A 144,179-nucleotide genomic window follows, 5' to 3' on the forward strand; every position below is an offset into this window, starting at 1 on the left:
GGGGACTAATATGTCCCAAAAGGGGACAAAACTCTGTCTAGGTCTCCTCTAGCCCTTTCCTAGATGCCCACCAATTGGAGAAGAAGCTTATTATCTCATTGTTCACAACTTGACACTCATGGGAAGAAAATCACTAAGGGGCAGGGCCACTACTTTGAAAGGTGATGTGTTCGTGGTTGTGTTCTTTGGTCTAGCTTTTCTATCTGGTTATGGGTAATAAGTGAGTCACATAACTGATTCAAGGGGTATGGAGCGGGAAATTTAGCTTGGGCTTCTTGGTCTGAATCACAGTTTCTAATCTCGCTTAGTTTTATCATAAGAAGCCCTGTATGTTGAGGGGCAACCGCCATGTGCCCAGCTCTGTGTAAAGCACCATTTGATTTCCCATCCAGCTCTTGTTCTCTGTGGTCACATTCCTTGGGTTGAGGACCCCACAAGGTCAGGCAATGGTATTGGTAGGATTAGGGCACAAAATCAATGTCCTTAACACAGATATTCAGCTTTCTTCACAATAACATCAAATGAAGTGCTGACTTTGGAAACAAGCAGAAGTCAGTCATGGGTTTGAAATTACCCATTGCATTATGATGGTGCAGAAGCAATGCAGAAGATGCAGCTACAATTTCCCTGAATTTTCAGAAAGTGATTTGTATCTTAAGAGCTATTAAACATACAGAGAAAGCACAGATATCAGCAGTTTTTCACATGACTCCTGGGCTTTCAAAAGTTCCTAACTGGCATTGGTAAAGGGCCTTATTAGCTGGAAAATATCTCAGCATACTGGTTTGGCTATTACCGCTTTAATAAAAGACTGTAATATTTACTTAAACCATGCAATTATATAGTAAAAATATTAGGCTTTTCTTTCAAAATTCATTTTATTCAGGCCATATCTGTTGTCAAGGAGCAGAAACCTATTCAATCTAAGCTTTAAAAAAGTGTGATTTATTGTACAGACCTTTATACAAAGCACACTCAAGGAAAAATGGTACAGAGGCAGGTCTTATGAAGGTGGTGAACCCAACCAGCTCTGAAGAGCTCACAGGCACATAGTTCACCACCATTAACCTGACCCAGACACCAACTTACTCACTGGTCTCAGTTCAATTTTTTTTTGAGAGACAGAGAGAAAATATGATTGGTTCTCCTTGAGTGAAGTACATCTGTTTGGCCTAATTAGTTGAGGCCAAGGTGATGAGGACATTTGAGCAAACATGGCCACTTAGGTGCAGGTCTTAGGTATGGCTGATGGAAGGAAGCAGGTTCTCTCAGAAGATGTATGGGCAGATGCAATGACTGACAACTCTATTTTAATGTAATATAAAAAATAGCATTTGACACCAAAATAGTTCTAAGAAAATGCAATTATTATGAAACAAACATGAGTGGATACAAGTAATGCAAAATGATGGAACTCTGACCTCTGTGCTGTCACAGTGATTTAATTGCCTTGCATGGTATTATCTAAGACTGACATAAATCTTTCAAATTATTCTTCCTTAAATATAGACATTCATATAAATTCTTTCTATGTTTATTGTGCTATCAAGTAATTATATATTTCATCCAATTTGATCTGTTAGGATTCCACGGTTTTGCCTTCAAAGTCTGTAAAAGGAAAAGAATGAAAAGACATAACTATTTCCAAAATATGTTAGTAGCATATGTTATTATTCGCTTTTTTGTTTGCTGGATTCCTGTATTCATGATTCAATAGCTGAGAAAGTGCATGTGTGAGAGTGATTCTATGGGGAAATAAAGAGATCATAGTTAGGTATTTTCATATAGCAAAACTAATTGTGGCCTCTTCCCTGGCCACAAGCTATTTTTATGTGCTCTCTCCTGTCACCTTGCTTTTCATTCCAAATTATGTATGCAGCTATGTTGTCAGCTCCATTTCTGCTCTTGACTTTGCTGCTCCTCTATGCACCAATTTTAATTCCCCCTGATTAGCCCCATTCCTAAGTCCATCATACCATACATTTCAGAATGAAAGGTGCATGAAATTTTGTTCATTTTATTGGACATTTAAATAAAAGGGTGGGGGCTTGGGTGAATATCCTGATTGGTCAACTACAAAGAAATCTACGTCAGCTTTGTTTTCAACTCAGTTATATACTTGGGAAATCTGGACATGCAGATTACTTGTGTCAATTTCCTTACTTATTCATCTTGAGGGAAGGATTTAATGAAGGATTTAAGGATTTGGTTGCAAAAGTGGGAAGCAGGCCAGGCACAGTGGCTCACGCCTGTAATTCTAGCACTTTGGAAGGCCAAAGTGGATGGTCACTTGGGCCCAGGAGTTTGAGACCACCCTGGGCAACATTGTGAGACCCTAGATCTACAAAAAAAATTAAAAATTAGTTGGGAGTGGTGATGCATGCCTGTGGTCCCAGCTACTTCAGGGGCTGAGTTGGGAGGGGCACAAATCTAGGAGGCTGAGGTTGCAGTGAGCTGTAACCGCACCACTGCACTTCAGCCTGGGCAACAGAGCAGACCCTGTCTTAAAAAAAAAAAAGTGGGAAGCTGGGATCCAGGAGAGTAAGCAACCAAGGCTGGGTCCCTGGGGAATGTGGGAAGTGGGGAGGGTTTGACAAGAATAGTATTGCAAGGAAATTTGATCCTCTATTACCCAGTTCCACTTGTAGAATAAGAAAATACTAGTTAATGTTTTGTCTACCACCTACCATTTAGGAACTCAAGACTCTGTGGCTTTTCAAAGGTGGTTTGAGGAATCTCATTTGGAAAATCTGCTGCTGCAAATAGAGTTAAAAGAATAGTTTTTAGTATGTAAAGCGCAATAATTTTTGCAGTTATTTCCATTTTCTTCTATCTTGTTCCTTCCACTCTGAGGTTTCTCTGAATGCATTGCTCTCCTAGGAGTTACAAGATGCTAGACCACTGTTATATAAAGTCTCAACCATTGATGATGACTTATGTATGTCCTGAGTGGACAATATGAACAAGCAGATGTTCAGTCAACTGCTCAGTATAGCATCTTTCTACCAACATCCCTATGAAGCCTCCTTCCCTGGCCCCCATAAACCACTGGGCAACTTCTCAATGATTGCTAGCTTCCTTCTAAATAGATAGTTTCAGATGAAGCCGTAAAAATGGAAACAGACTAAATTATTATTTTTTTGATATATGGTTTGTATAGGCAGCTTTAGAAAAAATACAATTCTCTACATAAATATTTGCAAGCACTCACATTATATGTATACAGTTGACCCCTGAACAATGTGGAGGTTACGGACACCATTCCTCTCTGTGATCAGTAATCTACACGTAACTTTTGACTCCCTCAAAACTTAACTAATAGCCCACTGTTGACCAGAAGTCTTGCCAATAACAGTTGATTAACATATATTTTGTATGTTATGTGTATCACATACTGCATTCTAACAATAAAGTGAGCTAGAGAAAAGAAAATGTTATTAAGAAAATCATAAGGAAGAGAAAATATATTTACTATTCATTAAGTGGAAATGGATCATCATAAGGTTCTTTATCCTCATTTTCTTTATGTTGACTAGGCTGGGGAGGAGCAGGAGGAAGAGGAGGCATTGGTCTTGCTGTCTTAGGGATGGCAGAGGTGGAAGAAAATCTGCATAAGTGGACCTGCACAGTTCAAACCCATGCTGTTCAAGGGTCAACAGCATATGTGTATTTATGTAATACATTATAAATTATATATATGATGAGATATATATACACATAACGAGACAAAAATTCCCAGATTTTCCCTGTTAAGGAGAATTCTAACTTGGTTCTCTCAGTCTTTTCCTCTCACCTGTGTTCTGAGGAAGATGCTGTCTTGCCCTATTGGTTATTTTGGGCTTCATAATAGAGAATTGAGAAGAAAAGGGAAAGGTGAGAAGCAAGAGATACAAGGGACTGGAGCTGAAGTTAGAGTATTTTGGGAGAGTTTGAGGTGAATATGACAAGGAAGCAGTTTTAGTGCTTTTTAAAAAAAAGTTGACATTTTTATGCCCATTTCAAAGTGTTTGTGAAGCATATGAAAAGAAGCAGTTATTTAAAACTTGCTTTGGTCGCTAGACCATAACATTATTCTCTAACAACTGGACAATATGAGTCATGACTATTAGCAATATAGACATTGTTTATAACCCCACTGACTTACCATCTGACATAACTAGATTTTTTTCTTCATCAGGGACCAGATCTTTATGTCCTGAAATCAAAATTAAATAAAACATGCTGGATTTAGAATATAACCAACAACCTAACTAGGTCATGAGATGTGCTGAGTCAATGTTTTTCAAACTTCAGTGACTATGACCCACAATAAAAGACACATTTTACATTATAGTCCAATGTGCATATTTGTGTACATATTAATGAAACAAAAAAATACATGAAATAATACTTATCTTTTTCTAATTGTGATGGTTAATACCGAGTGCCAACTTGATTGGATTGAAGGATGCAAAGTATTGATCCTGGGTGTGTCTGTGAGGGTGTTGCCAAAGGAAATTACCATTTGAGTCACTGGGCTGGGGAAGACAGACCCACCCTTAATCTGGTGGGCACAATCTAATCAGCTGCCAGCAAATATAAAGCAGGAAGAAAAATGTGAAAAGGTGAGAATTGCCTAGCCTCCTAGCCTACATTTTTCTCCCATGCTGGATGCTTCCTGCCCTCAAACATTGGACTCCAAGTTTTTCAATTTTGAGACTCAGACTGGCTCTCCTTGCTCCTCAAGCTTGTGGACAGCCCATTGTGGGACCCTGTGATTGTGTAACTTAATACTCAATAAATTCCCCTTTATTTATACATAAGTATCCTATTAGTTCTGTCCCTCTACGGAACCTTGACTATACAGATTTTGGTACCAGGAGTGGTTCTAGAGAAACAAAATATTAAGGATGGAGTTCTTTTGTTGGTTTTCAGGTTTCTGGAGTTGGCTGCTTAGTATGATTCGACCTCCAAATGCTAAGGACCTAAGGACTCTACTTTTAATAGTATGGAGAACACTGATACTCCTTGGCATGAACTGTTTAATGAGTTATGCAAAATAAATGCATTTGACACTCCTGATTCACTGCCCATGAGAGGCAGGGAGTTTAGTGACTCTATACATAATATCTTTGACCATATGTGGTGAACAAAGGAACATAATGAAGCTGGTTAGCTGCTCCTAAGTTCAGTGGACAAAGTGATGAAAGAAAATGATGAACTCGGAGATTCTGTCTCCTGGCAGATACTGAGCCTCAAATCTGCAAAGATTGCCCTGAGTGAGTCTTATCTCCTATAGAGAAAGAGCTGAAATTGTGGAAAAACAGACACAAGCTCTTATTATGTGAGTGGCTGAACTGCAACGAAAAGTGTATGCACAGCCTTGCCAGGTGTCTCCTGTTAAAGTGAGGGCACTAATTGGAAAAGAATGGGATGCTGCAACTTGGAATGGAGACGTGTGGGAGAACCCTGATGAAGCTGGGGACACTGAGTTTGTAAACTCTGATGAACCTTTTTTGCCAGACGAAACAGCTTCCCCATACCCAGTAGTGGCAACATCCCCTCCCTGACCCATGCTGTCATCAGCCTTTCCACCTTTGTCTGAGGAGATAAACCCTGTGCTGCCTGAGGCAAGAGTGACGGCCTCCCCTGAGGCAGTTGCCAGGAAAAATGTTGATTCTCCTCAGTAGCCACCCCTAACACCCTTGTTTGCTTCTAGACCTATAACTAGACTAAAGTCTTGGTGGGCCTCTAGAGGTGAGGTTGAGAGTATGACCCATGAAGAAGTGTGCTACACTCAAAAAGAGCTGCTTGATGTCTCTATTTTTTTTTTTTTTTTTTTTGAGACAGAGTCTCATTCTGTCATCCAGGCTGGAGTGCAGTGGTGCAATCTCAGCTCAAGCTCCACCTCCTGGGTTCACGCCATTCTCCTGCCTCAGCCTCCCAAGTAGCTGGGACTACAGGTGCCTGCCACCATGCCTGGCTAATTTTGTTTTTGTATTTTTAGTAGAGACGGGGTTTCACCATGTTAGCCAGGATGGTCTCGATCTCCTGACTTTGTGATCTGCCCACCTCGGCCTCCCAAAGTGCTGGGATTACAGGTGTGAGCCACCACGCCCAGCCGATGTCTCTAATTTATATAAACAGAAATCTGGAGAACAGGTATGGGAATGGATATTAAGGGTATGGGATAATAGTTGAAGGAACACAGAGTTGGATCAGGCTGAATTTATTGACTTGGGCCTACTAAGTAGGGACTCTGCGTTTAATGTTGCAGCTCAGGAAGCTTTCTACTCTGGTCTCATTTCTGCCCTCTCCATTGCACAAAATTGCTCTCATTAAAGTCACAAATGACCTTTGTCATACATCCATTGGGTATTTTTCAGGTATCATTTTATCTGACACACCAGTAGCATCTGACAGTGTAGAACAGTCCTTGTTCTTGAAACACCCTCTGCCTTCAGGTCTTTTACATCATCAGATTCCAGGGACTTATCCTGACTCTCTGACCACCCCTTTCTCATGGTCCTCTGTCAGTTGCTCCTGTTCTACTTAACCATGACAGGCTAAGTTCCTCCAGGCTTTTTTCTCTTACCTTCTCTCTAGACAATCTCCACCATACTGATAGCTTCATTTCTATTTATGAGGCAACAACTCCCCATTTGGCAACTGTAGTCCAGATGTTTCTGAGCTCCAGGAAGTATGCAGTTCTCCATGTGACATTTCCATTTTAGATATCACACAGGTATTTCAGAATCAAAATGTAAGAAATGAAACTCATGCTTTTTCTAATCTGGCACCATGCTTCTTCCTCTTCCACCCACAGGCGTGCATGCACACACACACCCCTCCCACATTCTCATATTTTCTCTCTCTCTCTCATTCTTTTACCATTTTCCCCTTATCAATAGTAAATCTGCCCAGTTGCTCAGCCAGAAGAACCCTGGGATTCACCAAAGCCAATCAGATTCATCAGCAAGTCTTGATATTTCCACCTCCTAAATATCTCTCAAATTTCTACTGCCTCTGGTCTTGGCTATATGCACTGCCCCTCAATACCAGTCTTTCTGCAAACAGCCTTGCCTTATTCCAGGATGTTTTTCAAACTAATTCCACAACTGACCAGGTTCTCTCCATCTAGAAATCTTCTGTAGCTCTCACATCTACTCCTCATGGCTGTATCTCTCAGCTCCATCTCTTCTGGCTTTGGCCACATGAGCTTTTCCACAGTTTTTCCAAACAAGTTGATATGTACTTTCCTGCTTCAGGTTCTTCCCTTCTATCCGCAGGCATGAGCTCTGACAGCACAGCAGCCAACATTTACTCCTCCCATGCACCACAGTTGCAGTCGTCTATATAATGTGTGGCCAGCCTCTTGATGGACTGCAGGTTCCCAGAGGGAAAGATCAGGTCTATCTCATTCACCTCTGTATTTCCAGCTCCTAGCACTGGCTTATAGTTGGTACTGCACACACATTAGCAGAAGGAAGGAATATTGGGCTACAAAAGACACTTGACTAAAGCCCTTTGCATAAATAAATTGATTTATTTCTACATGTATATATCCATACCTAAGATGAGATCATCTTTAAGGCAAAGAAAAGATGTCAGCCCTCCCCTATTTCTTATGAGTGGAGAAAATACCAATAAGAAAAATAAGGTTATTGAAATTCGTTGGCTTTTAATAAAGTTATCTAAAAATCTGGTGTTGTGAGTTGAATTGTGTTTCCAAAAAGATATGCTGAAGTTGGCCAGGCATGGTGGCTCATGCCTGTAATCTCATCACTTTGGGAGGCTGAAGTGGGTGGATCACGAGGTCAGCAGTTTGAGACCAGCCTGGCCAACACAGTGAAACCTCGTCTCTACTAAAAATACAAAAATTAGCCAGGCATGGTGGTGTGCACCTGTAGTTCCAGCTACTCAGGAGGCTGAGACAGGAGAATCGCTCGTACCTGGGAGGCGGGGCTTGTGGTGAGCTGAGATGGCACCACTGCACTTCAATCTGGGCAACAGAGCAAGACTCTGTCTAAAAAAATAAATAAATAAATAAATAAATAAATAAATAATATATATATATATATATATATATGTTGAAGTCCTAACGCCTGGTACCTATGAATGTGATCTTATGGGAAATGGAGTCTTGGTGGATATAATCAATTTAAGATGGGTTCAGACTGGTTTAGGGCAGGTCTTGAATGCAATGACTGGTATCCTTATAAAGAGAGAGAAAGAGAGACTTAGAAACACAGACACACACAGAGGAAAGATGGACATGTGAAGAGGGAAGCACAGGTTGGAGTGATGCAGCAACAAGCCAGGAATGCAAGCAGTGCAACCCAAAGCTAGAAAAAGCAAGAAGGAATTCTTTCTCAAGCCTTCAGAGAGAATGTGGCCCTGCTGATACCTCACATCAGGTCTTCTAGTCTCCTGAGCTGTGAACAAGTAAATTTCTGTTGTTTTTAAGCCATCCACTTTGTGGTAATTTGTTATGGTAGTCCTAGGAAATTAATAAATATGTTACCTACAACATTTATAAGATCATAGTGTTCATAAGTTGTGTTTTCTTTAACATTCTTATGAGATGTTTTATTTCAAAGGACACATTGAACTTAACAGTTAATTTTGTCATTAGTTTAGAAATGACAAAATATAAATGAGAGTTATTCATATTAACAGTGATTCAGTTATAACAAATATTTTAATACTCTTTTAATAGCAGTCCAATAAAACATCACGTCTAAGAGCTTACCTGATTGGTATGGCTGAAAATGTATCTTGTCTCCAAGTGCAACAAGTTTCTCCTGTTGAAATTTTATAATCACAGAATTAAAGGACCACAATTCCTAACTTAATTCTTCTTCTTTTTTTTTTTTTTTTTGAGACAGAGTTTCACTCTTGTTGCCCAGGCTGGAGTGCAGTGGCGCAATCTCAGCTCACCACAACCTCTCCCTTCTTGGTTCAAGCGATTCTCCTGCCTCAGCCTCCCGAGTAGCTGGGATTACAGGCATGTGCCACCATGCCCAGTTAATTTTTCTATTTTTAATAGAGACAGGGTTTCTCCATGTTGGTCAGGCTGGTCGCAAACTCCCGACCTCAGGTGATCCACCCACCTCGACCTCCCAAAGTATTACAGGCATGAGCCACTGCACCCGGCAACTTAACTATTCTTTAATAGAAAAACACCTTGATTCTTCATTTTTAAATAACGAACAAATATTTTTAACATACCAGAAATTGTATAACTAAATGAGTAGTGTTCCTTCACTGATTTTTTTCAAACTTTTATTATCTCATTATTTTTAAGAATTAAAAAAAAATTTGAATCCATAGAAAAACCAATGTATGCCTTGGCCTAGGAGAATCAGTTTAAGGTCATTATCAAGGTCAGTCCCCTTGCATCTATTCTGACATTACCTGAATTAGATCACTTGTCATTCGGGTCATCATTTGTTCACTTATTTCAACATCTTTGAGATCTGTAAGAACCACCCAAGTTCCATTCTCAAATTTCACAGGCATAGAAAAGACGATCCCTTTCGGAATACCAAACTGGCCTGCAGTGAGCAAACACAAAGCAAAGCAATGCAGCAGAACTTAGAAACATGCACCTTTTCTGTTAAGCATTGTAGAAAAGGACAGACATAGTATAGGATTTTTAATGATAATGATGGAATTAAATTTCTCGGAACTCTTCTCCAAAGAGGACTGAAACACTCCCTCTAGAAGGATTGACTGAGTGACTATCCAAGTTCTAACAATTCTGCCATCTGTATTTATCTGACATCCAGAGGCTAATGCAGTCTTTCTCTTTTGAACCCTGTCTGTATTCTTTTTGTCTGTCTGCATGGCTTCTCCCTGGACCCCTATGCAGCCCATGAGCCTAAGTCATTTGTCCATCTGGCCTTCCACTCTTCTCACCTGCTACGGCACTCACACAGCCAGAGTATGAAGAATTGGGAAGGGAAAGGAGGGGAGGCAGGAAATTTGGTTATTCCTTTGCAGCCCCCAGTTTGCCATGTGTTTTGGTGTGTGTTTGCCTCATGGGGGATGATTTCCTTTACATATTTCTATGTCTTAAGCAGAAGCCATCCTTCATTTAATAACACATTTAATTTCTTTAAGATACAGAAATACTTATATTTGGATGTGCTCTAAATAAAAAGATTGACCATATTTATTACTAACTGAGCACCATTCAGACAAAATTGTCCCCGTTTCTGGTGCCTCAATCACATAAGAAAATTATTTCTGCCATACTAGACAACAAAAATATCACCAGGGCAAAAAAACAAACAACAACAACAACAACAACAAAACATTGAGGACATTCAAGAAACCAAGATCTAAAAGACTTTTCCTTAGAGGGCTTCCCAGGTCCTCAAGTAATGCTGTATTTTGTTTACTCTGTGAAGAGCTAGCCTTATGGGCAGACAAGGTCTGAGGGTTTACCTATTTGGTATGGTTTCAGAGAGACAGACAATGATCATTCACCCTCCTCCCCCAAGTACTGCATTGTTTATTTTTGAATATAATTCCTACAGAGATTAATTAAACTTTCTTTCTACAAATAAAGGTAAGGTTTTAAGTGCCTATTTCCCTAAGGAGATAATTTGCTGATCTGAATTCACACTATGGCAATGTTCATGCACCTTAACTTCAATTGAACACGATTGATTGAGTGTCTACCATATAAAATGCTTCTCCTGTGAAGAAGCAAAGAGGTGGCCCAGAAAAAGCCTTTGCCCTCAGGGTGCCACAAGGAAGGGGACAATGCAACTAATCATACTATCAAAAACAGGCACACTATAATATTCTCCGTGATAGGCGAACAAAATGCTATGTGGGGATACAGAGGAGAGACAGAGATTAATTCTGACATGGGGGATTTGGGGAGATTTCCTTAACCTGTACTGGCATCACTGAAACAATAGGGAAGATGGTGGTTCTACTTATAACATAAAGAATACAAGAGATGGAACCAATTGGGAAGGATGACAGTACATTCAGTCTGGTATATGTTGGATGGAAGTGATGACATGACATCCAGGTGACAATGTTTCAGAAGCTAGAGCTCGGCAGAGAGGTCCAGGTCTGCAGCTCTGGGAGTGAATTAGCTTGCTAAGGGAGAAAGTAGAACCCAAAGGGAAGAGATGCTTCAGATAGACCTTACAGATGACAGAACAGCAGCTATTCTCTTTCCTGTTTTGTAAAAATGGTAGAAGTCAGCCGGGCGTGGTGGCTCAGGCCTGTAACCCCAGCACTTTGGGAGGCCAAGGCAGGCAGATCACAAGGTCAGGAGATCGAGACCATTCTGGCCAACATGGTGAAACCCCATCTCTACTAAAAATACAAAAATTAGCTGGGCGTAGTGGCGTGCACCTGTGGTCCCAGCTACTCGGGAGGCTGGGGCAGGAGAATCACTTGAACCCAGAAGGCGGGGGTTGCAGTGAGCTGAGATGGTGCCATTGCACCCCAGCCTGAGCGTCACAGCAAGACTCCATCTCAAGCAAACAAACAAAAATGTAGAATTCTTCTGCATAGTTTTTAGCGGATTAAAACACTAGGGCTGTAAAAGTTTATATGCAGTATTCGTGGATGGAGAGCAACCTTTCCACATTCCCAGCGCTGCCTGGTACCCTGAGATCTGGGTCCTGAAGTGCCTCTCTCTATCCTGCCTTTGTGTCTGTGCTCCTATGGTTCCCTGTGCCCAGTGTTCTTTCCACACTTGTCTTCCAGGTCAACGCTCCTCATACTTTAGGCTTACTGTAGTGTCACCTTCTTTACGAAGCCTGTCCTGGTTCCACCTGCTTCCTGCCTAGAATTGACCTTGCTTTCCCTTTATCTATTGCTAGGAAAACCTAACAACATGATTTTGTTTATGTATCTGGCTCTTGTTTATTCCACCGTAGGTTTCCTGAAGGCAGAGGCCAGGTCTTAACTCCTATGTGTATTTCCAATGCATCCATACAAAATATTGTTGACTTTCTGAATGAATAATTGAATGAATGAATGATTATGAAATTGTAAAAGTCCAGGCAGCTAATGGACCATGTTAAGAGCTAGATGGGTGGGGACACAGAATTAGGAGCACGAGTTATAGATAGAGGTTTTAAGATTTTACAAGATATGAAAAACCCAGATTTACCTTCACTCAATATTCCTAAAGATACAATCTCCCCAGGTGGTGAGCCATGGTACCAGTATTTCAGTGTAGTGGCTATACTGTGTGCAGCCAAAATGCCTCCAAATTGTCTTCCTGTGCTGGTCAAGTTTTTAAGAATTGCCACAAATTCTCTTTTTACCCACTCACTGTAAGGAGAGAAAGAAACAATTTTACAATGGAGAGAGGAATTAAAGAGAAAAAGGATGTTCCCTGGCTCAACGGAACTAAGTATCAGAAACCTAATCCACAGTCAAAATAGAAATACAGCTTTATTTCTAGTGTCTTTCCTCAAGTGTCTTTGATCCCCATAAAAAGTCAATTGAAAAATAGTGAAATGTAGTAGAAAGGAGTCCCAAGATGTCAAACTAAAAATATGATACTATAAATATGGAACATAGAAAAGTGGCTGAAAATGGCAAGAACCATTATTTTCATTACAAAGAATTGATCCTGTGTAGACTCTACCTTGGAACCAGTAGCACCCTACATATTAAACAAAATAATTTCATTAAACATTGAATTACAGGTTGCGTATCCCTTAGCCTAAATGCTTAGGACCAGAGTGTTCCAGATTTTGGAATATTTGCATATACACAATGAAATATCATGAGGATGGAACTCAGGTCTAAACACAAAGTTCATTTATGTTTCACATACACCTTATACACATAGCCTGAAGGTAATTTTATACAACATGTTTAATAATTTTGTGCACAAAGCAAAGATTGTGTAAATTAAACCATCAGAAAGCAAAGGTGCTGAATGTAGAATTTTCCACTTGTGGCATCATGTTGGTGCTCAAAAAGTTTCAGTTTTTGGTGCATTTCAGATTTCTGATTTTTGGATTGGGGTGTTCAAGCTGGATTCACGTTGAGAATTAGGAAAATAATTATGTTTTTATGATCTGAAGTCTAAATTCAGAGAATAGTCCAGCTGGTTAGCTTCTGCTAACCCTGCACGACACAGCTCTATGCAACACTGGTCCTGCCCACGCAGCAAATGCAGAGGAATCATGCTTCAAAATAGTGAACTTGGGACACATCATCCCTAGGCAGGGGTGAAGCTCCTATGGTCTGAGGAAGAAAATGAAAGCAAAGGGCAATGGAAAGAAAATCCTACAACTGGGAAAGTGCTGCAAAGTTTAGAAAAAATGCTTCAGAGGTGCTCCTTCCTGCTTCTCCTCTGCCTCATCATAATTGCTAGTGCTTATTGTACAGACACAGCTCTAAGTCCTTTATTGGGAGTAATCCATTTCATCTTCCCCAAGACCCTATAGGGAGGACCCTTATCATGTTACCATTTCCACTTTGCAGATGAAAAACTGAGTTACAGAGAGGCTGCTTAGCCTCTCTGTAACTCAGTTTTTCATCTGCAAAGTGGAAATGGTAACATGATGGTCACACAGCTACTAAGTGGCTAAGTGAGAATCCCAGCCTGGGTGGCTTGGTCCTAGGACTGTGTTCCTCACCACCTCTTGCTTCGGCCTCCTGCCACAGAATGCCCAGCCTGGCCTGTGCCTGCTCATCGTCTTAACTCCTTTCTTGAAAACGTTTCAATTAATTTCAACCTGGATAGATAGCTCTGTCTTTACACGAAGTAAGATTCCCTTATACATGCTTGCTTTAGAGATAACCTTACTTGAATATATGAACTACTGAAGGATCTGAAATATAAAAATTCATAATTTCAAAATCAAATCAATTACCTAGTTGATATTCTGTGGAATTTTCTGTTTCTTCAGTAGACAGCATGAACAAATATGAGTGTGAACAATGCAAGTTATTTTTGTACAAAGATTTATGAGATGATTTAAAAGATTACAACCATTAAACATTTATTTTAACATTGTCAGTATGCTTCACTTCAAAATATACTGTACCTGTCAAAAATCAAGTTTAAAACAGGGCGTGAATAATGAAGAGGTCCCCAAATGGCACTCTCATATCTGTACACCCTTGTTTTTCTCAGATCAACGTAATTATTTCCACTGATATTACCCCAAATGATCACGTCTTTAATGTCTGTGAAGAATAGAAAGTTTAGAAAAATAATAATAATGTATGTTAATATAAAAAATTACCTGAAGCCTATTTTTTGTTTGTGTGCATGTTTGTTTTAGGATTGGTCTTTTTGGTATAAAATGAATCTAGGTTTATGATTCCTAAAATTGTGCAAATTGTGTGGATCACCTCCCTAACTGTCATAGTTTGGCAGTCCCTAATAATGTTCTATGAATGGCATCGTGTATAATTAAATTAAAGAAATAATGAAATGTTCCTTGAAAGAAACTGCTACTGAAAATTATTTCACTGGTGTTTGTCCTGACTTTGCTTACCATTGAGAGAGAGAGAGGTGGAGAGAGAGTGAGTGAGAGGTCAAGAGAGGTGAGGGAGAAAGGACTTTTTAATATGCTTTGGTTTTTCACAAGGAGTTCTTGTTCTAGACTAGAATAGAAATTAGGGCAAATCATTTAACTCTCTGATGGGTTTCATCTCTGGCAAAATGAGGATATTGTAAGAGAACCCTGGGCAACATCTTAGTCAACAAATAGTTATGAATTCTATTCTATGTGTGAGACACCTGTAGGTACCAGGTTTAGAAGAAAACAAATCAGCCCAAATCCTTACAACATTCTAGGGGTGGTGGGAAGTGGATGAGAAAACAACTATTATACAAAGCGATACATGCTAAGAAGTAAAATAAGACCATAGTGGTTAGAGAGAAATAGGCATTGGCATTCGATATGATTTTATCATTGTTAACTGTCTAGGAATGTTGTATGAAAACTTTAAATAAATAATTTTATTTACTTATTTAACTTATTTGCCTAAAAACTTAATCACTTTTAAGTCCATACCACTTCTTACTGTGGAGATTAACTTCTTCCCTCTTCTCCTGTATAAGATTGCTTTTGTCTTCAACTAACAGAACATCCTACTGACTTGTCTTAACTAGAAGGACTACTTTTCTCAGGTAATTCATGGTAGGCAGTGACATGTGCTGGTTCAGCAGCTCAGAGATGTGATTCTCTTGGCCTTCCCCTCATGATCATAAAATGGCTGCAGCAGCTCCAACTATCACCCTCTGTCACACAGTTGTGTTCAAGTATTACCCTAACACAGCTGTGTTCAAGGGCAGGCAATAGGGAAAAGGATGGGGTAGAAGCTTCCTCTTTTGCCTTTTCTCTTTTCAAAAAGTGAAATATTCTTCCCAGGGGACCCCAAATAGACTATATCACTCAACCACTCCTAGTTGCAATGAAGCTAAGAAAAGGGATGATTGTTTGAGCCTCTATAGTAGAGAGAGGCTAGCAGAAGAGAGCAGGAAACAGATTTTCAGTAGCCCACCATCACTGTCTACCTTTGTCCTGTGAGATTCCCGCCCCCATCGGAATGTTTCATGCAGTAGGAATAGCTAGTTCTCCCTCCACCACCCAACTCTCAGGGGAGTTAGTGATGTGCTCCCAGGTCCCTCAGCTGCAGGTTGTAGGAGTGTGGGGAGGGTGGGAGTCAGGGTTTGGAGCTCATAGGATCCCACATGGGGAAAATAATTCTTGGGCCAGGTAAGCATATGGTAGGCTTCCTTCCTACAGCCTAAAGAAGCCTTTTAATTGTGCTGGGTTTCATTTTTCTTATCAGCTTTGAGGCCCTTGATAGCTCTAAACATCCCAAATTATGCTACAGAGAATGATAGTGGACATCTGCTTTCTTCCCTCTTGGCATGAATTTCCCCTCCTCCTTTTTTTTTTTTTTTTTCATTAAGAGCATCCTGATTCTTCTTTAAATAACTACTCCTTCTCCAGTGTCAGTCCCTATCTGTCGGGTGGGACTGTCCTCACGCCTTAGGTCCACCTATAGGCATTAGATGCAGATTCCACCCACCCACCCCCTGCCCCTGGCCATGATGATTGATTTAGAGATGGGCATGCGGTCCAAGCCTGGACGAGGAGTTTGTATTCCTTTTTGCACAAACAATTGGGAAAGAAAGCCCTCATTCTCCTGGGGTATGTAAACTACAAGCATGTGAGTCTGGGATGCCAGTGACCATTCTGCCACCTTTTAGGGCTGAACTGAGAAGATCAACACAGAGAGCAGAGCAGAGGGATAGGCCAGCAGAGAGAGCACAGGTATGTCCTGGCACCACCGTTTGAGCCCCAGCATCCAGCTATGTATGAAATAAGAACTACCTCCTGTGTTTTTCAGTTATGTGGGGAAAAAAGTTCTCTACTTGACTTCAATCACTTTTTGTATTTTTTTGAGTCAAGGTCCTTCTCTGTTGGCCAGGCTCACTGCAGCCTCATGGCTCACTTGCAGCCTCAAACTCCTGTGCTTAAGTGATCCTCCCGCCTCAGCCTCCCAAGTAGCTGGAATTACAGGTGTGAGCCATGGTACCTGGTGACTTCAGTCACTGTGAGTTGACTTTTTTGCAACAGAAGGAGTCCTGACGAGCCAATACACATGGTCTGATAAATAGTGATTTATGAACTGAACTTAGGGGTTATCACGAATCTTGCTTTTCTGAAAAGGTTTGCCACCCTCTTGGCATCTAGAATAATCCCTGAATCATTTCCTTGGTGGTTTTTCTCTCTCATGATGTTTTGCTCAACTTTGGTCATTGCTGGCTGTCTCTTTGCTGCCTCACTGACAATTCTACTTGGACTCTGTCCCTCTAATGCCTTTTTCCTTTTACCAACTTTCCTCCATTTTTCTTTTTTCTGCTTCTCACATGCTTATTGGATTTGAGTAGAGTGGAGCTTAGAGTCATGGCACCAGCAGACCCACAAGACAGCAGCTTTCTGGCTGAAAGCCCCCAACCCCCCTCAACCCCACACCCCACCCACACATACACCTTGTTTTAGATTCTTCTTGATACTTTTCAGGAGTGTATCATAGACTTTCTGAGATAAGTCGCTGTCTACACATATAATTATAAGGTTGATGACAGAGATAAAATAGAAAAAAGTTTTCATTTCCTTCTGAATAATTTTAGCATCAATTTGGTTGAGTGTTGTAGTGACTGTGGGGATAAAATACTAAAGATATGTATGCAAGAATACCGGAAATTATTATTTACAGTTTCATTGTAACAAAAAAGAAAATATAGCTCTGGCTATAATGTTAGGGGTTCACTGAAGCCTAATTGTCCTGACTGGGAACATTCTAGACTCACATTTCATTGTCTTCCCAATTTTGCTTGAGAGAATGCCTGTCATCTCCTTCCCTTCTCAATGGACACTGTTGCACCTGCTCCATCTAAGGGCAAAAGTAGCTAAAATATGTCCAATATTATCTCCCTTTTCAAATACAACAATCCATTTTCTGATCTAGTCTCATCTTCTCATCTTCCTATGATTCTGATATTTACCATTCAAAGATTAATAGGAGCAGAAACCGATCAGATATCATAATCCTATTGATAAGTTTAACATCCTTGGAAATGTTTATTATGTGCCATACACTCTTCTTAGCACTTTAGGAATACATCTCATTGAATCCCCACATCAATTCTAGGAGATAGGCACTGTTAACGTCCTCATTTTACAGATGAGGAAACTGACGCACTGAAAGACTAAATGACGGCTCAAGATCATACGGGTGGGAAGTAGGGCAGAGCCACTTGCACATAGCTTTGATTTTTTTTAAAACACTGGTTATCTTAATTGACTATTACCATGGGAAAAATGGAATACGATGTGTCACATTATCACCTGAATAATATAAATTGTATCTTATTAAATATTTATTGATTTTTATAATGATGGAAAAAGCCAGACACAAAAGCCAATAAAAAAAAATGTTTGCACAGTAGTCAAATCACACAATAAGTTCTTTATGTCTGTTTTATAATTCCTATTCCAGATACTCAGAATGTTCCTAGAGGGGACAGCGTTCTTCCTAGCTGCTCTGAAATCATGTTGTTTCAAAATAAAAACAAAAACATAAAGAGACATTCACTCACATGAAGGAGCTGTCTTCAGTTTTCTGGCCAGTATGGCTTTCGCTTCACCTTCCACCCCCAGCGCCACAGCAATAATGTTGTGTGCAATGCGTGGGGCATATCTCATGAGTAAAACTGTCTTCAGGTTTACAAAGGTTCTCCCTCCCACGATGACTCTGACGGACTCATGAGCATTTTTCTCTATCAGGTACCCATAGAGCCTGCAGAGAGGCACCCTGCTTCGGAGGCAGTCCTCCAGAGTGAACACCTCCTTGTCGGTGCTGTCGTCCAGCACCACAATGACGTGGGCCTGGCGGAAGGCCTCCTCCACCTTCGTGCAGATGGAGACACTGCGCAGGACGGGAGATGCCAGGTCTTGGGTCTCCACCACAAGGCTTTTGAGATGTTCTTCCGCCTGCTTGTTGTCAAATAGAGTTATGCTAATTTCTGTATGCATCCCAAACACTTCGCCACTCGTCAATATGGGAATTAGGTTGTAGCAGGCAGGAGCAGAGGCACTGATAAAAATGCAAAGCCGCATTGTGAATAGTTATATCCTTTGTCCCTTTTAAGCCTTTATTCTTAATAGATATTTCTGCATGTGCATCAATAGGGCGGTTTAATATTTAAATAAGCACACACATAGCTGCACTGACATTCTAAGGCTAGAAGTCAAAAGTAGAACAAAAACTTCTCACTACCAATCCCTTGCTCTGGCCATCTGAAATCAGTCCCCAAATAAGAAATATACCTGTTTATTAGGTTTTTCAAAGAAAACAGAATTCCCCCTATGCAGAAATCAAAATAAAAAAACTATTATATTACTGTAATTATGTGTTTATATTTCCTCCTAAAAAGATAAAGATGTAAGTTTCAGTTAGCCATAGCTCTTTTTTAAAAAGTACAACCTCATCTACACAATAATGACTTTTTTTTTTTTTTGGAAAGGGCTATCTTTTCCAAATTCTTACACAGAAAAATCCTTACAAAGAGGGCGGGATCAACATAGGCTATGTAAGGTGTATCTGTAGCCACAATTCTGCAGTTGTCTACAGCTGTGACTATCAGCTGTGAACTGTAATGCCCACCACGGGAAGTTCAGAAATGCATCCGGGCATTTCTGGTATTCACAGTGGGTTTGGGGAGGTGTATAATGGGGGTTTCAACAGTATCTGTACTGATTTAATCCTTTGAAACATCTAAAGAAGATGTGATAGTTATTAAATCTGGGTGATAGGATCATGGATGTTTATTACATCATTCTCAATTCCTTTCTGTATTTAAAATATTTCATAATAACAGTTTTAAAAATGAGTATATATTAGGATACACATGCACGTATGAGCAGGAAAGTGCAAAAGACAAACTGAGGGGTGAGGAAAGGAGAAGGGGAGGGAGAGAGAGAGCAAGACAGAGAGACAGTGCAGAGAAAGAAAGAGAGAGAATATGACAACAAAGACTGCATGTGCCCAGACTGGGAGCAAAGTGGAGCACACATGAGAAGGAGAAAAGCAAAAGGGAGCAAGGCGAGGGGAGTGGGGTTACAGAGAGGGAGTGGGTGCATAGAGAAAAGGCAAAGAAAGCTCTAGCACGTGGGAAAGAGGGAGACAGCAATAGTCAGAGAGGGTGAGCTTCTGCAAAGCAGCCATGCTATAGAGTTGTTTTTAGACCAAGTGTCTGTGTTTGTGTCTGTAAAACATAAAACTCATTTATGAGTTATATGAAGGATACAAACACACACACACACACAGGCATATGTATATGTGTATACATATAAGTATACATACACACAAATTTCAAACCTGACATTCAGGTATTCTTCCATCATGAAATTAATCCCATCTCATTGTCCTTTCTAAATATAAAAAGTAAATCTCATGAATCCTGGGATTTGACTGTCCCACCTGGTGATCCAGACCTGCAAGGGGTTGATGCAAGTTTTCAGGGCTTCTTCCTCCTGCTCTTTTTCTATATGTGCCCCCAGGTTCTCTTGAGCAATTACCATCATCAGCTCAGTCGTCATGCTAGAGGTGACATCATAGTAAAGCTAAATATTGGGAGAGAAAAAGTCAATATCAGAGAATAGATAACTAGTTGAAATTGGCTATAATGGAAAGTTTTTGTTTAAAGTCAAAATACAATAAAAAGAGACATGAGAAAATGTCTCAGAAAGCAAGGTATTTGAAAAATAAAATAATGTAAGAGAATTATCATTGTTAGAACAGATAAGTTAACTTATATACCTGAGCATGCTCCAGGAACTCATTATATCCTCCCAAAAGCAAACCCTTTCCTCCATGATCCAACAGCTCTCTCCAGATAATAGGGGAATTCTTGTGACTCCACTTATTCTTTTCACACACATCTTTCAGCCAATCCTGTTGAATGATATCCCAAGTGAAGTCATATATTAAATCTGCCTGGGAATTCAATTTAATACTTTAGAATTCAAACATTAAAATACTAGGTTGCTTTTAATGTCACTATATACACATAATATAATTTAGATATCTTCAAAGAGTAAAATGTAAATATAGAAAATAGTGATGTTAGTAACAGATTAATTAGATAAGAAAGCATATTCTTCCAATTAATTGACCAAATAAAGGTACTGAAAGTTGCTCTTTTTGCTGAGGAGACCTGGAATCCAAGTGTTTAGCTTAAAGAGAGGTCACATGTTCCAACTCAACTGATTTTTTAAAAAATTCAACTAGTTTTGCCCTTATTCTTTTACACATGCAATATTTCCAGTCTTAGGGGCATATAAAATTTGATACTTTTTTTTAAATCTGTGAGTGTGGTTTATGTAGTTCAGACTAAATTAATAAGCTAAAAGTTATTTGGAGATTTCCGATAATATTTATCAGAAAAAATTTAAATTATCATCATCTGATTTATATAGGCTAGGCCTTCCAATGACAAGATCTGAGTAGAGTCAAACAGAAACATTTTTATCAGCAAAGTACATAGCAGCAGTCTTAAAAACCACGTCATTGGAGGCATGGGTAATGAGGCCACCTTACCCATAAAATCCTGGAAACTAATTTCCTTGCTAATATTGAAGATCTGCCTGCCTTTATCTCACTTAAAGCAAACAATGCTGCTATGAGGATTCCAACACAGTCCCTCTAGGCACAGCATAGCCAGACCAGTGAACTACTGGGCCCATGAAGGAAAGAGACATTACCCCAAAAAACCTTCTGCACCCTGCAAAGCATGTTAATGTCCCAGCAGGAGCTGCAAGGGCATGTACAGGACTGGACCCTTACAGTGCTGAATCAAGAGTGGAACATGAAGTTAGACAAGGGAGAATTTATTAGTATGAATCACTTTTCGGCAATTCAAGAGTGTATACCCTGGCAAGGACCTCAGAAGACAGGGACAACATGTTGCCAGACTGGCTCTTAGAAACTTGGAGAGAGTAATTAAATAAAATAGAAATGCCAGACTTCATGGAAGACGGTAGAAGAATGGATCAAAAGACTAGTGATGCCAGGTGTGGTGGCTCACTCCTATAATCCCAGCACTTTGGGAGGCCGAGGCGGGTGGAACATCTGAGGTCAAGAGTTCGAGACAAGCCTGGTCAACATGGTGAAACTCCATCTCTACTAAAAACACAAAATTTAGCCGGGCGTGGTGATGGGTGCCTATAATCCCAGCTACTCAGGAGGCTGAGGCAGGAGAATTGCTTGAACCTGGGAGGCGGAGGTTGCAGTGAGCCGAGATTGCGCCATTGCACTCTAGCCTGGGCGACAAGGGCAAAACTCCATCTCAAAAAACAAAACAAAACAAAAAACAAAAAAAAACTAGTGAACGTGGTACTGTGGAAGGCTAGAAAGCCCGCCATTCAACCATGTTCTCTGGAAGGGATTGGAGGATACAACATGCACCTAAGTGATAAGGAATGCACTGGTGAGAGGGGTCCTGGTGTCACTGAGGAGCCCAGTGTGGCTGTCCATTCTAGGCCAAGGCTGTTTGTTTTTTTTTTTCTTTATTTAAACTTCTATTTTAAGTTCAGCGGTACAAGTGCAGTTTTGTTACATAGGTAAATTTGTGTCATGGGGGTTTGTTTTACAAATTATTTCATCACCCAGGTATTCAGCCTAGTGCCCATTAGTTATTTCTCGTGATCCTCTTCCTCCTTCCACCCTCCACCCTCCGATAGGCCCCAGTGTGTGTTGTTTCCCTCCCTGTGACCACGTGTTCTTATCATTTAGCCCCCACTTCTAAGTGAGAATATGTGGTATTTGGTTTTCTGTTCCTGTATTACTTTGCTAAGGATAATGATCTCCAGCTCCATCCATGTCCCTGCAAAGGACATGATCTCATTCCTTTTCATGGCTGTGTAGTATTTCATGATGTATATGTACCACATTTTCTTTCTCCAGTCTATCATTGATAGGCATTTAGGTTGATTCCATGTCTTTGCTATTGTGACTAGTGTTGCAATGAACATATGTGTGCATGTGTCTTTATAAAAGAATGATTTATATTTTCAGGGGTATATACACAGTAATGGGATTTCTGGGTTGAATGTTATTTCTATCTTTCTATGCTTCCACCAATAGCCTATAAGTGTTCCTTTTTCTCCACAACCTCGCCAGCATCTGTTATTTTTTGACTTTTAAATAATAGTCATTCTGACCGGTATGAGATGGAATCTTATTGTGGTTTTGATTTGCATTTCTCTAATAACCTGTAATGTTGAGCATTTTTTCATATGATTGTAGCCAAGGCTGTTAAAGGACATGCTGCCACACACCTGAACTCCCTGGCAATTGAGATGATAAAATCCTGAAATAATAGAGGCCAGTGGGCAGTGCCAATCAGACAACATTTATTGTGACAGAAGCACTACCAACCCAGCAGATGAGATAACTTAGCTGAAGATCAGACCGGCAGAGAGTGAGGGAAATCTATACTGGATGGTAGAGAAGAGAGGGAGAGAAAAGGTGATGAGTGTCAGTTTGGCCCTGAAACTATGAGCAGTGAAGACTATAGCTCATTTGACTATCCTTTCTCTTATCAAGTTTACCCAGGGAAAGATGGCAACCAGAATCCTGGAGGAGCTGTTCCAAGATGGTGTGAACTGATTATAGGGAGCATGTGGATCCAAAAGGCACAACAGGTGAACTGTAGCCAGTGCTGTCATGTACACTCCAGGTTCCCCCTTCACAAATGAGGCACTCACTCTCCCAGGCACCTGGTGTATTAGAGGCTGATAACTTAAAGTCTGACTCCATTCTCTCTCTAGGAATTGACTTCAGCCAAAGCAAATTGCCTTGCCTAAGGTTAAGTTCCTTCCCAGGGGCAGCTGATATCCGATGGCTGGTTGAGGAGGGAGCACAAAAGCTCAGCTACCTTGCCTCAGTTTGGAATAATTCTGAAAGGCCATCAAGAGTTCACTGTGGGATCCGCTGAGCCCTCTGTTGCAGCTATGTCAAACTTCAACTTCTCCCTTTACCCAATCCTGCCGCCCTCATTCCGTTTCAGGATGCTGTTCCCAAGACCACTTCCCAGTAAAGCCCCTTCACCAAAATCTACATCTCAAAGTCTGTTTCTGGGGAAACAGAGTCCCAAAGAAGGGTATCCCAAATAAGTCATTGGAAATCAATACCAAGGAGAATGAAAAGTTAACAAGTGCAGTGTAAGCTACCTGGATTCTTCAGGGGGTGCAGTCAAACTTATTCTACTTATTGATTAGGGTCTCATTTGTTCTACTAGGTATTAGGGAAAAAACATAAATATTATTTTGAGACTGGTAAGTAGGGACTTGTTTTACTAGTATTCAAATATCACTAGCACATGAACAGTCATTCCTAGAAGCCAATCTAATACACCAGTTAATATTTAATCAAATTAAAACACATTTTGTGCATGAGTGAGTTCAACAAACTATAAAGGCTTCTTACCTCCCAAACCTCAGGACGTTGTGTGATTTTATGTATCCGAAAATCAGGAAGATTCTTTTGTAAATAGTCTGCCACAAGTTCTGTTTTAGCATAATATGGACAATCTGCTCTACCTAAAAGAGTTCAAATTAGCAATGTTTTCTTTCATCATGCAGAAATTATTATGTAGTTCTAAGTATTTGCTATGTAATTACAGAATTAGTCATAGTTATGATATAATTTGATAACATAAAGTTGCAGTATAAACTGCTATTACATAAACTTCTGATGTTTATTAGATTAATACAAATAAAATAAACTTCATAGGAGGTCAGAATCTTAAGTAACAAAATGTGGAAAGAAAAAAAACCCTACTGAATATTTATTCTTTTCTAGTAATATGCTAGACCTCACTTCCTCTAGGAGGCTGCTAACTACTACTAATTCAGCATGAATTAGTACTGATAATGAACTACTCACTAATGGCCACCAAAAGGTAAAGTTTGAAGTGAGGAGTGGTGGTAAAATCACTTTTGGATTTGATGTGTGTCAGGAAGTTGTGGGGGTGGGAAAGAAGAATCTGGGATAACTTCTATTTTCCGGCTTGGGCAGATGATGCTGACCTTAACTAGAGAAAAATCATGAATGAGAAATTTAACTTTAGTCAAGTGCAGTTGGAGGTATTTGTAGTGTGTCTAAGTGGATATGATCAGCAAGTAGCTGGATATATATGTATATGTACATGTATATGTATATGTATATGTATACATATATAAGGGGTGCAGGTGCCATGTAAGGGTTTCAGACACACAATTTGTAGCCATCAACACCCAGGAAGTTAAAGCCACTACAACAGATGGAATTGGGCATCTGATAGAGCAGGAGGGATGGGGAAAAATGCAGAGCCCTCTCTGTAGCATTCTTCCTCAGTTAAGATAACTTAACTCCTAAGTTACCAACCTGTCTGAAGCTACCCCTGTCTATCAGCCACCCTGTCTAGTTCAAATCTATGGTTCATCTCTTCAAACCACTTTCTGGTCTATGTCTTAAATTATCTTTCTCCACTATCCTTTTGGGAAATGAGCCTGATAAAAGCCCCTTATCCTGGATGAACTCAATTACTTGCCTTTTCTGTAGCTGGGTCCTACCTGCTAGCCACCACTACAGAAACATTGTAGAACCAAGCGGAGGGCACCTTTAAAATTCATGGTCATCAGCTTTAATTGGCCCTCAACCCTGCGTGGAGATCCCTCTGTTTCCCTTATCAGCACTCTCTTCTGTTCTCCACAATTACTATTCCAGGCTTTTTCCTCTTCCTCCAAATCTTTTCCTTCTCCCCAACATTCCTCTGCATTATCAGAACACAACAGACAACTTTGCTTTTTACTTTACAAAAACCAACCCAAACAAAACAAAATGGCATTAGTTTGGAAAATCTCCAACCTCGTCCATCACATCTACATGCCTGTCTGTACTTGGACTCATCCTTTCCTCCTTTCTTCATTTCAATGGAAAAGGAGTCCTACCTCCTGTCTAATCTAATCGCACCACTTATGCTCTGAATCCCATCCTCATCTGCCTTCATAGGAACCTTGCTTAGTTAATTATCCTCTCTTTCTAGAGTCTTGTATCTGTTTCTAATAGTCCCTTTCTGTCATATTTAAATATACTCATTACATTATGTTTCTCCTGTCCTAAGAGACAAAAAACTCATCTCCCCCTCTAGCTATTGCCTTTCGTATGTCCTTTTTGATCAAAATATCTTGAAAGAGTTCCCTATACTTGCCATCCTCAGTTCTTCACTTCCATTTATTTCTCATCCACTGCAATGTAGCAGACCCCACAATTCTCTTGAAGGTCACTGAAGACTTCCATGCCACTAAATCCAACAGATACTTTCCGATCCTTTTCTTGTTGACCCTTGGCAGCATTTGCCACCACTGCCCCCTTCCAGGCTTTTGAAACACTGCTATAGTGGGGGCATTCTCCCAGTTCTCCTGTTCTATGGTCACTCCTTTCTATCCTTTGTAGGTTTCCATTCCTTTATCAACCCATTAAAAGGTATCATTCTGAGAAGCATCTTGTCTTTATAACTTACATATTCTTTTTGGCCAATCTGCTTCATTCCCTTGGCTTCAAGTAGCAATCTATATTTCCAGCTCAGATCTCCTTATCTAGATGCCTACACCCTCCTGTATTTTCCCATCTCCTTCAAAATGTCTCATAGACACTCAGAAGGTCTATGATGTATTTTGTCACCATTCCCCTACTAAATGTGCTTAGTCGCTTATATTTATTATGTCCATCTCCCTAATTATCTAAGAGTAGTAAGAGTATCCAGAGTATTAAACCTACTCATCCGCTTTTTTTTTTTTCAGTGACTCCTAATCTCTGCAATTATTCAAACCTCTGCTTGGGAACAATGTTTAACTCATTTTTCTCCCTTATCTACCCTCCTCCAGTCAATTAGACATCCAGTTCTATAGATTCTGCCTCCCTAATATCTCTCCAATCCATTCATTTCTCTCCATCTCCATTGTTTGCCACTCTAGGCCAGGTCACAATCAACTCCCTCCTGGACTATAGCACTAGTCTCCTAACTGGTTTCTTGGTATCCAGTCTGTTTGTCCCACACTATAGCCGTAACATTCAGATAAAATTCAGATTTGATTAGGCCCTCCTCCCCTTCTAAAAACCTTTCATGTACTCTGGATAAAGTCTAAACTACTGAATGTGGCTCAAAAGAATCTACATTATCTAACTCTAGCCTCGCCTTATGAAATTCTCTTCCTTGTACTATTTGCTTCAGTCCTAATAAACTTATTTCAATTTTATACTTATTTTATATTCTCAATTGTCACCAAACTAGTTCTCCTTGCTCTAACCCCACTCCCAGTTACCCATGCCTAAATTGCTCCCCTCCTTTCTACCTCTTCTCTGTTAGGTCATTCATTATCATCTTTCAGGTATCTGCTTAAAATCTCTCCCTCTGGGAAACCCTTACCTGATTAAGTAAGGTCCCCTGCTATCGTTCCTATAGAACCCTGCCCTGTCAGTGTCATACATGCAACATTCTCTGTGTGTTTTCCACTGACTTCCCACCATGTGGTTAGTCAGTGTTCAAAAATATTCTTCTGGGCCAGGTGTGGTGGCGCATGCCTGTAATCTTGGCACTTTGGGAGGTCAAGGTGGGCAAATCACTTGAGCGTAGGAGTTCAAGACCAGCGTGGGCAACATGACAAAACCCCATCTCTACAAAAATACAAAAATTAGCTGGGCATGCTGGTGCATGCCTGTAGTCCCAGCTACTTGGGAGGCTGAGGTGGGAGGATCGCTTGAGCCCAGGAGGTCAAAGCTGCTGTGAGCCACGATTGCACCACTGCAATCCAGCCTGGGTGACAAAGTGAGAGCCTGTCTCAAAAAAAAAAAAAAAAAATCTTCTGTGGATGGTAGATGTCAATTGTGTTCAATGCATCAAAGAGATCAAATAAGTCAAAGACTAAACAGCTTCTATAAAAGTCAGTGGTGACTTTGGTGACAGCAGTTTCTGTCAGGAAGCAGAAGTAGAAGCCTTCTTCCAAGACTGATTGGAAGGCAGAACTGGAGATGGAAGAGCAGTCTACTCTTTTAAGAAACTTTACGAGGAGAGGAGGTAGGTACCAGGGATTGTTGTAATAAAAGCCTTCTCAGTTGAGTCCTTGCTGTCAACCAGCACTTTCAATCATTCTCTCCGTTGCTGCCAAGACAGGCTTCCTAAAATGCAAACTCATTAAGACTACTCTCCTGCTTAAAATTTTTCTATAATTCCTCATTGCTTTCAGGATACAGTTCAAACACCTTTGCTTGACCTACATGAAATGCAAGGACCTGGCTCCTGCTCCTGTTGTAGCCCCAGGTCCTGTCACGCCCCACATATCCAGATCTTCTGTTAGGCCAGGAAGCTTCCTGCCTCTCTGCTTTTATCTGGAATAGCCTCCTCAGCTCACACCTTCACAACTCAGCTCCTGTAATACCTTCCCCAGCCAGTTCCTTGTGTCCACCTCTCCCTCATCCCCCAAACCCAGATTAGGAGTCTACGCTCCCAGAGGCCTGTGCAGGTCTCCTTCATCGCGTTAATCACACCGTATCAAAAGTACATGTTCTGTGCCCCATGAGACTGAAAGCTCCTCTAAGGCAGGGATATGTTTCCCTCCATTGCATCCCCAGTGTCCCACAATGCTTGGCGCACCGTCACGGTCCAGTAAATAACTTTGAATAAATCTATAGCAAAGCATGGAGCGGTCCGTATAGAGGCTGCCAAGCCAAGCGGCCATGGGAGGTGAGCTGTTGTCGGCGTTTTGAGCAATCTGCGGGCGGACGCGGGAATCACTCACCCGCGATGACGAATTTGGCCATGGTCGAGAGAGACTCAGAGGCAGGGACCGCGGCTTCGCGGTTTCCTGGCAACCACGCAGCCAAGGGCAAGGCGCAGGCGCACTACAAAGTCTGGCGCCCAGCAGAGGTTAGGTGTTTAAAGTTAGGACCTGAATGGGTTACGTTGCGATACACGATCAAACATCGCCCTTATAAGCTCTGTGGTATCCCCGAGCCCCACTCCTGTATGCAGGGAAATTAGTCATTCTCCTCGGTAAACTTTCTTCAAGTAAGTCCTTCAGCTACAGCCGCGAACATATGCTTTTTGACCTTTGAGGGAATCCGTAAGATCTCGTGAGAAGCGCAGCTTCTCGGGGAAGCTGTCATGGCTGCTCCTGTACGTAGCCACAGCCTTGTGCTCTAAGGTGAGTGGAGGACGAGCTTGGGCTTAGCGGCTGCCCGTATCACATCCTAGACTTTTTTACTTCGAGGAGAAGAGTCTCACGAGTTGTCTTGGAAGTAAGTTTAAAGGAGGTGGGTTAATGCTGGGCGGCCCAGCTGCGGAAGGACAGGCTCTTGAAGTTGGTTCTGGGGTCTGGTGAGGCTGGCTGGTTGTATAAGATCTTCCTCTTAAGCGCAGGCCACATGCAGACATCGCTTTCGTTTTCTGCTTCTTCCACTGAGCCGTTCTACCTGCCCAGGTCCCTATTCTTGATGGTCTGGGTTCGGCCGTTGCTAAATCGTCATGTTGAAAATGATCTATCAGCCGGGCGCGGTGACTCACGCCTGTAATCCCAGCACTTTTCGGAGGCCGAGGCGGGTGGATTACCTGAGGTCAGGAGTTCAGGACCAGCCTGGCCAACATGGTGAAACTCCGTCTTTACAAAAAATACAAAAATTAGCCGGGCGTGGTGGCATACGCCTGTAATCCCAGCTACTTGGGAGGCTGAGACAGGAGAATTGCTTGAACCTGGGAGGTGGAGGTTGCAGTGAGCCAAGATCGCGCCACTGCACTCCAGCCTGGGCGGCATAGCAAGACTTTGTCTCAAAAAAAAAAAAAAAAAAAAAAAAAAAAAACAGAGAAGAAAAAAGAAAATGATCTATCAATGCTAATCCCCTAATTTTCACCGAGAACATTTCCATAACAATGCCAACAAAAGTCTCTCCTACAGAGAAAGCTTTATGGAACGCTTTTGCACCAGAAAAATCTCATTAATACAATGACTACTTCCAAAGTGACCTGGCTTCTTTGAAACTGGACACATTGTGGTAGATTGGAGGGAGCCCACATTGGTAAAAAAAACTTTTACTGTTTTATGTAAATGTTTAATGGCTCCATAGGTTCCCCATTTTCTCTTCTGTTAAATGCATTTCATTTCTTTAAGTAAAAGTTTTGTTTTAATTTTTATTCTTTTCATTACTTCTTCCCCTACAGGAAAACCACAGCACGTGTTCTTTTTCACTAGTAGAAGTGACGTTGGTTTCATATTGACAACTTTGAAGCCATTTGGAAGTGTTTCAGTGGAGAGCAAAATGAATAACAAAGCGGGCTCCTTTTTCTGGAACCTTAGACAATTCAGTACATTAGTTTCAACAAGCAGAACTATGAGGCTATGTTGTTTGGGACTTTGCAAACCAAAAATAGTTCATTCAAACTGGAACATTTTAAATAACTTTCATAACAGAATGCAATCAACTGATATCATTAGATATCTCTTTCAGGATGCATTCATTTTTAAATCAGATGTTGGCTTTCAAACAAAGGGCATAAGCACTCTAACAGCCCTTAGAATTGAAAGACTACTTTATGCTAAAAGACTGTTTTTTGACTCAAAGCAGTCTCTTGTCCCTGTTGATAAATCTGATGATGAATTGAAGAAAGTAAACCTTAATCATGAAGTCTCCAATGAAGATGTTCTTACCAAGGAAACAAAACCAAACCGTATCAGCAGTAGAAAACTGTCTGAGGAATGTAATTCCCTGAGTGATGTGTTAGATGCATTTTCAAAAGCGCCAACATTTCCTAGTAGCAACTATTTCACAGCAATGTGGACAATTGCCAAAAGACTGTCTGATGACCAGAAGCGCTTTGAAAAACGACTGATGTTTAGCCACCCTGCATTTAATCAGCTCTGTGAACATATGATGAGAGAAGCCAAGATCATGCAGTATAAGTACCTACTGTTCAGTCTTCACGCCATAGTGAAGCTTGGAATCCCTCAGAACACTATTTTGGTGCAGACTTTGCTGAGGGTGACCCAGGTAAAATAAAAAGGAGATTTAAACATGCATTTACTTGGTTTAGAATATTTTGAAAGAATGAAGGGATATAGATATGTAGCCTTCTTAAAAGAGACTATCAAATGGAATGGTAGTTTCCTTTATATTTATTTCTGCATATATATTATATGATTTAGAGGCCTTAAGTTAGCTAGTTATTTTCTTCCTTTTGCTATGGAAATTTATGAAAGCCTTCCACATTTACCATCCCCAGGGTTGAGTAGTGGTGAAGAAGCTAAAGTGAGGAGAGATGCAAGATATACAAAGAAAGCCTGGGTAGTTGAAGAAGGAGAGAAGGGAAGGGGAAGGAAGAGAATGTAGTCCATGGTAGAATTGGAATTCAGGCCCAGTAGATGATGCCTAAACTGATGAGCAGAATGATAGTGAAGGGGATGGTGTTTCAAGTAGAGAGGATTGCATGCCCTACTGTTCCCAGAGGAAAAGTTTGGCAAATTTGAAGAGCTGAAAGTAGTTTGGTGTAGCTGAAGCACAGAATGATGGAGTTGTATGTTTGGGTGGGAACAAGTTTTGTACATGGTGATCAAAGGAGAGGAGTGAGGGGCAAGAGGCTTAGGGGCAGAACAAGAGGCCAGAAAAATAGGAACCAAATCATAAAGAGCCTCTTACGGCTAGCTAAGGAGTATGCATTTATCCTGTAGGCAATGGGAATCCGTTGAAGAATTTTAAGCAATGGGTTGACGTGCTCAAATTTATATTTTAGATCACTGAATGAGTGGAAAATGTATTGGAAGAAGGTTAAAATTGGATGGAGGGAGCCATTTTTAGTCTAAAGCAAGAATGTCAGTGTCCTGTTTAATGTCACTGAAATGGTGCCAAATGTAAGGAAGGAAGGATTAGCTTGTTAATCATTTATGTTTTAAGAGTGTACACTTCTGACGTATAAACTCAATGATAATGAAGTAATTTCTTAGCCAGGTGTGGTGACTCACACCTGTAATCCCAGCACTTTGGGAGGCCAAGGCAGGAGGATCTCTTGAGCCCAGGAGTTTGCGACCAGCCTGGGCAACAAAGGGAGACTCCATCTCTACAAAAAATACAAAAATTAGCTGGGTGTGATGTACTCGCCTGTGGTCCCAGCTACTTGGAGGCTGAGGTGGGAATATCACTTGAGCCTGGGAGGTCGAAGCTGCCGTGAGCCATGATCGTGCCACTGCACTCCAGCCTGGGTGACAGAGCCAGACCCTGTCTGAAAATAATAATAATAATTTTTTTAAAGACAGGAATTCCTTGGGGATAATCTGGCATATATCCTGTCTTGCTATAGAATTCAATAATTGGGTTCATAGCTATGGGAAAGTTTTTAACTTTTTACATTACTGTGATTTCCATATGTCCTTAAGGAATAACTAATTTGTATTTAGTGTATGTGTGTGTATTTGTTTAAACCACAGAATATCCCTGTTTATTTGTAGGCTGTGTATTAGTTCCTATGTAGTTATTTAAAAGTGACTAATAAATCACCTTACCTGGTCAGTGATGCTCTTACTAGATTTTGGACAGATATTTGCATCGGGATGACATCTGTGTTGGTGAGGTATGAGTAGTAGATTTTTGTAGTCAAAACATCTGTATGGATGATGGTGTCTCACTGACCTGTTGGAATAATGTAAAGACATTTTAGAGGTGAAAGGACAGTGTGCCATCAATGAATTTGCCCTTCAAACACATAGACAAGTGGTCTTTTCTTTCATAGTAGATATGGATGGAATGCTGTAAAATTGTTAAGGAAACCCTTTCATAGGAAAGAAACCTTTTTTTTCTTCTAACCATAACCATTTCTTATTATTACCTGGTTCTGACTTACGACTTTGTGATTCATTGGTTATGTAATTTTAGCAAAAGAGCGTCTCTCTCTTCAGGCTAAGTTTCCTCAGATGTGATTTTTTGTGAGGTGTATAGACTAGTTGTGATTAAACTGTTGAGTACTGCTAGTTAAGCTGTGTTGTTACTATTCACTTTCCAAATTATGCCCACTATTTCTGGAATCAAACTTAGTACCCTAAGTAAATGGACCTGAAAGAAGAATCTGTGGGGTGTAGGCTTCCCTTGAGACCCAGATAGCAGTGGTAGAATGTGGCAGGAGATGTGAATCAGAAGACTCACAAGTAAAGTTTCACCTTGATACCCAGGAAAGGATCTAGGGAAATTGTAAAGGCACAACCATTTAAGGATCTTTAGAGATGGGCTAGTTACCTTCTGTACTTCAGTAGTTCTTATATTCCTGCACTTTAACTGTTTTTGCCTTTGTAATGACCTTGAATTCCAAGTAGAGGTAAAAATAATGTTTAATAAAAGTTGTTTCAGAAGCAGTGGAATATAATAAATATCAAATGTGTTTTCAGTGATAATGGTGAAGGTAAAAAAGTGTTGATGCATAAAAGGATGTGTATCAGTCAGCTGGAAAATTCAGTAAGTATGACTTTTTATTTCCCAAAGATGCTGTTTATTGTGGACTGACTGTAGGAATTGTTGGTTTGATACTCAATCGTTTTATTCAGTACATCAGTTCAGTGGTTTTGCTTGGGTAAGATAGTTTACTATGGGCTCATGATCTGTAGTGTTTTTGTAATTATATTTCAATAGGAACGTATCAATGAGTGTGATGAGATATGCCTTTCAGTTTTGTCAACTGTTTTAGAGGCAATGGAACCATGCAAGAATGTTCATGTTCTACGAACGGGATTCAGGTGAGAACTCTCTTATGCTTTCTTCATGTGGTTTTCTTTGTTCCTCATATATCTGGAATAAAGAAATTGAGATGAAAACTAAACTCCTTTCTTGAGGGGAGGAGGGGTTGGGGAGGCTTTGTTGGTAGTTACAGTCTTTCATGCCTTATTAAGCTTAAAATCCTGACTCTGGATGACATAGGCTGGAAATACTTCTCTTAGGGTCCATAATAACAAAGATGTGAGTAACATTGAAATCTAAATTAATTTATTTTAAAACATAGTACTGGCCAGGCGCAGTGACTCATGCCTGTAATCCCAGCACTTTGGGAGGCCGAGGCGGGCGGATCACGAGGTCGGGAGATCGAGACCATGGTGAAAGCCCGTCTCTACTAAAAATACAAAAATTAGCCGGGTGTGGTGGTGGGTGCCTGTAGTCCCAGCTGCTTGGGAGGCTGAGGCAGGAGAATGGCGTGAACCCAGGAGGCAGAGCTTGCAGTGAGCTGAGATCGCGCCACTGCACTCCAGCCTGGGCAACAGAGCGAGACTCTGTATCAAAAAAAAAAAAAAAAAATAGTACTGATGCGGGGTAGGAGAGAATTGATATGTATATTTAATTCAGAATAGTTATTCGGGGACTATGTGAGGGTTGACATTGACCCAGCTTGAAAAGGAATTTATAAAATTGATATAAATGATCTAATGTCATAGATTAGTGAGAGTAAAACTTAACTCCCTTTGACATTGACTATGCATAGGATATGTTACTATAATCTCCTGACATAATTTGTTCTTTAGTAAAGACAGCACAATAATGTGAGAGAAAATAGCACTATTAATAGATTGGGTCTCGATCTTTAACTACTTACACTCTCTCAAGCAGGTAGATCATTTCTCTGGGCTTCATAATCCTTGCCTGTAAGAAGGGGCTGGACCAAATGAAATTTTAAGATTTTTCTTCTGCTTGGAAGATTCTATGATTTTAATATTTATTGTGTTTGATAACAGAATACTAGTTGATCAGCAAGTTTGGAAAATAGAAGATGTCTTCACATTACAAGTTGTGATGAAGTATATTGGAAAAGATGCACCGATTGCTCTTAAGAGGAAACTGGAGGTAAACACATGAATTTTCTCTAGTGGATGAGATTTGAAAAAATTCTTTCTTATAACCGGCTATCACTGCCTGAAGTCAATTTTCTAGGAGGGCATTGCTGGGCTTTTAGGTTTAGCTTCACTAAAGTGAATGAATAGAAGTACCCTTATATTTATTTATCTGTATATATATACATGTATATTTATTTATCTATTTGTCTGGGTCATATTACCCAAACTTCATCCTTTTTGTTTAAAAATAAATATTTAGGCCAGACATGGTGGCTCACACCTGTAATCCCAGCACTTTGGGATGTCAAGGGCAGGGAGATCTCTTGATCCCAGGAGTTTGAGACCAGCCTGGGTGACTGAGCAAGACCCTGTCTCTGCAAAAAAAAAAAAAAAAAAAAATCAAAGAATTAGCCAGGCGTGGTGGTACATGCCTGTAGGTGGTGCATGCCTGTAATCCCAGCTACATGGGCGGCTGAGGCAGGAGGATCACTTGAGCCTGGGAGGTTGAGGCTCCAACCTGGGTGACAGCACAAGACCCTGTCTCAATAAAAATAAAAGTTTAATTTATTTTGTCATAGATAGTAAATTAAATTAAAATTTGTTTTTCTTCAGATGAAAGCCTTGAGGGAATTAGACAGATTTTCTGTTTTGAATAGCCAGCACATGTTTGAAGTACTAGCTGCCATGAATCACCGATCTCTTATACTCCTGGATGAATGCAGTAAGGTGGTCCTAGGTAAGAGGAATTTTTCTTTCATCATTTGCAATACCTGAGTTTCTGTTTTAGACTATTTTTGTTTTGTTTTAAAAACTTTGCTTTTATATGAAAAAAGAATAAAGCATATTGTATTCAAAACAATCAGGTAATTTTTGTTTGTTTATTTAACTCATTCTTCAAGATAATATCCATGGGTGTCCTTTAAGAATAATGATCAACATATTGCAGTCCTGCAAAGACCTCCAATACCATAATTTGGATCTCTTCAAGGGACTTGCAGATTATGTGGCTGCAACTTTCGACATCTGGAAGTTCAGAAAAGTGAGTACATTAACAATTTAGAATAAGCCTCACAAACTTTTAAAACACTAATTCATTTAGCATTTTAAGTATTTCTCTTTCACCTTTATAGTAGTTAAGATACCAAAATATTCCAATGCTGAATTGACTTTTGAAAAATTAGCTCCTTATTATTCCTGTCTGGGGGCTACTTGCTAATATGAATAGTCCCCAACTTAGGATGGCTTGACTTAATATTTTTTGACTGTTTGATGTTGCAAAAGCAATACGCATTCAGTAGAAACCATACTTTGAATTTTGAATTTTGTTGTTTTGCTGGGTTAGTGATATGTTGTATGATACTCTCTTTTCATGCTGGGCAGTGGCAGCAAGTCGCAGCTCCCAATCAGCTGTGCAGTCATGAGGGTAAACAATGCATATTGTATTCAATAAATTACTTGAGATATTCAACACTTTTATTATAATATAGGCTTTTTGTTAACTCATTTTGCCCAACTATAGGTGAATGTAAGTGTTCTAAGCGTGTTTAAAGTAGGCTAGGCTAAGCTATGATGTTCAGTAAGTTGGATGTATTAAATGCATTTTGACTTAAAATATTTTCAATTTATGGTGAGTTTGTTGGGATATACCCCACCGTAAGTCAAGGACAATCTGTATACTATTCTATCCTTTGGTCATCTTTCTATTTGAAACAAAAATTTGCTCTTCTTTTTCGTTTTAAAAGGGTTGTATGGGCTGGGCGCGGTGGCTCACACCTGTAATCCCAGCACTTTGGGAGGCCAAGGTGGGTGGATCACCTGAGGTCAGGAGTTCAAGACCAGCCTGGCCAACATGGTGAAACCCCATCTCTACTAAAAATACAAAAAGTAGCCGGGCATGGTGACATGTCCCTGTAATCCCAGCTACTAGGGGGGCTGAGGCAGGAGGACCACTTGAACCTGGGAGGTGGAGGTTGCAGTAAGCTGAGATTGTGCCACTGTACTCCAGCCTGGGCAATAAAGATCAAAACTCTGTCTCAAAAAAAAAAAAAAAAGGGTTGTATGGTGCTTTTGTTAGATATTTAGCATGATTTCCGTGTTTATACTTTGTTCTTGTTAGATTTCAAATAATAAAGATGGGTGATGTGACAGGCTTGGGGTTTTTGAAGAATAAAATGTCACTACTTAATGGTTATGTCCATTGTTTTTTCCAGAGTAAAAGCCTTTAAAATCAGGAGCTGTGTTAAGAATATAAACATTTAATGAAGCACCTGGTAAAAACTTCTTTTTGCAATGAAATAGGTGATAACTGTTAGATCTCTAGGTTCAGTTTATTTTGGAGAGTAAGGTAAATATTGAGTTTACTGTGGAAATTGGTTATAGAAAGAGAAGTAATAATCCTAAGTAAGAAAGATTGAGAAGGAAATTGGAGGTGAACTTGAAAGTTTATTTTAATCATAATGTTTCAGTTCCATTTTCACTTATAGGTATGAATATTAAATATAGAAATTTTGGGGTTATGTCTTACATGTTATAATCTAGGAAGTATTTAAGTTTGGGAATGCGAGAATTTCACGATTGAGTTGGTCATTTTGAAAACCTTCAGAAAAGGCATATTTAAAAGTAATTTTCAGATATGTTGTATGAAAAGCATGTGGGAAGAGATTTATTTTTAAATCAGATGGAAACGTAGAAATCATTGTATGCCCTGGTTCTCAGCTTAAAAAAGATTGCTTATTAACTGGATACCCAATTCAAGAATTAATAGAACAGATTTTGTGAGAGAAAGATGATTGTTCCTTTTCATGGAAATATTCTGTTTCAGGATATATTCTGTTGATCAGGACAGTTGAATTGCTGCTTAGATTTTTTGAGATCTAAAAAATTACTATTAGCATACTGTAATTATTATAGAGTTTTCCCTCAATTTTCTCTTTTTAAGGTTCTTTTTATCCTCATTTTATTTGAAAACCTTGGCTTTCGACCTGTTGGTTTAATGGACCTGTTTATGAAGAGAATAGTAGAGGATCCTGAATCCCTAAACATGAAAAACATTCTATCTATTCTTCATACTTACTCTTCTCTCAATCATGTCTACAAATGCCAGAACAAAGAGTATGTACTTGTTTTTTTTTTACCTTTTTTATTGCCATATAACTTACAAAAAAGGTTATAAATCATAAGCTTAATGAATTATTACAAGTGAACACACCCATAGTCATCATCCATGCCAATAAATAAAACATAGTGTTCCTTACTCATTTATAAGGTTAAACAAAATTTTATTTTATATTTGCTGCCCTTTGTCTTGTTTGTTTCTTTGTTCTTTATAATGTATTAGTTAATTCATTATAGGAGTTTGATTTCAAACCCTCCCAGCTTATCCTCGTAGCTCCTAAGTTCATAGTTCATTTTAACTGTATTAAAAAATGGAGAAATCTGTCTTTTAAAAAATTTGACTTTTTTTTATTATGGTAAGAACATTTAGTAAATTTTAAAGTGTGCAGTACAATATTGCTGACTTTATTATTAACGATATAGTTAACAATATTGTACAGTGGATCTCTAGAACTTAATCATCTTGCATAACTGAAACTTTATACCTGTTGAATAGCAACTCCCCTATTTCCCCCTTTCCTCACCCCTGACAATCAAGATTGTAATCTCTGTTTCTATGACTCACCTTTTTAGATACTTTATATAAGTGGAGTCATGCGGTATTTGTCCTTCTATGACTAGCTTATTTCAGTTAGCATAATGCCCTTCAAGTTGATCCATGTTGTAGCATGTGACGAGATTTCCTTCTAAGGCTGAATAATATTCCATTATATGTATATATCACATTTTCTTTATCCATTCATCTGCTGATGGATGTTTAGGTTGTTTCCCTATCTTGGCTATTGCAAACAATGCTGCACTTAACATGGGAGTGCAGATTTCTCTTTGAGATTCTCATTTCAATTCTTATGAATTGAAATATATCCACAAGTGAGATCCCTGGATCATACAGGGATTCTGCTTTTACCAAGGGTTCTACTTTTACCAAATGCCTTTTTTTTTTTTAGCATCAGTTGAAATGATCATATGGTTTTTATCCTTTATTCTGTTGATATGATGTATCATATTGATTGATTTGCATATGTTGAACCATCCTGGCATCCCAGGGATAAATCCTACTTGGTCATAATGAATAATCTTTCTAATGTATTGTTGAATTTGGTTTGCTAGTATTTTTTTTGAGGATTTTTGCATCAATCTTCATCAGAGATACTGTGCTGTAGTTTTTTTGTTTGTTTTTTGTTTTTTTTGATGTGTCTTTGTCTGATTTTGGTATCAGGGTAATGCTGGACTTGTAGAATGAGTTTGGAAGTATTCCCTCCTTCTCTGCTTTTTGGAATAGTTTGAGTAGGATTAGTATTAATTTTTCCTTAAATGTTTGGTAGAATTCAGCAGTGAAGCAGTTTGGTCCTGGGCTTTTCTTTACTAGGTAGTAGTTCTACTTTTACGTTTTTCAAGGAAGCTTCATACTGTTTTCCATGCACCATTTTGTAGTCCTATCAACATTGTGCAAGGGTTCCAATTTCTCCACATCTTCTCCAACACTTGTTAGATTTTGTTTTGTTTTGTTTTTTTGATAATGGCCGTCCTAACAGATGTAAAGTGATATCTCATTGTGGTTTTGATTTGCATTTCCCTGATGATTAGTGATGTTGACCATGTTTTCACATACCTGTTGGCCATTTGTATGTCTTCTTTGGAGAAATATTTAAGTCCTTTGCCTATTTTTAAATCATATTATTATTTTTGCTATTAAGTTACAGTATGTTATAATATGTAAACATACTACAAATATATATATAATATATATATTATGGGATGCAGAAAAAGCAATACTGACAAGAAAACTTAAAGCATTAAGTTTTATATAAACTTATAGCAATAAGCATAAATATATGAGTTACAGGAATTCCTTATATATTTTGGATAATAACTGCTTATCATATGTATGGTTTGCAAATATTTTCTCCCATTCTGTAGGTTGCTTTTTCACTTTGTTGACTGTTTCCTTTGCTGTGCAGCTTTTTAGTTTGATATAGTTCTCCTTGTCTGTATTTGCTTTTGTTGCCTGCACTTTTGGTATCATATAAAAAAAATCATTGCCTAACTAAGCCAATGCCATCAGGCTTCTCCCACACATTTTCTTTTAGGAATTTTGTAGTTTTAGGTCTTATGTTTAAATCTTTAATCCATTTTGAGTTGATTTTTGTGTATGTTATAAAATAAGGTTCCAATTTCATTCTTTTGCATGTGGAGATCCAGTTTTCCCAACACCTTTTGTTGAAGAGCATATTCTTTTACTATGTGTAGTCTTGGCAGCTTTGTCTTTTTTATGCCAGTACCATACTGTTTTAATTACTGTAGCTTTGTAATATATTTTGAAATCAGGAAGTGTGATACTTCTAGCTCTGTTCTTTTTCAAAATTGCTTTGGCAGTTCAGATTCCTTTGTGGTCCTATATGAATTTTAAGTTTTTTTTCTATTTCTGTAAAAAAATGCCATTGGGATTTTGATAGTGATTGCACTGAATCGGTAGACTGCCTGGGTTAGTATGGACATTTTAACAGGATTAAGTCTTTCAATCCATGAGTGCAGACTGTCCTTCCATTTATTTGTGTCTTTAATTTCTTTCATCAATTTCTTTGTAGTTTTCAATATACAAGTCTTTCACTTCCTTGATTAAGTTTATTCCTAAGTATTTTATGCTTTTTGATACTATTATAAACAAGATTGTTTTCCCAATTTCCTTTTTGGATAGTTTGTTATAAGTGTATAGGAACACAGCAGATATTTTTACTGCTTTCTTTCTGATTTGGTTGTTTTTCTTTCTTTTTCTTTCATTTGCATAATTACTCTGGCTAAGATTTCCAGTACCTTGTTGAATAGAAGTGATGAGAGTAGGCATCCTTGTCTTGTTCCTGGTCTTAGAAGAAAATATTTGTTTTTCATCATCGAATATGATGTTAGCTATGGCTTTTCATATATGGTCTTACTTACAGTGAGGCACATTTCTTCTATACCTAATTTGTTGAGAGCCCTTATCATAAAGGTTGTTGAATTTCATCAAATGGTTTTTCTGCATCTAATTAGATGATCATATGATTTTTCTCCTTTATTTTGTTAATGTGGTGTATCTCATTAATTGACTTGCATATACTGAACCGTCTTTGCATCCCAGGGATAAATCCCTTTTTATTCATGGTGTATGATCCTTCTAATGCTAACATTTTGTTGAGGATTTTTACATCTGTGTTCATCAGGGATATTGGCCTGTAGCTTTCTTGTGTCATAATGCATGTGTCTGGCTTTGGTATCAGGGTAATGCTGGCCTCATAAAATGAGTTCTCTGTCTTCAGGTGTTTGGAAAAGTTTAAGCACATTAGAAGTATTGTTAATTCTTCTCACAATGTTTGGTAGACTTCAGCAATGAAGCCATCTAGTCCTGGCCTTTTTCATTGTTGGGAAGTTTTTGATTACTGATTAAATTTCCTTATTCATTATTGGTTTGTTTAGATTTTCTATTTCTTTATGATTCAGTCTTGGTAGGTTGTATTTTTCTAGGAATTTATTCATTTCTTCTTGATTATCCAATTTGTTGGCATACAGTTGTTCATGATAGTCTCTTATGAGCCTTTTTTATTTCTGTGGCATTGGTTTTTATTTCTAGTTATAATGTCTTGTTCGTCTCTTATTTATTTGAATCTTCTTTCTTTTTTTGTCAGTCTAGCTAAAGGTTTGTCAATTTTGTTCATCTTTTCATAAAACCAAGTCTTCGTTTTGTTGGTTTTTTCTACTTCTTATTGTCTATTTTATTTATTTCTGTTCTAATCTTCATTATTTCCTTCTGCTAACTTTGGGCCTAGTTTATTTGTCTTATTTCAGTTCTTTGAGGTGTAAATTTAGGTTTTTTATTTGATAGCTTTCTTTTTTTTTAAGATAGGTGTTTATTGCTATAAGTTTTCTTGTTAGTACTGCTTTTTCTGCATCCCATAATTTTGGGTATGTTGTGTTTTCAATTTTATTTGTCTTGAAATATTTTCTAATTTCCCTTTTGATTTCTTCTTTAACCCATTGGTTGTTCAAGAGTGTGTTGTTTAATTTCCACATATTTGTGAATTTTCTAGTTTTCCCTCTGTTGATTTCTAATTGTATTTCTTTGTGATCCGAAAGGATACTGGGTCTGATTTCAGTTTTCCTAAATCTGTTATGACTTGTTTTGTGACCTAACATATAGTCTGTTCTTGAGAATGATCTATGTGCACTTGAGGAAAATATGTGTTCTGGTGCTATTGACTGGAATGTTCTGTATGTGTCTGTTATATCCATTTCATCTGTAGCAGGGGTCCCCAGCCCCTAGGCCACGGACTGGTACCAGTCCATGGCCTGTTAGGAACTGGGCCACACAGCAGGAGGTGAGTGGCAGGCGAACATTACTGCCTGAGCTCTGTCAGATCAGCCATGGCATTAGGTTCTCATAGGAGCGTGAACCCTATTGTGAACTGTGCATGTGAAGGCTCTAGGTTGCGTGCTCCTTATGAGAATCTAATGCCTTATGAAACACCCCCCTATGCCCAGTCTGGAAAAATTATCTTCCATGAAACCAGTGCCAAAAAGGTTGGGGACCACTGATCTATAGTGTTCTTCAAGTCCTTTGTTTTCTTACTGATTTAGGTCTGGATGTTCTATAAATTATTGAAAGTGGGGTTATTGAAGTCTCCTACTGTTATTGTATCATCTGTTTCTCCCTTCAGATCTGTTATATCTTCCTGATGAATTGGCCCTTTTATCTTTATGTAATGACCTTGTTTGTCCTTGTGACAATTTTTAACTTAAAGTATATTTTGTCTGATATAAGTATGGCTACCTCTGCTCTCTTTTGGTTACCATTTGCATGGAATGTCTTTATCCGTTTCTTCACTATCAAACTATGTGTATGTCCTTAAATCTAAAGCGAGTATCTTGTAGACAAGTTATAGTTTGGTCTTTTTTTTTAATCCATTCAGCCATTTTGTGTCTTTTAACTGGGGAATGTATTAGTCTATTCTCACGTTGCTATACTACCTAAGACTGTGTAATTTATAAAGAAAAGAGGTTTAATTGACCAACAGTTCCACATGACTGGGGAGGCCTCAGGAGACTTACAATTATGGCGGAAGGCAAAGGGGAAGCAGTCACCTTCACAAGGTAACAGAAGAGAGCAAGAGAAAGGGCGAGGAAGTGCTACACTTTAAGCCATCAGCTCTTGTGAGAACTCCCTCACTATTACGAGAACAGCATGGGGGAAACTGCCCCCATGATCCAATCACCTTCCAACAGGTCTCTCCCTTAATACATGGGGATTAAAATTTGAGATGAGATTTGGGTGGGGATACAGAGCCAAACCATATCAGGGAGTTTAATCCACTTAATGTTTAGAGTAATTATTGATAGAGAAGGACTTACTATTGCCATTTTGTTTTCTGTCTTACAGTTTTTTCTTCTATCTTTTCCTTTCTTGTTATCTTCCTTTGTGACTTGTTGATTCTTTTGTGAGATGTTTCAATTCCTTTCTGTTTTTCTTTGGTGTAGTCTCTAAAGGTGTTTCATTTGTGGTTACCATGGGTCTTACATAGAACATCTTATTGTTTTAACAGTCTATTTTAAGCTGAAAACAACTTAACTTCCATTGCATACAAAAGCTGTACACTTGTCTCCCCATACTTTGCTATTGATGTGACAGTTTACATCTTTTTATATTGTATATCCATTAGCAAATTTTTATAGTTACAGTTATTCTTGATAGTTTTTTTAACATTTATACTAGAACTAAAGCACACCACTATTACAGTATTACCATATCCTATATTTGTTTATGTATTTACCTTTACTAGTGAGTTTTATACTTTCCTGTGTTTTCACATTGATGTTTTGTGTTTTTTTCATTTCACCTGTCTTTAGCGTTTAGTTTAAGAAAAGACTAGTAATGACAGTTTTCCTTGGCTTTCATTTGTTTGGGAGTCTTGATCTACATTTTTGAAGGACGGTTTTGCCAAGTATAGGATTATTGGTTGGCAATTTTTCTTTCAGCACTTTGAATACATTATCCCAGTCCCTTCTCTGGCCTGCAAAGTTTCTGCTAAGAAGTTCACTGCTAGTCTGATGGGGGCTCCCTTGTACATGAAAAGTTGCTTTTCATCCTTGTGGGAGATATGAGTTGCTTTGAAAGTTCTTTTTGTTTTTGAATTTTGACAGTTTGATTACAATGTATCTTAATGTATGTTTCTTTGGATTAATCTTATTTGGGGTCCTTTGAGCTTTATGAATCTGGATGTCCATTACTCTTTCTAGATTTGTGAAGTTTTCAGCCACTATTTCCTTAAATAAGCTTTCAGCTCCTTTTTTTCTTCTCCTGAGACACCCATAATGCGCACATTGGTTTGCTTGTTGGTGTCCTGTAAGTGTTTTAGGCTTTCTTAACTCTTCTTCTTTCTTTGTTCTTTTTTCTTTTTGGACTGGGTAATTTCACATGACCTGCTTCAAATTCTCCGATTCTCTTTTGCTTGCTGAAATATGCTGGTATGGCCCTCTAGTCAATTTTTCAGTTCAGTTATTATATTCTTTAGCTCCAGAATTGCTGTTTAGTTCTTTCTATAGTTTATCATTTCTTTGTTGATACTCTTATTTTGCTCATATATCATTTTCCTAATTTCATTTGCTTTTCTGTGTTCTTATAAGACAATTATTTTTAGTTCTTTGTTGGGCAGTTCATAGATCTTCATCTCTTTAATGTTGATTACTGGACATTTATTTTGGTACTTTGATTGTGTTACATTTCCCTGATGCTTTTTCTTCCTTGTAGCTTTGCATTGGTGTCTGCACAATTAAACAGTCTCCTCTCTCTGTTTTTACAGACTGGCTTTGACAGGGAAAGACTTATTAATCAGCTTAGCCAGAGATTCTGGGGACCTCTTAAACTTTTTCTATGATTTTTTTTTTTTTTTTTTTTTGAGACGGAGTTTTGATCTTTGTTGCCCAGGCTGGAGTGCAGTGGCGCGATCTCGGCTTACTGCAACCTCTGCCTCCCAGGTTCAAGCGATTCTCCTGTCTCAGCCTCCCAAGTAGGTGGGATTACAGGCACCTGCCACCACGCCTGGCTAATTTTTGTAGTTTTGGTAGAGACGGGGTTTCACCATTTTGGCCAGGCTGGTCTACAACTCCTGACCTCAGGTAATCCACCCACCTTGGCCTCCCAAAGTGCTGGGATTACAGGCATGAGCCACCATGCCTGGCCTGAATGTGTTTATGGATTTCTAAGTAGAGGGATTTACTGGTTTCTTTTTTTTAATTTCTTTCTTTCTTTTTTTTTTTTTTCCAGTATCAGGGAATGTCTTGCTCCCTCTGGTGTCTGACTGCTGTACTACAGTCGGGGACATAGATGCTCCTCTCCTTTCTCTCCTTCGCTGTAGAGAAGCCTTGAGTTGTGCTGTCTGCTGCAAGCCACTGACCCCTTTTTTTCCTTCTTAACTGCTCCTGAGCATTCAAACTATGCTGGTTTCGTCCGCTCTCCTTGTGAGGTGAGATAGAAACCAGCTCCTTGGACAGCTCACCAAAAGGCTAGGATGTTGAAGACATGCTCCACTCCTCTCATTTCCTCCTGAGGCTGAATCCTCGGGTTGCGTACCTTCTCTCAATCTCTCAGAGCTGTGCTAAGTGCAGGAAGCTGTCCACCCCTTTTCCTTTGTTCTTAACTGCTCTCAGGCATCTGAACCCTGCTGGTTTTGTTAGTATTCCACGTGAGTTTAGACAGAAATCCAGCCCCTAGGGCAGCGCAGTGAAAAGCCAGATGTTGGTTGCACACTCTACTCTCTCCCTCCAAGGGAGAAGTCCTAGGCCAAGGTGATCTCCTTGGTGCTGAGCTGTGCTGGCTTTGGGGAGGGGCTGACCTGGGTAAAATGTTCTTCTTGCCTGTTTCAGTGCAACTCTTCTTGGTTTTGTTCTTGTCTGGAGTACGACAATATCTTAATTGGTTTCTGGACTTTTCATAAAGGTATTTTTGTCTATATGTCCTTGCTAAATCAGTGTTTCTGAGAAGCTGTGAGAACTGGACCTTCTTCTAGTTCAGTTTTGACCTTAACTATTCATTTGGTCTCGAGCTACTGCTTTCTATTCTTTTCATTTTAACCACAGCCATGCATTTCTACTATTAAATACAGTAATTCCTCAAATGTGCCAGCTTCTTTCATACCTCTGCTTTCTACCCAGAACATCTTTTCTTACTCTTTGGATCAGTCAGGGTTCATTAAAAATCAGAAAAGCATATAAAATGTCATTTGTTAAAACAGTGATTAAAAGCATGGACTCTAGAGCCAGCTTGCTTAGGTTTGAGTTTCAGCATTGCCATTTGTTAGCTGCTTGACTTTTGGCAAATTACTTATCTGTGCCTCAGTTTATTCACTTATTAAAATGGAGATGAGCTATGTCTAATCTCATTGGGTTGTTATTAGAATTAAATGAGTTAATCTATGTCAAGTTCTTATGACAATGCCCAGCACATAGTAATTTTTAGATTTGAAAAAAATTAGAGTGTAGGTCACAGAGGCCTTGGGGGAACAAACTAGGGCAGTTGTGAAGGTCTCAGTGGCAAGATGCACAGGCCATCTGTTTGCCATCAAATGACTTGACTCCAGCTGCTTGCTTTCCTTTTAGTTTTCCCTCCAGATTTAGATTTCTGAAAGAGAACATCTGATTGACTGAGTCTGAGTCAAATGCCCATCCCTTAAGGGCAGTTAATCAATTAAGTGGTGTCAGGCCAACTAAAAAGCAGCTTCCCACTGTACTGTCCACTGAATGGACAGACTCAGCTCATACTGCATTTCCTGTGTCTTCCCTAATTGTCACCGTCAGAGTCCCTGTGCTTGTCATGTCTTACCCAGTCTCTGGTGCAGCCTTGACAACAGGCTGCACCAGAGACTGGGTAAGACATGACAAGTTGTGTCACATCATTTGTTGTGTCAGTAAGTCTGTCTCTGCTCCTCAGTTGGTAAGCTCTCCAGAGTCCGACCCAGCTGCCTGTTTTTCTGAACTTAGTACAGGACCTGCCAAAGAGTAGACATTTAATAAAGGTCGAAAAATATCTCCCAAATTCAATCTTCCTTTACTCCCCTGGCTTCATTTTCTTCTGAGGCTGGCTCCTATTGATGCCTTGTACTTTCTAGACAAATAATATCAAGCTAAGTGGTAATTAAAACTCCAGAAACAGCCCCAGAGGGATTAAGAGAGTAAGTACTGGGCGGGTAAGAGTTTTTCAGGTGACTCCAGGCAAGCTGAGAGATAACTTGTTCCAACAAAATTGTTACGTTGAAAATAGAGGGGGGATAACAAAGGTAACAAAGGCTAGGAGGACATTTAATAAAATGGCAGTAGTAGAATTAGTACAGGAGGAGAATCATGAATGTTGTCTTTTTGTCTGTCTATTCTGCTTTCATTTAACCAAGTGGTTTTCAAACAGGGATGATTTTGCCTCCCAGGGGACATTTGGCAATGTATGGAGATGGTTTTTAGTTGTCACAACAGGAGGGAGGTCTGTGCTACTGGCCTCTAGTGGATAGAGGCCAGGGGTGCCGCTAACATCCTACTATGCACAGGATAGCCCCTCACAATAAGGAATTATCCAGCCCCGGATGTTAGTAGTGCTGAGATTGAGAAACCCTTACCTAATTCTAAGCCTCCCACCTCAACATTTCTCCAAAGGAGAAGTAGGGGCAATATGGCAGATATAGCAAGATTAATTAGTCACCATTTCCTGAATGCCCATGAATGTACAATTGCCTGGATTTGGTATTTTGAAGGCTATAAAAAAAGAAGTTTGTATTCCCTGCTCTTCCTAGACCATTTATGAGAACAACTCTGTTGTATATCCAGAGGAAGGCAGTACATGGTAGGCACCAAGTAAGTGCTTTATGGAGGAAGGAGAAAGGAAGATGGCAACTTATCTGGAGTAGCAAAGGTTTTGGAAGCAGAATAACTCAAAGTATTTGGGAAGAGAGTTGACTAGAAGAGATGGTTAGATAGGAGAGTGGTAGGAATTCTGGCTTATTGTATATCCACATGCTATACATTAATCATTATTTCATTTATGATGGCCCATCGGGGAGAGGGTGTGTTAAATCCAGAGTATCTTGCTGGGCTTTGAACCCAAGGAACAAATATGTAACGTTTAAGCTCTGTTGTTTTGGTCCTTTGGTTTCTTCTCTTCTTGATCTGTATTTACCACCTTATGGATAATCCCACATTTGCATCTGTGGTCATTAGTGTGCTCCTTAACTCCAGACCTGAGTCTCTGTGGGTTGCATATGGTCACTGCACATCCCAGAAGTGTCTCAAGTTCAGTAATTCTGGAAGTCAGCTATTTTTCTTGACTCATCCTTTTCCAATGACAAGCTCGTCCTCCTGTCTTCCTCATCAAAGTTTATTTGTTCGTTTAGTCAGCATTTGCCAAGCACCTGGACACTTAGGAGAAAGATGAATAAGACAGTCCTTCTTGCCAGAGGATTCTGTGTAATGGGTAAGGTAGATATGTAAATTGGCAGTTAAATATAGCATGAAAATTCGAGTGATCTAGCATATTAGTCTGTTTTCACGCAGCTGATAAAGACATACCCGAGACTAGGCAATTTACAAAAGAAAGAGGTTTAATGGACTCACAGTTCCACATGGCTGGGGAGGCCCCACAATCATGGCAGAAGATGAAAGGCACATCTCACAGGGCAGCAGACAAGAGAGACAGCCAAGCAAAAGGGGTTTCCCCTTATAAAACTATCAGATCTCGTGAGACTTATTGACTACCACAAGAAGGGTATGGGGGAAACCACCCCCATGATTCAGCTATCTACCACTGGGTCCCTCACAACACAAGGGAATTATAGGAGCTACAGTTCAAAATGAGATTTGGGTGGGGACACAGCCAAACCATATCATCTAGGATATTTGGAAATAGAGGAAGGATATATCAGGATGCCAGCCTGGTGAAGAGGAGGGTCAGGGGATATCAGGCAGTGTTGTCTGGAGGGGTTGGTATCTGAGCTGATCTTAAAAGATGGAGAGATGGGGTTTTACCATGGAAAGATAAGCAGGAAAGAACATTCCAAGTGAAAGGCCCTCCATATGCAAGACCTGGAGGAAAGAAACAGCAGAGCACATGCAGGGAACAGCACACAGTTTGGGCTGCTGAAGCATGAGGTACAGGGTGAGGAGTGGGGCAAGAGAAGACCAGAGGGGGGATCATTACCCAGGCTCCCAACTTCCTTGTCCACACCATCCCCTGCCCCCGCATCCCACTGCATGTTCCAAAAGCAATCAGTTACTAATTTCAGAAGTGCTGCCTTGCTGTTGCGTATATGATCTGTTATATTCCTCCCATTTCATCATAAGTCCTATCGTTTTCCTGGCCTTATCACAGCCCTTCATCCTCCCCAACACTTCTTCCCCTACCCATGGACCTCTCAGTTGATTTCAGTCTCATTGTTAACAAGGGCTTGTGTCCAGGCATATTTGCCCCAGCTGCTAAGAAACACTCCTCTGTACCTTCATCTCACCAGTTATTCACTATCAGGCAAGTAGCATGTGCTTTCAGGGCTGTGCTCAAATCTTCTTCCCTTATTCCATCTTTTCCACTTATTCAAATTCTCCTCCCAAAAGCTTCTGTTTATTTTCTTTCCTCTGCGAGATCACAGTACTTTGCATGTATTTCTTTTTTTATATAACTATATGTATCATATGCCCTGAGAATCAGATTGACGTGTGTTCAAAGGGTATACCATTTATTAGTGGTGTCACTCTGGGCAAGCGACTGCCCCTGATTTTGATCTTTTCTGTCTTCATTTGTGCTTAACCACGTTATACTGTGTAACATTAGCTCTAGGTGGTAGGATTAGGCTTGCAGTTCTTTTAACCCATAGTATTGATAACTAGATAATTTTAGTTGGTTATAAAACTGTAGTGGTGGTCCAGGCGTTATAGAAAATCTAGCATAATTATGAAAAGGTTCTGGAGCCTGACACCTTATGTTCTAATACTGCCTTTGCTACTTCCTTGTCTGTGTGTTCTTAGACAAGTTACTCAATCTCTAAGCCTGTTTACCCATTTTTTTAAATGAGGAGAATAATAGTAATACCCATGGAGTTTTTTAGTGTGAGTTAAATGAGTTAAAGTCTATAAAATGTTTGTCTCGTGCAAGACATACAGCAATAGCCAACATTTATTGAATGTATACACTTATTATGAGATAACCAACTGTCCAGAATGATGTGTGGATACTTACTTGCAAGCCTGATTTTCTTATCTCTTTTCTTTGGAATCGTTAAAGATATTGGCCTTCTGTATATGTTGGGAAACTGACTTTTCTTTGTTCCCCAGACAGTTCGTGGAAGTTATGGCTAGTGCTCTGACTGGTTATCTTCACACTATTTCTTCTGAAAACTTATTGGATGCAGTATATTCATTTTGCTTGATGAATTACTTTCCCCTGGCTCCTTTTAATCAGCTTCTGCAAAAAGACATCATCAGTGAGCTGCTGACATCAGGTAGGATGTTAGTGCAGAATTGGTCACCAATTGTGACCAATTCTGCACTACCACTAGCTACCATATGACTCTGAATGGGGTCTTAGTTGGAGCAGCGTTAGTTGAAATTTGCAGAGCAGGTGTTGCTTTGGAAAGGGCTGATAATGGTGAAGTCAAAGGATAGTGCTTCAAAGCAGCAAACCTACAGACCCTTCTTTAATGACAAGTCCTACATGTAGAAAAAAATAAGGAATGCATCATTATTCCTTTTATTTATACTCTATCCTTCTATACAAAGGCTAACTGTTCAGGCTGTTCTTTATGCTTTGATCAGAGCTGTTTTAATTCCTAATCCTTACTTATCACATTTGAAGCCAACCTAAGTCAACTTTTGCAGCTGTAAACACTTGGTCACTCCTGGCCTGTGATGAGGGAACACCTGTTAGATCAAGAAACCAAATAGCCACCAAATTAATTAGTTCATTTACTCTTGGAACCAAATTAACTGTTGACTTTTAGTCTTTAGTATTAAATAAGGCAAAGCAATATCCAGGTAGATGTACAAAATTTGACGATGTGTCTGAGAATAGAGTAGTTCAGAATTAAAACATAAATAAATAAATGTTATAAAATCCCAAAGTTGAGTTGTAGAGAGTCAGTCAATAATACCACTTGCTGGTTTTTCAGGCAGTGTAATAATGAAGAAACAGCCTTGAACCTCGGAAACCTGGATTCTAGTTCCAACTTTGCCTTAATTACGAGGCTTTTTAACATTCCTGGGCATTTCCTTATCCATAAATTGAGGAGTTTAGACTAAATGACCTCTAAAGATATTTGAAGCCTTAAAACATTATCAAGTGCAGGGCTTTGATTTAGACCCTGTGGAAACCAGGGAGACACAGAGAGAGTCCTTGTGATAAGAAAGAGATAATTAGAAATACAAGTGCATTTATGTATATATTTATTATTTTATAACTATTACTAAATATATACTAATATAGTTTTTTAATGTTGCATTTATTTCTTCTTAATGATATACTCTCTTTTTTATCTTTTAGATGACATGAAGAATGCTTACAAGCTGCATACTTTGGATACTTGTCTAAAACTTGATGATACTGTCTTTCTGAAGGACATAGCCTTGTCACTCCCACAGCTGCCGCGGGAGCTGCCATCGTCACATACAAATGCAAAGGTGGCAGAGGTGCTGAGCAGGCTTCTGGGAGGTGAAGGACACTTCTCAAAGGATGTGCATTTGCCACACAATTATCATATTGGTATGGGACATTATATGATTTCCTTTCATTTTATTGTATTTATTTTCCTTTTTTTCTGACAAAAAAATAGGTATTTGTGGCAGCAGTTTAGTGTAGTGCAGCATTGCCTCTGGAACTGGCCTGATTCTTGCCTCATAAAATTCTTGTGACCAATAAATGAAATTCTACACATTTTTATGTGTCTAAAATCCCAAGACTAGTATCTGACACATGGTTAGCTCTCAATATATTTTAGCTACTGCTATTATCATTATTGGTAGTACTATTAAACATTTTGAAACAGAAAATCACTTGGGGCTGGTCACGGTGGCACACGCCTGTAATCCTAGCATGTGGAGAGGCCGAGGCAGGTGGATCACTGGAGCTCAGGAGTTCAAGACCAGCCTGACCAACATGGTAAAATCCTGCCTCTACCAAAAAAATACAAAACTTAGATGGGCGTGATGGCATGCCCCTGTAGTCCCAGCTACTCAACAGGGTGGGGTAAAAGGATTGCTTGAACCTGGGAAGTTGCTGCAGTGAGCTGAGATCACACTACTGCACTCCAGCCTGGATGACAGAGCGAGACCACATCTCAAAAAAAAAAAAAAAAAAAAAGGAAAAGAAAAGAAAAAGAAAGTCACTTGGAGCAATGTTTGAAAAATTAATATCAATTCTTTCCTTTCAGATTTTGAAATCAGAATGGACACTAACAGGAATCAAGTGCTACCACTTTCTGATGTGGATACAACTTCTGCTACAGATATTCAAAGGTTGCTTACATATATTTCACTTGCTGGGCTTTCTGAATTAAAATCCTAATTCTAAAAGACTTCATATTAAATAGCAGTAGTAAATCTAAGACTTGATGTTTGTATGGAGCCTGCAGCACACCAAGAGACTTGTCATCCATCAATGTACTCCTTAGAAAGTGTAAATGTGGACATTATGGTTGAATACAATGGACTACAGTATTGGTCATTTAATGAGACAGACATTTTTTTAAAATGAGGTTTTGAAGCTATAGTTCAATAAAACAATATTAATATAATTGAAACTATCAATGCAGTGTAGACTTTGGACAAGATAATATAATAGTGATCATAAAGAATAAAGACTCGAGGCTTCTACAAAAATCAAATACCCAATAAATATTTTGCTCTACCACCAAGACTTTTCCAGAGGTAGAGAAACTGTAGTTTTTTTAATTAAACTGTATTTGTATGGGTTAGAGCACATTGAAGCTAATCCTAAGTTGTTTCCTTGGCTCACACATTACAAATAGAGTGTCTCTGGGGAGAAATATGATGCTGTACCATGAGAGAACATCCTGCCTCTTCAGTAGATGCATAAGATCATGCCATCATTGCACACACCCATGGGTCAGTTACCCTTTATGTAAAAGCTCTGCTACATGGATCCTGACCCCAAGGAACTTGTATCTTCTGTTAACTCCACTGGACACACACACACATAAATATGATAGAAACATACAAAAAAATCTGTAGGGATCCAAGCTCTTATCTGCCCATCCCTCTTCATTCACACACAGTTCTGTGACTTTCACCTCTTTCTGAATGCATCTAGCTTATTTCTTGGCCATCTTTTCAACCGCTGTCTTTCCTATTAGTGCTACCCATCTCCCCTCAGAAGAGGCTTTCTCTCTGACCTCATTCCAAGATCAGTTTTCTTTTTCGGGTACTCCGCTATTCTGGCATAATAAAATAACAGTTGTTCTCAGCATAAAGTCATGAGAAGTGAAGAATGTGAGCATTCCTTTAAAAACATAAAATTTGTCTTATAACAGCCAGAGTATAGGTGAAGGCAGTAAGGATATAAATGTCTTTTTTTCTTCTTTTTTTCTCCCAGTAAACTTAGTATTTCCAAAGTGCCAGGAACAATGAAAAAACAAATTACACCTTCCACATTTTCGTTATATTTACAGATTTTATTTTAACAGTCTTGCCTTTCTCTTGGTGTTTTCTTTCTTGTATTTAAACTCCTATTTCTGTTTTTTAAATGCTGCTTTCTCTGGGAGATAATATGTGTAAGAAGAGCATTTACTATTTGGTATTATTTACACCGTTACTACTACTGGTAGAATAAATAATTATACTCAGATCAGAAATCAGCACTACACAGAAAACCCTTAAAATTGGTGCTTTCATGTCTGAAAATTTTCCTCTTCAAAAATGTAGCCATCCTTAAAGGGAACTGAGAGGTAACTGTGTATAATGTTGTATATTTTTGATTTATAAAGTAGCCTTGTATAGTGGAATATCTGCAGAGGCCAAGTAAAAGAAGTGAAGGACTAAGACAGGAATATCAAGGATTGTGGTCGGTGGAGAGCTCAACTTGGAAATCTCCAGAGAGCAAGAATGCAGCAAGACTAAATGGTAATATCAATAACTGTTCTTGTTTTGTTTATTTTTGTTTTCAGAGTAGCTGTGCTATGTGTTTCCAGATCTGCTTATTGTTTGGGTTCAAGCCACCCCAGAGGATTCCTTGCTATGAAAATGCGGCATTTGAATGCAATGGGTTTTCATGTGATCTTGGTGAGAAAAAAATGCAAATGAAATATTCTTTAATTACTGATGTACATTCTAACAGCTGCCAGGAATCTTGTGGTTGAGACTGGTTACTAGGACTAGAGGAATTGTCAGCATTATTGGAATGAGTGCTTTAGTTACTGTTTTCTTTGAAAAAGAACATTGCTAGTACACGATTTGGGTTCTGCTCAGCTGATTACTGTCATTACTAGAGCTTTTACAAATGTTGTTCTGGTCAGCTTTAATCCTTTTTTGCTAAGAAGAAGAATGCAAATAATATATTTTCATATTTAAGATACACAAAACCATATTTAATTTCCAGGTTATCTTGAACAAGGGAAGGAAAGATGTTAAAGCTTTGTTTTCATGGCCTGTGTGAAGCTGTTACAGGATGTTTGTTGCCAGAAAAGGCTGGATGGTTTTAAGAGGATGGGTCTTTCTCTTCCCTCTTATGCTTCAATTTTATTTTGTACCCCACAGCTTCTCTTGAACAGCCTCTTCTGATGTTTCTAGGTAGCTGGAACCTTACAAATACATTTATATATATGTTGCTGTTGGAATCTATCTAAATGCCACTCATTTGGTCCTGCGCATAATGTAAGATGTAAACATTCCAAGTCTTCTATTATTATACTTTAGTATTGGAAATGGATTACGTGTGGACTATTGAGATTAAGATGACTCCTTTCTCTTAGTGGGCTACTATTTAAGACTTTGTTTTTTATATTGCTGATTATATATATTCTAAGGAAGATTTTCTCAAGAAAGCAGTTTTTGCACCATTTAGAGGACCTTTAAAATTTGTATAATTTTCACAGTTAAAGCTTTCTTAAACCCTAGCATGTAGTCTTATTATGCCTTTAAAATATGAGTAGTTATAAGGTCACATTTGCTTTCAAAAAGCTATTGTCATCATGTTACTTTACTATGTTTGGATCTCTAAACTAGCTCTTTTGTTAGTATCGTCTCACAAACTGATTATTTTCCTCTTTCTTTGGTAAGGTCAATAACTGGGAGATGGACAAACTAGAGATGGAAGATGCAGTCACATTTTTGAAGACTAAAATCTATTCAGTAGAAGCTCTTCCTGTTGCTGCTGTAAATGTGCAAAGCACACAATAAAGTGAAAATCAACCTTTTCATATTAGGAGACATGCATTTGTAAAAATTAATAAAGATGACAAGTCAGTTGTCAATGGAATTGAGCTATCTGCTAAGACAAAAAATGTTACCTCAGTTCACTATTAAAATTAATTTTAGGAGTGGAAGAAATGTTGTTACTGCCATTTTAAAATATGCTGAGAAAATTCCAGAAGGGTTATTTTTCCAACCACACCTATTCCCTCTAGTGCCCAGATATTTGATTTGTGAGCTGTACGTTTCACCTTTTCATCTTTGATCTACTAAAAACTGGTTTCTTAGTTGTGAGGTGTCACAGGCAGGTTGATGTGGGTAGTAGTCCTTGTGTTTGGAATCTGAATATTTATACTCCTGCTCTAAGCTGTTCTAAGACTTGGGGTTATGCCTTTAAATCATTTTCAAGCATTGGCCAAATAATAATTGGACAAAGTTCTAAAGTTGTCAAGTGTGTAAGAATTAGTGAGGTAGCTGTTGAAAATGAGTGAGGATGGTATTTGTATTTGTAATAAGCACTGCAGGTAGAGATATTTCATGGATTATAATAAGAGAAACAGATGAGATAATATGTAGATGGTAAGGAGTCTTACTGTTGTTGGGGTCCTTCCTTTCTCTTTCTTTTTTCCCCCTTACCCCTCCTACAATTTCATGAAGTCTTTTAAATTAAATATATAGCTGAATTGTGTTGTGAATCAGACCTGAGGACTATTTTTTCGATTATGTGTGTTCATTCTTTGTTCAAATATTTGTCCAAATTCAACTATTTTGTTCAATATGCCTGTCTACCTAGTATTTGGCTCGCTGGGGATATAGTGATGAATAGGCATGGTCTCTTGTGGAACTTACAGCATGGGTTCCATGCAAGTTGGTGTTATTCTGCCCCCAAGCACACAGACATGCAATTACTAGACATCTTAGTATGTGCCGGGCACTGCTAAGTATTCATTTGTGTGCTGCCTTTTCATGATCTGAACCCTTTGAGGTGTAGCTGCTATTATGATTCTCTCTGTGTCTTCACTTCCTCATCTCTAAAATCAGGATAGGTATTTGCCCAAGGCTACACAGAGTAGGGGAGGGCTAGAGTTTGAATGTGAGCTAACATAGGCTTATAAGAAAATACAAAAACTGGGCTGGGCACGGTGGGTCGTGCTTGTCATCCCAGCACTTGGGAGGCCGAGGTGGGCTGATCATGAGGTCAGGAGATCAAGACAATCCTGGCCAACACGGTGAAACCCTATCTCTACTAAAATACAAAAAATTAGCCTGGCATGGTGGTGCATGCCTATAATCCCAGCTACTGGGGAGGCTGAGGCAGGGGAATCGCTTGAACCCGGGAGGTGGAGATTGCAGTGAGCCAGGATGGTCCTGCTGCACTCCAGCCTGACCACAGAGCGAGACTCTGTCTCAAAAAAAAACAAAAACAAAAACAAACAAAAAAACAAAAACTATAGCAATATGACAACAGCTGCCAGGTTGTATCAATTTATCCAGCTTGCATTTAGAAAAGGTTAGAGATGAAAGGAAATTTAGTGATTATTTAATTGTTACTTCCCTCATTTTATGGACGAGGAAGATAAGGCTCAAAGAATTTTCCTTTCCTGAAGTCTCAGCTATGCCATTGGTTCCACATCATTTCATCCTCGCCTGCTCTTCAGCTTGTGTCCCAGGAGATCAGGCTTCTGGTTCCAGATTGGACAACCTCTAGTTTTGTATACTTGGTCAAATGATTTAACCTTATAAGCTTCAGAACAAGATGCAGATATTCTGTTATTAAAGAAACTAAGGTTTTGTCTTTAAATGTTGAGTGTGCATCAGTTTTGAGTGTCTAATTATGACTCCTCTTCAAAGGATTTGACAAATTTGTGAATATTTATGACCACCTTTTAGGGTAGTAATTTTCAGTTTGTACTAGTTAACCTGGCAGATAAAAAGGCATCCCTCTTTTACTAGCATTCTAGTGTTAGCATTCTTCATTGCTTTGTGTCAATGAAAGAAAAATGGGCAAAGAGCTGATGAACATGAAAAAAGTTCAGTCTACTTGTAAAGACATGCACATTGAAACAGAAGAGATGGTTTTGCCTTTCAAATTAGCAGTTTTTTTTCTTTTAAGAATTACAGTGCTGATGAAGGTATAATGAGGCAAGCACTTGCATAAGCTGTTGGTAGACTGTAAATTAATACCTTTCTGGAATGTACTTTGTGGGGTTTTCTTCTCCCATAATTTAAAAAATAGCTTTATTATAGTATAATTGACATACAGTAAACTGCATATATTTAAAGTGTACCATTAGGTCAGTTTTGACGTACATACACACACACACACATCTGTGAAACCACAATCAAGATAATGAATATATCTATCACCTCTAAAAGGTTCCTGTCTTTGCTTTTTTCTCTGTCCCCTAAACAACCACTGATCTATGGCACACATAGAAAAAATATTAGGAAATATATTAAATGCTCATTTTGCGTGAGATATCCAAATATTTTTTTCAGAATCCCTAATGAAAAGGTTGATCTTGCTCTAGATATAAGATATAAAATTGTATTCTTGAAATGGCTACATGCAATTCTTTTTTATTATTTTTTAATTTTAATTTTTAGTTTTTTAAAGATGGGGCCCTGCTATGTTACCCAGGCTAGCTTCAAACTCCTGGGCTCAAGGGATCCTCCCGCCTCAGCTTCTCAAGTAGATAGGACTGATTATAGGTACAGGCTACTGTGCCCAGCTCAATTCTTGATTGAGACATTTACCAGCTCTCCGAATTCTCAGTAGTTACCACTGAATAGAAACTTTCTTTACACAAAGCTGATTAAACAGTTTAGAACTTTTAAAAAACGTTCAAAAATTGAAAATTTTATATATACATAGCCTAACAACTCTTCTTGTCATTGACAAAATGTAATGGTATTTTTTTTGTGATAATACACATGGACCTCAAATGCAATTGAACTATTCATATCAAGTATTTCCAAATAACAATGACATTCCAATTTATAGAATGTCATGTGTTCTGAGGGTAGTCACCCTGCAACTGGCTTGGACATCTCTAAGCAAATAGAAGTTTCTGTAAGATAGAGATTTGGGGCATCTACTTGGAACTACCTATGAGGAGCTGGCATTCCTCAAATCCCAACTGACTGCACTTTTCCATGAAATTACCCAGCAGTTATGATGGTCAGTGGCTCACTCAGCAGCAAGCCACTTAGGTAGCTGGCGAGGTGACGTGGCACAGCCTTGTCTTCACACAGCACATCACAGCCAGGCAGCAAAGGACAGATCTCTCTCATACTCTTCATTCACAGGGCCTGAGAGGTGGACCATCAGACTCCACCCTGTTTTGGGCTGACTTGTAGGGAGACCTAGGTGTGGAGCTTCCTGGCCAGGAGGGCAGTGGCTGCCCAGAAGGCAGGAGATGGCTATCTCTTTTTTTTTTCCTGAGACGGAGTCATGGTCTGTCGCCCAGGCTGGAGTGCGGTGGCGTGATCTCAGCTCACTGCAAGCTCCGCCTCCTGGGTTCAAGCCATTCTCCTGCCTCAGCCTCCCGAGTAGCTGGGACTACAGGTGCCCACCTCCATGCCCGGCTAATTTTTGTATTTTTAGCAGAAACGGGGTTTCACCATGTTAGCCAGGATGGTCTCGATCTCCTGACCTTGCGATCCGCCCGCCTTTGGCCTTCCAAAGTGCTGGGATTATAGGCGTGAGCCACCACCCCCGGTCCAAGATGGCTATCTCTTAACACACTTGTAACCCATTTGTGCACACAGGTGTGCCATGACTCACTGGTGGATCCAAAAAAAGCTGAAGCCTACATTTCCCAGAGCCCCTTTCAGCTTGAATTCCAAATGTGACTTAGCTTCCTCTATGCAGATGTACCTACTTGAAACTGGGAAGGCCAAATGAGATAGAGATAATGTTTCTGCCAACAAACAGCCACAGGGCATTTTATTTTTCTAGAAGAGCAATAACAGAGACCCCAGGGTGTGGTGTGGCAGGACGAGGAGCATCCATTTTGCTGGTGGGGATTGTGGCTAAAATAATGTGGCTCTGGAGCCAGCAATGGGCAGCATCTTCATGACTTTCCAGCTTCCAGGCTGTAAGCAGAGATAGCATCTCTTCTGGACAGCCAGTTATGTGATAGTGTTCTGAGAGTCATTCCTGGAAGTCAGACTAAAGGCTGCTCCTTCAGCCTTTCCATTCATCTTGTGAGCAGGAGGCTTCTGTGCATGGCCAGAAACTAACAAACAAAAGCACATTGTGTCTAAACTAGGTTACAGTGGTTTCTGTTATCAGCAAGTAAATCCTGATTGATAAAGATACTACAATATATGCACATATATATGTTATAGAATCAATAAAAATTGGATACTTTGCTTTAAAAGTTTGTGAATTTTGCTTTTAAAGAATTTCCCTCAGGGCCGGGCACAGTGGCTCACACCTGTAATCCCAGCACTTTGGGAAGCCAAGGCAGGAGGATCGTTTGAGCCCAGGAGTTTGAGACCAGCCTGGCAACATGGCAAAACCCCACCTGTACAAAAAATACAAAAATTAACTGGGTGTGGTGGCATGCACCTGTGGTCCCAACTACTCGGAAAGCTGGGGTGGGAGGATCGCCTGAGCCTAGGAGGTCGAAGCTGCAGTGGGCCAAGATTGTGCCACCGCACTCCAACCTGGGTATCAGAGTGAAACCATGTCTCAAAAAAGAAAAAAGAATTTCACTCAGGGTTACAGACACTTAATGTTATTAAGACCCACTAGGAACACCTGTGTATACTGCTGGCTGGTTTTACATGTCACCCCACCCTGAGCAGGTTTCTCTAGGCAGCAATAAAGCTTCTGAGGCAGAGGAAGGGAGAAACCAACACACCTGCCTTTATTTTCCACTTGTTCTCCTTGCATCCAGTTTTCACCACACTTCCCCATGCCTTCACTACAGTTCTGCCAGGCTCCTCTCAGGCAATCTCTTTACACCAGTGGCCACATAATCCTAAAGAGGGAAGGGAAGATAGCATCAAACTTTCACCCAATTATTTCAGGCAATCCATCTCCTTCCCTCCTCCTTGCTTGCTTGCTTCCTTGCTTAAAAAATGCAGAATAGGCCGGGCACGGTGGCTTACACCTGTAATCCCAGCACTTTGGGAGGCCGAGGCGGGCGGATCACGAGGTCAGGAGATGAAGACCATCCTGGCTAACATGGTGAAACCCCGTCTCTACTAAAAATACAAAAAATTAGCTGGGCGTGGTGGCGGGTGCCTGTTGTCCCAGCTACTTGGGAGGCTGAGGCAGGAGAATGGTGTGAACCTGGGAGGTGGAGCTTGCAGTGAGTCGAGATCATGCCACTGCACTCTAGCCTGGGCGACAGAGTGAGACTCCGTCTCAAAAAATAAATAAATAAGAAAGACATGAAATATATTAATATATAAATGAGCTTTCACCTCGTCATAACTTTTAAGTTAAATTAGACAAAGAGCCAATGCTATTCTATTCGAGAACCTTTGAAGTGCTCAGATGTTGCTTACACTCATCAGAAAAATACTCCATCTTATTAAATGTGAGGTCTGAAGAAAACCTAGTGTTAAAGACAATCAATTAAAGATAAATAAAACAGAGGGGCAAAGCCCCGTTCACCAGCTTGGGTTCGGATGAAGCTCCCCCGACAGCCACTGCTCCTGTGCTGTTGCAGGCTATTGTAACGGGGGTTCCACGTCGTCCAGGCCACAGGCCAAGCCTTGGATGCACCTGCTCTTTGCCCAGCTGCCCCAGGGCAGAGCTCTGCACAGATCACAGTGCCTTAAGACAGGATGATAACACCCCTCAGTGTTTTCCTTAGAGTGCTCCATGCACCACAGCCATTTTTCAAAGCATCCCCCAGGCCAGGGTTAAGGCAGAACAGGTTTTCCAGTCATAGCCTCCCATTTAGCTGAGTAACATTTCTTGAGTGATCTTGTAAATGAATAGTTTGAAAGAAAAACAGGCAACTAAGGCAGTGCGGTCACATTGTTTGAGAATACAGGTGCAAAATTACTTGTGAATTTACTTGCTCATTTTTCCAAAGGATGTAATCTGTACACTTAGAAGTATTTCACTCACGTGGGGCTCTTTGTAGCAACACAAACCGAAAGCTATTTCTGAAACTCATATTTAACTGTGATTTGATATCATCTTGATTTTCTTAATTTTTTAAAAAATTGTGATAAAATACACAACATAATATTTACCATCTTAACCATTTTTAAATGTACAGTTCAGTGGCAGTGAGTACATGCACATTGTTATATAACAATCACTACCCTCCAGCTCCAGAATCTTTTCAACTTGCAAAACGGAAATACTGACACATTAAACAGTAACTCCCATTTCCCCTTTCCCCCAGTGCCTGGCAACCACCATTTACTTTCTGTCTCTGTGAATTTTACTACTCTAGACACCTTATAGAGTGGAATTGCTCAGTATTATTCTTTACTGACTGGCTTCTTTCACTTCGCATAGTGTTTTCTGGCTCATCCGTGTCATGGCATGTGGCAGTATTTCTTTCGCCCGGGCACTTTGGGAGGCTAAGATGGAGAGGCCGAGAGTTGAAGACCAGCCTGGGTAACATTGCAAGACCCCCATCTCTACAAGAAAATTAAAAAGGCTTGAGCCCGGGAGATTGAGCCTGCAGTGAGCCATGATCATGCCCCTGCACTCCAGCCTGGGGAAAGAATGATACCCTGTCTCAAAGAAAAAAAAAAAGAATTTCCTTCCTTTTAAAAAGATGGAATTATATTCTATTGTATGTATATACCACATTTTGTTTATCTGCAGATGGGCCCTTGGATTGTTTCTACCTTTTGTATCTGTGTGTGTGTGTGTGTGTGTGTGTGTGTGTGTGTGTGTGTGTCTTTCTAGAAATTTGTTATTCTCCTGAGTGTTAAACTGTTTTAAATGTTTGGTTTTTCATTTCTAGAACATTTTCCTGTCCTAAAGTTTACCTATCTAGCTATCTATCATCTATCATTTTTCCTAAGGATCTTTAGTTGTTTACTTTTTAATGAAGTATAATATACGTTATGATAGTGTATTTTATGTATCCTCATATCCTTTCACTGTGGATTTAATTTTTAGAAATAACAAAAAGTCACATAGGGCAAATTCATTAAGCTGAGTGGGTGATTAAGTTAACAATAGTAATGACCATGTATTAAGTGCCTACTATGTGCCAGGCACTGTGCTAACATTTCACACCCATTATATCATTCAGTCTTCACACCCCTGTTTGGTGGTTATTAATGATTACTAATATTTTATAGATGAATAAACTGATACTCAGGGCCTTAATTGCCTTTCCTAGGGGTGCACAACTAGAAAAAAGGCAGAGCCAGATCTGCACCCAAGTCCTTCTGACCCCAGAGCTCATGCTTGTGTCATCGCACCAGTGTTACTCAAGCTTTCCTGGTGATTACAGTCACATGTACTTGACAAAACCACAAACTGCTGGGCCTGTCCCAGTGATACTGAATCGAAATTTACTGAGGAGGGACCTGGGAGATTACACTGCTTGAACAGCATGGTACCAGGGAACCAGAGATCAACTTCAACCCTTCTGTTAGCTCTTAGTGGGCTGGTCAGCTGGATGTAGAAGCTAAATTGACAGCAGGCAGGTTAACAAGAGAAAAATGTATAGATTTTACTAGTTTTACATGTACATGGGGATCTTCACAAGAGAGTGAAGTCTGAACAAGAGGCCAAAGTAAGATATTCTTATACTTTTTAGACAAAGAATGATAAATTTGAGAAGAAACAACAGGAGAAAGAAAATCTGGCTAGGACAGTAAAATTTTCTAGGGGAGTCACAGGAGATATATGAGGGGGTGTAAAGCAAGTGGAAGATAAAGGTTATTTTGTTCGTAAGTTTGTTTATTTGGGTTCATTGCAGCCTCCAAGTCTCTGGTGATAAGGGCTCTTTTCTCATCCTGGTATGGATAAATCTCAGGGCCTTCGAAGAGTATCCGTCCCAGAGGATTCTTGCTCCATACAGGAAGAGATAGATCAGCTCTTCCTTTCTGAAACTAGAATTTCTCCATTGTTTTCCATTAGAAATAATCAACATACAAATTTTGGGATGGCACATCCTTCAGTCCTCCGATGGTATCTACCATATTTTTTTCAAACATATAACATACTTCTAAGGTAATGAGATTAGGTTGTGCAGCTCACAAATAGCTCTGAAGGCAGTTCCTATAGCAGAGACTCAATTGTTATGAGCATTAGCTATTGGCATGACAGAATAGGCTTCAAAGTGACTTCTTTGAAGGACAAGATTTATTTGAATGTTCTGCTTTAGAATCATTAAAATGAGCACCCTCACTGCCATGTTGGCTCTACGCACAGTAAGATTAGAGAGACAGCGTTTTACAGTGAAAAGAGTAAGTCAACCCTGGTTTGGGATCTGGATAAATCGCTTAACTTCTCAGAGCCTTAGTTTCTTCATCTGTAAAATGGATTACTACCCAATTTGAAGAACTATTGTATACATTAGAAATAACTATATATGCCTTGTCATGTAGTAGATGCTTATAGCAGTTCTTATAATAATAAAGCAAAGTCCCCGTGGTGTATCGTAAATGTGAACCACACTCCTCAGCAGTGATCCTTGTGTGCTAAGCTAGTGGACCAGAGTTTCCAGCTAAAGTAGATCTGGAACCGAGTCTTGAAAAATGTGTGTAGAGAAGCTTCTGTACTTTTCTTATGTGGATGGCGGTGGCGAGGGGGTGGTGGCGGGTGCGGCTGCAATACTTAAAAAGGAATTCTATTGTGGCAATAAATGAATATGGCAAGAAATGAGCCTGGCGAGAAATGAATGACAATGGCCCCTAGGTGGTGCTGAATCATCATGGAAGTGGAGGCTGGACACTTGGTATTTGCGGAGGTGACTTCCTTCTGGTTTGAATTTCAAACAAGAGCACGACAGCAACTTGGGATATCTGGGAAAAAAGACCAGGCAGAAAAGAGTCTTTTCACTAGGAGTGGGTGCAAAATACTCTTGCCTGTGAGGCCCCTTCAGGTCTTCGGTTTGCTTTAGTTGGAAACAGGAAGCAGGGTCAGGCCAACTTGTATTCATTTGCTGAGAGCTGTTGGAGCTGTGACTGATTCTGACAGATCAAATACCATTTATAACACTCCTGTGGGGGACACTTTAACCGGGGATGTTAGTGCTAGCCCCTCCAGAGACTAAGTATGTTTGCGGGATGTGAGGACCCCTGGAATATACAAATATGCATGCTAATGAATTTTAACAAAAATAACCCATTATTGTTTTCTGTGCAACACTGTGCATTTCTCAGCTACACCTGTCCTTTCCAACCTCAATTGCTGGGCAACCTATTTTTCTTTCGGCATCAGAAGCGATAGCATCTGGGAAGTGAATCTGATGAATTCTGCCTGGCAACCAACATCTTTCCAACTGCCAGATCCTGGGGTAAGAAACTGAGATGCTCTGGAGCTGGTTCAGGGCCAGAACGCACCTGTCCTTGAGGGCCTGGTGATGGGGGAAGGAGGCTGGCCAAATGCAGAACTTCTGAAACTCCACTTCCTGAGTTCATTTCCATTTTGGCAAAATGTGACTTAGGTTTCCAAGAGAAGGAGTTTGCATGTATTAAAATGTCTCAGTGGCTAAAGTTGCTTTGTGTCCTCCGCTAAAGCCTCCTACCATCGATTCCCATCTCCAACACGTTTTCAACTGTGGTGTTTTGGGAAGGTAACCATAGCAACTAAACTTATTCAGAAATGACTGGACCTAGGCAGTAAATGGCAAGGTAACACCATGGTAATTTTCAGTGGAAACCCAATATTGATTCTAACAATTTTACAGGCTGAGCACTGTTAGCTATTTACTAAGCACTGTTCTCCTTTAAGACATTTGATTCTCACAACAACCCTGTGAGGTAGTCATCATTATCCTCTCTAACACTCAAGAGTTGGCTCATGGTTGTACAGCTAATTAAATCTGCTGGACCCTGAAATCAGCTTTTTTCTCTTATACAGACTCTGCCTTCTAAGGAAAACTGGAGAGACGCCTTCCGGTGTCTATTTTGCAGGTAGTAAAAGTGAGTCACAGAATCATGGAAATTGTTCAAGGCAACAGCAGAGCTGCAGATCCTCTGCCCTAATCCCAATAATGCCTTTCTGTTATATGTAGAGCTTTAGAGCTCTCAAGATTATGTCATCTATTGCTCACAGCAGGTCTTTGTGATGATTATATCTATTTATAGATGAGAAAATTGAGACATGAAAAGGTTAAATGGCATTTCTCAAGGTCACCAATTACTATATTGAAGAACAAGAAATAAAATCCGTTTCTAATTCTCTGCTGCCTTACTAGATGTGGTGCTTTAAAAATATTTCATCCACTTATCTGTTTCAGAATGTATCAGATACATTAGGTACCATATATTATGTGTGGTTGACAAGATTTTCAGGATTAACTTTAATTCATCAGAGATAAACTTTATATCTAATGAGATCATCTTTATGGAAATACTGTTTATGAGTATAAATGTTTTTATGTGAGAATTATATATTCTAATGAATCTTTAAAAATCCATACTTCATGTGCTATAGATGCAAAATCATAAATTTATCTCCGTAAATTGCCTAAGATGATGGTAGAGAAGGGTGTTATGCTTAAAATTTTTAGCGCTGTAAAAGCTACAATAGTCTCAAGAGAAAAATGGTCAGTAATCTTTAACAGAGCCACCTGCCATGCATGGGGCCCAGTGTATGGAGAGGAAGGGTGGAGGCATAACCCCAATCCCACAGGGTATGTTCGGTGGCTTAGATTTGTTCACTCAGTGGGGTAGAGGTACAACTCATGAAGTGACACCCAGAAGCCTGGACTCCAGGTTCCTTTGAGAGCTTGATGTAGACCCTTCAAACATTGGTCGGGGGTGGGAGTGTGAGGTGAGAGTAGGAGGTGTGGGAAGGTGACTGGAGATAGAAGCCTGACTCTTGCCTGGAAAAGCCCAAAGGCAGAAGGCTGCCTGGAGCTGCTGCTGATGGCAGAGCAAAAACAGGTGGCTGTAAGAGGGCTTTTGGCTTCCAAGTTTTGCAGGGGAGAAGGGATGGCATGGATGCATAATATTTCCTGTGGATTAAACGAATGCTGAAGAAACTAGCAGGCTTGAGTCATCCTGAAAGGCACCTGTCCTAGAGGACGTCCTGCCAAAGCTCAGAAATCTCAGCAAAAAGAGGCTGTATGGGGTCTTCACAGTCAGCCTGAGAGTGCCTTGTGGGGGTCAGGTCAGGGAACGCTGTGGTGTAAGAAAGACACGCCATGGAAAGAGAGGTGGGAGTAGGGGTGTCTCTTAAGAACCCACAAAAGTCACTCATGTGAGGAGGAGCCAGCACTTGGGCATCGAGCACACAAAGGGCATCCTCGCAGACTGCAAGGTCACCAGTGAATAGACCCATTTACCTCTAGTCCCTCCTCCCCACCTGGCCCTGGAGATGCCAGAGGCAGCACAGTGAGCGGGGCAGGAGGAGCAGAAAACAGAACAAGGGGGGCAAACAGCAAAAGAAGATTCCACAGCCTCCTCCCCCTGCTGCTCATTACTGAGCTGGAAGAAAGGAAGGAATCTTAGATTGGGTGAGAGCTGCATATTTTGAGAATAGATCAGGTGATGAGCTTTTTAATACCTTAAAATGAGGCTCTTCTAATAGCCATGTGCAACCAAAAATACTCTGGCATATGCCGGAGATGGCCTCTCTGAGGTGGGAAGGGACAGCTGGCAGGGCCAGTGTGATGGGCAAGGCAGGGAAGAAGATGGAGCTGTTTCCAGCCTGCTGGAGCTACTGACCCAGCCTGTTCAATAAACTAGTGTCCCCTAGTAAGAGCCTTCCAAGTTAATCGAATGAACCCCTGGATTTCTTCTTGCTCTGTCACCCCCAGCAGTGAGGCTCACTCTACAGTTTAGATCCTGCGTGTTCTTTTTCTTTTAACATCTGGTAGAAAAAGCACCCCCTGGCCTCTTCCACTTGGTTTCACATTTTCACTTTAGAGTTATTACGAAGTAGAAAAGCCACTTTTCCCTAAACTGCAGGCAAGAGCTGCAAACTCCCTCTAGGTGACTTTGTTGGGCCTTCAGAAGGAGGTTAGAATCTGAAGGGAGTAAACATTACAATTAGGAAAAATTATCTCTTACAATAAAACATCCTCTCATCCTGTCTGTAATAGCATATAATGTTACATGGGCCCGAACAATATGTATTCATCTGCAATTATTTATGCTCACCAGGGAAAAATTATTTGTTTATTGTTTTAATCATGATTAACCAGCAGTGTAATGATAGGGTGATAATGATAACAACATGAAGAATGAAATGTTTGAGGTGCAAATGGAAGGCAAGATGCTAACCCTAGATGCTGAAAGTTTCTGGTAGAGCACAGAGGCAGGAAATCTATTCTTTAGTGGGGTGTGTGTGTGTGAGTGTGTGGTGTGTGTTGGGGGAAACGCATGGTATAGGGGATACATTTATCCTGAACAAGGACGAGATAGGAGTGGCCCAGTGCTCTTCTGACTTCCAAAGCCTGCTTTGCATTCAAGTTCAGGAGCTTAGGGCTCTCAAAGACTTCTTTTTCCTTCCATTCCTCCCACAGAATGAGAACAAATCCTGGTTAGAGCTACAGGGATCTTCCCAGCTTGTGAAAATTCCCATGTAATTGTTTCTGAGAGGCTGTCTTTCTCAGAAGTTCCAGAGAATTCCAGCTTCCCAAGGGCTGACCTTGAGTCATCCACACACCCGTTTTCCACCTTCTCAGCTCTGGAACAGGGTTTGGTTCTGTGGCTTATGACTTTCCCAAGGTTTCTGAGCTCGGTCCAGCAAGTAAAATATGTATCCCCTTCACTTAAGGAAGCAAAATTTTGTGGGCAAATTCTCAATCATGGCAAATCTTCATCTTTTGTATCTGGCTTTGGTTTAAACAAATGGTTAAAAGTACCTCCCAGCTAGCTTTGGTGAATGAAGTTGATAAAACTAAGTTACATTCTTTTTGATTAAATATAGGCATGAAGAGTTAATTTTTCTCTTCAGATAAGAACTAACTCAGAAGGCAGTTCCAGAAGAAAAGTGCATCCAAATATTTTGAACAATGACAGCATCATGGGAATAAGTGTACGGCACGTCTCCCGGGAAGAGTATTTGAAGCCCAAACCAACAGATACCACATAAAATACAACAATAGCCACTATCTTTTAAGCATTTTCCTCAAAGGTTGATTAAATGAAACACTTCAACTTTGGGGTAAGTATTATTAATGCCCACTTTATGGATGAAAAAATTCAGACTTAGACTTATCAGCCACGTGGCTTTGAGCAAGTAATTTAAATTTTTAGATTTGATTCCAGAGCCATATATCATATATGACATAACTTTGTACCAACCAAACAGAAAGCAAATCATTTTCAAACAAATGCTTTATTGATTTTCTCTTATTTATATACTAGGATATGAAGGTAACAATACATTTTACATGGGTACCTTTCTGTCAAGTTGGAATGAATTTCCGCATGAATAAGAAAGGCCCATTTTCTCTTCATTTTTGTATTTTGAATAGTAGAGAGGCAAGGGAGAGTCAGGAGACCTGGGTTCCAGCCACTGCCTCTGTCATTTAAATTCTCTAGGATGCCTGTTATTCCAGCACTTTGAGAGGTGGGCAGATTGCTTGAGCCCAAGGGTTAGAGACCAGCCTGGACAACATCGTGAAACCCTGTCTCTACAAAAAAAATACAAAAATTAGCTGGACTTGGTGGCATACATCTGTAATCCCAGCTACTCAGGTGGCTGAGGTGGGAGGATTGCTCGAGGCTGGGAGGTTGAAGCTGTAGCGAGCCATGATCGCACCACTGCACTCCAGCCTGGGCAAGAGAGGGAGACCCTGTCTCAAAAAAAAAAAAAGAAAAGAAAAAGGAAAAGAAATTCTCTAGGTCTTGGTTTCCTCAGTGATATAACAGTCAAGTTGGGATAGACCTCTAAGATGTGGTGCTCTCCCTTCTTCGCAAATGCTTAGCATAAGCCCAGATTTCCAATTCCAACATCTGGTCAAAGGCCTTCCCCCTTGCCCCAAACCATGACTTAAGCTTGTAGAAGGGTATGCTGTCATCCTAGGACTAAGAATGTGCAGTGCCTCATAAATCAAATTCAACATTAAATTGCACTGCAAACAAAAAGTTTCACACAGTTACAATGTTGCTGTATGGAATTTAATGAGCTCCATATGCCTGACCTCTGGATAGAAATGATTTGGGGAACTGTAGCTGTGAAAGAGTCTAAGGGCATCAGCATCTGGTGGTGTGAGTTACAGAGAGTGAAGAGAATCGACCACATTTTTGTACTATTGCCAAGCTTGGAAAGGTAGAAATACTCTGCAATCTGTATGCTCACCTTCTGAGAGAATGCTGACAGTTTTCCAGAATTTTTCTCACTCATCAGGAAGTTGTGGAGTCCAGTGGATTCTGACTTCCTTCCTGCAGTGCTCCCAGACACTCGTGCCTGTGAGGCCACTGGGCTTTCACTCTGTCCTGGGGAGAGCAGCCTCTCTTGTTGGACATATCGGTGACTTTTGATTTACTGCTTGTACTTGTTTTGGTCGTCTCTGCTACCCATAAAAAGGTTCTGCCTAAAACCCAGATCTGACAATGTTATCAATGTTATTCTTCTCCCTTATTTAAACAATTCAGGACTCCTCTTTTTTTTTGTTTTTTTGTTTTTTTTGTTTTGTTTTTTAGACAGAGTTTCTTTTGCCCTTGTTGCCCAGGCTGGAGTGCAATGGTGTGATCTCAGCTCACTGCAACCTCGGCCTCCCGGATTCAAGAGATTCTCCTGCCTCAGCCTCCTGAGTAGCTGGGATTACAGGCATGCACCACCATGCCCGACTAATTTTGTATTTTTAGTAGAGACGGGGTTTCTCCATGTTGGTTTTCATGCGCGTCCGTGTGAAGAGACCAAACAGGCTTTGTGTGAGCAACATGGCTGTTTATTTCACCTGGGTGCAGGCGGGCTGAGTCCAAAAAGAGAGTCAGAGAAGGGAGATAAGGGTGGGGCCGTTTTATAGGATTTGGGTAGGTAAAGGAAAATTACAGTCAAAGAGGGTTTGTTCTCTGGCAGGCAGGAGTGGGGATCGCAAGGTGCTCAGTGGGGGTGCTTTTTGAGCCAGGAAAAGGACTTTCACAAGGTAATGTCATCAGTTAAGGCAAGGACTGGCCATTTACACTTCTTGTGTGGTGGAATGTCATCAGTTAAGGCGGGGCAGGGCATATTCACTTCTTTTGTGATTCTTCAGTTACTTCAGGCCATCTGGGCGTATACGTGCAAGTCACAGGGGATGCGATGGCTTGGCTTGGGCTCAGAGGCCTGACGTTCCTGCCTTCTTATATTAATAAGAAAAATAAAACAAAATAGTGTTGAAGTTTTGGGGCAGTGAAAATTTGGGGGGGGTGGTATGGAGAGAGAATGGGCGATGTTTCTCAGGGCTGCTTCAAGCGGGATTAGGGGCGGTGTGGGAACCTAGAGTGGGAGAGATTAAGCTGAAGGGAGGTCTTGTGGTAAGGGGTGATATTGTGGGGATGTTAGAAGAAACATTTGTCCTATAGAATGATTGGTGATGGCCTGGATACGGTTTTCTATGAATTGAAAAACTAAATGGAATAACAGAAGGAGAAAAACAGGTATAAAAGGTCTAAGAATTGGGACGACTCAGGATATCTGATTGGAGAGTGTTTAAGGAGATTCAGCATAGTCCTGCCAGCAAAGATTATTTATTTACTTCAAGAGTTAAGAGTGGCAGTTTGGGGACAGCACCAGGAGATATCAGCTGTGATGGCTTGGAGAAACAGTGTAAACTGGCAGTGTAAACAAGAGCAGGGCATGTATGAGTAGTTGAGAACGGTGAATAGGAGTATGACTAGACAGAAGATAGTAGGGATGACAAGTTTTTTTTTGGGGGGGGGCACAGTCTAAGTTGGTCTGGTGTCTGGAATGAGACTGGGGCCTAATAAAAAGGAGCGTCTATATAGGAGCTTAAATGGGCTGTACCCTGTAGCATTCCGAGGACAGGCCTGAATTCTGAGAAGGGAAAGTGGTGAAATTATTGTCCAGTCCTTTTTAAGTTGGTGGCTGAGCTTGGTGAGGTGTGTTTTTAAAAGACCTTTAGTCCATTCTACTTTTCTTGAAGACGGAGGACCGTAAGGGATATAAAGGTTTCACTGAATACTAAGAGCCTGAAAAACTGCTTGGCTGATTTGACTAATAAAGGCTGGTCTGTTATCAGACTGTATTGAGGTGGGAAGGCTAAACTGAGGAATTATGTCTGACAGAAGGGAAGAAATGACTGCGGTGGCCTTCTCAGACCCTGTAGGAAAGGCCTTTACTTATTCAGTGAAAGTGTCTATTTAGACTAAGAGGTATTTTAGTTTCCTGACTCAGGGCATGTTGAGTAAAGCTAATTTGCCAGTCCTGGGTGGGGCAAATCCTCGAGCTTGATGTGTAGGGAAGGGAGGGGGCCTGAATAATCCTTGAGGAGTAGTAGAATAGCAGATGGAACACTGAGAAGTTATTTCCTTGAGGATAGATTTCCACGATGGAAAGGAAATGAGAGGTTCTAAGAGGCGGGCTAGTGGCTTGTACTATAGTATAACCTGCCTTTGCTGGTGTGTGGCGATTAGGCCTGGTGGAACCGCCATCAATAAATCAAGCATGATCAGGGTGAGGAACAGGAAAGAAGAAAATCTGGGGAAATGGGGTGAATGTCAGGTGGATCAGAGAGATACAGTCATGGGGTCAGGTGTGGTATCAGGAATAATGTGGGAGGCCGGATTGAAGTCTGGGCCAGGAACAACGGTAATTGTGGGAGACTCAACGAAGAGTGAGTATAGCTGAAGGAGCCGGGAAGCAGAAAGTATATGCATCAGGTATGAGGAAGAAAATAGATTTTGGAAGTTATGAGAACTGTAGAGAGTGAGTTGAGCATAGTTTGTGATTTTAAGGGCCTCTAAAAGTATTAAAGCAGTGGCAGCCGCTGCACGCAGACATGAGGGCTAGGCTAAAACAGTAAGGTCAAGTTGTTTGGACAGAAAGGCTACAGGGTGTGGTCCTGGCTCTTGTGTAAGAATTCTGACTGCGCTAACCATGCCTAGGAAGGAAAGGAGTTGTTGTTTTGTAGAAGGTGCTGGGGTTTGAGAGATCAGTCGGACACGATTGGCAGGGAGAGCACGTGTGTTTTTATGAGAATTATGCCGAGATAGGTAACAGATGAGGAAGAAATTTGGGCTTGATTGAAGTAATGGGGGCTGTCTGTGAAGCTTTGCGGCAGTACAGCCTAGGTAATTTGCTGAGCTTGATGGGTGTCAGGGTCAGTCCAAGTGAAAGCGAAGAGAGGCTGGGATTAAGGGTGCAAAGGAATAGTAAAGAAAGCATGTTTGAGATCTAGAACAGAATAATGGGTTGTAGAGGCAGGTATTGAGGATAGGAGAGTATATGGGTTTGGCACCACGGGGTGGATAGGCCAAACAATTTGGTTGATAAGGCGCAGATCCTGAACTAACTTGTAAGGCTTGTCTGGTTTTAGGACAGGTAAAATGGGGGAATTGTAAGGAGAGTTTATAGGCTTTAAAAGGCCATGCTGTAGCAGGCGAGTGATAATAGGCTTTAATCTTTTTAAAGCATGCTGCGGGATGGGATATTGTCCTTGAGTGGGGTAAGGGTGTTTAGGTTTTAATGAGATGGTAAGGGGTGCATGATCGGTCACCAAGGAGGGAGTAGAGGTATCTTATACTTGTGGGTTAAGGTGGGGGGATACAAGAGGAGGACGCAAAGGAGGCTTTGGACTGGGAAGAAGGGCGGCAATGAGATTTAGCTGTAATCAAGGAATAGTCAGGGAAGCAGATAATTTAGTTAAAGTGTCTCAGCCTAATAAGGGAACTGGGCAGGTGGGGATAACTAAAAAGGAGTGCTTAAAAGAGTATTGTCTAAGTTGGCGCCAGAGTTGGGGAGTTTTAAGAGGTTTAGAAGCCTGGCCATCAATACCCACAACAGTTATGGAGGCAAGGGAAACAGGTCCTTGAAAAGAAGGTAATGTGGAGTGGGTAGCCTCTGTATTGATTAAGAAGGGGACTGGCTTACCTTCCACTGTGAGAGTTACTGGAAGCTCAGCGTCCGTGATGGTCTAGGGGGCTTCCCAGGCGATCGGGCAGTGTCAGTCTTCAGCCGCTAAGCCGAGAAGATCTGGGAAGGAGTCAGTCAGAGAGCCTTGGGCCAGAGTTCCAGGGACTCTGGGAGTGGCTGCCAGGTGAGTTGAACAGTCCGATTTTCAGTGGGGTCCCACACAGATGGGACGCGGCTTAGGAGGAATCCCGGGCTGCGGGCATTCCTTGGCCCAGTGGCCAGATTTCCAGCACATGTAGCAAGCTCCTGGGGGAGGAGGTTCTGGAGGAACGCCTGGCGGCTGCGGTTCAGGCGTTTGGAAGTCTTGCGTGCTGGAGATGTGGCTGGGGTTTGTCTCACAGTGGAGGCAAGGAATTGCAACTTTTTTCTGTTATTGTACACCTTGAAGGTGAGGTTAATTAAGTCTTGTTGTGGGGTTTGAGGGCCAGATTCCAATTTTTGGAGTTTTATTTAATGTCGGAAGCAGATTGGGTAATAAAATGTATATTGAGAATAAGATGGCCTTTTGACCTTTTAGGGTCTAGGGCTGTAAAGTGTCTCAGGGTTGCTGCCAAACAAGTCATGAACTGGGCTGGATTTTTATATTTGATGAAAAAGACCCTAAACGCTATCTGATTTGGGATAAAGAAAAAGGAGCATTAACCTTGACTATGTCTTTAGCTCCAGCCACCTTTTTAAGAGTAAATTGCTGGGCAGGTGGGGGAGGGCTAGTCACAGAACGAAACTGTAAGCCGGAGCAGGTGTGAGGAGGGGAGGCGATAAAAAGATTACAGGGTGGAGGAGCGGAGGCTGAGGAAGAATTGGGACCTAGCTTGGGCTAGCGAGGAGGGGAGAGGTCAGATGGGTCTGTAGAAAAGGAAGATTAGAAAGACTTAGCGACGCTTGGGGTTGGGACTGAGGGGACAGGCGGGAGGGAAAGAAGGAAGATTTGGGACAAGTTGCACTGGGCACAGAGACTAGGAAGGGACTGATGTGTAAAAGAATGCCTGGACGTCAGGCACCTCAGACCGTTTGCCTATTTTACGACAAGAATTATTTAGATTGTGCAGGATGGAAAAATTCAAAGTGCCATTTTCTGGCTATTTGGAACTACTGTCGAGTTTGTATTGGGGTCAAGCGGCATTGCAGAAGAAAATAAGGCATTTAGGTTTTAGGTCAGGTGTGAATTGAAGAGGTTTTAAGTTTTTGAGAACACAGGCCAAGGGAGTAGAAGGAGGAATGGAGGGTGGAAGGTTGCCCATAGTGAAGGAAGCAAGCCTAGAGAAAAGAGAGAGTAGAGAAACGGAGGGAAGGGGTTCGGGGGTTCTTACCTTCCAGAAAAGTGGGAAAAGGGGTTGGGGTGCAGAGATAAGAGGTCGGGGCACGGAAATAAGGGATTGGGGCACAGAGATAAGAGGTTGGGGTGTGGAAATAAGGGATTGGGGCACAGAGATAAGGGGTTGGGGTGTGGAAATAAGGGATTGGGGCACAGAGATAAGAGGTTGGGGTGTGGAAATAAGGGATTGGGGCGCAGAGATAAGAGGTTGGGGTGTGGAAATAAGGGATTGGGGGTTCTTGCCCTGTAGAAAAGCGGGACTTGCCGCTAAGGGTGAAGGAGAAGGGGTTGAGGGGTACTTGCCCCTCTCCCAGAAAAGCAGAGAAGGGGTAGAGACAAGGAGAGAAGGGGTTGAGGTACTTGCCCCTTCCCCAGAAAAGCGGGACTTGCCGCTAAGGGTAAAGGACCAAGGCAGGCATCCCTGCGTGGTCTGACACCCTTGAAACGTGGGTGTATAATCAGGCGTCCCTGCAATGATTAAACACCAATGGAAGGCTGCCTTCCCAGTCCGTGACCGGCGCCGGAGTTTTGGGCCCACGGATAAAACGTGTCTCCTTTGTCTCTCCCAGAAAATGAAAGGAATTGAAATTAAGAAAAGGGAGAGATTGAAGAGTGGAAAGGAGAAAGTGGTTGAGGGACAGTGAGAGAGGTTGGAGAAGAGAGTAAGAAGACGCCGTTTACCTGATTTAAAATTGGTGAGATGTTCCCTGGGCTGGTCGGTCTGAGGACCTGAGATCGTAGGTGGATCTTTCTCATGGAGCAAAGAACAGGAGGACAGGGGATTGATCTCCCAAGGGAGGTACCCCGATCTGAGTCACGGCACCAAATTTTATGCGCGTCCGTGTGAAGAGACCACCAAACAGGCTTTGTGTGAGCAACATGGCTGTTTATTTCACCTGGGTGCAGGCGGGCTGAGTCCGAAAAGAGAGTCAGAGAAGGGAGATAAGGGTGGGGCCATTTTATGGGATTTGGGTAGGTAAAGGAAAATTATAGTCAAAGGGGTTTGTTCTCTGGCGGGCAGGAGTGGGGGTCGCAAGGTGCTCAGTGGGGGTGATTTTTGAGTCAGGATGAGCCAGGAAAAGGACTTTCACAAGGTAATGTCATCAGTTAAGGCAATGACCGGCCATTTACACTTCTTTTGTGGTGGAATGTCATCAGTTAAGGCGGGGCAGGGCACATTCACTTCTTTTGTGATTCTTCAGTTACTTCAGGCCATCTGGGCTTATACATGCAAGTCACAGGGGATGTGATGGCTTGGCTTGGGCTCAGAGGCCTGACATTGGTCAGGCTGGTCTCGAACTCCTGACCTCAGGTGATCCACCCACCTCAGCCTCCCAAAGTGCTGGGATTACAGGCATGAGACTCCTCATTTTTTATGCACATACTGTCCAGTTGGGCCTGACCCACTTTTTAGACTCCTTGGTCATTATTCTCCGTCTTTGGCATTCTGTGCTCCAGCTACTCAGAGGTCTTCCCCAGCATTCAGATTTCATCTTTCGGAGCCTTTTCACATGCTTTGTACTCTGAGGAATCCCTGCCACCTCTTCACCTGGAAAGATTCTCCTATATGAGTGTAGATTGAACAACACTTTCCTGAGTTCTCTCTCCTCACGTGTTCCTGCCCCATTTGTGGTTAGTCTTTGCCATTTCTGTGTTCCCATGATCCTTAGATGCAGTGAGGGATAGACAGAAGGGGCTGTATCTTCCCCCAGTAAACTGGGGAACTCTTCAGGAGTAAATATGTGTCTGATTCTTCCCTTTCTTTACTGAAGCAGCATATACTTGGCTGTCAGTAAATGCTGAGTGAACAAATGACGGAGTGTATGAATAAACAAAGTCCTCAGAAGCCAAGCAGAGTTTTCCCTCTTTTAATGTTTCTTCACCATATTTCTCTGATTATGTTGCATATCATAATTTATGTCCATCAAAGCTTTAGGCCATACGTACATCCTTTTTGAAGGCTATCGTTCAAGGGCAGGAAAACAACTAATGTTCCTTTGACCTCAGGAAGTTGCTGTGAAACAGGACAGAAAATGTACCCCCTAATCAAAAATAAAAGTTAAAAAAAAAAAAAGAACAAGCCAATAGACTTGCTTGTCTCCACAAAATGCTCCCTGAACTCGTTAAGAATCTGGATGGAACTCGTTAAGAATCTTGTCTGAGAGATGTGCTTTGGGTGCAGTCATTTTCTATGTTAATGTTTTGCAAACAAATAGGTCTCCCAAATGGGAAACTGACCAGAGGCAATAATGTAGATCTTCATATAACAAAATTTAATTTTGACATTTTTGTACTTACCTTTATTTCTAACCCTGAGATACCCAATCCATGAATTAGCACCTTTCCTCTTGATCCTGGATTCTGAAAATAAAGAATCTTCGTATTTTGGAGATTCTTAGTATTGAATATCTAAAATAAAAATTCAGAAGAATTAATAGCAGTATTTTCAAAGGACATGGTAATATTCAAACATACCATCTCATGTGATTCTTATAACAGGCTTATGAAATGAACTGGGCAAAAATTTAGGTTCTTGTGTTATAGATGAGGAAGCTAAAGCTCACAAATGACTTGCTCAAAGTCAGAGAGCTAGGAAATTGGCAATGATAAGACGTGAACCATTTATGATGATATGAGTAACCTCATCTCTCAATTACACGTATTTAGATGTGCATATGTAGTATAGCACAATAGTTTTGGCTACCTTTGCCAGTCTCTGAACTACCCAAGCAAACAATTTGTCCTGGAACTAACTCCCTAGTTACTCAAGTTGTCTCTTTGGGTCATTTTCATGTTCATGAGCACGTAGAAGAGAAAATGGGACTGAGAAAGGAAAACAATGAAGATTGACCATTTGTTTGATTAAAGTTTTGATGCAAAATGCCAACTGATATTACTTAGAAGGAGAAACAGATTGTGAAATTACAAGGGTGGTTTTGTTTTTTGTTTAGTTTTTTTGTGTGTGTTTTTTTTTGTTTTTTTTTTGTTTTGTTTGTTTGTTTGTTTGTTTTGTTTTTTAACTAGGACTATCCCCTTTCTCCATTCTCAGAGAGATTCTAGGGCAGACGATGGTAAAGAATATAGCGATTTCATTTATTTGACTACCTGGATTCTCTTTAGAAAAAGTGATCCAACATGTTAAGAACTCAGTTATTAATAAAAGCAGTGGACAATTTAAAAGACAGTAAATTGGGTGTTTCCTGGTAATTCTGCTCTTGTTAGAATAATGAAATTTGAAGGTTTAAAACATAGCTTGTTTTGAAGTGATGCATGAGTTCCCAAAAACCTTGTTTAACATATTGCTGGAATAATGCATATGAGATGGTTAAAAATGGAAGTAGAAAAAAAATCCCCAACACCCTTAGAGGAATTTGCAATTCATAAAGTTACTGCCAATTTTGCATTATAGTTGCTATGGTAACCATGCTAGGCTTCTGCTCAAATGTTTCTCAGAAGGGGAAGGAATAGTATATAATAAGCTCTTCAAGTGTAATTTTTTTATTGTAGTTGAATTAGTGTGTAATTCTTATGTGAGCATTTTAGTAATCCATAAACATGCACTCTAGTTATGGTTCTGATTTTTTACCTCAGTATGTTTAAGCCATGTGTGAAAAGTTGCTGTCTACTATCAGTGCTTGGCAATTAATTTTAAAAATAATAACAAAAAGCATTAGCAACAGTAATTAATTATAAAAGCAAAAACAAAAATGCATTTCCAACCTGACTCTAGTAAATTTCCCAGACCAAAGCATTGGCTTGCTTATTGATTCAAAGTGCTTTCAGCCAAGCTTTTAGCTTACATTCACGAGTCACCCCTTGGCCCCTCTATGTTTTTCCTCAGAAGAATCCTATATATTGAATAAGTGAAGTATCAAACAGAGCCAGTTGGACCAATTAGTCTAAAATAAAACTTTCATTTGGCCATTTAGATAGGGAGCTATTTTTAAATGGTAATTGGATTTTTCTTTTTTTCCTTCAGCTTCTAGGGAGTGAGTCTAACAGCTGAGGTGGAGCAGTACATATCTGGACATGGAGTAAAGGTTGTTCAGGGTTTGACGCCTCATGGGTTAGTTTTGAATGCAGAAGAAGAGAAATGGGCTTTGGAGTCCAACAAGCCTGGACTTACACTCTAGCTTTGCATTTTACTAACTGAGGTCTTGGGCAAGTCATTTACCATCTGGGGCTTCAGTGTCTTCATTTGTATAAACCGGATGCTTATGCCTTTCTTGCAGTGTTTGTAAGAATTAGAACTAATTGGACATGAACCGCATAGCTCAAAATTTGGCACAGTGTATTAGTTTCCTATTGTTGTTGTAACAAATTTAGTGGCTTACAACAACACATAGTAATTGTCTCATAGTGCTGGAGGTCAGAAGTCAAAAATGGGTCTAACTGGGCTAAAATTAAGGTGTGGGCAGGGCTGTCTTCCTTTCTGGTATCTCTAAGATAACCAGGTTTTTTGCCTTTTTTAGCTGCTAGAGGCTGCCTGCATTCCTTGGCTTATGGCCCCTTCCACTGTCTTCAAGGTTGGCAGCGGCCAGTGGAGTGAGTGTCTTTCATATCCCTTCACTCTGCTACTGACTTTCTGCTTCCCTCTTCCACTTTTAAGGATCCTTGTGGGTTACATTGTGCCCACTCTGATAGTTGAAGATAATCTCCCTATTTTAAAGTCAGTTTAGCAGCCTTCATTCCACCTGTAATCGTATGGGTCTTTTACCTCTCCATATAAACTTTAAAATTTAGTTTGTTACTAGCTACAAAATAACTTGATGGGATTTTTATTAGGATTATGCTGAATCTATAGATCAATTTGGAAAGGATTGACGTCTTGTTAATATTGAGTCTTCCTATCCATGAATACAGAATATCTGTCCATTTATTTAGTTCTTCTTTGATATCTTTATCAAAGCTTTATAGTTTTCCTCATATAGATCTTATACACTTTTTTTGGATTTATGCCTAAGTATTTGATTTTGGGGGTTCTGATGTAAATGATAAAATGTTTTTAATGTCAAATTCCATTATTCATTGCTGGTGTATAAGAAAGTGACTGGCTTTTATTAACCTTGTGTCCTGCAACCTTGCTATAATAGTTTATTAGTACCAAGATTTTTTATGTTGATTCTTGCAGATTTTCTACATAGACAATCATGTCATCTGCCAATGAAAATGGTTTTATTTCTTCCTTCACAATCGGCATGTTTCCTTTTCTTGTCTTAGTGCATTACTTAGGACAAATGTACAAAGTTGAAAAGCAGTGGTGACAGGGCACATCTTTGCCTTGTGCCTTATCTTAGCAGGAAGGCTTCCAGTTGATTAGCAACCAAATTCCATCTGCGACCTCAGTTCCTCTTGCCATGTAATGTAACATATTTATAGTTCCTGAGAATTAGGATATCTTTAGGGTGAAGGAGGATGTCATTATTCTGCCTACCATACACAGTAAGCACAAATAATTGGTGACTATGGAATTTTCTATCATTATTATTACTATTATTATGTATAGTATTAGTAAAAGTAGTCCTTACTCTACCAAAAAGGGTGCTCGAAACAGGATTTGAGACAACAGAAAAAGCTCTCAAAATCCACAGCCACCTTAATCAAATGTTGGCCTGCCTGGAGTTTTTTGCTGCATCTCTGTTGTCTGACAATCAAACTCTAACAGATTTGGGTGGCTCCCTAGTTGGACCCCATACCTGGAGAGCCACCACTGGGATGAAGTTTCACTTCAAGTGTCTTGTCTTAATGTGTTTTTAATTATGAGAGGCTTTATTTCATTCGTGTTAACTTTTAAAAATTATTTTCTCGGCTGGGCACGGTGGCTCACGCCTGTAATCCCAGCACTTTGGGAGGCCGAGGCGGGCCGATCATGAGGTCAGGAGATTGAGACCATCATGGCTAACACGGTGAAACCCCGTCTCTACTAAAAATACAAAAACAAAATTAGCCGGGCGTGGTGGTGGGCGCCTGTAGTCCCAGCTACTCGGGAGGCTGAGGCAGGAGAATGGCATGAACCCAGGAGGCAGAGCTTGTAGTGAGCTGAGATTGCGCCACTGCCCTCCAAAAAAAATAAAATAAAATAAAATAAAAATTATTTTCTCAAAATGCACTAATTCCTAAAGCCCAGGAATTCCCCTTCAGGAGGAAAGCCTTAAAGGACTCGAATGAATAAACCTAGAGATGGCAGTGGGAGCTCCTGATAATGTGCATCCAGGAATGGTATCTTGACACTGGAGAGTAATGCCAGTGCCTGTCAGACCCCATAAGAAAATAAGACGACCAGAGACATGCCTGCTCTTCTTTCCACAGCAAACAGAATGAGAGAGAATAATCCGCACATGACTGTCGGTTAGTAAGAAGGAAAACATTCTGGCCAATGTTCCACCTCGGAACATGGTGACCAGAGGAGATCATGGAGCTACATCTCTGGAGGTCTCATCTGCTTGGGATGGTTTAGGTGTGGTTCTAGATAATGTTAGGCAGATGGCTGAGGGCCACCCAATTCCTTCCTTCCCTTATGAGTCAGTGAATTTCCTATCTCTATCTTTAAATTCTCCTTGGACTCAGTAGAACTGTCTCCTAGGTCGGGTGTACATTATTGCTTCCACAGTTCTCTCCAGGGCAATCGAGCAACTGAAAACATCTGTTTTTCACTGTCTAAAATGGATTTATCCCATATGAGTTACAGGTTCTCTGACTTCACTCAGTATATTCTAGTTTGGGGGAACAGTGTCTTAATGTCACCACCACACTCTCTAATTAGTCCATAAGAAGGCTTTATTTCTACTTGTCCTCTTCTTTCTCATCTATGTGTTTATTCAAATTGCTTTTTCCCCCATGAATCTTTTGAAATCTCTGTTCTTATAATTTGCTATGCCTTCAATTATTATCATTTTTCTTGGCTAGTTATTTCTCCCTCCTTTGATTTAGTCAATATATTTTATCAAAATAATTTAATGGTGATTCTTTTATAAGAGCAAACAACCACCTCTCTAAGTTCATATATATTTTTTTTTTTTTTTTTGCAATTTGATTTGCTTAAGGAGAATGTGCTTGAATTCCTAGTCTTAAGCAATAGGAAAGAACAGCTAATACAAGGTAAAGAACCCAGGTGATTGTCTCTTTTCTCAAGAAATCTACTCATAATGAGTAAATATAAGAAATCCTATTTGCATTATCCCTACAGTTTTCATCCTTAGGTCCTTTACATTTCTATGCTGCTAATGTATATATTTTCTACTGCTGGGAGAAGGGAGGAATGTGAAAGAAGGAATTTATGTTTTTGTTGACTTCCCTTTTACCCAAATTGACCCTCTTTGGAAATATAAGCTATCGTTTCTGTTGCATAAAAGGAGTAAATGTTGCTATTTACTGTTAGTAAAATAAATGGAAAAGAGCAAGGATATATCAACTGTGAAGTTGTTCCTTTTACTTGAGAACAGGGATAGAATCTTGGACTCTTGAGTGTGTAAATTCAATAAATGCAATAGCAGTTAAATAAATAAGTTGATATTTAAGTATGTAAAATGATTGTTTTAAATTCTATCCAATAATTTCGGAGACTTTGCTTTGAATAACATCTCTCTCTCCTTTTTTTTTTTTCCAGGTTTTTGCGCAATTCAGGTTTTTTTTTCCAGTCTTTTTGAAATACAACCTGAATTTACTGAAGTTTTATTTCCTAGTCTTAATACACTTGAGCATCTCCAAATCTTAAGTCAGTTTCCAGATGTAAGCTGGCAGATACCAGAGGAATAGACTTGAGTCAGTCATCATTATGGCTGAACTGCTAAGACAGTGAGGGTTTCAGTGAGGTGAAGTTGCTAGCTCTGGTGTTAGACTGACCCAGCTTCTCTCCCTGGCTCTGCCATTTACAAGCTATGTGGACAAACCTCTTAACCAGGGTGAGCATAATAATCACCCAAACTAGGATACTTTTGAGAGTGAATAGTGGTGTCATTAATAATTATGCCAGGATAACATGTATAAATCAGGACTCTCTTGGCCAAACCAGAATGCATGGTCATCCAACTCTTAGTAGAATAAGCTCTTTCCTCTGTAAAATGTGTAGGAAAAAATGTAAACATTTGAAAAATACCATCTTATACAGTGGTTTGTGGGTTAAATGAGATAATAAATAAAGAGTCCTTAGTATACAACCTGGCATATACTAAGTCCATAAATGTTAGTTATTATTGTGAATACATATCTGACTTTTCATGTCCTTCAGAGCAATCTAAAATGTGAAATAGTATTGATAATTGATAGCTACCATTTGCTTATCATATATAACTCACAAAGCTCTTGGTTTTATTTCTTGAGACATGTGTGCCATTTTTCCCTGTTTCCCTTAAGTACAATTAGTCAAATCTTGCCATCCCAGCCCTTCCACCTGAATAAACTAATTTTTTATTAAATCTATTATACCAGAATGCTACTTACTGCCCTTGGGTTTAGAGAAAGGGAGTATAGAGGAGGCTATCACAGTTCTGAATTTAAGTTTATAATTTTCTATTGCAGTCTAATCACCAATAGAGAATTTTCTTCTCCAGTTTTAGTTCCTGTGCAGATATCTGCCTGAAAGCTTCAGAAAATGTTGCATGGCCTTTTCAGAGGCTACCTATGATTCTGGAGGCTGTTAGTGTTGCTGCTCTTGCAATAAGAGCTTGTCTTTGAGAACAAAAATACTTCTCTGATGCCGTTTTTGTTTAGTAAAGAAAACAAGAATTGGAGATATTAGAATGTCCTTAATACCACTGTGATGAAAAACTCAGCTTAATTGTGCAGGAAGGTTTGTGATAGGTAAAGAAGGTGGACACCTTGGAAAAACCTCATATTCCTCTTAGAAGGATTCTTGAAAACCCAACCCATACTGCTTGATGGGCCCAGTAATTTCGTGCTTGTTTCTGTTTTTGTAAGATCTTATGGATATCTATGGACAAATGTTTTCCTGCTAGCATCATCAAGATACTAGTTGAGTTATTGATGACTTGTCTCTGTGAAGAGCTCTGTAAACTAGCTTCATTCATTCATCCAGACATCTATACATCCATTAATCTGTGTATCTGTTCAACAAATATTTATTAAGCCTGCTAGTATGGACTAGGAGCAAAAGATTTTAAGCAAGTAATTTCAATCTTTGCCCTTATGATAGATTTGCAAAAATGTCTCCAATTATTTGCCTCTCCATCTTTGCTTCATAACTTTATAGTGCTCTTCCATTTCTGACTCTGGCCTCAACCATAAGACTTGCTTTGGCCAATGACTTGTCGAAAAGCAAGTCATTGGTCAAGCAAAGGCTTTAAAGTATTTGCAAAATCAGGCTTGTTATCACTCTTACCTTCTTCATCAACATAAGACTATCTGTGCTAGTCTGTTGGGTGATTAGAGACGCTTGGAAAAGAGATGAATTAGCACAGTCATTCCAGCCAAGAGTATCCTATAGTGGCTGATAATCAGCTGACCTCTATACATCAATACATCTTCCTAAACATGTGATATTATCCAACCGAGGCCAGAAGATTCATCCATTCAACCCAGCCAAGATCAGCAGAGCTGCCTAATCAACCATCCCAGAGGCATGGGTAAGGACTGCTTATCATTGTATGCCTTTGAAGTGTTGTGGTTGGTTGATAGTCAGCATTATTGTGGGAACAGTTAATGATACAGCTTCAGACTCTTGTTCTCATCTTTTCTCCTTGACAGTTACACTCCCATTTTTCCTAAGACATGTTGTGTATCTGCCAACTTGATGCTCTCACACATCCCACAATGATTTCTTTGGAAGAATGCAATGGCTGTTTTGAGGTATTTATCTCTGGCGAGTTCATGTTTCCGAAAGACTTGGATCAAAACTGCAAAAACCTTGAGTGTCTGTGAAATGGAAGAGACGATTCATTCACTTGTTTATCATTTATTGGGTGTTTGGGTACTGGCTCTGTATCAGAAACAATGCTGAGCCTTAGGGATGGCAGGGGCAAATGTAAATAAGTTTGTTTATGCAGATCTTGCATTCTACTGGAGGATGCTTCAAATAGGGAAACAAACCAAAAAAGCACAATATGAAAAGAACAAATACAGAGAAATCAGCACAGTTTTGCTTATTTTCCAGCCTAGAGAGAGATAACTTTTGATGGAAACATTTGAATTAAAGAAATGCTAAAATATTGTTAAATCATTATTCATTCAATAAGTACATGTTGAACACCTAGTATGGACAAAACAATGAACTAGATACTTGAAGGTTATACAAAAATAAGTTCTTAACAGGTTTATAGTCTAGAAAGGGTGACCAACATACAAAATTAATATAAAGCAGAAGGAATGAAGTGCTAAAACAGAGGTTTAAAGTATAATGTAAGCTGAGAGCAAAGAATGACTAATTCTCATTTGGAAAATCATGGAATGCTGTAAGAACACAATGGAATTTAAGCTGGATTTTGAAAAGATTTGGAAAGAGAAAACTGAGAGGTGCTGCAGAGGAAGAGCACCTAGAAATAATGAGAGCCTTGAGTCCCATGTTCAGTCCTTAGCAGTGCAACTCACTGGTGTGACTCTGGCCAATTTTAATGTTCTCACCTCAAAAATGAGTAGAGTGATGCTAAATGATCTATATAGACCCTTCCAGCTTTAATACCCTGAGTCACCTAATTCAGTTGCCCATCATATGCTTAAGCACAATAAAGTGGCCAATAATTTCCACTAAGGACAGGCCAGCATGGGCTCAGTTCATGGGTGTCACTCTGGAAATGCTATTCTTGGAGTGACAGAATCATTAGTTCTTGTTAGGAGTCAGGAGAGTGGGCTATGTAGGGAGGTTCTATGACAGAGTAAAGAGAATGTCACACAGACCTGGCTTTGATGCTGATGCTGTCACCAGCAATGTTCTTCGACCTAAGTTACTTAACCTCTTCTTGCCTCAGTGTTCTCATCTACAAAGTGGGGATGATAATCCTGCTATATAAGGTGAGGAGCAAATAACGTGGGACATGCGACGTTACCCATTAATAATAGTTCACTGTGGATAACACATGAGTGAATAAGCGAGGTATTTGTATGAGGATGTCCCTCTCTATACACAAGAGATGTGTTCCTGAAAGATCACACGTGATTTGAATTGTCTAATACCTCTTTCATATTCGAAATGTGTTGTTTTAAAAGTCTTTTCTGTGACTCTTCTTTCTTAACAATTTATTGTTTATTAGATTACATAAAGTTTGAATTTATAAAACAGGGTAATTATTTTCTTAAACAATGAATTATGAAACTAGACTGACCATGGAATGAACTGGTAGTTTTCTATGCAGTATTCACTTTCCCCTTCTTTCTTAGAAAGATGTTATTTGAGGTGCCAGAGTGCTCAGCTAAAAGACTACATTCCACAATATTTCTTGCATGTATGGGTGGCCAATGTGATGTAAACTGAAGGCAGTAAGTAAGGCATCAAGAAGAATCCCCTTACTCTATCCCTTTTTCTCATCTAGAATGAAGGTGAGACATTTGCAGCTTTGAGAATGGAAGTCACACGCTAAAGATGATGGAGCTGCAGCCCCCGATGACTTTGTGTGCTGCAGCACCAGCCCTGAACTGCCCATCTTTGGACTTTCCTTTCTGTGAGAGAGCAATAAGCTTCTCTTTTGTCTAAGCCTCTATTAGTTCTGTTCTCTGATACTAGCAGCTTATTGCAGTTTCTAACTGATGCCCCTAGCAATATTAGTGAGATCATCAAGTTCAATGGGCTGGCATTGTGTGTATCAGAATTGAAAATCAGTGTAATAACCATGCCTGAGCACAACCCCCTGGGAATCTTTTGAACAAAATCCCACAAGATTAACTAGATAATATTAGGAATGCTGTTATCGATAAAGTTTATTGAGCGTTCACTTAGATGCCTGGGAACAATGCAGGAAGGGGACCTAGTCTAGTCTTGAAAAACCACAGACGTCTTCATTAGGAAGGTGACGTGAATGCTGAAAACTGAAGCAAAGCAGCTAAAGGAAAGGTGGAAGGGAGTGGAGAGGGTGGGGGAAGGGTGTTATGGGCAAAAGAAACAGTGTTTGCGAAGGCAGAGGCAAAGTGAACTTGTTCTATTTGAGGGAACTGTAAGTGCTTTATAAATAAACAGAACATCATGTCAGAGGTCAGGACGGGGAGTAGATGGAAGTACTACTTCAGGCCAGAAAACTAGGCAGGGGAGCAGATCATGCAGACTTTTAAAACCACACTTACACTTTCCAGTCTTTCCCAAAAGGAATGAGCTTCCATTTTCTTTTATGTATATATATATATATATTTTTTAAATTATACTTTAAGTTCTAGGGTACATGTGCACAACGTGCAGGTTTGTTACATATGTATACATGTGCCATGTTGGTGTGCTGCACCCATTAACTCATCATTTACATTAGGTGTATCTCCTAATGCTATCCCTCCCCCCTCCCCCCACCCCACAACAGGCCCCGGTGTGTGATATTCCTCATCCTGTGTCCATTTTCAAAAGATCACTGGGATGGCAAGGCAGAGAAAAAACGGGGTGGATGGGAGTTTGTTGTTTCAGTGAACCAGGTGCAAGATAATGGTGACTACTGTAGCATGCGGTATTGGAAATATAAGAGGTAGACAAATTCAGAAGATAATACAAGTTGGAACGAATACGACTTGATAATTGATTGGCTTAGTGGTGAGGAAGATGCCCAGATTCTTGGCTTAGGCCAGAAGACAGGAGAGGGAGTGGCATTAATACTTGAATATGTATCAATGCACATTTGAAAATCTCATAGATTGTATATTTGGTGTTTCTTATAAGTATCCTAAATGTCTGTTTCCTGTTTAAAAATTAGCTTGATAGCAATTGGCTTAGTGAAAATCCAGTTTCATTGGTAAGAAGAGCAAGCCCTCTGGCTGTTCTCTGACTGGTTGGTATCTATTTCCTGCAGTATAATAAAGGGTACCCCTTGCCACAGGAAGCTATTACCAGATCTTATTTATTTCCTGATTAAAAAGGAGTAAATCATAGCTGGACATCTGTGGAAAATGAGTTTTTAGTACAGCTAAGGTAGTTAATGTCTAAATGGGAGTTTCTCCTGTGATGATAAATGTCTACTCTGTTGAAATAGTTTCCATAAAACTCAATTGGTACGAGGGTAGAGATATTGTGCAACTGTCAATGAGGCATTAAAGGGATGCTTGTTTATTGGGTTTACAATCAACAACAAATCCTAACTCTTATAAAAAATGAAAATGTTTTGGTGTACCAGTTTAGCAATATAGGAGCTTCTTTTTCAGAAAAAAACTATATTCTAATATGAATTTAGTTTAACATTCAGTGGATAATAGAAAAAATGTGGAAGACGTCACTAGGAAAAATAGCGAACAATTCCCATGTGTGGGAGCACAGTGATAATAGTTCTTAGAACAAATGGTAGCATATTGCTGTCAAGTTAGTGTACACAAGGGGTGGGCTTTTAAAAGTCATTGTTCTGTATAAGCTTTGCCTGTAAAATCCCTCACTGCTAGATTGTTGTCTGTATTGATGGACTGATGGAATGTAGCTGCAAGAGGTGAAGTGTACCTTTACCTTCAATTCCTGCTTCTTTTTCTCCCTTAAATACCTTGATGAAAAATACTGAACTGCTTCAATGACATTGGATGTAATTAGAAACAACAAATCCATTGTGCTCTGTGTATGTCACGCTACTGCCGTCCTTGTCGCAGTTGCTTTCCGTAGACTCTGGTTGGGTAGAGAGGGTAAATAGGAAAGCAAGGAAGATGTGACCATTTCCAGAGGGTTGATGATTTTCTCTAGGTTATGAAGATCACTGGGTTCCACTAGGATATGTGGTTATCTTCAGCTGGTTGTGGTAGAAACCAGCAGGGCTTCCTCTTTTGGAGACAGTTATCTAGAACCAGTTTCTATTAGTCAAGATCAGACTAGGCTGCTTTAACAAAGAGACCCAAACATACCATGACACACATAAGCTAGACATTTACTTTTCTTTCACATAACAGTCCAGAGGTGGGGATAAGCAGAGGTCCAGGGTGGGAAGAGGATTCTGCTCCACTGGCCACCTTGGGTTTTGAGTTTCTTTGAACTTGTTGCTTTCCCTTCCCAGACTATTGTCCTCAGCTGCAGGGTCAAAGTCAAGTCATAAGCATCACATCCTTTTTCCAACACAAGAGAAGAGGGAAAGAGAAAATTAAGGGTAACCAGCTTTCTTTTAATGATATAACCCAGAAGCTGCTCGTCCCATTGGCCTACCTGCAAGGGATCCTGGACAATAAAGTCTCTAGCTCAATGGCTGTGTCTCCAACTAAAACTGAAAGTTTTCTAGTACTAAAAGAAAGTTAAGGAAAATGACATTGGGAGGCATATAGCAGTCTCTGCTGCACAGTCCTTTTAATTTGCTTTAGTGACTGCTCTCTTTCTCAAATTTCATTTCTTGGGTGTTTGGGAAGGTGTCCCTGTATCTTATTGATGATGCCCAGATGGTGACTATTTATTACTAAGGAAGAAACTATTGGAAACTATATATTTCAAATGTCATGTTTAAACTGACATAGTTTGAATATTTCATACATTTAAGTTATTCATACATGAATACACTTCACTCTTAATGTAGCAGACTCAACATGGTGGTAATTACATTGTCTATCATGCTTACCTTCCTACTTGCATATTCAAGTATTAATGCCACTCCTTCTCCTGTCTTCTGGCCTAAGCCAAGAATCTGGGCATCTTCCTCACCACTAAGCCAATCAATTATCAAGTCGTATCGGTTCCAACTTGTATGCTGGGGATTTTCTTGTGTTGTTCCACAGCTCTGTCCTTGGAACCTGGCAATTAAGATTTGCTACCAAGAAATAAATAATGATGACACTTGAAATGAAATGGGAGGCTTTGTATGTTTAACACTGAAGGAAAATATATTGAGTACATTTGTATTTCAAAATATTATAGAAAGTTTTGTTTCTATGAAGTCCAATGCATCTCAGAGGATTCTGAGTTTTGTTTTCTTCTGCAATATTAAAATTATCTTTCCTAGGACTACCATGGTGCTTTTGGATGGGTTGGGGCTGGTGAATTGAAAGGGCCTAGTCTTTGGATGTTTAGGAGACACCTAGGATTTACTATTTGAGAGCCCAAAGGAGACATGTGGGGTCATTCAGGACTCTTCACACTTTGAGCACAGCAATAACAACATAAATGTGAATAGAATAAATATAAAGATATTTTGGAGACGGTCTCGCCCTGTCGCCCAGGCTGGAGTGCAGTGGCTGGCTGGATCATGGCTCACTGCAGCCTTGACCTTCTGGGCTCAAGCGATCCTCCCACCTCAGCCTCCTGAGTATCTGGGATTACAGGCATGCATCATCATACCCAGCTAATTTTTTGTTGTTGTTGTTGTTTGTTTTGTTTTGTAGGGACCAGGTCTCACTATGTTGCTCAGGCTCGTCTCCAACTCCTGGGCTCAAGTGATCCTCCAGCCTCAGCCTCCAAAAGTGCTGGGATTATAGGCATGAGACACCATGCCTGGCAGCACTAACAATATTTTATTTCACTTATCCGTCTTGTAGTATGGTTGCCTATTTTTTTTTTTTTTTTTTGTAGTATGGTTACCTATTTTTCTCTCCAATAAACCTTGAACTCCTTGAGGCAAAGAACTCTGTCTTTTCCCCTTTGTGTTTCCAGGGCCTATGACACACTGGCACAAAGTAGAGGCTGTGTGAGCTGGATGGGAATGGATGGGAAAGAGAAGTGGGACAGTATCTCTAAATAGGAGTTGGGAAACTTCCTTCAGTGTATGAGAACAAAAGGAGGAAAAGTTGGGCATGGATATACAAAGTCCAGGACGCCCCTGACTGATGGCTTCTGCGTACTCTGAGAGGGAGGAGGAGCTATCTTCAGTGGGTAGTGAGAGGGGGTGGGGAGTCCAATACTTTTGGGGAGCAGAAAACTTCAAAATAGTTACTGTGGGAAATAGGAGAGACAGCTGGGGAAATATAAGGAGTTGGCTTGCAATACTTTTTCATCTTTTTCACTTTCTGTCCCATCTTCTATTTATTAACCTCTTTTCCCTTTTGGTTTCTTCCTTTCTCTGTTTAAAGATGCTAACATGCTTGCAGATTAAATGTACAAAAAAATTCCTCAAGCCCAAATCCCTCTCCAGAAATTGACTTCTCCCTCGCCCCTATAAAGACAAACTCCTAAGAAGAGTTGCTGTCTTCACTTCTTGACTTTTTCCTGTCCCTTTGGACCTCACCCATTGACCGCCTTCTATTCCCTTCATTGAAATTATTTTCAACAAGTCCTCACAATTTATCCCTCTGGCTAAACCCAATGCAAACTTGAGGTCCTTTACTCACTTGATTTCAGAGCAGCTTTTGACTGCGCCTTCATTCGTGAAATATTCTATTTTCTTTGCTTCCAAATTATTCCTGTGTCTCTTATCTCTCACCTGATCTTAAGTGCTGGTGTCCCTCAAGGTTCTGTCCTGGGCCTTCTTTCTTCCATGTTTTCAGTTATATTGTTATACTGATGACTATACAATCCACATCTCTAGCTTATTTATCTCTCCTTAGCTCCAGACTCATTTCCAGATGCTTCCTGGACCTCCACACCTGCATGTCCTAAACTCTTCCTGTCCAGAACTCAACTCATCACCATTCATTTGACACCTGCTTATTCCCCCACGTTCCCTAGTTTAGTGAATGGTGTCTGGCAGACAAGCCAGAAATGAGGACGTCATCCCTACCTGCAAGTTCCCCATCACCATGATTTTCCCTTTTAAAACTTCTTCTCAAAACACTGCAGCACATTAATGCTGCCCTAGGCTAGCCACCAAAGTCTATTGTCTACATTACTTCAACAGATTCTGACTGGTTTCCCTATTTTCAGTTCATCTTCTCTCCCAGCCCAGATCTCTGCATTGCAGCTAGAATGACCTTTCTAAATGCAAATTTTATCATTTTCTTTCCTGCTTAAATTTTTAAAAAGATGTCCCCTTTTCCTTCTCCAGGGAGTTTAAACTTTTACCTGGCATAGAGTTGTTCATAATCTGACCATTGATTATCTCTCCTGCCTTATCTTTAACCCCTTTCCCCACCACCACCGCAGCAATCTAGGCCACACCCAAATTGATCTCCTTTCAGTTTCTTGAATATACCATTGTCTCTCATCTCAACATGACACTTCTGTCTGGAAATCTTTCTCTTCCCTCCTTCTTTGCCTGGCTAACATTCGTTAATTCATTTAACAATTTTTTGTTAATGTATTGTAGTATTAGGGAGGTATTATCCTAAACACTAAGGAGATAATAGTGAATAAAATTGAAAAGTCCCTGTCTACCAATATCAGGACTGTGGATGTACCAATCGGCTTGTGTGTCATCTGTCATGGCAAACATCCAACTAGGGCTCATTTTGTGGATTCTTCAGAGGTCCCCAAGGGAAACTTTTCACTATACCCTTCCCTAGGGGGAGATACTGGGTGGCTCGCCAATTTAAAGGGAGAGCTGAATGACAAAACCTTGGAGAAACAATACCCAAGAAAGCTCTAGGATCTTAAGGTCAGGAACCCTTGGATTGACTCCACCTGGTGCTAACCTTGAAATGGCTCAGTTCCTGCTAGCTTCCTAAAATTAAGATATGCTGGAGGGGAATTTCTATGTGTTTCCTTGATTAAGATTCAGATTTCTTTAAGGGTACAAAGTTCAGTTATGCAAGATGATTAAGTTCTAGAGGTCCATGGTAGAGTGTAGTGCCTATAACTAATAATGCTATATTACATACTTAAAAAGTAACTAAGAGGGTGGATCTTTTTTTTTTTTTTTTTTTTTTTTGAGATGGAGTCTCGCTCTGTCATCCAGGCTGGAGTGCAGTGGCACGATCTCGGCTTACTGCAAGCTCCACCTCCCGGGTTCACACCATTCTGCCTCAGCCTCCCAAGTAGCTGGGACTACAGGTGCCCACCACCACGCCTGGCTAATTTTTTGTATTTTTAGTAGAGACGGGGTTTCACTGTGTTAGCCAAGATAGTCTCGATCTCCTGACCTTGTGATCTGCCTGCCTCGGCCTCCCAAAGTGCTGGGATTACAGGTGTGAGCCACTGCGCCAGGCCGAGGGTGGATCTTTAAAGTGTTCTTATCTACACAAAAAATTTCAGACTCCTGGGAGAGAGAATCAGGTTGACTTAAGTAGGTTCAAATATCTATACCTACAGGTTGGATAATGGGTCTGGAAACTAGAGCTATTGTAACTACCATTACAGTGGTCTAGATAGGAGATGATGGTAATTTGGATTATAGTTGCAGTGGAGACAGAGAAAAGTGGATGAATATGTTAATGGGCAGAAGCCATCAGGATTTATAGAATAAAGTGATTGTGAAGATGGAAGGAAAAAGGAAAGAGAATCATGAATGATGCCTAGATTTGGGGCTCAAATAACTGGTGGAAGGTGGAGCCATTTACTGAGATTGGAAGAATATGTAAGGAGGGAGATTTATGTTAGTGGGGTTGGGGGAAAGACAGGAGAGCATGAGTCTGTTTTGATCATAGTACGTTTGAGATGCGCAATCAGCCTTTGGATATGAATCTGAAGCTCAGTGCAGCAGTGAGGTCTAAAGATGTAAATACAGGAATCTTCAGCATAGAGATGCTAAAGTCATGAGCCTAGATGATATGACATATGGACAGATGGAAGGTAGAGAAGAGACAAAGCCCTGGGACTGAGCCCTGGGACACAGCTATACTTAGAGATTATAATAGAGGAGGAGGAGTCTGCAAAGAGGCTGAGAAAGGAGGCCAGCAAAGTAAATGAAAAAAAAAAAAAAAAAAGGAATTTCCCACCATTGTCAAAGAAGCCAGATCGTCAGCCTGGGCAACAAAGTGAGATCCCTTCTCTACAAAAGAATTTTAAAAAAATTAGCTGGGCATCATGGCACATGCCTGTAATCCCAGCTATTTGGGAAGCTGAGGTGGGAGGATGGCTGGAGCCCAGGAGTTTGAGGTGGCAGTGAGCCATGATTACACTACTGCCCTCCAGTCTAGATGAGAGAGTGAGATGCTAGCTCTTAAAAGAAGAAGAGGAAGAAGAAAAAGAGGAGGAGGAGGAGGAGAAGAAGAAGAAGGGGGGAGGGGGAGGAGAAAGAGAAGGAAAAGGAGAAGAGGGAGGAGAAGAAGCCAGATCTTATTATCAGTAACAGATCTTCTCCTGTGTGGATGCCTGTTCAATCTTGAAATGGATAATCTGCTTTAGTTGTCTTGAAGTTGGATTCACTCTTGCCCTCCCTATGTATTCGAATGTCTCTGATTTAATCCATCACTGTTCCAAGTGTCATGGATATATCACCCAACCCAGAAGGTATGTGTGGCGTCATTAACAGTCTGACCACATGCTGTCCCTCTTCTCTGTGGTGCTTATTTTCCTGTACAGGCTATCACCTGTCCAGTTAATCCTGCTCTTCTGTGTTTACGGGGGAATTTCCCCCACCTAATTCCTGTTACGGTCATGTGCTTTCTGCTGTTGATGGCCCAAGATCTGCACTATGGTTAGGCCTTTTTCTAAGCAAATAGAGTATTAGGGCTAGGCGGATGCTAAGCAATCCTACAATTCCAACCCCTTACTTTCCCCCCTAGCTTTATTGAGGTATAATTGACACATTAAAATTGTATGTATTTAAGGTGTACAACTTGATGTTTTGATGTACATATACATTGTGAAATAATGACCACAATCAAGCTAACATATTGATCACCTCACCACATCAGCATCTTCAACAGATATCTGCCCTACTGTGTTTATTACAGCATTATTCACAATAGCCAATAATTGGAAACAACTAATCCATTATTTTTAAGGCTAAGGAGGCTGAGGCCTAGAAATGATCATCCTATGCAAAGGGATGTGACGATGACATTTTAGCAGCTGTACTAGTGGAATGAATTCTTTCTGATGAATGAAATGAATTCTTTTGTGTATTCTAAACTTAAATTCATAAATGTCATAGACCAAGAGACATAAATATCTGGGGCTGAGGCAGGGGAGGTGGTTGTGTAAAGAAAATGATAACACCAGTTCTGCCACCTTTATGGCTCTATCATTAGATGGCATGAATAATATTGTAAAGTTCATGATAAATAATAACGTGCCATACACACGTGAGGCCATCTCTGTGCTCCAGATAAGACAGGCAAATACTCGGCAATTTTCTCAAAAGTCGTTTGCACTCAAGAGAGGAGCTTATCCCCTGTTTTAAGAGCCCTCTGGCTTTAGATTTCTCAGCTCTTATAAGCACATATGGGCCTCTAGCCCCAGACTAGGGTACCCCTTACATACAGTCAAGGGCCTTTGTGGGCTTAAGCAAGAACCCTTGAGATTCTCCCCATATTCTGGTATGGGCCAACTGGCTCAAACCTGCTGCTCCCTGTAAAGCAGATGTTCCTAAAGTACCAAAAGGCACCTGAGGGTGGGAAGCTAGGCTGCATGGCAAGCTTAGTCCAGGGGCAAGCCCTGGAATGTAGCAGGGCCATTGCATGTCCTCTAGGAGGCATAAGAATGTTGGAAAGACTGATAGGTAGAACACACCATTAAATAAATAGAGGTGAATAACACATACTCTTGAAGACAAATGCATTTTAGCTTGATTTTATTTTCTCATTTTTCCTTAGGGGACCAAGTGGACCAGGAGTCCCTCAGGTGGAATTGCTATTAATCATTATCATTTACCTTCCAGAAAGGAAAAAATGAAGTCCAATATGTGCAAGCTGTATTTCTAAATTTCAGATATATTTGGAAACCATAGCTTCATTCTTCCTAATAATTACCAACTACAGAAGGAGAGAAAAAGCTTGTAATCAGGGATGCAATGTCAGCCTTTTTGGCACTTTTGTTTAAGACATTTATCCAGCCTGAAAAAAACATTATTAGGTTTCCATTCCAGATTGGTTCCAGAGAAAGCTTTTCACTTTCCCTCCCATGACACGGATTTTTAATATAAAACACACAGGGGCTACTGGGTAGAGAAAGGACAGAATCAGAAGGGAATTTAAAGATCTGAAATTATAATAAAGATCACTCTATAGACAAGGTGAGAATGATTTCTAAACATATCCTCTATCCCTGCCCCCGACACCTTCCATTCCCCATTGACTGCCTTGTGTACAGATGTTGTGAGTACTCTGGGTTTAAAGGACCAATGCCAGGCAGGGGGACAAGAACTGTAATGCCTGAGGACAAACACTGAAACCAGGAACTTCACTTAGGGCAACAGGGCACAGAAGAACCATGGCCAAATTCATCCTCCTACTCCTTCTCTCCCTTTCACCTTAGTATGGATCTTACAAATTTAACTATCTGCTATTTTTTAAAATGCTCAGTGGTGAGTTCTCATTTTAAAATAATGGTGTTATACAAGCAGCTCATGATAATCTGTATTCTGGAATAATTTGAGTCCTGTACATCCACACTCCTGCTTCCATTTCTCCTAGGACTGACAGGATCATTTTTTACTCTTTCCCTTTATTTTTCCTTCCTCTTTCTCCTTCATTTAATTGATTGCCCACTTGTTCCCCACAGTAACAAAACATGGGTTTGAGGCTGCCTACAGAAATATGAGAAATATAAAAAAAAAAAAAAAACAAGAAATAGATGAAGAAATTGGGGTGAAAGGAAAATTGGATTGCAAACATGAGAGGCAGCCAGGGGTGAGGTTAACGTTTGGCAGAAGAAATGATAAAGTTCTATTTGAAAGCCAGAGGTTGGCCACAAAGTTTGTTTTGAGCTTCTTGGATAAAAGAGGAAGTGGGATTAGTTACCAATAGCCAGAAACGTACCAGTTGCTCAGAAGAACTTTTATATACTGGTTCACATTTTATTTACCTACTTTTGACCTTTTTATTGCTTCTCCACTCTATTGGTGGCTGAAACGAAGATGGAGCAAGATAGAAGCTGTAGGCTGATTTGAGGCTGAGCCTTTGGTATAGCAGTGGTTTCTACATCAAGCTATACACTAGATTCAGCAGTGGAGGAGGAGCTTTGAAAAAATACACATCCTTGGGACCCATTCATGGAGATTATGGTTTTGTAGGTATGGGGTGAACATGAGAAATATGAATTTTTTTCTCCAAACATATCTGCTATAGCAAGTCCACAGCACACATTTAGAAACTGCTGACGTAAGATGTGGTGAGAGGTGTCATGTTGCAGGCCAGGTTCTCCATGAAACAGAGATTTGCTTGCAGAAAGTTGATTGGGGGCACTCTTGTGATCGATACCTGTAAGGAGTGAAGGAAAAAAATATGGCAGAGGAAAAAGTCAGGCTGTGAAGCAATCATTGAAAAGGACTTTGGTCAATTCCAAGAAGAACTTTGGAATAGCTCTGCATATTTGTCTGAATTAGGGTAAGGGAGATGGGACTTTATATTTCCTCCTTGACCAGTCACTGGAGGGGAACGCAATCTTGGAGGGTGTGGCCTTCTTCAATGGAGGGAATCTCTAGAGAGGGACTCATCATGAGCTGTCTGCTGCTGATACTCTTAGCAGCTGGAGAAATAAGACCTTCAATGCTGGAAAGTAGAGTCTGGATGGCACAAGGCAGCATACACTACAGTCCACCCCTTGACCCATTCAGATTGACTTGCTTCATATATGTTTGGGGAACAGCCCATTTGAGATTCTGGTGGCCCTCTTTTCCTGGGTGAACTTATAAGTAGAGGTTTAGTGGGATGAGCTATAACCCCTATGACTCTCTGTCATCCATAGGGATGCCTTATTCTTTTAAGCATCTCCATGTCTTTCTAAGGGTTGGTCCTTCTTGGCAACCACTCTGTCCTTGCTGTTCATTGGTCAATAATTGCATCTACCTTGTCCCTGATGTCTAAGTTCTCCCCTCCCAGATCTGTATTCTGTTGGGATCCAGTGATCTACATTGCTGCCAGGGAGCTCAATTCTATAATAGCATCTCCTATTGTCAACCATGAACTACAGAAGTTGCTCAACACTGAGCTTCCCAGTGATGCTGCTGCCCCTTGCACTGGGCCATTCCTTATGGGTTTGTTGATAGAACGCTTTCTGGGCCCTCTTGTGGATCAAAGTCATCAGGTGGCCTTTTCAGCTTTATCTGCTACACCCGTGATTGCCACTCTTCTGATGCTTTTAATCTTTCCTGTTACCTGTGCCACAGTATTTCTATACTACTTAGTGTGGGCCATTGCTTTCTGTAAGCTATTAAGGATGCTCCTGGTAGCATATTATCACCATCTAACTGGGTTCTTGCCAAGGGTTAATTGAGTCCTACTCTACTCTCATATCTATAAATTCTCCTTTATCCACTTTTATGTTCCACCCACTCCCTTAATCCTTAGAATTCAGCCCCATACATGTTCTCCTGGCCTCTGTCGATCCATGTTGTATGGGTTCTACAGCTCCTGTGGCCTGCCAGTCCTTCCTTGCTTAGCATGTCCAGCACTTCTTAGGCCAAATTTTGTTATGTAAGTTAAACTTAATTACTGTTTTAGTGGTCAGAAGGTGGGTGATCAGGGCAGATCCTGAGTGGAATCTATCTTGTCTAGCAAGAGAAAAGTCCTTCTGCTGTAGTCCATCAAGCGGGACATTGAAAAGAAAGAGGAGGCCACTTCTGCAGAAGATTCAGAAAAATCTGGGGACTCAGATTAAATGCATCAATGCCAAGCATTTCCATTTCATATCTCAAGGTTCCGTTCCTTCCTAATCAGGGTCTTGGCCTGGGTATATAGACCTGCCAGGAATCTTGAGGTATTGGGAGTGATGCAACTCTTATTCTTATAAATCTTGGGCTTGATCATCAATTTTGTCTGTCTTGCAGTGGCAGGAAATGAGAGTCACTTGATGATGCTGCAAAGCCGCCTTTGGCTTTTGCACTCAATCTAAATTATTGATGAATTACCCATATGATGCCTATTTCCTCCATGTTTCTCAAATGCCTCATACATTGGACCTGCTAAACATTTCGTTTCACTAGTATATGGTGCTGGCTCACCATCAGTGAAAGTCTTCCCTCACGCTGGCATCTAACTGCCATTGGTGACAGCCATCATTATTGCTGCCTGGCTCATGGGTGATCCAGCTCCAACATCTTATTTGTGAGCCATTGTTTTGAGCACTCCTAACACCCTACCTGCTGCAGATCAGGTTCCCTGGGAGGTGGTAATCTTTGGATCAACCTTTGTGGGAAAGAGAAGAAAGCAAAAATGGATAGAGGAAGAAACTGGTCTGTGAGGCATTCACAACCAAGACCTCAGCCCATTCCATTGTTTGCTCTGCAGCTGTGGCCACTCTGTATCATCATCCCCAATTGGGGCAAGGGGCCCAGCCTTTATATACCTGACCAGTCATTCACTGGGGGCTGCTCCCAGGTAGGTGATGAGCTTAGGTTTAGCAGAGAACAGTCTCTGCAGCAGGACTCAATTATGAGCTATCAGCTACCAATACTCCCAGGAGCTGGGAAAATGAGTGTCTTAGTCCTGAAAGGGAGGAGATATTTGGATGGCCCAACACAATGTCCACTACAGAAAGAAAAGCAAGTTAGGGCTTTGAACTTTGAGTCACTTACAGAAAAATACAAAGTCTGATCTGTTTGCTGCTATAAGGACAAATATCATAGAGCTGTCTGAGATTAAGACTTAGAATGCTAATATAAATGTGGAAAGATGAAGGAGAAATGACATTTTGGTTATACAAATCCAAAAATGTCTCCTGATGGTGATCATTTCTTTAAAAGTCTTCTCTTTTCTCAGTCTAAGAGAGCCTGTGGTTATTAATTGAAGTTCCCCCAGGTCTCTATTCTGAAAGCACTCTGGTCCATCTTCTTAGAGAATACAAGCATCAGCAGGTGTGTTACCTGTCCTCCAGGTAGGCAGATTGCAAGGCTATTCACAGCTTGATCAATTGTTAATCCGGCCACTGATTTAATGAGAGTTGATTAAGGGTGCAGAAGGGAAAGAAGGAAGGAGAACAATACCACATTAAATATACTTATAAATTATAGGATGCATCTCAATTTCAGAAATGTTAAAATGTGTGTAATTATGTGCCTCAGGAAGGGAACAATACAGTATGAGATAGGAGTAAATGTTATGATAAAAATGGAGAAAATATGGGAAAAGCCATGGAGAGACCATTCCAGAAAAAGCAGGAAAAACCTCAGGGGAGAGGTACAATTTGAATAGGGCCTTGAAGAAAAAAAAATATGACACACTTACATATGTGTGTAATTCTGCGGTCGCTGACCTTTGAACCATCTATATTTATCCATTTAGGCTGGTCTAATCTGGCAGATAAAATCACATTTTTCTGTTGCATTCTTTGTTTTAGCTGAGTCTCCTAGTATATTAAATTTGTAGGGATCTAATTATTGATCCACTTACATTGTATTTTCATTCAACAATTTAAACGATATTTGCATATATATCATGTTATGGTGTCAAGAGACCTTACAGCAAGGGAAACCTATTAAAATATCAGTAAAGCAAATGGTGTTTACATTTGCTTTTCTACTTGTTAACATTTGCCAGTTGAGTGTTGTAGTCTCCTAGTAACAACAGGGACAAAATAATAATTTTGTAGCCAGTATTACATACTTACCTCAAATTCACAGTAAAGCGTTAGAGATAAAGTAATTCCCAGTTACCACCACATTTCATATTTGTGAGTAGTAGAACTAGATAAGGAGGAAATAACATTAAATGATGAAATCACAATATTTTGGCAAACCTTAAAGCATTTTTTTTCATTTAAAATGCTTCTTTCTTCTGCTTATAGAATTAATACAAGCTCATTGTAAGGAATTTAGAAAATATAGACAAATGAGGATTGGGATGAATTATTCATGTATACTTCTCAGTAAGGTAGGAACAGCAATTTGGCAATTGAAAATTGGAACAATGCCACCATGAAGTGACTTTTGAATGTTATGATACACACACACACACATTCTTCATTCTATAGCTCAAGTCTTCTAGAAAACAGTAATAAGACTGCCTTGCCCCCTCATTCCTTCCTTCCTCCCCTCCTTTTTGATCTTTCTGAATAAACTAACCCCTTGTGAATAACATGAAATCCACTTTTACAAGGTTTATCAAACAAGGAGCCATGTGCTATACTAGGACTTGTGAGGCAGTTTTGAGAATAACAAGACATTCAAGATGATTTCAAAGCTGGTGTCACTGTATTATTCTGAAAACAATTGTTTTTCCCAAGAAGAAATGCCAAATATTGGCCATGACACTTCAGAATTGTTTTAGAGCGGCGCTCTTAGATGTCATAGTTACGGTGATGTATAATGGAAAATAAGATTTGTTGATTTAGGAAAACCGCATTACATATAAAAACATCCATTTGTAACCATTTGGCTAGTCTGCCTTTAAAGGCATTTGATCACATCTACTAAATCTCTCTAAAACAAAATCTCTCTTGTGTTAGTTGTGGGTCTGCCCTGTAAATCTTATTGGAAAGAGTTAAGATACAAATGATCAGTGAGTGGAAGTGGAACTTTGGGTCATATATCTATGTAGTGAATACTGATGGTATGACAGAACAAGAGCATGGCTCTTGAAAGTGAGCTGTATTATGGAGGCAGATGGTCAACTGAGTATATGTCATTCACCATAACTTAGTCTAAACTAATTACCTAATGTAAGAAACAGATGTCCGGAGAGCCTCATAAACAGAAATGATATATGGATGACTTTATATTGTGGCTAGAATGATGGCAGCTATTAAAATGCCATTGATCTCCAAAAATAGAAAAAAAAAGTATGTCAAATAGTATTTTATAATTATTTTTTCTCTCAGAATTTAAAACATATTACCAGTAACATGACCCATGCATATTAGTAACCATAAAATAGGGCTATTTGTGAGATTGCTTACTCTGCATAGGTCATCAGGGTACTTTATTTAAATTATTGCTCCTCTGGATGGAATTGTATTCCAGTGACCTGCAAACATAAATGCACCTCTGAAGGTTTCCAGTGCCCAGGCAGAATCTGTTCTTACGAACAATGCAATGTTTGCTGTATCCATAAAAGGAAGCCAATGAGAAAACTAAGACCTGCTCTAAGAGGAATAAAGTCAGCTTCTTAACTCCCAATTTGGTTTGGGAGATCTATCTCCCATAGATCATGTTACTGATAAATATAGTGACTGCACATTAGTCTTAATTTAGGATCTCTGATTTGATCAAACAGAAGCTTATATATTTTAATAAATCAGATCTTCCACTACTTTCTGCTTCCTTTTATTTCACATTAGAGAAGTATAAAGAATGATATAAAACAAACATAGTTACTAACCACCAAGATTTAATAAATGCTAATGTTTTGCCACATTTGCTTCAGATCTTGGGGTGGGGATTGGGGACAGTGGGAAGAACAAAACACTCTAGGGTAAAGTTTGGAAGGACTTTTCTTTTTTTTTCTTTTGTTTTTTGAATTTTTATTTTAGGTTCAGGGGTACATGTGCAGGTGTGTTATTTAGGTAAACACATGTCATGGGGGTTTGTTGTACAGATTATTTCATTACTCAGGTACTAAGCCTAGTACCCAAGAGTTATTTTTTTCCGATTCTCTCCCTCCATCTACACTCCACCCTCAAGTAATCTTCAGTGTCTGTTGTTCCCTTCTTTGTGTCCATGTGTTCTCATCATTTAGCTCCCACTTACAAGTGAGAACATGTGGTATTTGGTTTTCTATTTCTGTGCTACTTCGCTTAGGATGATGGCCTCCTGTTCCATCCATGTTCCTGCAGAGGACATGATCTCATTCTTTTTTAGGGCTGCATAGTATTCCATGGTGTATATGTACCACATTTTGTTTATCCAGCCTACTATTGGTGGGCATTTAGGTTGATTCCATGTGTTTACTATTGTGAGTAGTGCTGCAATGAACATATGCGTGCATGTATCTACGGTAGAATGATTTCTATTCCTTTGGGTATATAATGGTAGTTCCATTTTTAGCTCTTTGAGAAATTACCACACTGCTTTCCACAATGGCTGTGGAAAGTGATTTACCCTCCCACCAACAGTGCATAAACATTCCCTTTTCTCTGCAACCTTGCCAGCATCTCTTATTCTGTTATTTTTTGACTTTGTAATAATAGCCATTCTTTATGGTGTGAGATGGTATCTCATGTTGGTTTTGATTTGCATTTCTCTAATGGTCAATGATGTTGAGCCTTTTCTTCGTATGCTTGTCGTCTGCATGTATGTCTTTTGAAAAATGTCTGTTCGTGTCTTTGCCCACTTTTTAATAGGGCTGTTTATTTTTTTTCTTGTAAATTTTGTTTAAGTTCCTTATAAATGCTGGATATTAGACTGTTGTCTGATGCATAATTTGTGAATATTTTCTCCCATTTTGTAGGTTGTCTGTTTACTCCCTTGATAGTTTCTTTTGCTGTGCAGAAGCTCTTAAGTTTAAGATCCCATTTGTCAATTTTTTGCTTTTGTTGTGATTGCTTTTGACATCTTCATCATGAAATCTTTGCCCATGCCTGTCCTGAATGGTATTGCCTAGGTTGTCTTCCGGGGTTTTTATAGTTTTGCATTTTACATTTAAGTCTTAATCCATCTTGAGTTAGTTTTTGTATGTGGTGTAAGGAAGGGGTGCAGTTTCAATCTTCTGCATATGGCTAGCCAGTTATCCCAGCACAATTTAATGAATAGGGAATCCAGGAGGACTTTCCTAAGCTCATTTTTCTCTCTCCTCAAGAGCAACTTTTATCTCAAAGTTGATGTATATCCTTCCTTTCCATGATTTTATATTTGACTTCAAGCATGTGTATGCATAAACAGCATATGGAATAAAAATATACATAAATAGCATCATTCCTATACATATTCTACAACCTGCTTTTTTATTAAACGTTATGTTTTCTAATTCCTATCCACATCAATACAAGTGCATCTTGATCATGTGCTTTTTGTCTGGTTAAATAAGTCTTATTTAACTCTGGTTTGGAATTCCATTGTTTGAGATATACCACAATATATCCATCTATCCATTTCTCTATTCTCGAACATTTTAATTGTTTCTAATTTTTCTCTACTACTAACAAAGTTTCAGTAAACATCTTTGTACCTGAAAGTGAAATTACCTATTCATATGTCCATTTTTTTGTATTTTTAAATTTCTTTTTCTTATTCATTTGAGGGAGCTATTTAAGTTTTCAAATACAATTTGCTGTTGTTGTTGTTATATAATGCAAATATCTTCTTCAAGTGTATGTTTTATTTTTAAACATTAAGCTCTCTTTTGTTTGTAGTCAAATTAATCAAACCTTTCCTTTGTAATTGGTGTTTTTGTCTTGTGAAATCTTTTCTTCTAAGATTTAGTAGAGATTGTAACCTCTAATTTCTACTAAAAATATTAAAATTTTGTATTTCTTATTTAAATACTTAATCCGTTTGGAATGTTTGACCATACTGGGAGTTAAGAATTGAATTTAATGCTTTTTTTCTATATGAAAAATAATTAACCATTACCAGTTTTTGAATACCCAGTCTTTTCTTAACGATCTGTAATGTCATCTCTTTCATATATCAAGCTGTCATATAAGGAGGACATTACTAGTGCTCACCAATATCTGGCTATTCTGTCTTCCTGGATATCCCAAAGACTACTTCTCAGCTCTTCACCAGGACCATGTACCTAGAAATGACCAATGGCTTGTGAGCAGAAATGATGTGTGTAATTCTGGGAGATAAGACTGTGAAACATCCTTGTTCTATCTTTCAGTTTTCCTCTTCTCCTGTGTTGGAAAGCGTGAAGAATATATGTTGGAATGAGGGAGCCCACACAAGATAGAGCTACCTGGATTGTCACATCACCTTGTGGTCATCTGTACTAACAGCAGGTCCTGCGTGAGTAAGAAGTTAACTCTGAAGTGCTAAACCTCTGAGATGTCAGGACTAATGTGTTACTGTAGCTTACCTTGATGAATATGCCATGGTTCTGACTGTGGGCTCTCTATTTTCTTCCACTGGTTCATTTGTCTATCCAAATACCATTACTGCATTATCTTAATTATTTTGGCTTTGTATAAAGTCTTGCTTTCTCACAGGGCAAGTCTCTATCCTCCTTCTCTTTCTTGTCTTTTTTTGTCTTTTTATCTTTCCAAATGGATTTTTGAATAATTATCAAGGTTAACAAAATTGCTGCTGAGACTATGATTAGAATTTTATTAAATCTGTGCTTTAAGTTGAGAAAAAATGACATCTTCATTATACTGAGTCTTCTATCCAAAAGCATGATAAATCTCCTCCATTCATTAGGTTTAACCATATTAAAGTACCATTTTTTGTAGATTGAAAAAGCCATAGGACCTGTCTGAGGTATCATTTAGAGACAGGAAAAGATGATCAAGTTCACATAGTGAGTTGAAAAAACAATGGAGAAAGAATAGAATATTTCTGCCTGTCCTATCAAGTCTAATTTAGTCAATAAGCTAGTTGTATGAGTTAGATCATGAAAGCTTTAAATTTTTTTAAATGATTAAAAATGTAATTTCATACATAGCAAAAGAATATATATGAAAGATATGTGTGTAGGGCAGTGGTTCTTAATTGGGGGTGATTTTTGTCTCCTAGGGTACATTTGGCAATGTCTGTGGACAGTTTTGGATGTCACAACTGGGAGGATGGTGCTACTGTCATTCAATCAGTAGAGGCCAGGGTACTGCTGACCATCCTACAATTGCACAATTGCTTGCTTATGCCTTACTTATTTATTTTTTATTTTATTTATTTTTTAGAGATGGGGTCTCCTTCTGTTGTACAGACTGGAGTGCAGTGGTGTGATCTAAGCTCACTGCAGCCTCAGGCTCCTGGCCTCAGCTGCCACCCACAGCAAATATTTATTTGAGTTTGAGAACCCTGATATGAAGTGGCTTAGAATAACAATAAAATAAATACCGTATCTCACAATCTGGCTTAAAAAATTAAATTGAAAATTCATTTAACCATAGAAGTCACCACTATACTGATTTTTGAGTTTATCATTCCTTTGCATTTCTTTATAATTTGACTCCATATGCATGCATCACTAAAAAATATATGGTTGAGTTTTGCATGTCTGTATACTTTATAAAATGGAATCCCACTGCATACCGTGTTTATAGGATCCATGTATGTTGAAGTGTGAAGCTGTAGTTCGATTGATTCATTCATTTTTCACGGTTGTATAGCATTCCATTGGGTGAATTTAACATACTTTATTTAGTGTCATGTTGATTATTTAGGTTGTTTCCAGTTTTCTATTACGAACAGCATTATTATGTACATTGTTGCATGCACCTTTTGGTGCACATGGAAAAGCTTTTCCTCATGGTATATGCTTGGAATTAAACTGCTGGGCTACAGAGTATATGCATTTTTTACTTTATTGGAAAATGCAGATGAGCTAATATGCATTTTTGTCAGCTGTGTGTAACTGTTCCTGATGCTCCACATCCATGGGACTCTGTGTCTTTATAATTTCTGTCAATCTGGTGAGTCTAAATGGTATCTTTTTTTATTTTAACGTGCATTTCCTAAATTTATAATAAGGGGGCAACATTTCATATTTTTATCAGCTATTTGTGTTTATTTTTTGGTGAAATGCTTGCTTAGGCCTTATTTATTTATTGTTTTAATTTTTTTAGAGATGGAGTCTCCCTCTGTCACACAGGCTGGAGTGCAGTGGTGTGATCATAGCTCACTGCAGCCTCCAACTCCTCACCTCAAGCAATTCTCCTCACTCAGACTCCTGAGTAGCTAGGATCACAGGCCCATGCCACCACCTCCAAATAATTTTAAACTTTTTTATTTTACAAATAGGATTTTGCTATGTTGTTCAGGCTGGTCTTGAACTCCTGGACTCAGGTAATTCTCCCACCTCAGCCTCCTGCATAGCTGTATTTATGTCTTTTGCCTATTAAGTTATTGGTCTTGTTTTCTTTTAGGAGCTTCTAAATATTCCACATACGAATCCTCTGTTTATTATATGAATTGCAAATATCATCTACCAATTGGTGGATTGTTTTCACCTGTTAAATAATGTCAGTATTTTCTTTTTTTGGTTCTTTAAAAGTCATATTGAAGAAAATTACTGTCTAACCTAAGGCTATAAAGAAAAGTTCTATTTGAAACTTTAACCTGAATCGAAATATATTTTTGGTTGTATTTTAAGGGATCTAGTTCTATATTTTCAATATACCTAGCCTATTGTCCAAGCACTATTTCTTCAAAAGTCCATTTTTCTCTTACTAATATGCAAAATCCCTTCTATCACATATTAGTTTTACATATATGTGTGTGGGCCAGTTTCTGGACTCTATTTTGTTTTATTGGTTTATTTATTTATCCCACACCAATATCATGCTGTTATGCTATTTTTGTAAATGGGGCTTAGTATCTGCTAGGATGAGTCACCCAATTTTTTTCTCCTCATTATGTAGAAGTTTTTGTTTCTATTTTTGGCAATCTTGGTCTTCAGTACAAATTTTAGAATTAGCTTATCAAGATTTATAAAAAATCTGGTTAAGATTTTAACTGGAATTGCATCAAATCTATAGATTTAGAGAGAATTGATATCTTTACAATATTTAGTAACCCCACCCCACCAAAATTTATTCAATTTTTCTTATATATTTAAATTTATTCAATTTTTCTTATATAGCCTGGCAATGCATTAAAATTATTTTCATGCAGTGATTCTGTGTTTGCAGGGAGAGGGCCTCGTTCTATATCAATCCATCTGCCTTGACTGGTATATCCTCAAATACTATTAACCAGATCTATATTTTTAACAAGATTCTTCAAGAAATATATAATCTAGTGATAATGGTTAATAGCTATAGCTACACATAGAAAAGATTAAATCAACTAAACCTGTAAAGAATTTTCAGTTTACTTGAATTAATGTGGGTTGGGATAATTCATGATTCTCACTTGAAGTATTCCCTTTTTATTGACTTCTTCCCTAATCTTATTTCTAGAACAACACTGAAGCTTCTTTTCCATTAAAATCTTCTAACATCATCTTCTATTTTAGAATATCCATGTGAACCCTACTTTTCCCCACTAGACCTCAAAATTACATTAATGCTTTCTTGCCCAATACCTCAAATGATCAAAAACAAGGATGTTTCCCCTCCAAATATTTATTATAGCAATTTTCAAACAGTAAGAAAATTTGCAAGAACAGTAAAATAGAAACCATATACCCACCACCTATAGAAACCATTTAAGGTATTAGTATTTTCCCCATGTACTTCATCTCTCTCCTATTCTAGTATTTATCAATCATCTATTTTGTTGAACCTTTTCAACATAAGTTGCATTATTATGACCTTTCATCCTTAAATACTTTAACATGCATCTCCTAAAAATGACATTTTTCTATATAAACACAATGCTATTATATACCTAAGAAAGTATTAATGATATTCCAAAAACCATCCAATATCAAGTCCATATTAAACTTTTCCCATTGGTGAGTTTTCTACTTCTACTCTTCCTTCTGTATTAGCCAGCATTCCTCTTTAAAGCAGAGGTTTTATCACTAACTAGAGAAGTAAACATTAGTTGCTTCTAAATAGCCAAATTAAATTAAAATGCAATTTCTTAACCTGGGATTTGTAGTGACCACAGGATGCACTTCGGAGTTTTCTGACCCTCTTTAAATTGTATATACATACATACATATTTTGGGGGGCAGGGGAGAAGAGCCATACTATGCTCAGGTTCTCAAAGGTGTCTGTGATACCCCAAAAGATTAAGAACCACTCTTCTAAATGTTCCTTGTTATCCAGTGTGAAACATGGAATTCTCTGTGTTGACATATAGAGGAACTATACCAAATGAGAAATAGCCATATGTTCCATTTCAGAATGTGTGTTGCTGATTAAAAGCCAAATGGGAGTTATAAAATTTGGGAAAGTGAAGGAAAATAAATGCAACTATTAATTAGGATCTAGTTATGATGCTGTTGTGAAGAATAATACATCTTTAGCTTAAATAATATTCAATATCTTGATCATATGTACCATTAGGGGAAAATAGTGACTAAGTTGTTGTTAGTCTATAAAATTAAAACATACCCCCAAAATTAAAGCATTGGCCGGGTATGGTGGCTCACGCCTGTAATCCCAGCACTTTGGGACGCCGAGGCAGGTGGATCACGAGGTCAGGAGTTCAAGACCAGCCTGGCCAATATGGTGAAACCCCGTCTCTACTAAAAATACAAAAATTAGCTGGGCGTGGTGGTGCATGCCTGTAACCCCAGCTACTCGGGAGGCTGAGGCAGGAGAATCGCTTGAACCCGGGAGGCAGAGGTTGCAGTGAGCCGAGATCGTGGCACTGCACTCCAGCCTGGGTGCTAGGGTGAGACTCCATCTCAGAAAAAAAAAAAATTAAAGCATTATCATTTACTGACAGGCACTAATGACTCCGGTGGTGACAGGTTAGCTTAGTTCACACATTTCATAGATGATTAAAGTTAATGAGTGAAGTGTAAGCAGGACTCTACTTAATGAATGTGCTAATTGTTTTCCTTGCTGCAAATGTTAGTGTTGCTTTTAACCACAATATACAGAAGATTAGGAGCCAATTCATTATACGTTATTTAATGAGTTATATTTATACTATATAATGGCATTGTTAAATTCACACAGTACCCTGCTTAATATTCAAAGCACTTTACTAGAGCACACTATTTTAAGCTCAAAGCTGTCCTTTGTCATGGGGAGGCAGGAAGAGTATGCCTGTTTTAGCATGCTGGTTATGAACTCAGCCTCTGAATTCATGCTGCCTGGATTTAAGTCCTGGCTCCTACTTACCAACTGTGTGACCTAAGAAATGTTACTGACCTTTCTGTGCCTCAGTTGTCTCACTCATAAAGCAGGGTGAGTAGTAGTATCTACATCATGGGGTGTTATAGAATTTGGTGAGTTAATGCTTGTAAAGGGTTTGATGCAGTGCTGGGCATGCTGCTAGTCTCCAAAGTATGTTACATGATTCTCAGTTACACTCCTTCCCTCATGATCCATTCTCCACGCAGCACTCAAAGTGAACTTTCAAAACTGAGAATCCCTTCATGCCACCTGGCTGCTTAAAATACTCTGGGGACTGCCCATGGCAAGAGATTGAAATCCAAACCATTCACCATGGCCAGGCCTGTTCTCTAGACTGTGCCTAGCTCTGTGCACTCATCTTTCTCTCCTCACCCGTGCCTGGCTCCTGTGCTCTAAGCATGCTGCTCTCCTTTTTGTTTTTCAAACACACCAAACTCTTTTCTGCTTCAAGGACATTGCCTGAACCCCCTTCCCCCAGATCCTCTGGCACCTCTGATTCATGTGCCAACTCAAGGCAGATTCAGGAATGAAGGCTGCCTTCCCTGACTACCCAATCCCAGTTGCACCTGGCTGCTGCCACAGCCCTGTTGAATGAATAGATGAATGAAATTTTGTGAACCTTCAGGCTCACGGCACACTATCATCACTAGTCCTTGCTTTATTCTATTTTCTTTATAGCTCTTATCCCTTAAACAATGCATAAATGTACACACAGGTTATTTATTTATCTGAATAAATCTGCAGTGATGCATAAGTACCTTAGAACTCAGAATCTCCTTGGCTGATACTGTCATTCTTTCCATATGCTCTCTTGGCTGGTGGTTCTCCAAGTTCAGTGTGTGCTGGGCCTATCTCCAGAGTTTCTGATTTGGTAGGCCAGGGCAGATCTCTTTGGGAAAGTGACATTCAAGGATGAGGCTTAAAGGATGAGAAGAAGTCCAATCACATGGGAGCTGGAGGATGAGAGTTCTAGGCGGTAGGAACAGCAAGTGCCAATAAGCTGAGCTGAGAAAAGAGCTATAGTGTTTGAATAACAGAAGGAAGGTGAGTATGGCTAAAGCTTGGAGGGAGAGTGGGAAAGAATTCCAGGCTGACCTTGAACAGGAGGCAGGGGTCTGATCAGGCAGTGCCTATTGGCCCTGTGGGGGAGGGTAGTTTGTGTTCAGAGTACAGTGAGAAAGCTTTGCACAGGGGAGAAACATGATCCAATTCACATTGTTTTAAAGGATCACTCGGGATGCTGTGTGGACAAAGCCTTGTAAAGGGGCAAAAGTTCAGTAATGAGATTCATTCTACTCCTTCCTTTGAAGCAGTCCTCTGGTCTACACTGACTTCCCACAGAGCCCACTGTGTTTTTTGGGCTCTAGAGCTGCTATAGAACTCCTTTAAAGTAGGTGGTTGCCATTGTAGCAAACAAATGAATATAGTGTCTGCCTCAATTCCCAACTTGGAGGAAAAGCTTCAAGCTCACAGTCTCTGTCTAGGGAGCAGCCCATGTCTTTTTCTGTGTAGGGGAACTCTGTATTCTGCCTCACCTATCCTGTTGCTCTGGCCCAGGTGTTGGACCAGGAGAGACACCAGGGTGGCCAGAATGCAGGCTGGCCTGCAGTTAGCGGGGTGGCCTGGCACAGGGCTCTGCCTAGCAAGGTTAATGATAGTGAACAAACCACTCCCATCAGACACTGTCTTTTGCAGCAGCAGCAGTAGCAGATGGTAGCAGGACTCGAGGCTTATGTGCAGAGAAACATCATGAGGCTGCAGGAGCCATGATAGCGAGGTTATGAATTAGAGTCCGAAGTGAGCAGAACTTATTGGCAAACCTAAAAGGCAGTGGAAAAATACCTAGAGCAAAATGGGTTGCTTGGTGATGGCGGAAGAGGCAGAGGCCAAGGCAAAGCAACACTAGGTCCCCAACCTGGTAGAGTCCATTAACTTCTGCTGCTGGGAAGTAGAATGAATGGAAGCAAAGAGGGCCGGGTTTCCAGAGGGGTGCCAAGTCCTCAAGGTAATCCGTTTCAAGCCTGCCTCTTCTGGGCTTCTCTGCCTTGATGACCTCCCTTCTATACATGTCCTGAAATACCTTCTTACCCACACTCATTACACAGAGTGCCCCGAGCCCCTTGCCAAAATGAACCTACACCCACACCCCACCTAGAAATGGAAATTCCTCCTTGCTTACTGGAATTCCTTTACAGCCCTTGGATGTACAACTTGTTGTAATTTAACACTGTTCTATCATTGTTTAGGCCAGAATAATGTCTTCATTTTTAGTTGAAACTTTAGTATAAATTTGCCTTCACAGAAAGAAATGAACACCTGTTGTACCAAAATATGAGAAAGTAGCCATCTGACTGTAAATTACTATAGAATAGCAAAATCTCCCCTAAAATATAATTTTTAATTCATTGAGCTTATGATTTATACATTTTTTGGTATGTAAAATTCTAAAAATGAAATATAAAATATGGTAACATTTTCTCAGAGGTGCAAAAGAGATGCATCACTTACCTGTTTAAAACCACTTATTAGGCTGGGTACAGTGGCTCATGCCTGTAATCCCAACACTTTAGGAGACCAAGGCGGGAGGATCATATGAAACTATGAGTTTGAGACCAGCCTGAGCAACAAAGCGAGACCCTATCTCTACAAAAAAATTTTAAAAACTCATTTATTAGTAATTCATAACCTTTAGGGAATAATCTCAGATCCTTAGAAGGAAATTGGAGGCCCATCTCTTCAGCCTCCTCTACCAACCCATTTTTCTGCTTTGTTTTCCAAAATGCAGAGGTCCTGCTCCATCTGTATGGAACCACCTGTAATGTACTGACCAGGTGTGCTCTCTCATGCCTTGTACTGTTATAGCATGTCTGGTCTGGAAGCCTCTCTGCAACTTCAGTCCCCACTAGTTTGAGTGACTCCCCTCCTTGATCACATTTGGAGCTGAGTTCTTCCATTCAATTGTGATGTGTTCCACTGGGCGTTTCTGTTTACTTGTACATTCAGGGCTAGGATCTCAGCCTCCAGAAGACAGGGACTGTGCCTTTATCTTTCTCCAGGGACTAGCTCTGTGCCAGGGCATGTATAGCATGTGGCCCAAAATGAAGGTTTATGGAATGAAGGAATGAAGCTGCAAAGTCACGTGCCATGGTCTCAGAGGTATGGCTTGGGGTTGCCCCAGGAAGACAGATTTGGTACTCTCAATATCTTTATCACAGAATATGTATACAGTCCTTCTTCACACATGATTCCTAAATAATGTCATGCATGGGTGGCATGCTTCATGAAGTTTCAGGGTTTTAAATACATCTCCCTTCCCCCAGGTCCCACCTAGAAAGGTCAAGTGTGTTGTATAAACCCTTCCTCTGTATGTGGCCTAGATGAGGAGATCAAACACCTCACCTGTCCCAGGAGCAGAATGTTTTCTGGGTCTCACTGGAGTCTGGCTTTGATTACTTTTTAATCATTGGCTTCAGTCTGTGGGAACTAAACCTTACATGCCACCTCCTCAGAGGCATTTTGTCTCTCTGGACAACTTGTTCATTCCTTTATAGCAGCGGTCCCCAACCTTTTTGGCACCAGGGACCAGTTTCATGGAAGACAATTTTTCCATGGATGAGGGAGTGGGGGGGTTGGTTTTGGGATGAAACTCTTCCACCTTAGATCATCAGGCATTAGATTCTCATATGGAGCATGCAGCCTAGCTCCCTCACATGTGCAGTTCACAGTAGGGTTTGTGCTCCTATGAGAATCTAATGCTGCTGCTGACCTGGCAGGAGGTGGAGCTCAGGTGGTAATGCTTGCCCCTGCTGCTCACCTCCTGCTGTGTGGCCCAGTTTCCAACAGGCCACAGACTGGTACCAGTCCACAGCCTGGGGGTTGGGGACCCCTGCTTTGTAGCACTCAGTACAATTTTACTGATATATTTATTTCTTTACCCTCTCTCTCAGAGTTGGGCATGAGCTCTGCAAGGGTGGGGACGGTGCCTGTTCTATTCATTGCTCACCACACAGTGTGGCTTCAAAGGTACCTGATGAGCATCTGCTGGGTTATGTTTGGGTTGAAATACCCTCCAAGTGTCATACTACTAACTGGCATGCCCAACTTTGAAAAATATCACATAATTTCTCTCTCTCAAAAAAAAAAAAAAAAAAAAAAAAAAAAACCCTGAAGGGTGTGAATTGCTATTACTGTTTTACCAGTAAGGTAATAGCCCAAAGAGAGGTTGACTTGATGAAAATCACAGTCAATGAGAGAAATAAAGACTTGGAACCAGATTTTCTGATAGAAAGCCAGTTTTTTGACTTCTACAATTATCTTTAGAGAAAATTTCAGGAGTGCTAAACTATGCAATGCTATTCCAAAGGTCACCTGGTGGAAATTCTATTGTCCCTCTGCCAAGTGCATACTAGGGAAGAGAAAGAAAATCAACAGGATGATAATGAAATGATGGTAGAAATGATCCAGCCTATTGAACATGCTGCTTGGCTTTCCCTTAAAGTTGTTATAGTAACTTATCATAAAACAATAAGACACAAATCTTTAATTCACACCAAAAAATAAACTCCCTGTAGTCTCATATGTGTGCCATCACATCTTTAGGAAGCTTTTTGTTAGTTGAGTTGATAAGCATCGACATTGAAGTCTTATCAGTCCAACAAGAGTGAAGAGAATTCAAATGTGAAATTCAATCCGGTCAAGAATTTGTTATTGGGCAGGAACCAATAAAAATGAGGCTCTGAGTTCATTATTCTAGTTTTTAGAATGCTCTGTCAGAATAAACACTAGAAAATATTTTATTTTCAAAACATAATGTTTTATACATATTAGTGTAAAGCACTATGACTCAGATATTCTAGTTACCATATCTAAACATTATGGCAAAAATTGCTATAAGAACACATGGAGATAGTACAAGCTTCTATGAATTATGATGAGCAAATGGCATTGATTCTTGTCTCTGTGAATTAAAAGCTTAGGAAATGTCTATAGACCTTCCCCTTTGATGTATTGTCTGCTAATCTTTATAAACAATTTCCTGGATATTCTCATGATAAATTTAGATGTTTTAATACAATGTTTCTTAAATGATTTTGATTACAATTCACAGTGAAAACTACATTGGAACCCAAGGTACACATACATATGTATATATAACTGGAAATGTGTCTTACAACAATACCTTTGCTGTGTACCATGTATTCTGGTATTTTTTATTTTATTCTTTCCTATTTCATTAGTTAAAACAAATTCTGGTCATTATCCAGTAAGCTGACTTCATGTCCCTTTCACGGATTGTGCCCATAAGCTTAAAAAGTCTCTTAGAGGGTGTTCTCGGCATATATTGCTTTGCAACAAACAACTGCTACTTTGTGGCTTAAAACAAAAACAGTTTTTATTACATTTCAACATTTTATTGGTCAGGCATTTGGGCAGTGTTTGGCTGGGTGATTCTTATGTTCCATATGGCATTAATGGGTTCACTTGGCAGCATGTGGCTGAAGAATGACTGGTTTTAAGGGCCCCAGATGGCTTCACTCGTATGTTGTTGGAGATGGCTAGAAAACTTGGCTCAAGTGGGACTGCCAATAGAAGGGCCTGCATGTGCCCACTCTGGCTTAGAGAACTCTAAGTAGTTGAATTACATGATGGCCCAAGAATCCACCAGACAAGATGGAAGCTCTATGACCTTTTATGACCTAGCCTTGAAAGTCCCACTGTGTCATCTCCATGGTACACCATAGGTGAAAGCAGTCACAGAGCCCACCCAGATTTAGGGAAAAGGAACATAGATCCTAATTCTCAGTGGAAACAATGTCAAAACATTTTTGGACATGTTTTCAAAACCATACAAGTAGCATTGAGTCATGTTTCTCTGAATTAAGAGCTGTGGATATATCTATGTACCATCCCTTTTGATCTAAAATTTATAAACAGTAACTTCTCTATTCTTATATTAAATTCAAATGTTGTAATACAATGTTTTTCAAATGATTTGACTATAATCCACAGTGAGAAATACATTTTTCATTACAATCCAGGACACACACACACAAACTACACATACATAACATTAAAAATGCTTTATGAAACAATACTTACACTGTGTACCTGCATTCCATAGCTTCTCTTGTATTTCATTATATTTGTAAATAATGGTAGCTATTACCCACTAAATGAATTTCACACTCATTAATGAACTGTGACCCTAAGTTTTAAAAACACTGTTTTAGTGGATGATCCCTTTTTTCAGTTTAGGCCCAAATTTGCCTTTTCGAGACCCTTAGCTCTTGGAGAGCAAGAAAGTGGTTTTATTATTCTTTGTTTCTGATGCCATTGTAGATGTTCAGTAAATGTTTCTTGAGTCTTGAATTGAGAGAAAGAAAAAAAATAAAGGAATGAAATTTCTCTTACTCTGTCTACAATTTTACATTTGTCTTCTATTCTCTTTGACCTCAGTGTTACAGTTCAGTGAAACTTGTGCAGAAGTTATATATCATGATATATAACAAGGCTAGTGGTGGCTAAAGATCTATTATTCAGTTGAACTTCTTTCTTTCCTTCCAGCCTTTCTTCTGTCCAACATCTAGCGGAAAGATAGACATGTAAACAGAAAACACTAATACAAGTTCATAACTGAGATGGTTGACAGTCTGTCCAAAGTGTGCAGAGTAGGGAGTTATTACTTCTGTCTGTAGTAGAATTGGTGAGGCCACACAAAGCAAAAGGCATTTAGGAGGATGAAAAGGATTTTGTTAGATAGATGAGAAGATGAAATGTTTTCCTAGTGGAGGCGCAACATGAAGAAAGACTGAGAGGTGAGATGTGTCTGCAGGGGGTCCTGAGAGTCTGTGACATTCCTGTGAGTGTGGAGGACAAAGAGAGAAGGGAGGAAGGGAAGGATGGGGAGAGAAAACTGAGGAGGTGAGTTGGGGCCATGTCAAGAAAAGCCTTATGACATATTAAGTCATTTAGATCAGGGGTGCTCCCTGGTACCCGTCAGTGGCTTGTTAGGAACTGGGCGGCCCAGCAGGAGGTGAGCGGGGAGCAGGGGGCGAGTGAGTGAAGTTTCATCTGTATTTACAGCCACTCCCCATCACTTGCATTACTGCCTAAGCTCTGCCTCCTCTTAGATCAGTGGCGTCATTAGATTCTCACAGGAACAAAAATCCTACTGTGAGCTTTGCATGTGAGGGATGTAAGTTGTGTGTTCCTTATGAGAATCTAATGCCTGATAATCTGTGACTGTCTCCCATCACCCCTAGATGGGACTGCCTAGTTGTAGGAAAACAAGCTCAGGGCTCCCATCAAGTCTACATTATGGTGAGTTGTGTAATTATTTCATTACATATTACAATCTAACGATAATAGGAATAAAGTGCACAATAAATGTAATGCACTTGAATCATCCCAAAATCACTCCTTACCCCAGTCCACGGAAAAATTATCTTCCACGAAACTAGTCCCTGGTGCCAAAAGGTTGGGGATGGCTGTTTTAGACTCTATCCTGAAAGCAACAGAGGAGTGTTTCATCATATGACACCGTTCTTAAAAATTATAGGCAAAGGTCAGCACATAGAGATATGAACCAATACAACCCTGCCAAAGGCCCTCCCAAAGTAAGCATATGTCTCTCTATTTCCAGCAGAGGAAATTAACAGCACCAGACTTTCTTCATTATTAACATGAACAAATGGTGGCTTCGGTCTGTGATCTATAGTGTAAGATAAGCTGCTATGCTGTATCCCAGGAATATACTGGAACCTGGTTTAGGGACGCAAGGTGGGGACTCAGGATAGCTGAATTGCTTTTGGCCACTCTTAGATTCCTAATCTTTGGTGTGACGTGACACTTCAGAAAACTGGGCCCCAGTTTTCTCCACTGCAAATTATGAAGTGAGATTAGATCAATGATTTATATCAGCAGTTGCACATTTTTTTTCTTATAAAGAGCCAGATCATAAATACATAGGGTTTGTGGGCCATATGGTCTCTGTAACAACTACTCAGCTCTGCCATTGTAGCTTGAAAGCAGCCATAGACAATATAAAAATGAATTGGCATGGCTGGGTTCCAAAAAAGCTTTATTTGCACGTGCTGAAATTTGAATTTAGTACAATTTTCATATCTCGTGAAGTATTGTTCTCATTATTTTTTTCAACCATTGAAAATGTGTAAAATACCTTCTTAGTTTGCAGGTTGTAAATACCAGTGGTGGGCTGGATTTTGGCCTATGGGCTATTATTAGCCAATCCCTGCTCTCTATGGTTACATCAAAGTATGAGGTTTCTATATATGCCCTATTTCCTTACAGGAAACATAGAATGGTTTTTAAAAGTTCAACAATAGTATATTTTCTAATGTTTGTACATTTAATAATTTAGTTTTAAACACAGCCAACCTGTATGGATAAGACTTATGTTGGTTATAAGGGTGCTTACTTTTTGGTAACAAAGATTTGTGGAAAAACTATAGGACCAAAATTAATTAGCTTCCCTGACACTCCTACTATGACTACAGATACTTTAAAGAATTACTTTATCAATTCTTATATTGTCACACAGACGGATAAGAAGTTACAGTATTAATATTTTTTAAACTTTTTTTTTAAGTGGGAAAGAGCTGAACAGATATTTCTACATCCATGTTCCGACAGCATTATTCACAATAGCCAAAAGGTGGAAATAACCCAAATGCCCATCAGGTGAATGGGTAAACAAAATATGATATATACATACAATGAAATATTATTCAGCTTTAAAAAGTAATGAAATTATGATACGTGTTACAACATGCATGAACCTTGGAGACATTATCCAAGTGAAATAAGACCGGTACAAAGAGACAAATATTGCATGAATCCACTTAAATGAGAACCCAGAGTAGTCAAATTCATAGAGACAGAAAGTAGAATGGTGGTTGCCGCAGGCTGAGGGAGGGAAAAATGGGGAATTGATGAATGGGCACAGTTTCAGTTTGGGAAAATGTAAAACTTCTGAAGATGGATGGTAGTGATGGTTGTACAGCAATGTAAATGTACTTAATGAACTTAAAAATGGTAAAATGTATGTTATGTCTATTTTACCACAACAATTTAAAAAAGGAGAATAGTAGAACAATGAAATAGTTGACCTAGCATCACACAAGACAGAAAGAAGATCGGAGTCAGCTGCAGGACTAGGACCTGGGATAGTAGTGCAGGGCTCTTTGACCACAAGATGACTGTGACAACTTTAATGTCTGTCTTTTGAGCCCTTTGTAATGGGCACTTTGCAATATTATTTCAGAGAATCTCAACTGACATTTTACAGAGGAGGAAACAGAGGTTCATTTGTCAAGGAACCAACAGGCAAGGTTGGGAAGCAAACCCATGACTGTGCTTCCAAAGCCTTCGTCTTGACCACCACAGAACACCACTTCCCCGAAATTCTGAAGCCATCTATCTTGGAGTATGGAAGCCTCTGCCACTGAATGCAGGTTTTTCAGTGTAAATCATGGAGCCGTTGCTACCCCTGAAGGCGAGAGGCTCCCGTAACTGTGCTGCCTGAGTCTGGGCCCACGGCACAGGACCTGGTGCTGTTGGTTTATGGTAAAGCAGGAAGGTGGTGCCTCGTGCTGGCAGATGATGCTGCGGGCCAGGTTCGTTTGTGTCTTCACTCTCAGGAGCATGGCTAATACAGCCTTTTAACTCACAGATTCCCACCTCAAATGTTTACATGACACCACTAAATAAAAAATATGTGCATGCTCTACCTCCTCCACTTGACTGTAAGGTAAAGGCAGGAGCTGGGCCTCTTTAATATTTATACCCTCCATAAGCTCACCCTGTGCTAGGGTTTGCATCAAGTAGGCACTCAGCAAATATTTGTTGAATGAATGCATAAATGAATGTTAAATCATCTGCCTCCAGATTTTCCTTTTGTTTCCAATTTTCCCTTCCATCTGACATATGCAAGTGCCTCCCGTGTCCCTTTCACAGATATTACAGATGCCCTCAACTATTTTTTGTGTTCTTCTGGCCTGCTTTTTCTCATTGCTGCTGCAACAGACTGAGGGCCAAAAATAGAAACCTCCTTGACAGCTTTGCAGAGGACTTACATTCCTGATTCCTAAGGTAGCAACACTGACTCTGTTGGAGCAGGATGGGAATTTCATGACCTGTCACATATTTGATTTTGCCTGATTTTTACAAGGGATAAAAGTTTTCCCTGCATGGTGGTTGATGCAACTTGCAATCACCCTTGGAAGTTAGGGTTTGGGACAAATAGAAGAATGTCATCAAACAGAGGGATGTCACTACTTGTCTTAAGGATGCTTCCAAATTCTTGAAAAGGAGACAGAATTTCTTTTCCTTTCTCTTTTTCTCCTTCACTTCTTCCCTCCCTCTCTCCCTCCTTCCTTCTTATTTTATTTCTTTCCCTCTCTGGATATCTCTGGTTTATGGCAGGGCCCATGACTCATATGTGTTTTCAAGCCAGTGCATATTATGAAGACACAAGACAAGAATGTGTATAAACACATACTCTGCCATAATGCTGATTTCTTTGGATTAAACTGGGGGAAAAAACAGCAACAGACACTGCCTCAGTCTAGAATTATCTGTAATCCATATACATCAGCACATGGTTTCCAGTATTGTGTTATGGGGAATTAGAGAAGAGACCTGGCTCCTTCTCTCAGGGATACTACAGTATGCTAAGAAGATAGGACAGAGATAGAGTTAATAATACAAGTTAGCATCTAAGTGATAAGTGGGTACTAATAGAATCTAAATAGTCACTCTTAATAAAAATCATTTCCATTTATGCAGTGCTTGCTAAATTCTAGATACCATGCTAAGAACTTTATATCCTTAGCTCTTTTGAATTCCAACCATAACCCACAGCCTCAGTACATAGGTGTGGGGAGGCAGTGAAGTGCAGTGGTTGGTGCCAGGCTATGGAATCAGACTGCAAGGTCCTGGTCCCTGGTGTCTCTTGGCATTCCCTACTGCAGAGAGAGAATATTCCTTCCTAGACATTGAGTCATTGTGCCAGCATCTGCTACCAGCCAGGTGACCCCTTGAGTGCAGATGCCCCTCTCTCTGTTTCCATTTCCTTGTCTATAAAATAAGGATAATCACCGTGGAACTTACCTTATAGAGTTTATATTAAATGAGATAATGTAAGTATAGTGCTTAAAACAGTGCCTGACATAAAGTCAATGACCTATAAATATTAGATTTTATGACCGAGGCTCAGAGAAGTTAAATAACTTGCCAGTGTTCACTCAATAAATTTATATCAGAATGAGAATTCACACTCAAACCTGACTGATCCCAAGGCCCTCTGATCTTAACCACTTCACGGTAATGGTTGTTCAGAGAGCAGTAAATCATTATGGATTAGTGTAAAAAGGGGGAAGATTTACAGAGAATGTGAGAGAGTTTGAAGGATGGAGTAGAATTTATTGAAAAAGAAATGGTGACTCTAGGCTTCAATGTAGAAAAATCTAGAGTTAACAAAGTGCCTCTCCCCATTTCCTTTGCCCAACGACTACCTCTAGATTTCCTTTTTTTCCAATGAAGAAGACACAGCAGCTAAAATGCTCATCCCTGGGGATGGGCAAAAATGCTTCCTGCCCTTCCCTAAATCTCTTGCAGTGGTGCTCTGGGGTCATGGTTTCTTTTGTTTTATTTTAGGTTTTACTTGCTAATGTGCATGTGAATTTAAAAAATCTAATCTTTTAGCACTTAATTATGTAACTCATTTATTTAAGTTAGAAACAATGTTTGTAAATGTGGTAGGAAGGGTATACCAGCTCTTCTCTCTTTGAGAAAACTAGGATCCTCTCAAAGTTAAGGAAATAGGGAAACTCTGTGTATATATGTATGCATTATTTTTCCATCTCCATCTAGGAACACAACAGAAGTTGGGGAAGCAAACACTCCTGGCATTAGAAGCTACAGGAGACTGGCTAGCACAAATTCAATCTTTGTAGTTCTCAGAGATTTGCAGATTATATTTTACATTTTCTAACCTTAGCATTGACCACAATAAGGGTCTCTCCTTCCTTTTCCATGTTAACCCTTGTAATATGCTTTGGCTATGTCCCCACCCAAATTTCATCTCAAATTGCTCCCATAATTTCCACGTGTTGTGGGAGGGACCCAGTGAGAAATAATTGAATCATGGGGGGCAGTTTCCCCCATACTGTTCTTATGGTAGTAAATAAGTCTCACAATATCTGATGGTTTTATAAGAGGTTTCTCTTTTTGCTTGGCTCTCATTCTCTCTTGCCTGCTGCCATGTCAGATGTGCCTTTTGCCTTCTGCCATGATTGTGGGACCTCCCTAGCCACATGGAACTGTGAGTCCATTAAAATTATTTTTCTTCATAAATTACTCAGTCTCGGGTATGTCTTTATCAGCAGTGTGAAAACAGACTAATACACCTTGGGCTCAGAGTCTTTAACAGACTGTGTGGAGAGAGGATGGATCACATTGTCTGGGGTTGGGGATGGAACTTAAGGAAGGGAGGGGAAGGAAGCAGCCTAAGCAGGGCCAAAGGACTGTGGGAGAAGAAGCACAACTGTGGGAGAGGCTGTGGGGAGCCACTTCGTGCAGAGCAGGGAGAAGGAAGCCTCTAGCCCCTACTTGGGTGAACTCCAGGAGGCCTCAAATAGACTGGGGGGCCACGCCCCAGAGCAGGCGATCTTCTGGTTATGCATGGAGACCCTTGCTTGCATCTGAGGCAGAGAACTGACAAAACACTTTTGTAATTCCAAATCTTTGTTTGACACCTTTTTGTTGTTTCCACCCAAGTCCTCCCATCACTGACCCCCACCACTACCAACTGTCAGCTGAATTCCACCAATAAAGAAGACAGGGACATGATGACAATCCTAAACGGATCTGCTTAACCAGCTGACAGCCACTTTTGTTACTAACTGTATCACCCCTCCTGCTATGGTAAGGGGTGCAGGGTCTAAGTGAAATCAGTAGCTTTATGTACTATTCATTTCTCCCCTTTCACCCAACAAAATCTGAGATCACTGAACTTGTCTACCTTACAAAATGCCCTAAAGTATATTTGAACATCTTGTGATGGCTACATTTTGTTTCTAACCTATGTCATGCTTTATCTTCTCTTGCAGTAAGCACTTTATTGGTTTTCATGCCTTCCAATCTACTTTCTAACTGATGCTGGAGTTGTTTTTCTAAACCACAAGTCTGCAGTTGTCATTTCCTGCTTTTCATTGTCATCTGCTTAAAAAAAAATCTTCAGTTTCTTTTCTGTCACAAGTAAAATGTAATATGAAATCTCAATAGGTAAGACATTCTCAAGCAGCCCTGCTCTGTGAAAGTGGGGTTGGGTGCAGGCAGAGTCCTGCCCTCTCAGCCTGTCTCACCACATCTTTTGCCCCCTTGACCTTGACCAGTCCCCGTCCTGTCAGTGGCAACCACAGGATCTGATAGAACCTGTTTTGAGCGTGAGCATCCTCAAGCCCATGGCCCACTTCTCCACTCTCTTCTTCAGCACTGCCCATGCGGCTAGAACTCCAGGCCTCTTACTGTTCCTTCTGCCCTTGCATGTTCTCCCTCCTTTCACTTCATTGCTCTTCTTCTCCTCTTACCTGCTGATTTCCCACTCAGCCTTTGAGAAGGAGCTCAGAAGTCACTTTCTCTTAGAGCCATCTATAACACCCCCATGAGAGTTGTTCACCCTCTGTGTCCATGGCTCTCTCTGTCCACCCACATTATGCCATTTACTAGATTGCTTTGCAGGTCTTCTTCTGCATCAGTGTCATCCCTCACTCGGCCAAAGATGCCATGTCCTACTGTGTGCTATGGGTTGAATATTTGTCCCCTGCAAAACTCATGTTGAAATTTAAGCCCCAATGTGGTAGTATTGAGAGGTGGGGCCTTTTAGAGGTGATTGGGTCATGAGGGCTTTGGCTTATAAATTGATTAATCCATTCATGGACTAATGAATTAATGGGTTGATGGATTAATGGGTTATCACAAGAGAGGGACCGGTGGATTATTTTAAGTTCTGGGATACATGTGCAGGATGTGCAGATTTGTTACACAGGTAAACGTGTGCCATGGTGGTTTGCTTCACCTATCAACCCATCACCCAGGTATTAAGCCCTGCATGCATTAGCTATTTATCCTGATGTCCTCCCTCCCCCCACCCCCTCAATAAGCCTTGGTGTATGTTATTCCCCTCCCTGTGTCCATGTGTTCTCATTGTTCAGCTGCCACTTATGAGTGAGAGCATGCAGTATTTGGTTTTCTGTTCCTTTGTTAGTTTGCTAAGGATAATGACTTCCGGCTTCATCTATGTCCCTGCAAAGAACATGATCTCATTCCTTTTTATGGCTGCATAGTATTCCATGGTGTATAGGTACCACTTTTCTTTATCCCCTCTATCATAGATGGGCATTTGGGTTGATTCCACGTCTTTGCTATTGTGAATAGTGCTGCAATAAACATACACGTGCATGTATCTTTATAATAGAATGATTTATATTTCTTTGGGTATATACCCAGTAATGGGATTGCTGGGTCAAATGGTATTTCTGGTTCTAGATCCTTGAGGAATCACCACACTATCAGTCCACAATGGTTGAACTAATTTACATTTGGAACCAGTGGCTTTATAAGCAGATGAAGAGAAACCTGAACCAGCAAACTCAGCCTCCTTAACATGTGATGCCCTTTTCTACCTCAGGACTCTGCAGAGTGTCCCCACCAGCAAGAAGGCCCTCACCAGATACAGCTCCCTCAGCCTTGGACTTCTCAGCCTCCATAACTAGAAGAAATAAATTATTTTTAAAAATAAACTACCTAGTTTTAAGGAAGCAACAGAAAATGGACTAAAAATCATAGGTTATAAATGACCATTGTTTGTTAAATGGGGAAAAATCATGCACTGAGCTCATGTCAGAATAAAAAATTACCTCGAGCCCATTTATAGTTTAGCAAATTTGGTGAAAGTGAGCATTTTCTTCATTAATAGTGCAGTAAATCAACAGTGCAGTTTTGTCCTTTAAACTACATCATTGAGACAAAATGGACTTTTTTGGCTACATTTTCAGTCAAGATGTCCAGAGTAAAATGAAATGGAAGAAAATGGTTCCTTAGCATTCCTGGGAAATGATCTCCTTCTCTCTCAAGGCTCAACTCACATATTTCCTTTTCCCTGGGGGGGCCATCGTTGGCTTCTCAGTCCCATGTTTGTCTCTATTTAATTCTTCTTCTGATGTTCCTCTCCACTGCATGATCCTCTCCACTGCATAATCCACTCCTGAATTCCCTACTCTGGACTCAATCAAGATTTTGAGTTGAACTATGTTCATCTATGGAAGCAAAAGCTGGGTCCTGTGGTCCTTAGTGCTCTGTCTCTTTGATCAGGTAGTGAAGGATTTGCATCTCCAAGGACTCTTTTTTCCAAAGCCTTAGCACAAAAAAAAAGAAAAAAAAAATTATTCAAGGAAAATAAGTCATTTTGAAGCATATGCCATTTGTTGTTTTGACCCACATGAGGAAGTGTTATAGGAAGGCAGAGATTGCTATTCAAAAACAAAAAGGAAAATTATGTAGCAGCTTCCACATTTTTAAAGACGTGGCAAAATTTAATTAAGGGCAAATATGTCCTTGCTAGAAGAGTCCAATAATGGGCATAATTCAGAATGCAAAGTAAAGCACCAAGTGTGATGAGTTAGGTAGTCTGTAACAGAAAATCTCACTTATTTTCTGGTAGGCAGGGGGCTCTTGGAGCTGAGAGAAAAGGAGAGTTGGAAAATGGGAATCTGGATAGGTACAGTGTGCCACAGCAACATGGTGGCAGGCCAGAGGCCAAGGCCAGAAAGTTCTAGTAAGCAGTTTCCCCTGGTTGGAGGGAATGGGGGGCGGGCGGTGGTGGTGGTGGAGGAACTGTGAGTATAGTATTCTCTTGTGTGCACTTTTCAGTTGTTTATTATATCATGCAGTGTTAGTGCCTCTTCATTAATCCCAAAATTCAAATAAAGCCCATCATACACAATGGCTTTTAGTTGGTGGTGAATTATGGAAGCATGGAGGAGAAGGGCGGCTGCACACAGCAGGGAGAGGAGAGAGAGAGCAGCTACAGGAGGTGGGAAAGTAAGCAAGGATCAAAACTTCAGAAGAAGCAGAAAGTCTTGGCAAGAGGATATTAGAACATCAATAGACCTCCAGGGAATACCACAGAATCATTAGGCAAATGCTCTACACCTCCCAGTTCATGAACTGGGGACTCAATCATTTTATTTGAATAGTAAAGGAAAGAGTGGCCCCAGGAAGCTGGGGGACTTGGGGAAATTTGAGCTACAAAAGGAATGTATAGCAGAAGAATGTGCATGCTGTCTCAAAAGGATGCTTTTCCACACTCTGGCAAGGCTATTTTACTACCTGGGCATCTTGATTTTAGAGGGCTAATATCACATTTGTCACATTAAATACAATACAGTATTTTGGTGTAAAAATGTGAAAACATCTTTGTAACTTTGCTTTTGATATTCTTATATATTCTTGATATTATTATCAATGTCCATTTTAGAGTTTAATTTTTTTTGGACCCAATAAATTTTTTAAGATCAGATCTTAAAAATTTTATTGTACCTTTTCAAAGCTTGTGAGTCTTCAGCCCTGTGCTCAGTATAGCTAATGGATAAAATGTTCATACACCAGAGTAAGCTCTTTCTTGCAGAGGTAAAGCCAATTCCCAAAGAGGCCTTATCAGCGTTTCTCGACAAACACAGATAATTAACTCACACCAACAAATGCTTGATTTGGACCCTAATTTTTCAAATGGAATTTCAGTAGGCTAATTAAAGTAGCATAGAAATAATTTTTAGTGTAGGTCTTTATCTATAAGCCTTTTGGTTATCAATTAGAGACTTATTTCTAATAAAAAGAAAAAAGCAACAATGTACTCGGTTATTAGTAAATTAAAACCTTCAAAGTAAACCTCAAGGCCTGATAAGAGCTCTAATTTTTTAAAGTGTTCTCCTGTCAAGAGAATATTTAAAGAACAGGTTTTATAGATACTTTCCTTTTAAATAGAATTCTCTTAGCTAATCAGATGCTGAGCGGCGTTGCCTTTAATTTTATCTGGCCAAGCTTCCCTCCATCTGTTTTCCCATAATGCTCTCATTCCCTCTTCCAGATGTTTGGCACGGCATCTCAACTTGATGTCTATTTCTTCTTGTTCTCCTTCACCTCACATGAACCTTCCAAGTCATAATTCTTTGGAAATAGACACAAGGAGCTTTATTTCAAATTACCATCCTTTACTTAAGAGGTTCCATCTCTAAGGTCAGTAGAAGTCATAAAAAAATTTCTATCTCATTGTAGAATTTTTGGGTTGTATATATTTTTAAAAAGAAGCCAAAATTACTGGAGAGTTAAGCAACATCTCCATGTTCACATAAGCCAGAGACTTGAGAGTAGGAATTTAATATCAATAATTGTACTTTTAATTCTATTTTAGGATTTGATTTACTGAAAACTGAAGCTATTCTGTCACTCTACAGCTTCAACTTTGATCAATGCCTCTATCCAATAGGGGGTCAAGTACCTGAAGGGAAGGAAAAGAATTCTCTGGAACATATGACAGGAAAGGATCATTTGTGTGTGCCTGCTGAAAAGACAAATGACTCGTCCTCCCTGCCCTCTTGCTGTGTCAGTGATCCTTGCTGCTCAGCTGATCATAGACAATCTTATGCTCTAGCTAATCTGCTGCTTTTCAAAGCAAACTGAATGGAAACAAAGGTTTAAGTGTCTGGAAACTAAATCATGACTTTAAAAAAATCTAGTGGCATGAAAAATTTCCTTGATAAAAGTATAGAGCGTGTTAGGAAAATTCTTTTCTGAGGCCACCTGCTGACATTCTATTTTATAACTGGAGAGAATACTGCCTTATACCCCAAACTTAGATAGAATGAAAGCTTTTTGACCAGGAAGAAAAAAAATACCATAGACCTTATTTTTAAAAAGTTCGGTAGTTTTCATGGTACAAAGGAATCTGCAAAATAGAAAAACTCTCCTTCCCATCATTCAAAAAATAGTTTATTCATTCCACTATCTCATGCCCATCCTTTATTCTTCCAGCCTTACTGCCAACATTTTGGGAAAGTCCTTATTGGCTCATGCTGCACAAGGGCAATGGCCAGCAGGCTCTTGCCAATCCTATATCTGTCCTACTGGAAGTCCTCCCAAGGAAAACCATACATTTATTTAAAAGAAATACCTCAAGGTACTGGGAGAGAAAATGAAGCAACACAAGGATCCACCTCAGTGCATGGGTGGAGCTGCCCTGCTAGGGACAAATAAGAACAACTTCTTGTCTGTCAGAAGGGAAGAGAGGAGAAAAACCAAACTCAGGGGTAGAGGGATAGGTCTAAGCGATGGCAGAAGACATCTCAATCCTTGATGTAATCTTGCCCTATGACTTCCATTCATCTTTAGAAAAGTTCCCAAATTCAGCTGGGCGCAGTGGCTCACGCTTGTAATCCCAGCACTTTGGGAGGCCGAGGCGGATGGATCACCTGAGGTCAGGAGTTCAAGACCAGCCTGGCCAACATGGTGAAACCCCATCTCAACTAAAAATACAAAATAATAATAATAATAATAATAATAATAATAATAATTAGCTGGTCGTGGTGGCGGGCGCCTGTAATCCCAGCTACTTCTGGAGGCTGAGGCAGGAGAATCACTTGAACCTGGGAGGTGGAGGTTGCGATGGTGCCATTGCACTCCAGCTTGGGTGACAAAAGTGAAACTCTGCCTAAAAAAAGAAAAGTTCCCAAACTAGTAACATACTGGAAGCTGGTGGATTTCTGTGGACACCTGGGATTCACTTGTGCATGGTATCTAAATAGATGTGCAAGGTGCAGGAGCATGGAGATGTTGGGAAATGAGAGGAAAGAAATGCAAGAAAGCATGCAAAATGTGGGGAGAGCTTTTAACAGACATAGGCTGTGGCATTTGGCTTCACTCAGAGCTCTTGGGGAATGGGTTCCCTGGCTGTTTTAGGTTAGACCGTGAATGAGTCCTATTACCTATGGAGTTGACTTTGAATTGATCAGCCTGGCATTCCAGCCCTGTGTGATCTTCCCTTGATTGACTACCTTCCAGCCTCCTTTTCCAAACCTCCTTATAAATGAACCGAACTGTGCTGGTCACTTTCCCCTGAATGTGCATATTCCATTCCAGTGCCACTAGTAACTGGCTGAGTGATCATGGAGAAATTATTTAACATCTTTGATTTCCAGTCTATTCATCTGTAAATTGAGAATAATCTCATAGGATTCTTTCAAGAATTAAATTTGATAGTGCGTAAAATAAATCTGTAACCTGCTTCTCACTCTGTAGACACTTGATGAGTCTCACCTTCAACCCTTGCTTTTCCATTTGCTCCTTATGAAATTTTGCTCCTACGGATCCTTTTACCTTGCCCCTGCCAAGTTCAAACTCTAAGTACTTTAACTCCTATCATACTTTATCAAATATTGCCTAGCATTCTAGTGATTAACGCCTCTCTCATCTCTTCTAGCAGATTGCAAACATCCTAGGAACATTCATCTTTATATTCCTTAGAGCACCTACCTAAAGAGTTTGCAAATAGTGTATGCTCCATAAATATTTACTGAGTAAATCCTCCATTATTGTTTACCAAAACACTCCACATGATTTTCAATTATGAAGATTTAAATTTAAACTTATTCTATTAAAGTCTCAAAAATAAGACAGGATTTCTCACTAAATATTTTCCACTCAGTTTCCAAAGGCTACATTTTCAATATCAAGCCACATTCCCTTGAAGACTATCACTGCATAGGTCATAACCAGAACAATGTTTTGACATAAATCAAGTCCATAATATGAAATTGAATAGAACTTATTTTGAGCTTCCTACTAATGAAGGAAGGAAAATAAAATCATCTGGGAAAGAGCTGCCAAACATTGGACAGCCTGCTAATGTGAAAAAATGGGATGTTTCTTTTCACCATCTCTAAATTATTTGGATGGCAGGTGTGCCTGTTTTATGTTGTTGCTTATGCTTTCAATTGAAGAGTAAACTTTGCCTGTAGCCTGTTAATCACCTGAGCCTTTTGGAAAACTTAATTGAGAGGTCATTTGCTTTGCTTCCTTCTTCCTCCACATCTCCACAGCATATCAGCAATCATGGTGACGTGCCACTCTGCTGGTAATTCATATGGCTTATTCGGAAGCACAGATCATGGCTGTTAGACCTGCCAGATGTTCCCGGTCCCTAGCTGCAATTAAGTTCCAACATAGCCCAATTTGAAAGAGATTGAGAAACCACAGTTCTCATTAAGAATATTCATGAGTTTGCACCTTGAATAGCCAGCAATCACATGATATGCCAGAACGGACAAGATCGTTTGAGAAGAGAAAAAAAAAAAAGATGCAATTTAAAATAAGTTACCAGGTATGTGCTACGGGAAGTTCTGAAGTGAAACAGGGGGTATGGAATTGCATGAACTATTTGAACTGTCAGTCAAATCTGTCTTAATAAGAATTTACAGGGCTATCCCAGGGCTGCACGTTATCATCTGAAAAGCTTAAAAAAGAAAATCACCCAGGCCGTGGGCCCCACCCACAGGGCTAGTCTAGATCAAGAAAAAGAAACAACATTGTCGTTGGCATCCTCATCTCCACACATAAGGAGTCACCTCTAGACAGTTGCTATGGTAACCATGAGTGTGTTCTTCTTAGACATTAAAAATGAGAACTCAAAGCATCTTCAGCTGGACTGGAAACAGATGCCATGTGTAGCATATTCAAAGAAGAGTCAGCCAACCAAATTAGGCAATGCAGAGGTTATCAGAGGTTCCTCGTGTCATCTTCAGGAGAAATAAGGAAAATAGTCTTTTTTAGGAAACTTGTCTGAAATGGTAGGATTCACAGTTTAGGAACCATTTTCTGTTGAGTCCATTGTGATCCCCGGAGATAGAACCCTTGAATAGACGAAGAGCACAGGATTGCAAATTAAGAAACCAAGGTTCTGTTTCTGTCCTTAACTCGCTATGAGACTTGGGCAAATCACTGGTCTTTCTTGGTAACAATTTCCTTATGTAATAAAGGAAAGATTTCAAGAGACAAATTTAGACATACAGGGGTTGGAAAGGGCCTTATGGACAATGTGTTTCACTCTATAGTGATCACCTGTTTTTTCAGGGCTTCCAAAATCCATTTCCCCTCTATTCTGTAGCTCTTGGTTTTCCTTTGGAAATCAGTCTCTCCTCACTCTTTGTTCTGACTCCACCTTTGGTTCTAGAGAAGATCATTTTACCTCGGTCTGGCCAGTTGAAACACTGTGTTTGCCATTACACAGTGGGTGTTTTTGGGATGTGACTGAAGTCAGCCTGAGTCCAATGAAAATTCTGAACTTCTTCTGGAATTATGGTGAAGGACAAACTCTTTTTGGGTTGTAAACCTGGCAATGTGAGTAAGAATCTTACTGTAGTGGGAGAATGTGCCTGAGGATGCAGCCAACACAATAAAAAGCAGAGTCCGGTAGATGAAGAGTAATAGTGTTCTGATGATGTCACTTAAAGCACCAAGATCCAGCCATGCCTGAAGTTGATATACCCTTTTCAGTTATTAAAAAAATCAACAAAACCCCTTTTTAAAAGTAAGCTAGTTTAAACTGGATTTCTTTCACTTATGTCCAAAAGAGTTCTAATTCATACAAAGCCCTCATTTTATAGGCTTAGGAAACTGACACCAAGGACGATGGCTTGTCCAGACCTCGATAAAGTCAGAGGCAGAACTAGAACCAGCTCTTGAGCTTTTCAGTTCAGAGGCTTTCAGGATACATCTAAACCTTGAATTTTACGATGTTAAGGTATTAACATCTTTGAAATTTCCATTTAACTGACTCTTTCCTTCTTTTCAATAACATCAATCTTCTTATAATACTTGATAGATTTGTTTTCTTGCAGCCTTTTGCCATTTCAGAATTCACTTATTTTGTAGCTAGTGTACCTACCAACCAAATTAGAAACAAATATAGCAACAATTCACTACTCAAATTAATATCTTGGTACAGGGCAGATCAAATAAACAATGGGCTGTCTTTAAGAATTTTTTCAACGGATTTATTTTTCAAATCTATCTTCCAATAGATTTTTCAATGCATTATAGCATCATAACCTCAATTTCCAATCAGAGGCAGAAGAGATGGAAGTCTTAAAAAGAAAGAAGGTGAAATTAGAAGAGATTAATATTTAGCTAAAGATTGGCTTCCATGGACTGACTGTCTCTCAATCTATAGCTAGTGAATTAAGAACCAAATTACTATAGGTTTTGCTAAATCTGTTAATCCAGTTTAAGAGTTTCATTCTCCACAAACAGTGTACTCCCATAACCCATCATCCTTCTGTCTATTATAACACTTATGTTAAATATCTGCCTTCTTCATTGGGCCTTGAGCCCCTATATGCCAGGGACCTTGTTTTAATCATTTCTTAGTCTCATGAACACCCAATCATTTTGCATGCTGCATGTGTATGGAGTAGAGTTAGAACACACAGATATTCCCAATTTGCTACCGAGAGCATTGGACCATAATACTTCTTTTAACTATCTCCATGGGCTGGTGTCAAGTTCATTTGTCTGTTATTAGTGTGTGTGAGAAGAGTTTCTAATATATTCAAACTAATTTCAGGTTTTGAAAGTTTCCACATGGACCGTTTTTAAGCAGAATCTCATGGGATTTTAGACCCTGAAGTGTCATATCTAATTGTTATCTCTTCATGTTCATGTCTTCAGTAATCATCTAGAAGTGATATTATGGACTGGCACTCAGAGGCGGTGTGAACTGTGAGAATCTACATTCTAAAATCTTCTCAAATCTTTTTTGCTATCCTTCCCATTTGTCTCACATCATCTGGGGTATAGAAAGTGTGAAACTTTTTAGTTTTATATACCTTGAAGAATTGAAACCAACCAGAGAGAGACTAGAATAAGGAACATTATGGAGTTGTATGTTATTATGTTTACATGTTAATTTGTAAAGTTCTGCCCCGCTCAGAACAGAGAAGTCGAAAATGCTTTTTTTTTAAATCTAGAAAAGAGGTGACAGTAAATTTGTCAGTGTATCACTATTTATTTTTTGAACTTGGAAAAGTACAGAAGAAATCAAAGCAATGTTAATTTTAAAAAATAAGAGAACATATCCAAACAATTTTTATTGGAGATTTCAATTTTATTTTTCCATTTAAAAGTAGAATATTCATTTACATTTGTATATTAATTTAAAAGGAGAGAACAGTCAGCTCTACATATAATATCTCATTTACTCTTCATGACATCCCTAAAAATGTAAATATTATTAGCCACAATTCATAAATGAAAGACTAGTTTTAGGGAGGCTACATAAATTGCCCAAGGTCATGTAGATTACAAGCAGCTGAAATGGGCTGGAAGTCAAATGTGACTGACTCATAGGTTTTGTCCTAAATACTCTGCTACAGGCTTCTCAAAACACTGTCTGGTTTACCTATGCAACAAACCTGCACATCCTGCACATGTACCCCAAAACTCAAAATAAGCCATTGTCTCAATAGGACCTTTATGTATTATGTGTCAGCTATATGCTTTACATTCATTACCTGGTAATTCACAAGAATCCTGTGAATTGGATATTATTACCCTTCACAAACCAGGAAAGAGACTTAGGTGACTTGCTCAAGATCATCAAACTCCTAGGTGGCAGAGTCAGGCCATTAGTCACCATTCATTCTTTTAGCTCACCTTGATTAAACACAACCTCTGTGCTGGGCATCCCAGGAGCCAGAGTTGGGCCAGGGTGAGAAGGAAACACATACTTCCTATTCTCAGCACTTTAAATATTACTGAAATATTTTGTGAATGAAGGTGTTGACTCATGGAGAAACTAAAGAACAGACATTGTCACAGCATTCGTTTCTCTGAAATTAGACTTTAGTCTCCCCAAAGGACATGTGCATACTACAGAACCTCCTAGAACACTCTTTGAGAATTACTGAACTCAGTGTAATCCATTTGCTTTTTAATCTAGGCCCAGCTTCTGCTTTCACCCTGGGCCTGTTAAACGTTACTAGCTTTCTTTCCCATCTTCTTTTGCCCCACATCTGCCAGGTCCCTCCTATGGAGAAGAGCGTGACTTGACCTGCTGCTGCCCATCCCAGCTACCATTCTGTTTGTCTCCTTTCTTCCACTGCCAGGCACCTCCAATGAGGGCCTTATCCCCTCTGCTTCCATTTCCACACTGCCTAGTTTTTCCTTGAGTCCCTGTAATCTGCCACTATCTGCACCCCAAACTCTCAATACTAGTTTAATTACTTAATTACTAGTCTGGTTATCTTTTCTTACTTACCTCCACCAACTTCTAACTACAGGATCAAGTTCAGACCCCTTAGATTGGATTTTCAGTGTTCTTCACAATCTGACTTAAATGAAAGTTCTGGGTTATTTCCCCCCGTGTCCCTCTGATGCAAACATCTGTGCATCACAAAACTGCTCTACTCCCTGTTTCCTGAATATATTTTACACATTCTTGTATAAAATATGTTGCGTCAGGCACATATAGCAGTTTTCTTATTAGGCAAACGATGTATGGCTTACAGTACTCATAAAGCAAAGGCCACAAGGATACAGAAAGCTGAAAGTTCAATTAAATTATGCAGAATTTTTCTATTAGAAAAATCTAGAAAGAAGATATTTTAATTTTGGCATACATGAATGATCTGGACTTTAGAGTTCAGCGTGTGTGTGTGTATTTCTTAAATTATATAAAAGGTGAGGTAGAGGGTGAACCATGATCTTTTTAATACTTAGTTACTTAAATCTCTTGAATGACCACTAATTACGTGCAGAATTTGGGGGAATTTTTCTAACACATTAAGCCTCAATTTCCTTATTTATAAAGTGCTGATAATTGTAATACCTGTTTGATGGTATTGTTTGGGGGAATTAAAAGATATTGCATGTAAAATGCTGAGCACAGAGATGTTCAGTAAGTGCTAGTGAGAGCTGCTGCCATTCCAGCTGCTCATTATTCTACTGCTACGGTTCAAATGTTTGTCCCCTTTGAAACCTGTGTTGAAACTTAATCCCCAATGTGACAATGTTGAGATGTAGGGCCTTTAATAGGCAATTGTGTCATGAGGGCAGAGCCCATGAATCCCCATGGATTAATGCATTCATGAATTAATAGGTTAATAGATTAGTAGGTCATCATGGAAGTGGAACTTGTGGCTTTATAAGAAGGGGAAGAGAGACCTGAGCCAGCAAGCTCAGCCGCCTTACCCCCTTGCCATGTGACACCCTGTACTGCCTTGGGATTCTGCAGAGAGTCTCCATGAGCAAGAAGGCCCTCATCAGATGTGACACCCTCAACACTGGACTTCTCAGCCTCCAGAACTGCATGTAATAAATTCCCTTTCTTTATAAATTCCCCAGTTCTAAGAGCCATTATCAGCCTACCACAAGATTCTTGAAAGGAATGATCCATTTCCTTCACGTTTGTGCCTCCCACAAGACACCAAGTTGTGAATAAAAGATGATGAGTTTATGGGTGTTCACTAAATTATTAAAAAGTAATGATAACATTATTACTTTTAATAATAATAATCTTAAGTAAATTACCAGAAAAAGTTCATTCTTGGGCCAATGATGAGACTATTTGTGCCTAAGGACTGATCTTAAAAAAATCAAAGCAGGGGAGGTGTCCAGCTTATATCCATTGAATGAAAAGCATAACCTTAAATATTTTATAATTAATAGTTTGATATATCAATAAATTGTTAGAAAAAATTCTATTAAAAAATTCTATTGCATATCAAACCTTTACCCACGTGATCCAGTCCTGTCCTGAATAGTTTCACACTCAAAAAAGCATAGCCTCGAGGGATTCCAGTGTTTACCCACCTTCCTCTCAAACATTTAAAGGTCCAAGCATAAGTATAACAACTCTTAATAAAATGCCCTGTTCTTGGACGGGCGCAGAGGCTCATGCCTGTAATCCCAGCACTTTGGGAGACTGAGGCAGGCAGATCACCTGAGGTCGGGAGTTCGAGATTAGACTGACCAACATGGCGAAACTCCATCTCTACTAAAAATACAAAATTAGCCGGGTGTGGTGGTGCATGCCTGTAATCCCAGCTACTCGGGAGGCTGAGGCAGGAGAATCACTGGAACCCAGGAGGCAGAGGTTGCAGTGAGCTGAGATGGTGGAGTGCCATTCATTGCACTCCAGCCTAGGCAACAAGAGTGAAACTCCATCTCAAAAAAAAAAAAAAAAAGCCCTATTCTCCTCTGGTCCCCAGTCTACTCTGAAATTTTCTGAAACAATTGAGCCTCTCATTTTATTGATCCTAAAGAAAGAACACTTCCGTCCATGCTGGCCCACTGTGTTTACTCCACTTAGGCAGTAAATGTGCCTCTATCCTCTGCCTTCTTCACTTCCTACCTCACTCAGAGAGGCTGGGAGGCATGGACACTCTATTAGGACATAGGTGGAGGGGTACATTTCACAGGACTTGGAATTCATAGCCACTCTATGGCTGAACCAGCTGGCTTTTACTTCTTGCCTCCTTGTAGTGTTTGCCAGGCACAGAAATATATTAGCTCTCTTCTGATGATGTATTCACTATCTAGAAATCAGATGTTTGGCAAACAGCCCACCTGAATCCAGTCAAAATAAGATGAATAATTCTTCAACTAATGTGAGATTAAAAAGGCAGAGTCTGTTTGTATGTATAAAACCATTTTCTTTCTTAGAATCTTAGAAATCACAGAACATACCCTAAAGTAGGCACTGCACTTTTATCATTGCAAAGGAGAAAATTCAAAATAAAAGCTTACTACTGAATGGATTGCTCAGTCAAAGAAGAGCCATGACACGTTAAATTCAATAAATCACTCAAGCTTCTGATCAAATATATTATGGGAACACTATAGGCTACAGTTTAAAAGATTAATCCAGGAAGAAACAATATACTACTGTATTGGCTTTCCTGCTGGCAGTCTCAGCTTCAGGCACAAGACAATGCTACCTGATAGTTGCCATGGTAACCATGCGAGTGTTCAGCTGGAGCATTTTCAAACAGAAAAATATAACATCATACATGAGTCTCTGTTTAAAGAGAAAGAGGATGGGAAGCAGTTTGGAAAATGGTAGCATGGGAGTCTGCCAGCACAAGTTCTGCAATGTAAGGCTTGTGAGTCTTCTGATTTTTGTGAGGCTAATTGAGGGTACCACACCACACCTATTGATGGATGTCCAAAATTGGAGGTATAGTGAGTAACTTTCAGGGGAACAAGGGTAAGAGCTGCATCCGTGATGCTGAGGAGGTTGGACAGGACTCTCTGTCCTCCTGGGACTTGGGTTTGCTATTTTCACCAAACTGTAGCTCTCTAATGTCTTGCTGAATTCACCAGGTCCTAGTATTCACAACGGATTATTTAACCACTTGCTTCATGTGCCTTGTCCTGACTCTGCCTCCATGCTCTGCACACCATTTCTTTGTTGGTCGTAGGTTTTTAAAGACTGAGGAATTCATTCCATGTTTTCTTCATCCTTTCAACCTATCCAAACATTGCCTTACCACTGAGCTCATGCCTTACTTCTGTCTGCAACTGCCTCACCCTGCGATCACTACTTCCTCCCTAGCATCCCCTGCATTTTACCACCTGTCCTCCTCATGCTCATGTGCTGGTTGGCTGCTTTATTTTTTTTGAGCCATCAGCTTCCTGGTTATAAACTACCCCCATGGGCCAGATCTAACCTTTTGTTTGCCCGACACAACGTTTTGAAAAACTGAATCAACATCCAGTCAGGAGATTTCACATAACATTTCCGAGTCTGACAACTCTAGACCCATGTTCTTGGTAAGGCAGCACTTGTCCAGAGCTAAGGAGTGACTGTCCCCTTTAGATCAAGGTTGTGCTCCCTCACTTGGCTGCATTACAATTACTTACCTGCCTGGCTCCTGTAGCATCTGAAAGCCCTGAAGGAACTTGAGGATAGGGACAGCACCACACAGTGCTGCTCCCTCTATGTTCCTAACAGACTTGCTTCCTCTAGAGCCTCGTTCCTTTGCCTGGTTGGCGCACGATATAGATTTGATTTTTCAATTAAAATTAAAGATAATTTCATTTATTTGATGAACACTTATTGCTTACTCAGGCTGTCCTCCTCTAACCCTTTATCTATAAATCTGAGCTGCCTGTGTGCTTGAATACCAAGAAAACCTTTGCAATGGGGTGGAGTTTCTAGTAATGAGAGTTTCACCATCCATGTGGTTCCTGTCTAGGTATCTTTCTTTAAATGGAATGAAGGGAACACTGGGCAAACTGGAGATCTATGTCATGGCAATTGCTGCAAGACTACTGTAGGAAACCATTCTTATGGTCCTGCACCCATCATTCATCCATCTATTCATGTGTTCGGTTAGCCATTCCACCAATGCCTACTGGATACATTTCACAAGCAACCATTATAGAGAATGATGACGATGAGGAAAACAGTCCAAGTTCCTGCCCTCAGGATGCTTATAGTCTTTGGACTATTTTTTCCCCTTTGACCCAAACGGCTAAAGCAGCTGCTAAGTGAACTTCATGACCAATTCCAGAGAGATCAAACTGTGTCAGAGACAAGTCAAAAAAATAAAAAGGAAGAAGAAGAAGAAATGTAAATGGTCAAAACGTTTTAATGTCTCCAAAACACAGAGAAATAAAATTAAAACAATAATGATGTATCTTTTTAACAACTAAATTTAGCAAAGATCATTAAAAAAATTATAATGCCAGTGTGCAGAATGTGTGAGGAAATGAGCCCTCTTGTTTCTTTTCATGGGAAAATGACTTGGCACAGTGTTTTAAGGGGGCAACTTAGCAATTAATGTGAAAAATGCATACATATTTTATGATTTAATAATACAATTTCTAAGACATTCCTAGGAAATAAGGATGTACCCTAAAATTTAGCAATACAGATTTTTTTGTGGATGAGTTGTTAATAATAACAAAATATATAACTAAGTAATAACTAAAGAAACTAACCTATGTTGAGCACTTCCTAAGTTCCCTGCCTTAAGATACCAAATGACCCTGTGAGGGAGGCATGATTGCTAGCTGAAAAAATGGCTCAGAGAGGTTAGAAAAGTCCATGTTGATATAGCTCTAAGGAAGCACAATGGGAAAGAGGCTGAGACCATTTAGTGATCACACCATGTCCCTGTTGCTTCTAGTGGTGAAAAGTCAAAAGAACATGGAGGTTTCACATTAGGGATCTGGCTTAATAAATCATGGAGCAATCATGCTATGGAATGCTGCTCAGTCACAAAAAAATAACATAGATGAAGATACATCCACTTGAAAAGAGGTTCGAAATATGCTGCAAAGCTGGTTATTAAATAGTGTGTATTGTGTGGTCTCAGGTGTGTAAGAATCCATTTATAAGCACAGGTAAGGATAGAAACATTCAGAGATGCAGATACTAAGGTTCAATTAGTTACCCTCTCCGGGTGGGAAGATGATTATTTCATTTTCCATTCATTATTTTTCTTGTCTATATTTTTATTTTCTTTAAAAGATCAATCTGTATTGTTTGTGTACTAACCTCTATATTTACGTTTTCAAAATATAGTGGCATTATTGACTTAGATTTAGCATTCCAGGTGGCTACATGACACTCTGTCACTTGCTTGCCTGAGTTAACATTCCTTCCCCTGGGGTGTTACAAAAATCATCCTGGATTGAGAGCAGGTCGCTGGGTTTCAGGCTGAGTGCATCTAGTAATGCGTCCACAATGTGACCCGAGGCAAGTCACTTCAGCTCTCCTGGCCTCAGCACAATGAGCCGGCTGGGCAAGCTGAACGCTGAGACCCCTTCCAGCTCTGACATGCGATGCACTCTTATGCATTCATTTTCTCCTTTGGAGACAGCCTGTAACCATTTCCAGTCTACAGGAGAAGGACTTGAGAATGCAAAATCATTTTGTTCTATAAAAAAGCATGGATAAACACCTGCCTAACCCATTTTAAGAAATAATAACATGACATTTATAAACCACTTTGCACAGTGTTTATGAATTCCCTCCCTTGAGGCTCTGAGTTTGACTCTAGTTACTCTAGTAATTTACATGCCTGCATTTGGGCAAAGGATTTGCAACTCCAACAGAGGGGGGATGTTTTCTCCTGAGTTGATTGTGAATTGAGTGTCTCCTATTATATTGCTAGTGCAAAATATGTTAAGACCAGTTTCTCTGACACAGAAAATGACCCAGAAAAACAAAGTGGGTCTTCGTTTCAGCTCCATCTGCATCTCCAGCTGTATCTATGGACAATAATCCTTCCAGAAAGCAGCTGAATTGGGCTGGAATTGCATATCAGAGTGGCAGCTTCACCCAACAAGGGCGACTTAGAGCAGCATGACGCACTGTTATGAGGGGTTCTTTCCCTCTGGGAACGAAGATCTCAAGTGGTGTTTGAAATCCCCCATTTCTTGCAAAATACTGCTAAGGCTGCTGAGCTTAGGTTCCACTTTGGGGGTTTTCATCTCTGCGTATGCAACAGAATTCCAGACAAGAACATGAAATAACACAAACTGTTTTGTTTTTGAGCATTTTTGTTTAGTCCTTAGATTACTAAGGACTAACATTTGAAAAATGAAGTGAAAGTGAGTTCATTTATTTTATTTCAAATTTAGGGCACTGAAAATCTTTAAAACATTTTTGATTCAGCCGGGCACAGTGGCTCACACCTGTAATCCCAGCACTTTGGGAGGCGGGCAGATCATGAGGTCGGGAGATCGAGACCATCCTGGCTAACACGGTGAAACCCCGTCGCTACTAAAAATACAAAAAATTAGCTGGGTGTGGTGGTGGATGCCTGTAGTCCCAGCTACTCGGGAGGCTGAGGCAGGAGAATGGCGTGAACCTGGGAGGCGGAGCTTGCAGCGAGCCAAGATCATGCCACTGCACTCCAGCCTGGGCAACAGAGTGACAGAGTGAGACTGTCTCAAAAAAAAAAATTGATTCAAGTTAATTTCAAATATATATCATTCATATCTGCATACAAAACAACTCCACTGGAATGAGGATTTTAATTGAAAGTGAAGTTACAAATCTGAACACCTGGAGTGATCCACAGAAAAACATGAAATGCCATTGCCCAGAGGTGCTGCCCTCTGGATGGGTACCACTGCCTCCTCCACAGTCCAACCCAAGGAAGCTGAAGACCTCAGCTTCCGTCTCCCACCCATTTAAGACCTTAAATGAGATGTTCCTCTGTCAAATGGGCTCCTTTCTAGACTCTTCATCCCAAACTACTCTGGGCCAGTCTAATCTCACTGTCTCCCAAACATCCCCTATTTGCTCATGACTCTGCACCTGGGATGCCTTGCTGCCTCCCTAAGTGTCTCTCATTGTTCAAGACCCTGAGTTCAAGTACCGGTTTTACTCCACAACTAACCAGGTTAGTTCACACCAATGTTACCCAACTCTAACCCCGTGGCTCTGAGACATATTAGGTGAGCATTTCAGCCTTTCTAACATATGGAATCATTAAGCAAATTTCCCTAATACATCAAAGTACATGTCTGATGTTGCATATAGCTGGTCAGTACAGGAACAAAAGCACTGATTATTAAATGTTCAGGTGCACTGTAAGCCAGTAACTTCACATTGATAGCTAAAAATCAGCCATGTTGAGAATATTTTTACCACAGGAAATATGCTTCAAATCACTTGCCCCTGTAATAAGTGTTGGCTGATAATATTATAAAAGCATGTCTTTGTTTATAGATGCTAAGGTTAAAGACCAAAATCTGACCTTCCGTGGTAGAACCCCACTTGACCACTTACTAGCTATGTGACTATGTTCAAGTCATTAAATCTAAGCTTCATTCAGTATCTTTATTTGTTAAATGGAGCTATCAAATAAGCCAGCATTACAGGGTGGAAATGAAAACAAAAATCAGACATCCAGGTAATATGGTTGGTAGGATGTCTACATAAAGTATCATTCAATAAACGTCATGAGACATTATTGTCATTATCATTACTTTTTTTTTTTTTTGAGACGGAGTCTCACTCTGTCACCCAGGCTGGAGTACAATGTTGTAATCTCACTTCACTGCAACTTCTGCCTCTCAGGTTCAACCAATTCTTGTGCCTCAGCCTCCTGAGTAGCTGGGATTGCAGAAGCACGCCACCACAGTACCATGCTACCACACCTGGCTAATTTTTGTATTTTTAGTAGAGACGGGGTTTCCCCATGTTGCCCATGCTGATCTTGAGCTCCTGACCTCAGGTGATTCACCTGCCTCAGCCTCCCAAAGTGCTGGGATTACAGGCATGAGTCACCACGCCTGGCCCAATGATTATTACTTCTTAGTGAGGAGAATGTGAGCAACAGGGATACTTAAAGCTATGGTCACTGCTAACTGAATATGTTTTAGTCTATTTTAATTGATATATATGTATTATTTATTTAACAATTTTATTGTGCTTATTTAAGGTATACAACAACAATGTTATGGGATACATATAGACAGTAAAATAAGGTTACAATATGAATGTATTCATCATCTCATGTAGTTATCACCTTTTTTTTGCTAAAATCAACTCATTTTGCATGAATCCCAAATACAGCACCATTTTATTACCTATAGTCCTCACGTTGTACATTAGCTCTCTAGACTTAGTCATCCTACATATCTGCCACTTTGTCCTGTGACCTACAATCTCCCCATTTCCTTCTCCCCTGCAACCACTGTTTTGTTCTCTACTTCTGAATATTTGTTTTTGTTTTTGTTTTAGGATTCCACATATAAGTGAGATGATGCAATGTTTTCCTTTTTTAGGTCTGGCTGATTTCACTTAACATAATATCCTTCAGGTTCATTCACATTGTGCCAAATGGTAAGATCTTGGGTTTTTTTGGGCTGAATAATATTCCCATGTGTGTGTGTTTGTGTGTGCATGTGTGTGTATCAGTCACAGTTTCTTTATCCATTCATCAGTTGACAGACACTTAGGATGTTTCCATATCTCAGCTACTGTGAATAATGCTGCAATGATCATGAGAGTGCAAATATCTTTATGAGATGCTAGTTTTATTTCCTTTGGATGTGCCCAGAAGGAGGATTACTAGGTCATATGGTAGTTTTATTGTCAATTTCTTTAGAAATCACATACTGTTTTTCATAATGGCTCTACCAATCTACATTTTTACCAACAGAGTATGAGTTCCTTTTTCACCATACCCTCACTAACATTTGTTGTCTTTTGACTTTTTGGTAATAGCCATCCTAATGAGTGTGAGGTGGTATCTCACAGTGGCTTCAATCTGCATTTCCCTGACGATTAATGATGTTGAACACCCTTTCATATACCTGTGGGCAATGTTTATTTCCTTGGAGAAATGTCTATTCAGGTCTTTTGCCCATTTAAAAAATAAGGTTATTTGTTATATGTGTTCTTTATAAATTTGAATATTAACAGCTTATCAGACATATGATTTGCAAATATTTTTTCTCAATCCATGGGCCATTTCTTCATTTTGATCATTGTTTCCTTTGCTATCAGAAGATTTTTATTTTGATAGATTCCCATTTATTTATTTTTGCTTTTGTGAACTGAGCTTTTCATGTGGTACCTTTAAAAAACATTGCCAAAGCCAATGCCCAGGAGCTTTTCTCCATGTTCTCTTCTAGGAGTTTTATGGTTTCCAGTCTTATATTTAGGTCTTTTATCTATGTTGAAGTGATTTTTGTATATGGTATTAGAGCCCAATTTCATTTTTTTACTTGTGAAAATCCATTTTTCCTAGTATCATTTCTTAAAGAGCCTACTCTTTCCCCATTGTGCCTTGTTGGTACGCTTATCAAAAATTAGTTGACCATAAACATTTGGATTTATTTCTGGGCTCTGTATTCTGTTCCACTGCTCTATGTGTCTGTTTTTATTCCACTAGTATGCTGTTTTAATTACTATCACTTTGTAATATCACTTTAAATCAGGAAATGTGATGCCTCCAACTTTGTTCTCCTTTCTCAGAATTGTTTTGACTATTCAGGGTCCTTTATGTTTCCATACAAATTTCAGGATTGTTTTCTCTATTTCCGTGAAGAATGCCATTGGGATTTTTATAGGGATTAAGTTGAATCCACATAATCTTGCTTTGGGTAGTATGAACATTTTAACAATATTATTTCTTCTGATCCATGAGCATAGGAAATCTTTCCATTATTCTTTTTTCCTTCAATTTCTTTCCTCAGTGTTTTATAGTTTTCAGTGTACAAAGCTTTCAATTCCTCGGTTAAATTTATTCCTAAGCATTTTTTGATGCTATCATAAATAGGATCGCTTTCTTAATTTCTATTTTAGTTAGGTTTTCATTGGTATATAAAATGCTATTAATTTTTATATGTTGATTTTGTATCCTGCAACTTTACTGAATTCATTTATTAGTTCTACCAGTTTTTCCTGTGTGTGTGTAGAATCTTTGGGGTTTTTAAATGTAGGATCATATCTGCAAATAGAGGTAATTTTACTTCTTCCTTTTTGATCTAGATGTCTGTCACTTCTTTCTCTTGTCTAATTGCTTTTGTTAGTACTTTTAGTATTATTGAATAGAAGTGGTAAAAGTGGGCATGCTTGCTTTGTACTGTATCTTTGTATTAAAGCTTTCAATTTGGGGCATTCTGGGTTTGTCACTTAACAGTTTTGTGAATGTGAATGCGTGACTTAACCTCAGAATATAGGTTTTTGTACCTTTAAAATGCAGACAGTGATATCGATGTCATAATGAGATTAAAGTATAAAATCAGCTAGCAAAGTTAATGGTCTTTAAAATA

At 39.8% G+C, this 144,179-nt stretch overlaps 2 protein-coding genes across 20 annotated transcripts; one reads left to right on the plus strand and one right to left on the minus strand.

Annotated features, from left to right (window-relative positions):
- Window positions 1-924: 924 nt before the first annotated feature.
- MDH1B (malate dehydrogenase 1B) lies at window positions 925-28,466 on the minus strand. 12 transcript variants are annotated; one of them, XR_010149839.1, is made up of 13 exons: window positions 28,347-28,466; window positions 23,995-24,107; window positions 20,326-20,460; window positions 19,987-20,129; window positions 18,104-18,600; window positions 14,025-14,166; window positions 12,128-12,291; window positions 9,397-9,536; window positions 8,732-8,783; window positions 8,387-8,479; window positions 4,145-4,473; window positions 2,688-2,756; window positions 925-1,608 (listed from the first exon to the last, which is right to left on the minus strand). XR_010149839.1 is itself a non-coding variant. In XM_001138429.5 (12 exons), the coding sequence occupies exons 1-12, from the start codon at window positions 28,366-28,368 to the stop codon at window positions 1,580-1,582; spliced, it is 1,557 nt and encodes a 518-aa protein (XP_001138429.1). In that variant the 5' UTR covers window positions 28,369-28,466; the 3' UTR covers window positions 925-1,579. The 12 variants fall into 12 exon arrangements, 4 of the variants coding, with proteins under 4 accessions (XP_001138429.1, XP_016805859.1, XP_009442384.1 ...); XR_010149836.1 differs by lacking the exon at window positions 8,387-8,479; XR_010149835.1 differs by lacking the exon at window positions 8,387-8,479 and having other exon boundaries at window positions 20,326-20,502.
- On the plus strand, window positions 28,419-63,554 carry FASTKD2 (FAST kinase domains 2). 8 transcript variants are annotated; one of them, XM_054678822.2, is made up of 13 exons: window positions 28,643-28,751; window positions 29,762-30,588; window positions 33,211-33,314; window positions 34,302-34,410; window positions 35,013-35,136; window positions 35,300-35,439; window positions 37,339-37,511; window positions 49,848-50,014; window positions 51,052-51,270; window positions 51,938-52,022; window positions 53,690-53,804; window positions 54,312-54,395; window positions 54,801-55,627. In XM_054678822.2, the coding sequence occupies exons 2-13, from the start codon at window positions 29,860-29,862 to the stop codon at window positions 54,918-54,920; spliced, it is 2,169 nt and encodes a 722-aa protein (XP_054534797.1). In that variant the 5' UTR covers window positions 28,643-28,751; window positions 29,762-29,859; the 3' UTR covers window positions 54,921-55,627.
- Window positions 63,555-144,179: the final 80,625 nt, after the last annotated feature.

Source organism: Pan troglodytes, chromosome 13 (assembly GCF_028858775.2).
Source record: "Pan troglodytes isolate AG18354 chromosome 13, NHGRI_mPanTro3-v2.0_pri, whole genome shotgun sequence".
Taxonomy (NCBI): domain Eukaryota; kingdom Metazoa; phylum Chordata; class Mammalia; order Primates; family Hominidae; genus Pan; species Pan troglodytes.

Excerpts from the sequence above, each read along its gene's own strand:
- MDH1B (XM_016950370.3), bottom strand. The coding sequence starts at position 28,368 with ATGGCCAAATTCGTCATCGCGG. Across the intron at positions 20,130-20,325 it reads AGTTCCTGGAGCATGCTCAG|CTTTACTATGATGTCACCTC; the intron begins GTATATAAGTTA and ends CCCAATATTTAG. Across the intron at positions 18,601-19,986 it reads TTGCAGGTCTGGATCACCAG|TGCCTCTGCTCCTGCCTGCT; the intron begins GTGGGACAGTCA and ends CATTTTTATCAG.
- FASTKD2 (XM_054678822.2), top strand. The coding sequence starts at position 29,860 with ATGAATAACAAAGCGGGCTCCTTTTTCTGGAACCTTAGACAATTCAGT. Across the intron at positions 34,411-35,012 it reads CTCTTAAGAGGAAACTGGAG|ATGAAAGCCTTGAGGGAATT; the intron begins GTAAACACATGA and ends GTTTTTCTTCAG. Across the intron at positions 53,805-54,311 it reads TGGGTTTTCATGTGATCTTG|GTAGCTGGAACCTTACAAAT; the intron begins GTGAGAAAAAAA and ends TGATGTTTCTAG.